The sequence below is a fragment of the Amblyomma maculatum genome, chromosome 2 (assembly GCF_055883805.1).
Source record: "Amblyomma maculatum isolate TAMU_Amacu chromosome 2, ASM5588380v1, whole genome shotgun sequence".
Lineage (NCBI taxonomy): Eukaryota > Metazoa > Arthropoda > Arachnida > Ixodida > Ixodidae > Amblyomma > Amblyomma maculatum.
Genome location: NC_139345.1, coordinates 164,987,677 through 165,119,364, shown reverse-complemented (window position 1 = coordinate 165,119,364; position 131,688 = coordinate 164,987,677). Strand labels below are relative to the sequence as shown.

Here is a 131,688-nt window from a genome sequence, read left to right as displayed (position 1 = left end):
GTACGTTTATACTTATTACTTGTTACACTGCTTCCCATTTTTTTACATTTCTACCTCACTTGCCTTGTCCTGGGAGGTCCCCCCGACAGTCTTGTACTACGGGACCTCCTTCTGTAAAACTCTTGCTGTATCCATTTTTTGTATGTATGTATGAAATAAACTTGAAACTTGAAACTTGAAATGAAACATTGTTTATCTTGCCTTGGGTCCGCCGCAGCCCAAAATGTGGCCCCAGGAATAAAATAGATTGAACGGTAGTTACTTTTTTTTTTTTTTGGACCTTGTAAAAGTACTCCTTATATGGTGAACGCCTAACAATTTTCTAAGTCTCGTTTCCGAAACTACGAGAGATACATCAGTGCTGTTTGTGTAGGTGGATTTTACAGGAAGCAGACATCACGCACCTGACAAAGCTGAATGAATGGACTATTAATTAACGGGAATTATCTAATCAACGTTCTTCCAAGCTGCAATTTAAGGCTGCCAGCTTGGAAGGTGAGCTCCGTTTTCGTTTTTTTTTTCTTTTTCATTGGCAGTGTGGTTCTGTATACCTAACCCAATAATGGCGTTTTCAAAACACTTTGAATTGGCTTTCCCGCAATGCATAATTATATAATGACGTCATTTAGCGTGGTAACATTGCCAAAACAATGCCAATTTCTCCAACGTTACAAAATACACAAAAATGTCTGTATTCGACAGGTAACAATTACTAGAGACACAATTTTAGAAATGTGCAATGTCGGAACGCCAGCTCAACGAGCATTAAATTGGGCAATTTTGATAACTGATAATTTGATTCACGCTTTAGGTAGATAAAAATTTATAAACCTGGCTAACTTCCGGTGGTATCTTCAGTTCCTTAATGTTATGTTGGCCCTTACAGTCAGGAATAAAAGGTTTATTCAATGCAGTTTATTAATCATTTATCATTAGGGTTTATCGCATGCTTGGTAACCCCTGCTTGTTGGGATTGGCAAGCACACAAAATCTTTATTTTTCCCTTAATTCAATTAAGTTTATTGACCCACTCACAAAATCGAATGCGGCTCTGGTATCACGTGACCAAACAAGATAAAAAAGCCAGAAAAGAAACAGGAAACGCCTGTGTGCTCTGGCACACATGACCCGGCAAAAGAACAGCAAGAAAAGCTAAACTAAATCGCTTACGCGCACAGGCCTCACGCGATCCAACAAAGCACAACTATTACAAAACACAAACGGACTCGGATGTCAGCGTCTACCCTCTGCACCTCATCGCTGCGTGGGCCAAGTAGGGCGAAGCACACGTAAAAACAGTACGCTCCCCTTGCCTCTGTTTCCCATGAACTGCGTTGCCCGTCCGAAACAGAAGTGGTTTAACGAGAGCGAAACGATCTCAGTGCCGTGATTTAGATCCTGTCATCTAAGGCCGATAGCGAGCGGAGGTTTATATCTTCCCTGCTCAACATATTACATATGGAACGACACCGACGCAACCGTAAGCCGGCGAAACTTAAAAGACGAGAAGGGACGGTTGCCCGTAAAGCGCGGTGTTTACACTAACAAAACTCAGGCCGTGTTTCTGGGTTCGCTCGCGCGAATCCGAGGTGGTGTTTCACAGGCGATGCCTCCGCGGAGTCCGCACCCCCGACTGGTAAGTTATGATCGTTTTTGGCGATGAGGGCGGAAAGCATACGCACGAAATTCTTCTCGCGCTGTCAGTGTTTATCCCAGCAGTACGCACTCTCGGAAGGAACCGAGTTCACGTTTCTAGCGCGATATAGTTCTCACGTCATAAACATGCCCAGCCCCTCGGCACGGGCCTGGAACGACGCTACTGCACTGACACACAGCTCGCAGGCCTGCGGGAACACGAATCTCGTCGATACGTAATTATCTGGAGCTCGGTTGCAGAGAAACCATACACCATGCACAGCGTGATCATGCACAGTGACAGGGACAGGTGACCACCATGCACAGACGGAGTGGCAATGACTTGTCAACCAATACGTTCAATATAAGTCATCTCAGTCTTCGAAAGGGCAACCGAGGTATCACTGACACAATCATTTGTTCTTTTTTTTATATCTATAAAAAGCTTCCAAAATCTGCAGCGCCTTATACTTCATTTCTTTTCCAGAACCCTTATCTCTCGATGTCTCGGTTCCCATTCTTACTCAGCAGGCAGCTCCACCTGGCAAGTGTTCCGCCGCTTTGTCACACACAAAGCATTCTGCACAGTGTTGTGCTAGATGCCCTCCTGCTTGTTTATTATGAAGCAGCTTATGAAGTGCTACACTGGTGTGGTGTTGACCTGCATACGTGGCCAAACAAGGCGATATGTAAATGATCGAGCAGCTGAGCATGCGCGGTAGCTCAAAGAAAAAGGAGGAGCGCATCTAGTGCAACACTGTGCAGAATACTTTGTGTGTGACAAAGCGGCGGAACACTTTCCAGGTAAAACCGTTGCCTGTGGTTTGTTTTGGATGGTGGTTTTTTGCTTTGGACGGCGTGCGTTTATTGAGAACGGAGTGAAGCACACTTAGCAGAAACTCTCGTACCATATCATATGTGCTTTTGCCAGCATCCTTCAAAATAAAGGAATAGAGGAGCTGCATCTCACCAATCTTCACCTGTGAGACAGAAACCTGGAGGTTAACGAAGGGTGTTCAACATAAATTGAGGTCAGCGCAGCAACGTACTCTGGAAATAATATTGTTTACACAGTTAAGAGACAGGAAGCGTGGAGATAGGGTAGGAAACAAGCGGAAGTTAACATTTGAAAATCAAGAGAACTTGGTTAAGCGTACCGCTAAGGGTACCAAAGAATTCCGAGAGAACGCATGCGTAGTTGTGGATGGCATAACGTCCAGTGGTACCACTGGCGATTTTAGCGATACGGTAGCGGCGCATGTGTGTGTGTGTGTGGGGGGGGGGGGGGGGGGTGGATATCGAAGGTATAAGAAACCGTGCTTCTCTAAAGTGAAATTAGGTCTGAGTTCAGTCTGCGTTTGTCTCTTTGTCATCCCGTTATTTACAAAACAGGTTAGGAAGTTTTAGGCAGATAGCAGAGGACCGGTTTAATTCATTTGTGCAGGGTAGCCTGTGCCCAGCAGTGGGAGTAGTCAGGCTGATGATTACGATAAGAAAAACATGTTCTTTAAGAACACAAGCAAAAAGCTGTAAATGGGCTTCACCTGCCACATATAAATGGACTAAATTTGGCTCATGTTCGGAATAGCTTAGTCAAACCATTTTGTGTCAGTCACCTCACTTTGGACGGCCTGCAAGTCCGATTCAGCGAAACAAAAGCATGAGCGTAGAAATTTGCCTACGAGAATTTGCTACTAAACTTCGCAAACAGAGCCTATTTTAAGTATTTATCTTTTTCGTAGAAACGGTGCAAAAACACAGCAGACAAGCAAGAAGACAGGGCGAGCGCTCGGTAAGCAACCTCGCCAAACAGCGCTAAACAACACTGAATGGGTCTTAAAACGCGTGACAAAATTATTCAATTCCTCCAATTCGTACGGGGGTGCGACGCATCCTGAAGAACTAAATATTGAATAACGAAGCCCCATTTCGCCGCCGCATTGACACATCGCTTACTGGTGCGTCTTGCGTCTTGTGCACATTTTTCATATTTCCCCGTGCTGGCCCTCATTATAATACTTCCACGCATTTCCCTCGACCCGTTAACCTTTTAGCAACCTTATTTAATTGAACTTCAGAATTATTCAGGCATAAAACTAGTATCTGGTGGTCGTGGACGACCAGCATATGAGCTAGTTGGTTCTTGTCAAAGGTGAAACTACAGTCGAACGGAAAAACACCACAAAGAAGGGATCAGGACCGCCTCGTGTTTTGTTCTCTTTCGTGTGGTGTTTTTCTGATGGCCCGTAGTTTAACCTTTTTTCTTTGGTGATTGGCCAAAGGTCAGATATGCTCCGCCTGGCTAGAATTTTAAATCCGTACATTGTTTAATCAGCTGCACAATAACTTCCGCATAAATGTACTAAAGTAGAGCATGCGCATGAAAAGGAATCAAAAGCCGGTCCATATGCATAAAACGTCGCAAGACAAAACCCGTACTGTGCTTAATGTACAACACGAAATCCGAATGAAAAGGTTTGGAGAGGAAACAGCAGGTGCGCACTATACACAATACGCTGAATGAACTGTGAATATTGTAAAGTTACGAGAGGAAATCCAATAAAATTTGTTTGAATGGCGCTGGAAATGGTGCAACTGTACGAAGTAGCAATAATAAATGAAAAGGTTGCAAAAATAGTAGACATGGTAGCATATAAAACATTTAATGATAGTCATACCGTCAGCCCCAGACGAGCGCATATATTTTAACGGTATTACTAAAACTTTCTCAAAAAGAATGTTGCACCAAATCTACAAAATATGAGTGAGTTTAAAAAGAAATACGTATTACGTACGATTCGTTTTGGGTTGCATAATTTTTCTCACACGAGGTGTTTTTGTAAATAAGCCCCAAGATTGCAATGGGTAGTTTTATAAGATAATTGCTGCTAAACCGTGCAACTGCCTTCATTGGAGAAAAATACAAACAAACACATTCCCTAATCTTCACATTTTAAATAAGATAAGCCCAACAAAATACACAAGTTACTGTCCTTGGTGCGGTGCAAGCCCCACACTCTTTCACATCTCTTGGGAATGCCAGAACAAACCTGACCCAACGTTACTAGTGCCATGCCCGACACACGAGCAGTGGGAGGCGGCCCTGACCAGCTACAACCTGGACCAGCAAGCCTGGATTATCCAGCTAGTCCGCAAGTCAGCTGCTTCCAGCGGAGCCCTGGGCTAGGGGCAGCGACCACCCAGCTCCTGTGAATTCTTACTGATTATTATGCTCATTAAAAGTTTTCTCTCTCTCTCTCTGCCTTCACGAGGTATTGCAAATTGCAATAAAGATATGAGTGCGACGTTTAACATGTAACAATTTCTAAATCTTCTGTAATTATTATCTTAGAGAATTTATACTAGTTTAGTCAATTCCCCGATGTCATCAGCAGAGCAATTAGAATTCTTTCTGTCGCAAAAAAAAAAAAAAACTAACCTCGTTTTTTTCGTCTCAGTTTCCAAAGCTCAAATCTGCAGATGATAGCGGAAACGCGACTAAATTACTTCAAAACCGCGTTGGCTCTTTAACGAGGTAGTGATCGCATTCAATGTCCTTGAAATTACTGAAAGTAATCTATAGATCTGAAGAGGCCTGTTCAATTTCTCGGAAATTTACTCCAAGGAATTTGAACTTAAAACGCGCTGTACGTGGCACGTGTTTCCAAGCTTCGATGCGAGTTTCCGAATTGAATTGAATAACTTTATTGCTCAGAGAGTATTCTTCGCGGTAGCTCCTTCTTTTCGTGGAGCCTTCAGTGCTGGCTGGTGTCCTTATTCCAGGGCAAGGACGTCGTTGAAATCATCTCCCATCACCGCGTGATTCCGTTCTCTAACGGTAGGGTCCTCTGAGCAGCGTCACCTGGCGACAGATAGCGGAAATATTGTAAAAATGAATAATAGCCGGTGTAAAAGCTTTCCGAACTCGTTGTCTCAGTGGCGCACCAGCACACTTTCGCGTGACACGGCGGGTTAAAACTTTTTCAGTTTTACCAAACTGTCAAGCACATGAATCCATTGTGGATTGTTCATCGTCTTTTTTTGAATGTCCAAGTCGGCAATAAAGAAAAAAAAAAGTCTCAGTGGCGCAACGGAGTTACACTCAGCACTAACCGCTTAAAACATATGTTCGAATCCTGTAAAGGTAACTTTTTTAGTTTTGTTTTTACTGCAACATTAAAAAAATCTACCAAGCTCATTCCTGGGGAGTGTTCCCCTTTAGGTTACAATAAGTATTGTTTTTATTTCTTAATAGCAGCAAAATGAGCTATGAACAGAGCCACGAGGTGATGACATGACAATGGTGACACTAATCAATTAACCTTCACCGTAATCATTTCCTGCCTCCAGTGAGTGTATGTTATCTTTAGGTTGCGTTCACAAACACCTTTTGGTAACTATCACCATTTAACCCGCTGAGCGGCATTCAGTGAGGAGAAAGAAGTTGCGGGACCCAACCGTTGAGGAGACGGAATTACACCCCATCACCACTCACGAATAATTCAGTTTGTTCACTACGTTTCTGGAACTAATATGGCAATGTTTTTTTTTCTTATTTGTATTTCAAGTTCTCCACCTTAAATAATGCCCTTCAAATAGGTTCTCTTCAGAAATCAAATGCCGTCGTTCCGGCTGTGCGGTGTAGAAAGAAAAAAAAGAAGAGATGCCATAGAATAGCTATCTAGGCAAGTAGTGAAGGATTCGATGATTACTGAGAAACAATCCACAACTTCGGCATACCAGAAACAAAAGGCGCTCAACTATCACGTATTATTCTCGTTGTGAAAGCAACCTTCTTTTAACGACGGTTTTTAGCATACACCCATGTCAAAACCTCCTCGATAGAAGCGCGGCCTTCACTCTGCATGAAATGAAATTCGCAGTCGACAATAGTTTTCGCTGACTAAGTAGGATTGCGAGTAGCGCTTCGCCTACACGCATCGCGACGATTGCTCTTCGCTACCGCTCCTTCTTTCGCCGCTGCTACGCTGCCAACAGAGAGACGCAACCGCGTTGCGCGTCTGTACGCCAAGTTGCGTAGATTTAAATCGAGGCCTGAGCCCTTTCTGAAAAGCGTTACGCCATGAAGGTCCGGCGTATAGGTTCTCGTTAAATGACTGAGCGGTTAGCACAGTTGTTACAGGGGTGTTGCGAGCGCTTACGGCAATTTCGGTAACACACGAAATAGTATTACGTGATCTGAAACTTCGGCAAGCGTGACAAAGACCTGTTCGCTAGCAACGAGCGTCGCTAGAGAACAAATGCGCGTGCAGTCGATCGGTGCATATCTTGCTACTCTTCTAAGCACGCATTTGCGCAAGGCACATGCGCAAAAAGGCATTACGGGTGAGGAGCCCCTAGAAAGACATACCGTAGCACATCAAGTTTTCCTACGATTTATTAAACGCTACCAACATACAAAGCTTTTTTTTTTTCTAATACTTGTAAGATTCAGTCAAAAAGTTTGTATCCATAACCATGGTTGCTAGCAATGCGTCCAAGATTTTAAAAATCGCAATGGTATTGGCAGGTCTCATTTGTCGCGATACAAACTGAAGACATTTGGTATATATTCATATAATTAGCATGCTGATCTGCAAAACTGCGTGGTTCTATGCAGTTAGTCACGAACTAACATTCTAAATCCAAGCACGCATACCGCATCGTTCCTCCATTTAAATAAATACTGTAGAAAATGGGAGATACACGTCTCTTAGAAAACGCTGCACATAAGGGGCACCAGACGAGCGCAGGAAGAAGAAAACGAGAACACAAAATGGCTTCCAGGAATTATGATCCGCACTTCGAACGCGCAAACGAAATCCGAGCCGAAGCTGCAGATCGCCCGCTCCTGCCCCGCGAAGGCTAGTGATTTGTGACGTCTTATGTGACCTGAGCATGCTGTAGCCACAGCAGACAGCCCTCTCCCTCTCCCCCTTTTCCTCCTTTCATGTTACTTCCCTTTCCAGGGCCATCCGGCTCTCGTGAAATAAACCTAGTCTCATAACCGTTACCCAACGTGTGCGCGCCGCCCGAACGAGTAACGCGCAGTAAAATAGAATCGTGGTGCGACCTTGCTAGCATCGCTCCGTGGTGCTCGCTGTACAGTGAAACTTTTGACTAACCTGACAAAGAAAACTAGGAACTTTACACATACAAGATGAACGTGAAGTAGTGATGCTGAAAAATGTTTTCATTTTATATCATTTAATATCTCGTCTCTTACATGGCCAATGATGTACTGCACTTGCATGTCTCTGACCGTAGCAGCTGTTGCGAGTACCAACTCAAACGTAAGCAGTTAGAGGTGTCGGGGATTATTGGTTCCTATTATAAAATTTACGACTTCAGCTACACTTGTTTATATGCAGTTGTGGCGGGTAACATGCGTAGTTGTTGAAAAAGTGGCCTACTAGGGTGAGTAGCAGTATTTATGCAGATATCACGCCTTTGAAGGCGTACAAACAGATGTATATTTGACCGATATATTCTTTCTTATTTTTCTATTTTGCAGAACTTTTTCCGCAAGTACCAAGTACATCTCGCCGAAAATACGAAAAAAAAAAATGCGCACGAATATATTTTATCATTTTGTTCATCAAACAACATTTGTGTTTACAGGGATCTAAAAAATAAAAGACATTAGTGAGGTATTCCAACTTTGCCTTAAAAGCAGTCGCGATGACGCCTTTAGCACCGCCCTTTCATTGCGCGGATGCTTTGTCTTTTCTTTAAATTCCCTTTTAGGTAATGAAAGATGCAGCGCCTGTCTCAATTCTCGGTGGACACCTACACTACCAAATGACGGCATACGATCACAGATATATAAGTTCTTGGTTCGAATTCCTGTCCCAAATTAGCCTTCAACTATTCAAGCCACTGGATGATGAATAGGAAATAAAATGGTATAAAAACGCTGGGATAATGGTATGGTCAAGAGCCGTTGTGTTGCGATCTTGATACGGAATCACGCGCATGTAGGTTAGTTCGGTTCTGTAGATCGCCAAATCGTTTTGTTTTTTTTTTTTTTTCTTTTTCCCTACCCCACCTGGGGACAAGGTCAGCGGCGGCTGACGTTTGACCTTCAATGAGTCAGAGGACAAAGTGTGGCTTTAAGCAGAGATTATGCCCCACCCACCTGGTGTGGCACGTCCTTTGACATTTGGTTGGAAATGTGACTATAAGCAAATATGACACTGATACTTAAATAAAAACTGCCTCCATTGGGGATCGAGCTAATATCCCTCTCATCACAGCCGACCGCGTAAACAACTACATCACGCTGGGCTTTTTTTTTTCTACATGGTATTTTGTCTACGTGTTTACATAGAGAAAAGAGCTATATACATTATTTTATTTCCAAAGTAATCAGCCTGTAGCGGAACAAGTTGAATTGAAATATACAATACCACAAAACTAAATTTGTGAGAAAGAGGTCGTAATTCTCCTTGTCTAACGTCAAGGTGACAGCAGCGATGAAAATGGCGAAGCAGTAAGTGATAATGATGATTATCATAGTAGCGACGATAATGACGTTGCAATTAGAGATAATGATACTATTGGTAGTAGCGATGACAATGACGGTGCATTTAGTTGACCATTATGACAGTAGCGATAGCCACGATGATGATGAGCAGCAATAACTTTACTCAGCCTAACGAAGCATTCGCTTCGTCTGAGTTTAGCAAGAATAAACCACACTAACATTTTTATTACTTTGCTTCCTGCCGATATTCGCATTAAAACTGCGACAACGCCGACGCCGCCTCTTATGCGACATGGCGCTTTGACGCTATCGCGCGAACCCGCGATCCCAGAAACATGTCAATTCAACCAATTCAATCTTGAGGCCACGCTAACCTCGCTGGTAATGAAGCGGATAGGTTTCATGCACAGATTTATTTGCTTAACAATAGTTGCCCATTTTGCAGCACTGCTATTGGACTTGGAATAATCTTCGGAAGCAACACAGAGACAGCAAAGTATAGCTAAATATGCTGGTGAACTAGTTTCTGCTAGTGCATAAACTTTTTCATCCTTTGCCTGCTTTAAATCTCGGTTTTGGTTTCTTGACGTCAATTTTTTGGATCACGTGTTCCTGAACAAGGTGGCGTAGCTATCAACTGAGAGTTTGGAGTGACCTTGGTGCCATGCGTTCTTGTTCGTTGCCTCGTTGGCTTTGATTCCCCCTGTAACATATTCGCCCGTAGCCTCTGTAATTTCTTCGGAAATGCCGACATCGCTGTATTGCAGGCATTCGGCAGAGGGGAGTGCCAAAAAGCAGGCGGGAGAGGCGGTCGGTAATGCCCTTGGCGACCGCGGACCACGAACGAAACTGAATGATGACGTCCGTAAAATGAGATGAAAGGAAGGGGTGGAAGATGAGAAAGTGTGGAGGGGGCCATACGCAATGGACACGTGCTGGATGTCCTTCTTAGTGCGAGTGAAATCTAAGCAAAAAGGCGTGATAAAAGCGTGAGACGAATGCAAACAAAACCACGAAACCAGAAAGAAGGTGGTTGGTCAAACACACTCGTAATGCGTGCGATTGCTGCTACAGAGCTTGCTGTTGCAGACGCCCCAGCTTCTGTCAGCAGAAATATATCCTATCTCTGTAGATTTTTGTTATAAGTGGTTATTATATTGGCGTTCGCATTGGGAGGAGGGGAAACTGGGCAAGCACTGCCAGCAAATATTGCAAACTTTTGCGACACTTAAGTCAGCGGGTTGGCTAGACAATTCTGGTTCTCGCCAAGGACATCAGGAGAGAGAATGAGTGCATATATATCGGGTATTGGAGCAGAGTTCTTCATTCGAGCTCGTTCTAGGAGTCCTTGTCTTTCTATCTCGTTGCTTCCCCGTGGAGTTAAAACCCTTTCAAAATGAAGGTGCTGTTCGTCTTCGCACTCGTCCTGGCCGGAGCCTTCCTGGTCAAGGGTGCCCATGAACTGTGCGGTAAGAGAATTTAAATAATTCCACAGTTTTTCGTGAAGGTATTGGGGCTGTTCTTAGATTTGAGCCGAAATATTCGTTTACCAAAACAATTCCCAATCCGATTCGGTCCTTAATACTTGCGCATGAATTTTGGCGTATATTCGGGTGCGCTGACAAGTGACGCGAGTCATACTTTTCATGCACTCATTAGCTTGTCATCCTAACTGTTCTCTTTATGTGTATATCTCTCTAAATGGCATTTATCTTCGTCTTGTAACACGTGCACTGGGAAACATCCGCTGAGCCCAGAAATAAGTCTCTTCGCGAGACACGCCTCCCACTGATGAGCGCTGCGTGCCCACAAAGTAGGTGTGAGGAAAAGCTAAGAGTAACATTTTGGTTAAGAATCACAGAATTTATCATTTTTATTCAATCCAGAATATTTCCGCATGAACTATGCACTCTCTTCTAAGTAAAATAATTAGTTTATTTTGCAGCCGAGAACAATAAACGGCTGATCTCTTCAAAAGCATGCAGAAATTCTTTAGCGATACCTGAAGAGCGAAAACTGAAATATTATCGACAGGGAATAAAGCAATTATTGTGTTTGACGTCCAAGATATTTTTCAAGTTCGAAGAGGCACTTAACGCGAAATCTGTGACCCAGAAAAGGGCACAGAACGGGGTATCTAGCTCACTGAGGCAATCATTGGTGATTACACTGAAAAAAAAAGTGCACTTTGTGCATAGCTAACGATAAAAAACACTGAAACAAAGACACAGCCTTCAGTAGCGCATACTCTGGAAAAAGACGCTGCGAGTTCATCATACCGTGAACGTAAGCATAAAACAGGTATAAATTAAGTGTAACACACATCTATATAAGGAGATTACAGCCCCTAAGTCAGCTACTCTGAGAGTAGCGCTGGCTAAGCAAATGAGCAAAGTAGAAGGGTTAAAAGAAGATTTTTACTGAAAAAGCCGATTTCCATTGTCTGGCTGAGAAGTATTTTATCACCGCGAAGGGGCTTTGCCTGCGAATACAGGTGTCACAGAATAGGCGGCATCAAATAATTTTCCCATGTTGCATTTACACACACGCTGAATTGTTCTGTACACCCCATATGTTCACGTGACCTGTATATGTGACCATCGGTCGGGCGCGCAAGAACGCGTACGTGCACGTTGCCTCGGAACAGTCTAGCTTTGCCTGTGTTAGCTACAACTCTCTCCATGCTCGAGCAGAAGAGTACGTGCTGCCTGTGTCGTACGTTCCCCACTCAAAGTCACCCCTACTACGTCCAAAGTATAGAGCTTCCTTTGTATATCCGTATATTCTTTTTTCCCTGGCAATGTGACTCCCAGAAGAACCGAGGTTGGGGCGTACGTGACTGTTGTTTTTGTTTTGCGTTATTTCTTTCAAACCTAAGATTGCGGCCATGCAGTGCTAAATTGTGGTGTGTCTACGTGAGTCTTCCTCATTGAGTGAACTACTATGTGCGCTCTAAGTGCATGTTTTGTTTCCAACTCCGACCCTGCGCATAAGGCATCGTCGACAAGGGTTTAAAAAGGAGCCGCCGAGGCCCCAAAGTCAGTCCTCCCAGTTCGCTCCCGAAGAAGGAAACGCGAGCTCCCGCGTACTCCCGGGGGTACCCGAGCGCCACCGCCGGCACCGTATCCACAGACCGTTATTTGTCACGAGCTCGGTAATCACCGGAGGTCATCAGCGAGACATGACAACAGGCAACAAAAAATAACTTCGCTATAATAATGCCAGTCGACGTACACTTGCCGGCCCTAGGTCGTTTTGCTACTCCACTAGTTGAATATCGCTCAAAACGTATGCAAACTGTAAAAGGGTTCTAAAATCGGTTTCGATTAAAACTAATCACCATCTGCACCTTTTAGCATTCAAATTGTGTTTTATGTGTAAGTGCATTAATGTGAATAATAATATTGTAAAACAAAAAAACGCAAGCAATGCATTTCTAACACTTGAAAGCGTTCTCAAGACCGTATACGGGCATGAAAAATGTGTTCATGATCTAGTAGTCACGCCTACATGTTGTTTCGTCGGTTATCGCTTCATGATCTGCGCATGCCAAAAGCGACATTTCACATAATTTTCTATCATACTGATGGCGAAAAGACTTTATTCGGAGCTAAACAGACGACAAAACGTTCAAGGAATTCCCCTCTCTTTCATTCTAGCGAGGCGAATTGGCGTGATAGCGAAGACTGCTGAGGCTTTACCGAAGTAGGGAAAGCTAGCCTTGGTTAGGCTCTTAATTCGGAAACTTTAATAAGTATATATGCAGGTGCTATATTTTAGAGGAAAGTCCTTAGAAGAGAAGAACGTTGGGCAAGTTGGTTGACATTCATGGCTGAAAAAAGCGCGAACTGGAAACAAAGACGGAAAAAGAACGACAATGACGACCAAGAAGTTCCTGCCACCATATAAAAGCAGCAAATGCCAATAAATATAGCCTTTGGACAAAAAGCCTCCAATGGGTCTTTATAAGCCCTGAAGCTTCAGACATGAAGGCAATACAACGTTCCTGTCCAGTGTTTCAAATCTTGCATCAAGTATAGTACGATATTAATTTGAGTAACATCATTAGAGCAGCAGAATGTGTGTTATGCGGTACAATTTGTAAAATAACTTTTCGAATGATTAAAAAATGTTTTAGAATTCTAGATGTATTTGACCAGACGAGGACGTCAAAAGGGTGAACACGCGTGCCAATTTAGGTCACTTTCTCGCCTTACAAGTGAGAAATACGTGAGCAGTGGGTACCAAAATTTGGATACCAGAAGGTGGAAGTACGGGACTATAAATTCTACGGTTCGGATTTTGGTCTTTGGGGTGGTCAGAATGTCGCTCGCGGCAAAACACGACATTTGTTTTCACACAGCATCATCTCTGTTCAACAGATGAGCCGTGTTTATATATTATGACCCGCCACATGTTCAGTACAATGTGAGTACAGTACAATGTGACTACAATGTGCGGAGTAATTTGGGTGGTTGGCAAAATGAACTATAAAACACCGCGTGAAAAAAAAAAAAAAAACTTTATATTTGCATTTCTATGACACAACTGAATCCTTAGAGAACCTGTCTTGCTTGTTTTATTACCCTAGTGCTCGTGATGCGTGCGCTCTCTTTGGGCGACTGCGCAGAGGTTGATGTAGTATTTCTATCGGTATAAAGATTAAGCATCGGCAGAGCTTGACACAAACTTTTCTGGGGAATTTCAAAGAAAAGAAAAGACGATTCAACATCATCACTAGCTTTTCTGTAACTCCATTGGCACTAAGGGCTTTTCTCTCGGTCTTTATACAGATGTACTCGCTGCCTTTGTAATCAAAGAGCACTTAGCGCGGGGCCACATTGTGTCAATTGCTTCCTTCAATAAACACAGACCCGCAAGATATATGTTGCAACAACTTATAAAACGCACCTTGTAGGCACCTCGATCCGAGCGCAATAAGCTTCTCATATAACGCGATGCAGTGATGTGACCACCAATGTCTCTTTTTTTTTCTGTTTTCAGCCCTGAACAACGACCAGCTCAAGGCAGTGGCGAAGTGCATGGGAGAAAAGGTTGACGCAAAGGTACGTGGTGGTTGATTAGAGTGCTTTTTCTGCATTCAAACAACTGGAAGCCCACTACGGGCGCCGAAACCTTCTACTTGGTATTCTAAAACCGCTTCCCAATATTTAGAATATAATCTTGTTTTTATAATTAGTAGAGCCCGAAGCGAAATAGTACCAGTTTGCGAATACAGGTCATCATAAAGCCATGAATCAGTTTACACTCGAAAAAACCAAGAAAACTGGCACAAAACAAAATCAACGATTAACGGGCGGTACGCGAAAATGAGGAAGGCGTCGAAGCTTCGCTGCGCAGTAGACATTTTAGTGGTCAGATAGTTAATAATCTTACATATGTTATTGTGAAGCGCGAGACAGGAGTAGAAAGTAATGCAGCTATAGAGTATATTGGCAGGCTCCTTCAGTAAGTTCCAGACCTCATAAGAAGGTGTCAGTGCATAAAAGATTCCAACAGCGCAACCAAAATATCACTTTATGAGCTGTTAGACCTAATACCTAGCATGCCGTGTTGACTTAATAATGCTGATCGCGAGGACATAGGTTCGATTTCATCTCCACTCCCCCACCCCCATATGTCGGCCGGTTTTCGATGGAGGCGAAACCCAAGGCCTGACGGACGGCTTTAACGTCTTTTTACGTCGAGACGGTCAGAACTTACTATTCACTACGGGAGAAGTCTGGGATGCAGTGTACCCAGTTAAGTTTATGTTGATGGTTTTCCTCGCAGCTCGCAGGAAGGGCCAGGGATGTCATCGGCAAACTTGGTGGCGACGTGGCCCAGATTGTGAAGAAGCAGTGCGATGCCGACGTCGACTTTGTGAGGGCACTTTTTTGACACTCTTGGGGGGTGAATACGCCTGAGTGATTTTGTTGCTATATTCTTGGTGGCAAAGTTACTTCTTTTTCTTGAAGCAACCCAAATGTTAGCGTTTATCGTGATTTAAAAGGCTGCTGTCTCTGATAGACTCTTGCAGGATGGTGGCATATGCTCCTTAGTTTATGTTACCTGTAATACAAAAACGAAAACAAATTCTAAGCATGCTGCCGGCGCAATCGTTCTAGCATTCAAATTTTGACCACCACAATAATTGATCACAAATGCTTAGTGTGCAACGGCACTTTTAAATCTCGCTTAGAATTCCCTGACCTGAAGCCTTCTACACATAAAAAAGGAATGTGCAAACAGCTTTCAGGATAATAAACGTCGTGGTTAGTTAAATTCAATCATAAAAAGTATGCGAATTTTCAAAAATATTGTAACCTCACGTGAAAAACAAAGCGTACCGAATTCGTCTGCCAGTAACCAAACGATGTAACCAGATAATGCTCGCGAAATAGTGCGAATTACGATGTGACCTTCGATAATAATCATAATGTTTTCTTCTTGACCTTGAAATTGTATGAAAGACAGTGTGCAACAAAGTCGCCCGATAAGTACCGCAAGAATAAAAATTTTCTTTTCTTTTAGGGTGCGGCGCTGAGTGCAGTTCTCTCCGTAAGTAAAATTTTGCTTCCTTCTTCCTTACATAATACTTTCTCTGGGTAGAAGTACTGAGCTTTATCGCTATCTGCATGATTATCCTTTTTCTTGGGTAGAAATAAGAGATAAATTAAAAAAGCACGATAAATTTGTGCAGGACGAATACCAGATAGGTTAACAAGCAAGAGCATAATGTGTGCACAGAAATATTGTGACATTTAGCAGAGTGGGTTCACGTTCGTCTCCACAGGGAGCCCCGCAGCGGGGCTTAGCGCAAGTAAAAAGCTTCAGCGCAGCGTATACAACGCCCAGTTGAACATAGTAGAGTGGGGTGCTGTGCTTGCCCGCCTATTGGCGAACAGGGCAGTAACGCAGAAATGAGTATTAATCATGCTTGCTTTTATGCCGGCCGCGGCGGCCGCTTTTCGATGGAGGCGAAAAGCAAGGCGCCCGTGTGCTGTACGATGTCAGTGCACGTTAAAAAACCCCAGGTGGTCGGAATTTCCGGCGTCCTCCACTACGACGTCTCTCATAGTCTGAGTTGTTTGGGACGTTAAACCCCAAAACTAAACTGAAATAACTTGCTTTTATCGTACAAAATTGGTAAATAAAGAGATTATTTGCATTTCATGTGTTTAATCTAAAATTACTGGTTTTCGTAATCTAATAATAAGTATGTCGCGGAAAAAAAAAAAGAAACGCTTGGAATTTGCTTTACACACTGGCGGCCACTCCCTCGCTGGGCACGCTGTGCTGCGATGACTAAACGAGCAGGCGATAAAGCGTCTCCACCGAAACCTTGGCAAGGCCAGCACGCTCCAGCAGCTTACGTCACGACTGCGAATTCATTCAGCAAATGAAAGTGAAAAATGCAGCCAGCAAATGAAACTGTGAGCGCAGACCTGATTCGAGTAGAGTGGTGTTCTCTCGCCACTTAACCAACTCCATGTACGCAGATTCATCTGCTGAGCCTTTATCGTTCACCCACTATCGTGACGTTCACTGCTGGGAGAGGAGGTCATGCACGGGCTTTATTAGATTCCTGGTGTTGACGCGTAAACCCGCTGGCCACCTGAGTGTTTCGCGCGAGCGCAGCGGCCTCCCCGCTCGTCCACTCCGCTCCGTCGGCCGTACAACCGCTCTGCTAAAAGTCTCTAATGATGAAATTTGAGCATTTCTTCACCTAAAACGTTTCTGATTTCTGAGCATTACATTTTAGTATTCATATGCTTCGATACTTTGAAACTTTCTTCCTCGCTATTACGAGTGCGACTGGGATGAGACCACTCGCAGGTAGCATGTGGTTTGTGTTAAACTTCATAATGGCGCCGTTTGCCTGAAATTAAGACACTTTGCTACGCTAGAGCTACTGTAGCAGTGTGAGACTGAATAATATTCTCCTCCTCTTTACCCAGAAGTGCAACACACACCACGATATAAATTCTCGAATAACGCTTGTAAAAATGGGTTCGCCCTCGACAGCTTTATGCATTTGTACATAGATGATAAAAACTATTGTATGACAAAGGGAAAGCACAGGCGCCTCAATATTTTGCGGTGCCGCCGGCAAAATAGGGTCACGGTTAGCTTCAGCGGAGGTTCAACATTGAACAGCCCCCGCCACAGAGTAGTTGTATAGGGTATATTCAACGGACTTCACGGGCGCTATTTTGTGGTGCAGAGCACAGCTTCAACAGTGAGAGCCTAAACAGATAATAACTCGATTAGATATGATTACAGCCTTTCGCAGTGCATCTTGCACCACAAAATGGCGGCCACTGTCACAAGTGAATATTCCTTGTAGAACAGCATGCGACGTAAGTAGATCGTGAAATCGATCCCATCTCCGGTATTGGTGTTTTCTTCTTTCTAATCGATTATCTACGAACAGCAAATGATATACCCTACATACTTCCCATTCATCAACAGCATCAATGATTTCGCGCTGTTTTCAATGCTTTTGTTTACTTTACGTTTCATAAACATAGTGCCATAACCAGCCCTAATCTAGGAGTACTGCTCGTACATTTCGCACTCTTACCTGTTAGTTAAACTGGCATTTCGATTTTTACTCATTGCTTAGCCAAAATATATAAATCACTACTATTCGCTGTCTGCAGCTGACAACGTTCTTAGCCAACTCTTCCAGACAGAACTCTGAAAAAACTGTAGTGAGTACTGCACCTTCGATATTCGCCCTATTTTTTTTTTTCGGCATAACCTAACTGCTCGCGAAAGTGTAACCAATCTGCAGCGCCTCACATGTTTGTCTTCTGAGAATCTGAGATCATTTACGACAAAAATAAAAGCACAGACGTTAAGGCTGTAGAGTAAGCGGCCGTATGAGCGGTTGGTTGTTGCTAACTATACAATCTGGGAAGCGTCACGCTTAATACGTATACTTCGGAATCAAGAGATGGTCAAATAATGTGCATGGTTTTTGATGTCCTGGCTTTTCCTTCCTTTCAGGCTGACCAGGCAGAAGCAGTCAAGGCAGCCTACAGGGAGTGCAGGGCTCTCCAGAGTTAAACCAATTTGCAGAAGGTGGCGGACGTGTGCAATATATGAGTAGGGAAACAACAACGTGATAAAATAAAAGTGGTTAATGCAGCGACCTATGTGCCCTTGCCAACTGCAACTTAGGGCTTGTGCCTGAAGGCCGAAACAAGTGCCTTAGCGCTTGCGCCCATAACAGACACACACACACATTGGCAGCTCCTGCAAATTCGGTCGTGGCATGTATGCTCGTGAAGGCACACAAACCACCTATAGCCATCCATAAAACGGTGCAACGTCATCAGCAAATCGCAGATTTGCTGATTAGATTGCCGTGCTAAGCAACTCGGGGGATGAACTGCAAATAATGATTGATGACTTAGACAGGAAAAGCAGAAAGGTACGTAGGCTTGAAAATCAATATGCAGAAGACTAAGGTAATGTTCAACAGCCTCGGGACGGAACAGCAGTTTACATTAGGTAGCGAAGTACTGGAAGTAGTAGGCGAATATGTCTACTTAGGACAGGTAGTAACCGCAGATCCGGACCATAAAAAGGAAATGGCAAGAAGAATAAGATTTGGATGGAGCGCATTTGGCAAGCACTCGCAGATTATCACTGGCAGCTTACCGCTATCGCTCAAGAGGAAAGTATACAACAGTTGCATCTTACCTGTACTCACCTATGGGGCTTAGACGTGGAGGCTAACCAAGAGAGTTCTACTTAAGTTGAGGACAACCCAGAGGGCTATGGAACGAAAAATGGTAGGGGTAACATTAAGAGATAGGAAGCGTGCACAGTGGGTCAGAGAAATAACTCAGGTTACCGACATTCTAGTGGAAATTAAGAAGAAGAAATGGACATGGGCAGGACATGTAGTGCGAAGATAGGATAACCTATGGTCGCTGAGGGTAACAAACTGGCTTCCAAGGGAAGGAAAGCGTAGCAAGGGGCGGCAGAAAGTTAGGTGGGCGGATGAGATTAAGACGTTCGCAGGGGTCAAGTGGATGCAACTAGCACAGAACCGGGTTAAGTGGAGAAATATGGGAGAGACCTTCGCCCTGCAGGGGGTATAGTCAGGCTGATGATGATGATGATGGTGGCGGTGGTGGTGGTGGTGGTGGTGGTGATGATGATGATGAAACGGTGCCCTCCATGCCACCTGCACATTGTAACCTGCAAACGGTATTGGGAGTTTTATGCAATGGACGCTAATCTATGAGTAGCGTTTTTGACACGGGATCGACGGTACCGTTGCGTTCGTTTCCCATCTTAAAGGACCGCTGACATGACATTTGGGGTAAAGTTCTAATGAAAGCAATTCACAGAGGTTGTCTGTGTGAGTGCATAAGACAGATTTAAAAGGTTTACGTGGAACCGATAATTAAGAAATAATTTTTATAAAGTGGTCCTGGCGACCGCTCGCAGCCGATTTGCGCGAGTCACGGTGAGCAAGCGTCCCCACTGACGTCAATGGGGCTGCTGGGCGCGCCCGCCCATTGGACGCTCTCAAGTTAAGCGAGCGGGAGGGGCGGGATGGGGAGTGATGGAGCGCCGTCGCGGCTTTTTCTCTGATTTTTTTCTCGCGCGATGGCGTGGGTTGAGTTGAGGGGAAGAGGACCATCATTTACGCTCGCCCATATGTTCGGTGCTGGTGAAGCTAGCTTAAACATATTTTGCTTTGTAGAGAGGATTGACGGGATACCAATTGCTAGTGGGCTTTTCATGATTCTACTAAATAGCTTTTCATGGGCCTTTTTAATGTGCTGCCCAAGTGGGCAACTCCACTCGCGTCAATTTCGAGGCATGAACGCCGCCGCCGGATATTGAGTTTGACTAAGATGTAATACCTTTATGACAGAAGGCAACGAGTGGGCCAAAAGTGAGGCGCGAACGGCAGCACGTAAAATATCAGTTGCGTTGAACGCACTGTAGCGGGTACAGGCGGGAAAGAAATCGCGAGGAAGCGACGCTGCTAGGCCCTTGAGCACCTCTGCACTGAAGACAAGGTACAGGGCGAGAAACAAATGTGCCGCAATGCCCCAATTTCGGAAGAGCTATTGACGGCCCCGTAGACGTTAGTCCGCCGCATCGCACATAGTACTGCACTGACCCTGTAATCAGAACAAAAAGTATTCAGCAATGAACCCACGATACGATGTGTGATTTCTGTTGAAGCCCAATAACCGCCGCCCATATCGTGTGGAAGTGCATTCAATTATGTGATATTCGAGGAAGGGCGATCGCAGGACTTCCCACTGCCATCCCTTCGGCCAACTACATCGACGGAGTCCTCCCACAGCCTTGCGACAGCGCGGCCGTCGCTATGCTCCGGGAAAAGCTCGCAGAGTTTTTCGTTGCAGGCCCAGGAGCCAAACTTTACGGCAGTCAACGGCAAATGAACCAACATCCATTTTGACCACCGTGAGTGTGCACGTGGGGCCGAATGCCCGCACAGCTGAGTATAGCGAAAGTGCGCAATCAGTGCTTTAAATAAAAGGCGTGTTTCACTCAATGCCTTTGACTCGACGACTATACCGGCACTAGGGGCACTTTATTGCACAGGTCAAACTGGTAGGTACCATTAGGCCAGAATGGTACTGCCGCCGCTCTCATCTAACTACATCCCGGCCTCGCTCAACACTTCACTTCACCGAAACTCACCCCGGTCAGGTCACCAGCCCGCCAGTCAGGCATGCCGAGTCCTCCACGAAACCCGTCATCCGTCTCCGAACACGCGTTTAAGTAGCTTTCTAAAAATTCAGAGTGGTCTATTTTAGCCAATCAGAAAACGAACTCCACGAAGGCAATCAGAACAAAAATTAAAATTGGAAACTGTCAATAGCCCGCAACACTCAGGAGATGGTTTCTTTTGCCAGCATCGTGTGCCTTTCACAGTGTCTCACGCTCTTTTCCCTCGTAGAGATGGCACACTCTCTTGAAATCAGAAGCAAAGAAAAACAACAAAATTACTAACAGCCGCTGCCTTCATCATCGATACATAGGGATGTCACCTGGGCCATTGCTGGCGGTAAGCAAAGCGGGGAACAAAAGTTGTAGCCGCCTTCGAGCGCGCGCCGGCTCTAGTGCCTCCCCAAGATTATTCCGGCGAACCCATGATGCCGTCGCTCACAAGGGTCATCGACTCGGTCAAAGGCGTAAGGCGGCTCATGGAGTCCAAGCGCTGTCCACCATACATGGCAGTAACTGAATTACAGTAATGAAATTACTGTAATTTAATTACTTTTTCCAGTAATTTGTAATGTAATTAATTACTTTTTCGGTTTGGTAATTTAGTAATGTAATGAATTACTTTGTGGCAGTAATTTCGAGCAAACGTAATTAATTCCTTTCGAAATTCCTTTTACTTAAATGCACCATTACCCCTTCAATAGTCAACAAAGAAGAGGGCTGCGATAGCAGAAACGACGTGCCATAAGCCGAAGCCAGCGTAACGGATCGGCAAAACGAGACAAAATTGAGCAAAACGGGGCGCCTGAGACCTCCTGTGTAGCAGTTCACAGTGCAGCTATTCCATGGCAACCTTTCTTTAAGTAACAGGAAACAAGGCGTCAAGAGAATGCCGAAGGGACAGATGGTGCACGAAGGCCGGAGTTGAAACACTAGTTGGAAGCGCAGCGTGTTGCGTCGACTAGGGCACAGTGGTGCCTGGTTACACTCGTCCCCACGGAACGAGGGAGGGTGGGGGCGGGATAGACAGGCAGAAGGGTGCATGCCGTGAGCCGCCGGAGCGAGAGCATTACTAAGCGCAAGGTACCGAGGACGATTCTTGGGACTACGGAGGCAATAAATAGCCTAGCTTCTTCAGGACCTTCAAATGGCGGAGACAGCTCCGGGCCAGCAAGACGCTGGGTTCGCAGCTCATTTCACGACCGTTCAACCATGCTTCTGCTTTTGTTGTTGTTTTTGGTATATATATATATATATATATATATATATATATATATATATATATATATATATATATATTATATATATTGCGGTTGTCTTATTTTTTTCAACCTCAAGTGCTGTAGGAAAGAGGGAAGGAATAGTTCTCTGGGACGGAATTTGGCGGGAAGACGAAAGAATGTGCGTGCTTCGTGTCGGAGAACAGGTTGTTGTTTTGTTTACTAGCTTTACTTAGTTTTTGCATGGATGAAACCTAGAAAGCAATTTAAAAGTAATTGAATTACTCAGTCGAAGTAATTGTAATGTAATTTCATTACTTTTTAGGAGCAGTAATGAGTAATGTAATTTAATTCCTTTTCAAAAGTAATTTTGCCATGTATGCTGTCCACGGGGCACAAGCCTTTTAGTCCGAAGTCGGCACCAATCTCGGTTCCCTTTTCTCTCCAACAATCCCGTTCGTACGTACTCCCAGTGAACGATTCGTCAGCCGCCCTTCAAAGGAAATGTATTCAAGAAAATGGCCCACAGAGATTTAGGTGACAAAACGCTAACGTTCGCTGAAGGCGCTCCATTACGGCGTCCGCGGTATCTTGAGCGTTTCTTCAAAACATAATGGGTCCGTTCCGGTTGCTCTCTCCGGCTCGACAATGCACCTCGCCCAAGTTCCTTCCCTTCGCTCATCTTTAAAGGCCTGGACGCGTCCGGTCGACACACAAAAAAGAAAGGCTCAAATTAACATAGAAAAGGGGGAGCGGGCCCATCTTCGGTGCGCTCTCCTCTCGCGCAGCAGCCTAGCATCTTAGCTCACGCCCTTTAGAATATAGTCATTATGTGCAACATCACCTGACATCATTACAGAGCCCCGGTTAAGCGAGCCATGCGAACGTGTCTGCTTGGCCCCAGTGGTAGACTCGCTAGGAATGCAGGGGTCGCGGAGTGTTCACTCCCCCTTACCTTGCCATCTCAAAGGGGAGCCCGCGTTGGCAGCTCAGGTCAACACGAACCCCTCACGTGATATCATGACATTACACACCACAAAGAACAATCGGCGACCTGGTGTGTCTGCTTCCATCTATTACCTGCCAAAAGTATGCCCGTTATTTCGAAACAACAAAGACGCCAACGCCATGTTTTATGGAGAACGCTACCTGGTTCTTATTAGTTATCCGGAACGAGTGCTTTTAATCGTAGGAAATTTCAAACGTGCAATAACAATTCCATTCACACTATCCCATTCTTAAAGTAATAGTCTACCAGGTAAGAGTAGTAGAACTCACAGTCACCGTAAACGCCACACAGTAAGCAGCTCGGCGCTGTTGTGCCGTAGGAGTATAGCCCGTAGCTCACGTCAACCGTTTCGTGTTTGAGAGCTGCGGTAGCGATGAAACAGAGTCAGCATCGATGAGATGAACAAAAGCGTCATTATACAATATGTACAGGGCATAATTACAGCAAATCGGCACGGGGGCCGAGGTTTACAAGCTGCACACAACTGTAGTCGCACAGCGACAGCCGGGGAGAATACGACGCGTCCCCTTCTTGCGAGCGCTACGCACTCGACGAACGTTCGTGAAGGTCTCGTTCTCCAGAGACAGTGCGCTCGCTTATATAGCCTGGAAAAGCCGTTGGCACTCAAACTATCCAATCCGGAGGCAGCACGTGACGCCGGTCCGAGAGGTCCAATCAGCGAACGCGCTGATCACTCGCTTCAAATCTGCCGCGGCGCGAAGGCAACCCGCCACTAGGGGACGGGAACCGTGTCGTCTGCAGTTTCAGGCATGTGTTTAAACTAGAATCTCGCGATGCTTTCTGGCACTGCGCCAATGCATTGCTGAGCAGCGCCAGGTCTTGCGAAGGAGTGTTAGCAGAAGCTTGACATTCGGTTGAGTGGAATCAAGGCAGCTTGCCCGGGCACAACGGGTACAACAGCACCCCCACCATCAAAAAATGAGCCGGGAAGATGGGCTGCTTCCACATGGCTCGGATGCAGGGTGCACTCTTTCGCCATTTCCTCCCAAATCCACGTCCAGTATCCAGGCGCCAGGTAGCTCCACGTGCCTCGGGTTCCACTCGGCAGGCCAGGATCGCTGCTCACAGCAGTGTCACCAAGCTACCTCAACCAGATTTGCTCGAGTCGTTCCAATTCCCTTTCATCTCGCCACTGGTCACGGTTGGTCGTTCTGCAGCGTTCAAAACCGACCGACAGCAGACAACACTCGACACGAGCAAGTCTGTCTCCCGTCAAACACCACACAAAGTCATTGTTCAAAAGAAATCAACTACATTACTGTCCCCTTTTTGATCCCCGCTCCAACAAGAAACAAGTCTACGATGCAGTAGACAAGGCTCAAACAACACTTTGTTCTACTAACAACAACAGGAATTCATAATCTGGCAATGATTGCGAAAATAGAGCACTTGAAATCATTTGAGCCATGAACACAAAACTAAGGAATCAAGGAGCGCATTCAATGTTTCCCCATCTGCCTACAGCATTACCGTTGGCGATGTAACGCTCGTCGAAGGTGGCTATGTCTCGAATGCACGACTCAAAGCGTCCAAATTCGTACTGAGCTCTTTTCCAACAAGATGAAGAACACCAAGCAGTACTCAGGCGGTTAGCCCCGAGGAGGAAAAAAAAAAAACTAAGGAGATGCTCGCCACCGTGCGCCCACGCCAGGGTAGCACTTGGCTTGCAAAGGTTGGCCGCGTAGTCACGCTCTCTCCTCAGTTTTTTTACATCCATGGTTAGCCCTTCCTTCTTCCATTGCAGCTACGGTCATGCGTTTCTCTGAACATTTCCTTTCAGTTTGCGAGGAAAGAAACAGACGAGCACGAGTTACGCGCCTTACTCAACGACCTGTCCCTTACGCTTTGCACACCAGTCGTGCTTTTTCTCAGAACACGCGCATTCCTGTCCTAGGGATCTTCGTCCCCTTTCCTCTCGCGATAGTTTGTTTCCTCTCTTTTCGATGGCAACATTCTTTCTTGCGCGTGCCTTTCCGGTTTTTTTCTGCAGCACTTTGGTGCTCACTTGCTTTTACGCTGCTTGGCAGGAGACCTAGATCTCTATTATCTCACAACATCGTCAGCATTATCTCTAGAAGGTGTAGGCACGTCAGTGATGCGCTATCTAGCTGGCTCAAGATTACCTTCTTCCTGAACGTCTGTAAGCTCACTTTCGGGCGGACCTTTGTTGGCTGCAACTACATCGACAATGTACGTGAGTACTTTCTCTACACTGTCAAGTTGTCAACTAGCGGCCTGGTTTCTACAGACACTGAATAAACACTGTTCTCAACTGACAAGAACGCTGTCGTGCAGCTCACTTTGTTTTCTTTTCCACTGCAGCCCGCTCTCGTTAGCTGGTGGCAGGGTGTGCTGGCGGTAACCGGAGCGAGTGGGGCGCCGCACAGGCGCCGCGTCTGCATTGCAGCTAGCAACGCACGCCTCACGTCAGGCACGTTCATACAAGGCTCGCTCACGTCAGCCCCCGAGCTAGGCATTTCCTGTACCGGCTCGCCACTCAAGTTAAGCAAGAGACACATGTGCGAAAGGACGACCGGCGTGCCGCAGCGAACGCCGCATGCGAACTGCCGCCGCAGTGCCAGCCGGGACACATGGAGCACCGTGCGTCCGGCGAGCGAGTTCCCTCAAGCTCCGCCCACAGCCGGTGTCACCGCGCAGGAGACGGAAGACTGCTTGGCTTGATAAACTTCTCATGAATTCACGCTCGTACAAGAAATGAGAAAACAGCGATGTTATCAGAAGGATTGTCTACTGCACTCATGCAACAACAGCATGCCTGCACACGTACGAAGCTTTCGGCAACGATGCCACCCGCGGACGCGCTGGGCGACGATAGGCCTAGCAGGTGTCGTACAGAAGAGGCAGCGGACCGCGCTTCGGGACTGGCCAACGCTGTAATAAAGGTTCGAATTTCATCACTAGCGTACTGAGAAGGCCATCTTATAATAGAATGAACATAAGCTCGATTTGAGCGGCGCATTCGGCAGCGGAGCGAGCAGGCGGTTGGCGATCGACCGGGCAGCAGCAGTGGTTGGGCGAATAAACTCGCTTGTGTCGCAGTTATCACTCGTAGCAGCACTTCAATATTTGCCGGCGATCTTCACAATTTACTTGTAGTTGACAATCCTGTATTTAGTGACTTTTTATGTACAGGAAGAAACAATACTGAAGGGTTTTTTAGATGCCAGCGGCCGGCGCATCCGCGTCGTCCGCACGGCAATACCAGCAATACCTCGACGGTGGAGCTGAGAGGCGCTCCACCGCACAGCCCCCCTGTGCTTTTCGGACGTGTCCCAGCCTTTACCCCAATCCGCCGGCATGCCGATCAAGTTCCTTCGACAGTTGGGGCGCTTTGGATCGCGTGAGAGCCATGTATGCCTCGTCATCGTTCGTACTATGGCTGCTGTTTTCACGAATGCAACTCGGCCTGCCAGGCCATGGAAGATCCAGACACTGACCCATATCTAGCTGTTCGCCGTCGACTTAGCAAGTATGGCCATGTGTGGCTCTCTACAGCTGACGCGCACTCATCGTGAGTCTGTCCTAGCTGGTCAAAATTCGTGGACTGCGCATTTTCCATGATCGGCATTTCATATTCTTGCGTGTCTTGACTCTAAAGGCGGTTTCGTGACTACCAGTTAAGCTGTATGCGCTCCCGTTAGATGGAACCGGGTCACTCACAGCTACGTGGGTCGGCGCTTGATGGCGTCACTGCAGATTTCTTGCCGATAGAGCCGACGCCAACCGTTTCAGCTGCTGGTAGCTCGACCAAGGTAACCGAGACTTTTCTATGCGAGGCTCGGTTTTCTCGCTGCTGTGATCGCCTTGCTCGGCCGATTCCCCAAGCTGCGTTTCCCTCTCTGGTGCAAGTTCAATTTGCTCCGAAACTTCCACTGTCTAGCCATTCGGTTACAGCGGCTTTTAACTGATATTCCAAATCCAAAAACGTTTTGGTACTGTTTTCGTCGCGTCGATATCTGTCTCGGTGACAGCCGATATCTTCTTAGTAATGATTATTTCAGTTCATCGTAGTTTTTCAAGTCGCCATCTAACACGCGCTTGATTTCTTCTGACGCTTCAGCGGAGAGAAACGATACCCATCTATGTATCCATCTATATCGCTCGAAGCGCTTATTTCTGCAGACACGCTCGAAATCTGCTAGATACTCTGTCATGTCCTCGGCAATGACGAACTACTGCAAACAGTCTCGCGATTTCTAACTGTTACCTTTAATGGCAATTAAAGCTTTATGCCTTTCCACGCTCATTTGAAGTGCTGAAAGCTCGAGCTGCATTAGCTTCTTTAGGCGGCAAACCGCTTTTCTCGTTCTAGCCTTTCACGAATATCGCTATCTAGCCTTTCAGACTTATCGTGCTCTTGGCGTTCTAGCTTTTCACGCTCCTTCATTTTTCTCTTTTGAATATCATCCCAGGCCTCAACAGCTTCATCAGCCGTTACTTTCTCTGCCCGCATGAACTCAAGAACCTCCCTTTTTCATTTCGCTGAGCCCAAATCTCTGCCCAACTCATCACGAATTTGGAGTTCTCTGACCTTGTCACTCTTCATCTTTCACACTGGCCTCTTGATGTTTGCCCTTTTAGAATATACTAGACGTTCGCTAACTCACGTTAGCACAACGTGCGCAAATATTTCACAGAGTGCCTATTTGCCCTCATAGCATCCCTTGGTTTTCAAACACTTTTCACTTGGCTTGAAACACGCAAGGTTAGCACAGTGCTACACCCAAACCTTTTTTTAAGTTATAACCTGAGTCAGAGATAGTCTGGCGTTTAAGGGAAACATCAGGCACACACCACGCCGAGCTGCCTGACGCCGTTCGATCCGCAACTTCATTTATTGTTGCCAGGTCATCGGTGCTAGCAATTTGCACGTTCACGCCTGGGTCATCCGACCGCTGAAGACCCAGGGTGTTAGCAGGAGGTGCTTGACGTTCGGTTGAGCGGAATCCAGGCGGCTTACCCGCGAACAGAAGCGACGAGGACTTGTAGCATAACATCCTGGGCCTTACTTAGCTATAAGCCAATGGACGTGCACCTTGACAATAAAATTAAGGCAAAATCTGACAATAGTGTGACACAAGAGGTCTCCAACTGCGCGGGAAGCTCAAGGAAACCATATTTAACGTACTATCCAGGTCCTAATGGTCAGAGGAAAATGATTCTATGACTGGCATAATCACATTCTGAGTTTTAATGGGTGACTGAGAGTATTTTTTTTTTCTTTTTTGCGTCGAGCAGCGAAGTGTCACTTGGTCTCCCTTTGCGCAATTTCGTTCGAAGACTCCTCCAGCGGTGTAAATTTAATTATATAGAGTACCTGATGGAAGCATGAAAAGCTGGACGTTTGGCTCGCCGCGCATACACTAGAGCAGCACTGGCGCTTTCGAACAGAGTAAGCAACACCGTACCAAACATCTCCATACTTCAATAAACAGTAGCACTTAATTGCACCTGCCCGAATGCAAGTAGCTCCATTATCCAAAAACATGCACGTGCAGCATGAAAGGGCCGGACATCTCGAGGGAATCTAAGTTTTCGCTTGGCATAACTTTGTAAACTCATCCACCTTGTTCACGGACATGGCCTTATGCTGCATTAAAGTTCAAATACAAAACATAAGTCTAATGCAAAAGGATAGCATGAGTGGTCATGGATGAATCTGGTAGAATGCAAATCACACGCTCCATCAAAGGAACGAACTTGATCAATGCGGGGAAGAAGCCCCCATGACACTCGCAATACTGACTTCACACCACAAGTACGGTACTGCAGTATAACTTGCTGCTGGGCTAGTTTGTTCATGATCGTACGGGGAAAGTAAGCGCAAAAAAAAAGGAGACAAGCACAAGAGATGAGACAGGACAACACGCTACTGGCAACTGATTCTTTTTTTGAAATCCACACACAATATATAGGGACATCGTCACACCACCTATCGGCTCCCTACGCGTCATAAGGCAATATTATCTAACATTAAATTAAAAGTTACAGTTTTTAGACCTGCAGCTATCTATAGCAGGTGATATGTTATGCTGGATGTACCACCCACGTGCGCAGAAAGGATTTTATCCTATGAATCAGCGCACTCAAAGACAGTGAAGCGAGCCATTGCAACATCAGCCCTAGAGGCAGCCATTGTAAAGTCATGTCCCCATACTATGCAAGCAAGTTTCCAGCAACAGGTAGCCAGGCTTTGGAATGCAGGCTTCCCCCAGTCAGTCATGACGAGGGTAGTGGAGTCGCTTCTTCAAAAAGTAAAAGGAAAGAAAAACAAACAGTCGAATCCTGAAACCGAAATAAATAGGCCAGTGGTTATTCCCTATAGCCATCGGGTAGCCCATAACTTGAAAAAAGTAGCCTCCAAGTTTAAGGTACCAGTAGTTTTCTCTGCCCCCTGTAAGCTGGCCGCGTTGTGTCCTCGTATAAACTCAGAGAAACAGAAAGACAGAACATGTGGAACAAAGCATGGGCATAGGTACGTAGAGTGTAATGAAGGGGTTATATATCAGGTTCCTCTCACTTGTGGTAAGACGTACGTTGGGCAAACGGGGCGCTGTTTGAATGAAAGGTCAAGGGAGCATGAACGGTCAATGAACACTGGAACGGGGTCCAATCTGCCGCTGCATTGTAAGGACTGTGATCGCCAGTGAAAACCCATTTTAGAAAGGACGGTGGTTTTGGACCAAAGCCGCGAACGTGTTCCCCGCGAACTAAAGGAAGCTTTTTGGATTAGAAAGAAAGGCCAAATTGTGTTAGCGATGCCTCGGTTTCCCTGTATAAGAGTGAAGAAAGTTTTTTGGAAAAATTTGGCTGAACAAGAGTACGAGGTGTGCTACTATATACTGTGTGTATTCAGAAGACGAAACCTTTGGGGAATGCTTACGCTGGTACATGTGTCTGTTCTGGTTTTTATGCTTTCGCGTGCTTTTTATGTCGTCTTCACTTTTCAACATTTCACTGGGTCCCATCATCATAGACGTTTGGTTTGCCTATTTTTGGTGGCACGAGGTGCCTATAGTGCTTAAAACATTGAAGAAGGTTTAGGATGTTACATGATTTCTCGGGGTTGGTTTTTTTAAGTTCCGCTCACTTCTTATTCATTCCATCATGTTACTTTGGCCCTTTACACCACGTGTCATTTTGTTTTTAAAGTCATCGGTGTTTTTATCGGTTTTAGTCCACCCTATGTTAAACATGTAATTTATTGTTTATTGTTTTATTTTTATGTTACTTTGGTCCTTTACGTACCACGTGTCAATTTGTTTTTTTTTTAAAGAGAAAGGTGTTTTTATCGGGTTTAGATCAACCTAGGTTGAACATGGAATTTAATGTTAGATAATATTGCCTTCTGACGCGTAGGGAGCCGATAGGTGGCGTGACGATGTCCCTATATATTGTGTGTGGATTTCAATAAAAGAATCAGTTGCCAGTAGCGCGTTGTCCTGTCTCCTCTCTTGTGTTTGTCTCCTTTTTTTGCTCTTACTTTCCCCGTACGGTACTGCAGCGTGGGAAGAAATAATACGCAACAGATCCGGATCAAGAGAAACCGTTATTCTCGGCTCGCTGGTAGCATGGTGACCATACACACTTTGTATCTTATCCTCACGCGCAAAGCACATGAGCACGTCAGCATGCTCCTCGGCATTCGCATTATCTTGACACAGGTTATTATTCATTTCGTGGCAATGAGCGGGCTTGCTCTTTTTCTAAATCTGACCCGCCGGACACAGGGAGAGGTTATGAGACCTAGCCAGAGCACTGGCTGCATGCAAAAAAAAAAACGATAACGAGCCAGAAAACCATCCTGAGAGGTACCTCAGGTCAGAATTACTGACCTAAATGAACATAACCGTCTATTACAAAACAGAATGTACAACATTTACACAATAAAATTCTCAAGGGCCGACGCCATCACCTTCAGTCTGTCACGAAACCTTAGCTTTTGCACAAGCACTTTTTTCATTCGCACACAACGCCCCCGTATACTGTCTGAAGTGCAACAATATTAACCTAGACCCGACACTATCATTTCTTCATACGGTGCCCGAATGCACCAGAAAAGCAAACACCCCTCAGCCACGCTTTTTCTCCCCCGTGATAGCTACCCTGTCCAGCTCGGACCCGATTAACCAGCAATCTATGATCTAGAGGACGTGTCAGATTGTGTTAGCCATTGGTTCCTGTACTGAGGACTCCACCCTACATGACCTAACCTTCCTTTTGGAGCTAAACAAATCTGGTATCACCAGCCCCGCATAATATTAAAAGAAACATAAAGGAATTTAAACGACTTATGGCAAACAACTTTAGTGGCCTAACTTACACGAATATGATTTTTATTTTGGAAAAGAGTTCAGAACAAGTCCTGCGTAATGCTAAGAAAAAGTTTTGATGGCAAAAACTTAATGGATCATGCCCAAAATATAGGGCTAAATATTGACAATATCCAGTACGAACTAAGTTTTATGTCAATTTTTATTTCAAACAATGTAATGCAGCACATTTTTAGTCTCACAATTCTGAGGTGTTGATGCTTCTTCAGGTAGATTTTAATAAAAATCGAAGATGGTGTTGTTGTTTATTTTACTGGAATAAAAGTTGTCCTTTTTTTGTTGTTTACGAAATTTGGACGAATTTGTTGCGTTGTGGAGAAAACCCCTGGTGGTCTAAAGCCTCAAAGGTTGCCTGAAATTAAAAACACAGCCTTCATAATCAGGACAAAAAGCTTCGGTGACAACTTTATTCTTCGCGCTAAAATGCAGGATTGAAAATTTACTTCTTTTTTTTCAGCGCGTTGCTCCTGGAACAAAGTGGCTTGGTGGTCGATGTGGTTGAACGTTATTTTAAATCCGTGTTCTAGCGGTGTTCTAAAATAATCCTGACGCAAATTTTGCGACCTTTTATTGAAGCAAGTACGGAAAGGAAAAACATTTTTGATAAATCTCACTAAATTAAAGGTTTCATAGATTTATCGAGTAAGAAATAATGCACAAATAGTTTAAGTGTACAAGCAGCAGCGCTCCAAACTTGTAAATTTTTAAAATGGAAAAAATGGCGTTTTCCGCCTTTAGCGATATAAGATTATTTTTCTGAGAAAACTACTATATAACTTTGTGTCGAACCAATTGCTCACCACATGTAGAAATTGCATTGAAAACAAAAGATGGTCATGTGACCTCAATTAGTGTTCTTATCTGAAACCACCTGCATATATATATATATATATATATATATATATATATATATATATATATATATATATATATATATATATATATATATATATATATATATATATATATATATATATAGGCAGATCGATCAAGGGGAAATGAGGGTGCTCATTATAATACATGAAGGAAAGAAGCCAACAGTCGGCGAGGCCAAGGAAAGCGTTGGGGATGGTACTTTATGTCTTCTTTTTAATGTTTACTTGGATAATCAGAGAAATTAGTAATGTAATCTGTTAATGGGAAAGATAATTAGACACAAAGTAGAAGAAAAAACAACGTGCCGATGGTGGGATCCGAACCCACGACCTCCGAATAACGCGTCCGGTGCTCTTCCAACTGAGCTACATCGGCCGCTGTCCCCCCTGCTACTTTCTTGGGTATTTATGTTGTCTGTATACGAACCTTGAGAGTGTTCACCAGCGCCACCCTCAGCCATAGCGGCGGACGTGGGACGTCCTTTGTTACCGCCTGCGTCACGTAGAACGTGATCAAGAGCGAGGGCGAAAGCTGTGCTAGAACCCTCTTACGCTACCTATGGCTTCAAGACTGCCAGAACCGAGACCCCCGTAAGCTACAAACAGATCAATCAAGGGGAAATGAGGGTGCTCATTATAATACGTGAAGGAAAGAAGCCAACAGTCGGCGAGGCCAAGGAAAGCGTTGGGGATGGTACTTTATGTCTTCTTTTTAATGTTTACTTGGATAATCAGAGAAATTAGTAATGTAATCTGTTAATGGGAAAGATAATTAGAAACAAAGTAGAAGAAAAAACAACGTGCCGATGGTGGGATCCGAACCCTCGACCTCCGAATAACGCGTCCGGTGCTCTTCCAACTGAGCTACATCGGCCGCTGTCCCCCCTGCTACTTTCTTGGGTATTTATGTTGTCTGTATACGAACCTTGAGAGTGTTCACCAGCGCCACCCTCAGCCATAGCGGCGGACGTGGGACGTCCTTTGTTACCGCCTGCGTCACGTAGAACGTGATCAAGAGCGAGGGCGAAAGCTGTGCTAGAACCCTCTTACGCTACCTATGGCTTCAAGACTGCCAGAACCGAGACCCCCGTAAGCTACAAGCAGATCAATCAAGGGGAAATGAGGGTGCTCATTATAATGCATGAAGGAAAGAAGCCAACAGTCGGCGAGGCCAAGGAAAGCGTTGGGGATGGTACTTTATGTCTTTTTTTTAGTGTTTACTTGGATAATCACAGAAATTAGTAATGTAATCTGTTAATGGGAAAGATAATTAGACACAAAGTAGAAGAAAAAACAACGTGCCGATGGTGGGATCCGTTAATAAAGTACCATCCCCAACGCTTTCCTTGGCCTCGCCGACTGTTGGCTTCTTTCCTTCATATATATATATATATATATATATATATATATATATATATATATATATATATATATATATATATATATATATATATATAGGGTGTTTTCAGATAACACCTAGCGATAACGACATGTCTTGCAGAAATAAGCTTCGTTCCTTTGTGTGCATATATCTTTCCCATTAACAGATTACATTACTAATTTCTGTGATTATCCAAGTAAACATTAAAAAAAAAAGAAAGACATAAAGTACCATCCCCAACGCTTTCCTTGGCCTCGCCGACTGTTGGCTTCTTTCCTTCATATATATATATATATATATATATATATATATATATATATATATATATAGGGTGTTGGGTGTTTTCAGATAACACCTAGCGATAACGACATGTCTTGCAGAAATAAGCCTTGTTCCTTTGTGTGCATATATCTTTCCCAATAACAGATTACATCACTAATTTCTGTGATTATCCAAGTAAACATTAAAAAAAAAGAAAGACATAAAGTACTATACCCAACGCTTTCCCTGGCCTCGCAGACTGATGGCTTCTTTCCTTCATATATATATATATATATATATATATATATAGGGTGTTTTCAGATAACACCTAGCCATAACGACATGTCTTGCAGAAATAAGCTTCGTTCCTTTGTGTGCATATATATTGTGCACGGTTCGCGTTCAGATTAACGGACGTACGTTCATCGTTAGTTGCGTTGTTTGTTTTAAGTGACTGCTCCCGTGACCTTAACCTCGGCATTGACTTTCTGCGGGAGTACGGAGGAGTTATCGGCCTACGAAATAGACCCGTCACATTTTCGATGGGACAATCTGCCGAAGAAGATAGTAGCGGTCCTCGCAATGCCGCACTTCGCGTTTCCGCTGAGAGCGTCTCGCTGCCGCCGCGAAGCAGTGCTCTTGTGGAAGTTACCTGTGACGATTTCCATGCCGGCGATGCTGTAGCGGAGACGAACCATTCACTCCTGCTTGCTCAAGGCATCTGCGCTGCTCGAAGTTTATTATCGCTTCCCAATGGCCGGGCTGCACTCCTTGTCACAGATGTTTCTAATGAGCACCGACACTTGTTTCCGGGGACTGCTATCGCTTTCGTTACCCTGTTGCGCATGATCCGGTTTGTTTTGCATTCACGGCAGTAGGAACTAACGAGCCATGTCTTGACAACATCAACATTAACTGCCATTTGTCAAAGGAGAAACGGCGGACCTTAGAGCAACTGCTTCTGGACTTCAAGCACTGTCTTTCTTCTTCCTCGAAGGTTTGTCAAACGCCCATCACAAAACATTGCATCATTACTTATGACGATGGTCGCCCTATACGACAGCAGCCTTATCGTGTGTCTGCCAAAGAACGGGAAATAATCCAGACGCAAGTTCAGGAGATGCTGAATGATGGTGTTGTGCAGCCTTCGCAATGTCCATGGTCTTCACCAGTAGTCTTGGTCAAGAAGAAGGACGGCACTCTCCGATTTTGCGTCGACTATCGGAAATGGAATAATGTGACAAAGAAAGATCTATACCCGTTGCCGCGCATGGATACTCACTGGACAGATTGCAACGCGCTGAGTATTTTTCATCTATTGATTTGAAAAGCGGCTATTGGCAAATCGAAATAGACGAAAGAGACCGAGAAAAAACCGCATTTGTCACTCCAGATGGCCTATATGAATTCAAAATACTCCCATTTGGATTGTGCTCTGCCCCAGCTACATTCCAAAGGTTGATGGACACCGTCTTTACCGGCCTCAAGTGGCAGATCTGTCTTGTGTACTTGGACGACGCAGTTGTTTTTTCTGAAACATTTGACCAACACCTCGAACGCCTTCGAGCTGTCCTGGAAGCCCACCGTTCTGCTAATCTCACGCTGAAGCCCCAGAAATGCCACTTCGGGTGCACAGAACTCAAGTTCCTTGGCCACGTTGTAAGCGCTGATGGGGTGCACCCGGATCCCGATAAGACTGCTGCCGTCGTACGGTTGTTTTCCAGCTAATAAAGAGGGCTGTTCAGCGCTTCCTCGGCCTGTGTGCATATTATCGGCGGTTCATTGCGGACTTTTCTCAGATCGCGAAACCTCTGACGCGCCTTACAAGGAAGGACATCTCCTTTGTGTGGAACTCTGAGCAGCAGATGGCCTTCTCTTTGCTTCGTGAGCGCCTTCAAACATCCCTTTTCTGGCGCACTTCGATGAAGCGGCTGACACAGAGGTGCACACTGACGCCAGTAGTATCGGTCTTGGCGCGGTCCTTGTTCAGCATCAATACGGGATTGAGCGAGTAATAGCCTATGCTAGCCACACTCTCTTTCGTGCCGAAACGAACTACTCCACCTCAGAAAAGGAATGCCTGGCGGTCGTGTGGGCCGCTATGAAGTTTCGCCCCTATCTTTACGGCCGACCTTTTAGAGTCGTCACGGACCGTCATTGTTTGTGCTGGCTGGCAAATCTGCGAGAGCCATCTGGACGTCTTGCACGCTAGAGTTTACGGCTTTAGGAGTTTGACATAACTGTTGTTTATAAGTCCGGCCGCAAACACGAAGACGCCGACACGCTGTCACGAGCACCCGTTGACACTGGCGATGCTGCAGCCGATGACGATAGTGATTTTCTAGGAGCCCTCTGCGCATCTGAGCTCAGGGATCGACAAAGAGCTGATCCAGACATCCTTCCACTCATCGATTATCTGCAAGGGCGTGATACGACCCTGCCTCGACATCTATCGCGGCACCTTGGCTCCTTCTGAATGCGGCAAGGCGTCTTGTATAAAAGAAACTCCCAGGGCCAAGACAGAGCTTACCTTCTGGTAGTACCATGCGAGCTCCGTGAGGATATTCTCCTTGCTTGCCACGATGAACCTACGTCTGGTCATTTGGGTTGCTCAATGACGCTTGCTGGAGTGCGCAACATGTGTTACTGGCCAAGGCTCTCCGCAACTGTGAAACGCTATGTACGAAGCTGTCGCGAATGCCAGCGCCGTAAAACACCGCCCCAGAAGCCTGCTGGATTTCTCAAGCCCGTTAAAGCACCCCGTATTCCGTTCGACTAAATCGGCATGGATCTCCTTGGCCCTTTCCCTTTGTCGCAGGCAGGAAACAAATGGATAGTAGTCGCTACTGACTACCTGACTCTATACGCTGAGACAAAGGCAATCCCTCATGCCACAGCTTCCGAAGTAGCCGAGTTTTTCATGCACAGCATAGTCTTGCGGTATGGCGCCCCTTCATACGTCATTACCGACAGAGGGACAGCTTTCACTGCGCAGCTCATCGACCGCATATTTGAGCTGAGTTGCATGACCCATCGCAAGACCATCGCGTACCATCCACAAAGCGATGGTCTTACAGAAAGATTGAATAAGAGGATTGCGGACATGTTACCAATGTACGTCGATGTGCAGCACAAGACCTGGGACGAGGTGCTGCCGTACGTCACATTTGCGTATAATACAGCCTTTCAAGAAACAACGCTCTTCCCACCACTTCGACTTGTTTACGGACGCGAAGTTCAGAGCATGCTCGACTTCATGCTCCCGTGCCCAGATGACGACCAGCTTTCCCCAGATACCCAGCAATATGCCATCCGCGCTAAGGAAGCCCGCCAGCTCGCCCGTGTGCACATCGGGCCGCAGCAGACCACTGACGCGCACCGTTACAACCTCCAGCACCGCCAAGTTGACTACAAACCTAGGGACCAAGTCTGGGTATGGACACCAGTTCGCCGTCCAGGCTTGTCAGAAAAACTCCTTTCCCACTACTTCGGGCCATACAAAGTGTTGCGTCGTGTGAGTGACCTCAGTTATGAAGTTATTCCAGACGGTGCCGCACAACCAAAACGTCGAAAGCCCAGCTCGGACATTGAGGCCGTACTACCACCGATAGCGTATGACCACTCGCTGTGACCACTCTCTTGCTTTTCACACCGTTTTTAACGGCCGTCCTCAATTTGTTTTTACATTTTTTTTTTTTCGGAACCGTGGGTAATGCCACCTAGCGTTGCCAGGTGGCGCATGACTGAGGTCTGAAGGTGGACGAAGTTAAAAGGACGATGAAGTGTCGCTTGTGCGTTTGCGTCTGTGCTGCTTGTTGCCGTTGTGTCTGGGCTACCCCCTGCTATCCTTGGTATCCTTAGTCACCGTGTACGTGACAATATATACGACACCAAAGAGCACACACTCTGATTTTAAAGCACTGTATTCGCAGCAACTTGAATTCTGACTCCAGGAAAGTGGTATACATGCTCAGGTGTGGCGAGTGTCAAATGCAGTACGTACGGCAAACCGAGAACTCCTTCCGAATTCGATTCAACAACCATCGTTGAACAATAACAACACTAAATATCTCCCCCGCCTTCCCCTGTTCAAACACCGTCAACAAAAAAGTCACGAATTCGAAAAACTCAATGGTATCCGGCTCCAGAGTGGCTTCCATAGCGCGAACGGGAACAACAAGAATCGTACTCTATTTTTAAATTTAATTTCTACAGGCCGGTAATGAAAGCCCTGGTATTCTTTATCCACTCCAAACTTCAGACTCTCCCTAAATTCCTCGCTCAAAAGACTGCATTCCAACTCTAACTCTGACAATTACAACTCACCCAAACTGCCAAGTCAAGCTTACTTGCAAGAATACTTGCGGGCGTCTACCAGTGTTAACCAGTAGCCTGAAGGAATGTCAGCCTCCGCTACCATACACACAAAGGTCTGGACCCGGCAGTGGAGGGTCGAGTTGGGGAGTGAGTTGAATGGACTCGACCCTACCAGGTTTACGTGAACCTAACCCAACGAGCGCAGAACTGAGTTGTCGCAGAACCGGCTCTGAACGAGCGACGGTGACGGCGGCACCTCGCTTCGAGGGGAAGAACTAGCAGACGGCGCCAGATTCCGGTTTTTTTTTCCGCGTATTTGTTTTCCTCTCCCACTGCGCCCTGACTCAGCCCGACAGCGTTTACATGCTTGCTGCAGCGGGGTCGAGTCCAGTCAACCCACCTCCTGCGCGGGAGTTGACTGGACACGACCCCTCGTTTTCTCGACCCGATCCGACGGGGTTTACATGAACCCGCTAACCGATTTTCGACCCAATAACTCAAATCAACCCGCTCCTGTCGGGTCCATGTAAACGCCGCTACAGCTCCGGCTTTCTCGGCTAAGGTCATACCTATTATCCTGCTTCCTTCTATGTTCCGTCTTTCTTTCATTCTCTTTTTTTTCCTCCCCATCCCACATACCATCTCCACCTGTTTTTTTATGTTTTGCTTTTTACCCCCACCACCACTACAATACCGTTGTACTTCCCTGCTGCTAACCCTCTTTCCCCTTTCCTCTCCGCCGCCTGTTTCTTTTCCGCTCTTCGCCTTAAGAACCTACCCGAATCGTTTACATACTCACTCCTGATGAAGGCCAGCTTCTGGTCGAAACATCGAGTCGAAATAAAACAAAGGAACCAGTACGAAACATTTCTTCACTTAAATATATATGCGTCTGGGGGGGGAGAAGGGGGGGGGGGTGTTGGGTGTGTTCAGAAAAAAACGACAATTGAGATCCATCCCATGCCCATTTTTTGTTTTCAATTGCATTTGTATATGTGGTGGGCAAATGTGGCAATACAAAGGAATGAACCTTTTTTTGCAAGATACGGCATAGTTTCCTCAGAATAAGATCGTATATCACTAGAGTTCGAAAACGCCGTTCATGCCATTCCAAAAGGTTGCAGGTTTGGAGACTTGCAGCTTGCCCACTCAAATATTGTGATCCGTAGTGTTTTACTCACTACGTCTACGTAACATTTAGTGTTTACAAGAACTATTATAAACATGTTTGGTTGCTGCAGTTGAATTAGTAAAAAATCACAAGGTTTGTTTCAGGAGCGACGCGCTCCTAAAATTTCACTTTCAGTCATACATGCTGGCATGACGCATAAGTTGATTGCACTAAAACCTAATTATTTATTGTCGATGTTACGTACTTAATTTCAGACAAAATTTGGAGCTATAGACCGCTAGGTGTCTTCTTCACAACGCATCAAAATCGTCCGAAATTCGAAAACCATAAAAATGTGTAAATTTGATTCCATTTCAAAAAACCATGCTGTGGTTTAGCTCTGGTTAAACCTGGAAGGAAGAGGAAGCTTCATTTGCACGGTTACGCCTGTGGACGAGCTTGCGATTAAACACACGGTCAAGCACTGTTTCAGATGGTAGTTTCGTCTTTATTTAAACCAATGAATACGCTGTAATGGTCCGTGGAGGAGTGAGACCTGGTTTGTTTATATGCATTGTCGATTTGATAGCGTTGCGTTGGAGAACCAAGTATAAAAGGGCGCTCCATTGGGTTGTTCACATTGGTGCAACTCCAAGACAAACTCTCTTCAGCCATTGGCATGAAACGTTTTGGATCTTCGTTGTAGTCACCCACGGCGACCACGAGGTCCTGCTCTTGGCGAAGGTGAAGGTTTCGCGACATTACTTCCATCGGCCGCTCCTGCTAATTTTCCGATGGTAGCGTAGGCGGGCGTCGACGTGAGGACGGGGACCGTACTCGGCGCGGGGGCGGTGGTGTGAAACTGCGGTCAGAAGCGGGAGAGTCGCTGCGAAAGACGCCTGGGCGAGGCTGTAGTGGACGAGGTTGACGCCACTCAGTGTTGTCGTGGTCACGGAAACCTGCCCAAGGGCGGGACCAAGAACGTGAGGCCTGCTGTCGCCGGCGTTGACAAAACCGCGCTATGTGCCCGCGGCGGCCGCAGTTGTAACAAACGGGTGACTCACGAAAAGCGCAGGCGCTGGATCCGGAGGAATTCGACGGTGGTTGAGAGACGATGGGAGCTGCATGACGCACGTTTGAATGTGAAGGAAGAGGAAAGTGGCTTGTCAGAGGCGAATAGGCGCGCTCATTGTCGTAGGAGTAGCGCGGAAGATCTGGTTGACAAGCCCACGAGGCTGTATGTTCAGCCTGCTGTGGCTGAACTGCGCATTCCGACTGCACAGGTGGCGCGTCGGCGCCTTGCAGGTGCTTGGCCAGCTCTTCACTCACAACTCTGCGCACCACAGAGGCGAGATCGTCGTGGACAGTACATGTAGTCAACGCTGGCAACAGTTGGGATGTTGGAGAGGCGTCCAAATTTGGGTACACTACGCCGCATTTTTAAAGCTTCAAATGTACGGCAGTACTGGATAACGCCCAAAGTACTGGCTAGGGTTTCTTTTGTGATAAGGAAATTATAAACATCTACGGCGATTCCTTCAAAAAGAGATGGCCAACCTTGTCTTCTTCGGGCATGCGTCTATTAACAATGCGGCAGAGCTTCAGGACTTCCTCTATGTATGTCGTACAAGTCTCTCCAGGTAACTGTGCTCGTTGGGAAAGGGTTTGCTCAGTCTTGCGTCTTCTTGATGCGGAGTCTCCAAAACAGTTTGTTATCTCTTCGACAAACTTGTCCCAGGTAGAAAAGTTGTCTTCATGGTTTCCAAACCACAGCAGTGTCGTGCCGGCCAGAAAGAATATCACGTTCGCGGGTTGCATGGCCGCGTCCCAGCGATTGTATTTGCTGACACATTTGTAGCGCGTCAGCCAGTCCTCGACGCCCTCATCGGCCAGACCAGAAAATGTTCTGGGCTCCCGCTGTTGCGACTACGAGCTGGACAGTACTTGGTGCTCCTGGCCTGAATTAGAAGCAGCTCCAGTTGAGCGGGAAGAGTAACCTTCTCTTTCGTGGTCGTGGCTTGCCATGGCTGTGAAGTCAGGAGGGAGCCCAGCCAAGTGTCTACTTCGTCAATGAGGTTCAAAAGGTTCCAGGACTATCTCGCACACTCCACCATCTACTGACGAGAAATAGGAAGCGGATTGCCAGACAATCTAAGGCATCGTCGATACATCGAATAGGATAAACGTCCTTTTTTGTAACTGCTGTTGTGTCCGAGCTAATTTATTGCTCAAGAGGCGTCGGTGTGTCTGCGTTCGCTCCACGGGCATCTCAGCAAGCTTCGTCTGCAGATGTCCACCCGGTTTGCACGCACGCCTCAACGGCCGCTGTCCTCACCCATGGCCATTTCGAAGCACCGATTTGGTCGCTTTGTGAAGAAACGGCCTGACTTCCCAAGAAGAGCCTGGCCTGTTAATGACCTACAGAGGGGCGGCGGCGGAGCAAGCGACCGTCGTCGGAGCCGCGCGGTGTCGGGTTACGGTACTCGACATCGGACAAAAGCGGAGGGAGAAGCCATCGTCGGCTTCGCGCGAGCTCTGGCCTGCTGGCTGAAGTGTTTGCCGCTGAGGGGGAGACCCACAAGGCGCCGGACCAAACGGACAAAAACAGAGGCAAGCCGTGAGAATAGAACGATGGGGGGTCGCTTGTGAACTGGCGACGTGTTTGTTAAAGTGTAGTGGCACACGTGCAAGAATGTGCGGGGCGGGGCTCAGTGATGCAGTGCGCAAACTGTCACCTCGCGCTTGGCGATTGGCCAGTGCCGAAGATGAACTAATCCCCTGCCTAGGGACCTAGGGAAACCCAAGTGAAGAAAACCTGGTGTCCGACATCTGGGAAGGGCTTCCTTCTGAAATCTCCAAAGTGTACACATGTAAATAAACTACTTGTACTCAACTCTAATGAAGGCTCCACGTCTCCGCGGTTCCTCGACGCCTCGCCGGTCAACGCTACCCTCGGCTCCGGTCCTGTGCGTCCGGCGTCGCGACAACTGATTGGCAGCGTGGTGGGATCGAACCTGGCTGACTGATGAAGAAGAGCACACCGAGATCACGGAGACTGGCAGTTGCGGACTGGTGAGTGTTGGCATTGCTTTTGAGTTGCCAGGCTAATGAGATAGAGGTGTAATCTTATTATGGGGAGGCCAGCCGCAGAAGCGTAAATTAAAGTACTTCTGGGTGGAGGCCAGGGCATTGTCACACTGCTGTCATGGAATTGAAAAAACTGCTCAGGTCTCAACTCGTGAGTCTGGGGGAGGAGCTAGGCATCAAGGTTGGCCCTGAAATGACAATGCATGAGGTCATGGTGGCAATAGAAAGTTCGGATGCCGAGAGTGAGCAAGTAGAAGAGACATGGTTGGAGATTCAGAGAGCCCAGGCGGAAAAGAAAAAGCAATTAGAGCTTGCAGTAGAGAAACTCCGCCTGCAAGTTGAACTCAGAAAGACGAGCGTTGTTCAAGGAGTAAAGGTAGCGGTCCGACAAGATCTTTAAGATCTATCAAAGTTATTGCAACCATTCAAGGTTGGGCAGGACAGGCCTCTATCTTGTGAACTTCGAGAGAACGTGCGAAAAGGCACAGTTTGGTCGCAGCTCTCGGCCGCGGCGTTTGTTAAGTTTGCTGCCTTGCGAGGCAGCGGATGTAATTGCTCGACTCTCTGCAGAGGACTCTGACGATTACGATAAAGTTAAGGAGAGCCTTCTCGAAAGATTTCGTCTGTCGTCAGAGGCTTTCAGACAGAGATTTCGGAGCATTACAAAGAGGCAAGGTGCTAGCTATGGGGAGTTTGCCTATGAATTAAAGGCAAACCTGACGGAATGGATGGTAGGCGCCAAAGCCAATAATAAGTACAGCAAGGTCCTAGAAATCATTTCTATTGAGCAATTTCTTTCTAGAGTTCCAGAGCCAATGAAAATTTTGATTCAGGACAAGGCGACTGTCAGCTCGGTGCAGGCAGCGGCAGAACTTGCGGACGAATACGTCTCCCGCCGAGGGGTGCGAGAGGAGCTTTCTTCCGCTATGCCGACTGATAAGGGAAATAGCGTGACAGGGTCAGGACTGAAAAAGCTCCAGTGGAGTTCAGGATCTAAGCTGGGAAATGTGACAACGGACACTACGAAAACGCTTAGTGTTGAAAAGTCAGAAAGTGAGCCTGAAAAAAAGGGGGCGCACGATCGGTTACAGAGGAAGATTTTTGAAGCGCGCAAACCGCCTGTCTGCTATAACTTCCAAGAATCTGGGCATATTGCAGCGGGATGTCGAAAACCAAAAGTTACGTTCGCATACACTTGCGATTTGGTGAAGAATGAGGAACTACTCAATCCATATTTGTTTGATTTGAATGTCAACGGAAAAAAATGCCGAGTGCTCAGGGACAGTGGGGCAACAATTGACCTTGTACATCCTGATTACGTGGAAGAAAAGCAGTTCAGCGGGAAATGTGCGTGGATAAAACCGATTCTGGAGGAATCTAGTGTTTGCCTTCCAGTAGCGGAAGTCGTAATCACTGGACCTTTCGGTGAAGTTCGTACTGAGGCTGCAGTTTCACGCAAGCTACCACCGCAGTACCCCTACTTGTTTTCTAACCGAACGGACCAGCTTCTGAGAGCTGAAGGGAAAAGCTTGACAGAGGGAGTCGTTCAGGCGCTCACAAGAGCTGAGGCGCGCTCCCTTGCTGCCAAGCTAGAGAGGAATGAGGCTGACTCAGGGCAGGAGGAGAGAGATGTCGCGGGTGCACAGTCTCCGACATCGCAGAGGAGCGATGAACAAGGGAGAAGTGAGGGGGTGTCAAAGAGGCAGTTCAATGAAATTAAAAACAAGCAAGCCCCATCACACTTCGATGAGAGAGAAACGAGAGACAATTCAGACAATACAGGACAATCGGAAAGTGTTGGAAGCGATTGTAAGGGGTTGTCTGTGCTTTTTTTGATAGTGTCGCTCGATCAAGGACTCGGGAAGGTGAACAGAGAAACGCTCATTAAGGAGCAGCAATATGCCGAAAGTCTAAAAGATGTGTGGGACGCAGCCAACATGGAGGAGGCACAGACTGGGGCGGAAAGTTACTACGAACGAAATGCAAAGTTGCAGTCGTATCAAGAAGGCGATCAAGTCCTTGTCCTGCGCCCATCGCGAGCGAATAAGCTCAAAGATCAATGGGAAGGGCCGTTCCGAGTGGTGAAAAACCTTTCAGAGACGAACTACGAAATCGAGCGGAAGCGAACGCGCCCAAATGTCACGATCTATCACCACCACCTCTTGAAACGATATGAGGGCGAGATTCAGGCAATCAGCATGGCTTTGAACGTCCGTGAGAAATTAACCACCGAGATTCCTCAGCTGGGCAGCTCTAAAGAAGAGAGGAAGCCTATAGCGCATGCGAAAAAGAATGTGGTTGCCTGGTTTGGGCATCCCAAAAATTGGCATGCTACCTCTACGGAACACCGTTCGTCTTTGTGACGGACCACTGCCCACAAACATGGTTCTCGCAGATGTCTGGGAAGAATCCTCGACTATTGAGAGGGAGCATTGCGCTCCAAGATTTGAGCTTCAGTGCGCGGTACAAAAAGGGAAAGACAAATGCTAAAGTCGATGGCTTGAGCCGTGCATAATACTCTTTTCACCGCTTCAGTGAACGAGGAAGATACAAATGTACCCTTTTCTGTTCTAAGTGTTTAATTTAGGTATTGTTGCACTGAATGTTTCTTAGCAGTTTCCATAAGTGAGTGAATTTGTAGCTCTTTTTGTGAACAGAAGAGAGGGAGTGAGGCAGAAAACGGATGGCAGTAGGGTGACAGGGTCCGCAAATATGATACTGGGCAGAGATTTTTGTTTATCATGCAATAGCCTGGGAGCTTGAGAGCTTTTGCTAGCGCTTGCTTGGTTTGTGGCGCCAGTCTTTGCGATTTAGGAGTGGCCCAACCACCGTACGAAGAGGCTGATCTCTAACGTCGAGCAGCGGAAACTCCTCGCCGTCCGAGGTCTTCCCGTCGGCGGAGGAGCTGTTGTGTCCGAGCTAATTTATTGCTCAGAATGCGTCGGTGTGTCTGCGTTCGCTCCACGGGCATCTCAGCAAGCTTCGTCTGCAGATGTCCACCCGGTTTGCACGCACGCCTCAAGGGCCGCTGTCCTCACCCATGGCCATTTCGAAGCACCGATTTGGTCGCTTTGTGAAGAAACGGCCTGACTTCCCAAGAAGAGCCTGGCCTGTTAATGACCTACAGAGGGGCGGCGGCGGAGCAAGCGACCGTCGTCGGAGCCGCGCGGTGTCGGGTTACGGTACTCGACATCGGACAAAAGCGGAGGGAGAAGCCATCGTCGGCTTCGCGCGAGCTCTGGCCTGCTGGCTGAAGTGTTTGCCGCTGAGGGGGAGACCCACAAGGCGCCGGACCAAACGGACAAAAACAGAGGCAAGCCGTGAGAATAGAACGATGGGGGGCCGCTTGTGAACTGGCGACGTGTTTGTTAAAGTGTAGTGGCACACGTGCAAGAATGTAAAGGGCGGGGCTCAGTGATGCAGTGCGCAAATTGTCACCTCGCGCTTTGCGATTGGCCCGTGCCGAAGTTGAACTAATTCCCTGCCTAGGGACCTAGGGAGACCCAAGAGAAGAAAACCTGGTGTCCGACATCTGGAAAGGGCTTCTTTCTGAAATCTCCAAAGTGTACACATGTCAATAAACTACTTGTACTCAGCTCTAATGAAGGCCCCACGTCTCCGCGGTTCCTCGACGCCTCGCCGGTCAACGCTACCCTCGGCTCCGGTCCTGTGCGTCCGGCGTCGCGACACTGCGTTTAACCGACGATAGTCCACACAAAATCTCCACAAGCTGTACTTCTCTTTCACATGCGAAACACAGCGCGGCGCAGCGTAATTGACGTAGCAATATATATATATATATATATATATATATATATATATATATATATATATATATATATATATATATATTGGAGTTGGAGTTTATTTTCTTTCTTTCTTTTACAAGAAAGGGGAAGCCAAGGCAAAAGGCGGCAAGCCTGACTGGGCCTTGGCTCCCAAAACAGATAACAGACAACAGCACACACTTCTAATGTATACAAAATTAAAAAAAAAACATCATGCAACACTTATATACGATATGTAAAATATATGCATACATGCAGTATTCATTGCATATATACAAATCAACAGATCACGCTGTCAATAACATAAATATTTACACTAAAAGCAAAAAATATTTACACAAAAAAGATTACATATGAGAAAAATACAGTTACTACCACCATTTCAATTATAGGGGATATTCATTTAAATATTGTTTTAAGCTCTTTTTAAATACCCTAGGTGCCAATGAAAATTCCACATTTGGTGTGTTGTTGATTAGGGATGGCACCTGAAAAGTTAATTTCTGTTTTCCATAGTTGGTTCGGGTAATAGGTACAAGTTTTTTTCGTGTTCGCAGGTCATAAGTTACTGTAGATCTATCAGGTAGAGTAGTATACAGCCTATTATGGTGAATGTACTGCAGAAGACGAAAGTAGTAAATCTGACTGGCGGCTAATATGGCATATTTTTTAAATAAGGGTTCTGTAGGCAAGTCGCGCGGTATACCGTAAAAACCTTCAATAGCTCGAAGAGCTTTTTTTTTGAAGAACAAGCAACTTATTAATATTTGTAGAAGTTGTGGTTCCCCATATGAGAATACAGTATGTTAGTTTGGAATAAAAAAGAGCATAATAAATTGAAATTTTTAACCAAACGGGTACCAAATTAGAAATTCTGTAAAGACATCCTACAATTCTACTCAAGTATTTTACTAAATTTAAAATGTGCGTATTCCATGAAAGGTTTTCATTGAACCAAACGCCTAGAAACTTGTGATTCGTAACTTGCTTTATAACGTTGCTGTTATATTTAATTACTATACTACATTGAAGAGTGGTGTTGATTGGCCTAAATATAATGTAGGTAGTCTTATAAAGATTCAAACTGAGTTTATTTGCCGTCAACCAAATCTCTAAATTGTTTAAATATTCATTGACCGTAGTTTCTAATCTAGACAAGGCACAGTCGGTAAAAAAAATATTGGTATCATCCGCGTACATGATCAAATCAGGTGAGTTAGGAATATTTGTGATATCATTAATATACACTATAAATAACAATGGTCCCAAAATTGATCCTTGGGGAACACCTTGCCGTATAACCATGTTAGTAGAGCAGCAGTTATTAACTCGTACAAACTGTAGCCTGTTCCACAGATAACTTCTTAATAAATCTAGTGGCACACCACGGACTCCATAATCAGCCAATTTACTTAATAAAATATCATGTTGTACACAATCAAATGCTTTTCGAAAATCCAGGAATAAGCCAAGGGTATATTTCCGACATTCAATGTTATCAATTATTTTTTCTTTTATGGTTAACAATGCTTGTTCAGCGCACCTTTGCTTCACAAACCCATACTGAGAGCTGGTTATAATGCTGTATTTGTGAAAGAACTTTTCGAGCCTAGTATTGATTACTCCCTCGAACACTTTGGATAATACGGGCAATATGGAAATTGGACGATAATTAGAAATTTCATTCTTATTTCCACCTTTATGTACCGGGCATACTCTAGCTATGTTTAACTGATTAGGGAACGTTCCAGTTTGAAGCATTAGGTTAATGATATACGTCAGGACATCACATATAAGCATTGATACGTGTTTTAGTGGCGATGCTTTGATATCATCATGCCCTGCCGATGCGTTATCTTTCAAGTTTTTAATTAAATCATTGACTTCTTTTGTAGTTGCAGAATAAAAGTTAACAGAATTTGGTAATGGATTAATTAAATTTGAGTACGTTGTACATGAGACTGGATTATTGAAAGCTGCGCTGCCAACGTTAACAAAGAACTCATTCATAGCTGTGGCTAAGTCGGTGCCAGCCATTATCCCATTACTGGTAGTTACTTCTAAGTAATCGGAGCGCGTTTTTCTATTGAGTAAATTATTTACTTGATGCCACAATTTTCTTGCATCATTACGCAGGCATTCATATGCCTGCATATATATATATATATATATATATATATATATATATATATATATATATATATATATATATATATATATATATATATATATATATATATATATATATATATATATATATATATATATATATATATATATATAAATATATATATATATATATATATATATATATATATATATATATATATATATATATATATATATATATATATATATATATATATGCAGGCATATGAAAGGGAAATGAGGGGTTCGTTATGATACAATTTAAAGGAGCGAACAGGGTGAAAATTTATTATTACTATTATTTTCCTTTTAATGTTTTTTGTTGCTGATGACAAGAATAGTGTTAAGGTGATTTTAGCGAGAAAGAGTATTAAATGAAAAACAGAAGGAAAAAGAACGCGCCGTTAGTGGAAGTCGAACACACGACCTCCGAATGTCGCGTCCAGTGCTCTTCCAACTGAGCTACAACGATGGCTTTTTTTTTTCTTTATTGTATGGAAAAACTTCCGTAAAAAGAAACAACTCCACTTACTTAAACATGTCCATGTCTAAAGTTACCGGGCTGCTTAATACGAGCCCGTCATATCCCCAGCCCGACAATGCACAATCATCAGAACATCAAAAGTCTGGGAGGCATACACATGCGTCTAGATACGGCATCCAGTTTGGAGGTTCTTCACGTGCAGCATATACACTTCTCACCAAAGCACACTGCTCCCGAAACACGGATTTGGACGATCTTGGTGGCTCTGCATGCCTGTCAATCATGCGGCTTTTCCAAAGGCTGAACAGTCCCATCAACACAAATATATCGTAAGGCACGACAGAGTTTTGTCAGGAGGCAAAAATCTAATTGTATAAGGCGTAATTTCAATGTCCTTTTTAAGAGTTCTTTGTAGTATGTCCCAAAAGAACATAGCATCACGGCACAGAATAAAGCAATGATCAATTGTCTCAGGCACGTTGCAGAGACGACAATTTACCGACCAGGGCACGAACATCTCCTTATTGTGAAGAAATTTCTTGACAGGCAACGTCGCTGTATGTAATTTGAAAAAGAACGTTTTTGCAGCTGCCTGAATGCACATTTGCCTAACACGCTTTAGAATAGTGGTGTCCAAAAACCCCAGATAAGGCTGCCGGTACAACGGTGTAGGGAACAAAGACTCGGTGAGAGCCTGGGTCATCTGCTTTCTCGAGAGGCTATGCAGGTAATCTACAGAGAAACGCACAGTGAGAAAATTGAAAGTGTCAGCAACCTCCTTAAGGAATCCCCATAAACGCCCCTCACGAGCCTGCCCAGTTGGTGCGAATAAGTAAGGCAAATGTGGACTAAGACGCCTAATGAGCACAGTTACAAGAAACGGATGGTTTGCTGATTTGAAAAAGAAAAAACGGGAAACAAGTTGATGCACAAACAAGTGAACAAGGCCCACTCCACCAGACTCTAAGGGAAGAAACAAGTTGTCACGCCGCATGGGCTCCCATTGAGAGCGCCACACAAATGTTACAACTATTCTGTGTATAACTTGTACTTTGCTCCTCGGACAATGCAGGACTTGAAGGACATACGTAAGCTTTGCAAACAAAAATATGTTACAGACCTGTGCCCTAGCAAACACTGATAGTTCCCTACCCATCCAAGCCTGCGTTTGTCGCCGCATAGGTACGATTTGTGAATCCCAGTAGGCTGCGCTGTTACGAACTTGGTGCAGCGGAACCCCTAGGTACTGAAGAGGACTACAGTCCCAGCATATGCCTCCAAACTGGCTTGGTCTAGTGCCCCAGTGTCCCAAGCAAAAGCCTTTGGATTTATCTAAATTAAGGGCCGCGCCTGATACATCGCAGAACTGTTAAGTCAAGTGTAAAGCCTCAAGTACACTCTTTTTGTCAGAACAAAAGAGGGCGATATCATCCGCGTAAGCCAAAATCTTAACTTCACATTGAGCCAGAGAAAAACCACGGATGGCTGCACTGTTAATTATACTGAGACAGAGGGGTTCCAGATATAAGCCAAACAACAGTGGAGACAGTGGACATCCTTGACGAACAGATGATTCCAATGGTATTGGTTTCGTTAGCTCCTGATTAACAATTAGTCTTGTATACGAGTTCGTATAGCACAGCCTTATGCCTTTGAGCAAAACGTAACCAATGTTTGCATTCTCCAAGATCGCGAACAAAAAATTGTGCCGAACTTTATCAAACGCCTTCGCCAGGTCAATTTGAATCAGAGCTGCTTGGCCTGTCTCATCTGATACTGTCTCGATTACTGAACGTGAATATGGATGTGTGTTTGAATACTGCGCCCTCTGATACCACACACCTGATGCGAACCTATCAAGTCCATGATAACCAGCTGCAAACGAGAAAAAAGGAACTTGGCAAAAATTTTGTAATCAACATTACAGAGGGAAATTGGACGATATCCTTCAACAGTTTTCAACCGATTGGTATCTTTGCTTTTGGGAAATAATATTGTGTGGCCTGAATAGAAAGTGGGAGGCAGGAAACCCACATCATAAGATGCTTGGAATACTTCCATCAAAACAGGCGTTAGGCAAGGCGAAAATGTTTTATAAAATTCGCTAGTAATACCATCTGGGCCAGGAGATTTCTGGTTCTGAAGGTCTGAAATGGCTGATTTAATTTCTTCCAAAGTGATGGGTCCCTCTACTACAGCACACTTCTCATCGTCTAGTCGAGGAAAGTTCTCAAGTAAGGAATTATAATCGAAACCCTGATTTGGATCTTTACAACTGCCGAACAGCTTTGGATAATAATCATAGAAAGCAGCAAGAATACTATGAGCATCACTATATGTGCAATCACCATACTGAATTTCCAATATTTCCTTCGTAAAAGCATTCTCTCTTTCATCACTAAGGGCCCGACGTGAAGGTTGCTCGTCAAGAAACCTTCGAGTCCTAGATCTTGTTAGGGCCCCCTTGTATCTTTCCGTCGCAAATTGTTGAAGCTCTGCCTTTACGTTATTAATTTCTTCAACATAGGCACCCGGGCTAACCCTCTCTAGCTCATGTAGCTCAGTTAGAGTGCGCCCAAGCTCACGAAGGTGATGTCTCTTTAGGAACGCGATTCTTGCAGAGGTTTCAATTGCTAAGTTTTTGGTTTCCTGTTTAAACAAGTCCCATTTTTTAAAAACCGACAGATCATGGCGTGACCATATGTCTTTCAAACAAGTAGGTACAGCAAGCTTAAAGAGTTCATCTGAGAGCAGACAGTTACTCATTTTCCACAGTTCCCACCGAGGGTGAAGTATCTGCCGACTGTACCTCCCTACCTGAAGAGAAACCATACAATGGTCACTGAAGAAGATGGGCCGCACCCAGTAACCAAACACATTGGCTAACGTGTCTGCAGAAACATAAATTCTGTCAAGGCGGGCATTAGAGAAGAACTGAAAATGAGTGAAATGAATACTGTCGCCTTTTTCCTGCCCCATATCCACAAGGTTATATTCACAAGCCAAATCGTTAAGTAATGCAGCACTAGGGTCATATCTCTTACATAATGCTGATCGGTCCTCATCTCTACAAACACAATTAAAATCTCCCAACAACATCATTTTGCGATCTGTGCACAAATGATCAACTAATGAAAGAAAAAAAATGTATTCTGTCTCGCTGTTTTACAGGGGCGTAAACACAAATAATTCGCCACTGCACACCTGAGATTGTGAGGTCACAGCATATAAGTCGTCCATCGCCATCTATGCAATAAGACATGGCTGTCATCTCTAGTGTTTTGGCCAGGAATAGCATACACCCTCCGGACAAGCCTCTAGCGTGGCTAACAATAATGTTATATTCCGGCAAAAACGGCTCAAGAGCAGCTTCCGTCTCTTCATCGGAGGACAACTTTGTTTCCTGAATTGCTGCTACAGACACACTCCATTTCTTTAACAGATGTCTTAACTGCTGCTGTCTCCGACGATTACGCATACCCCTGACGTTAAGGGTAGCGACTTGATATGCTGCGACGCTAGCCATTTTTGGTACTAGTCCTTTTAAACATCATCCCCTGGAATGGGGTGGCCCGCCTGCAAATTGGCGGCCTTTCGGACAGACATCGCCCTCCTCTTTAAAGTCACCCTTCCTGTGGCCTCTACACAGTGTGCCTTCTGGCCAGCACCATCGATACACACCTCATCATCTGCGGGACGCTTCAAAGGCACTGTGTTGTCCATGTCCTCCTCTGAGACACTCAAGGCTTCGGCCCACGAACCTGATTGGAGCACATCACTCGTTGCCACACTGACAGCCGACAGAGAACCGGACGCACCAGAGATCGGCGCCACAGACGGCTCACTGTTACCCTCCAACGACGAAGGAGAATCAATGACGAAGGAGGATAGGCGAGCATCCACTGGCAGTATCTTCTCCATTGACTCCACAGGAGGCATATCCAGACGTCCTTCAATGACAGGTGGTTCATGGGCAGCAAGCGCAGCACTCTGAGTGGCACTCACAGGCGGGCCCGGGTCCGGCGGTTTTTAGCACTGGAGACGCTGGTTCTTGATGGCCAGTCACTGCAGATTCTTCTGAGTTGATGTGAGGTGCAGAAGGCTTCTGGTCCCCATCAATTTGAGGTTCACGACCTAACTCACCAGTTACATCAACAACCTCTGACACATCCATGATATGTTCGGACGCCACGCCATCTTCTCGTGACCACTGGCCTTGACGCAGTCTATCGGCATAACTTAATACACAGTTCTCCACAGTATGGCCAAAGCGCCGGCACTGGGTGCATCGAGGCGTTCGGCACTGACGCCGTACATGACCTACCCGGCTGCAACGAAGACACAGTGGAGGTCTCCCTGAGATAAGCACTAATGCCTGCACCCCATAAACATTAAGAGTGTGAGGAATTGTACTTGCTGACACTCCGTCCTTAAGCGTGAGGGAGATTTCACGGTTCGCCGTTTCCATGTGCTCCATCCCTGGGCACCGCCACTTTTCACGCTCCACAGACTGAATCGTTCCATACGGCTCGAAAGCTTCCACAATCCTCCGGTACTCCATATAGCGGGGAAGCCAAAGGAGCTTAACCTTGACATTCTTTGTATCCGGGTCGAACACCATGCGCCGAAGTCCTTTCACAGGGAACTCTGCTTTGTTAATTAGCTTCTGCTTTGAAGAACTACTCTCGCAGGTAACCATCCACACGTGGCTCATTTGGTATTGACCAATGCACAAAATTTCCCAGAGGTCCAAAATCTGTGCAAGTGCGTCTCGAAAGTCAGGTGCTCGGTACGGGCGACCCTTAAGGTCGGCATGCAGGAAAACGGTATTAAGGACAACATTACAGGTGGGCAGGCGTGGAAGGACAACTTTGTGCGTTTCGGTAGTGTCCTTAGGAGTCGAAAGACATCGGCCAACGGCCGATGCGCTGTTTCCAGCAAACAACAAGCTACAACGATGGCTGCCCAACCTTTCGCTTTTCTTGGGTATTTTAGGTTGACTGTAATCGGTTAGATGGATGGATGTAATATAGGAGCGTCCCCTTGAAACAGGGTGGTAGCAGCAGCTGTCACGCTCATGTTTCTTCCTATATCTTAATTATTGTTTTAGATTGGCTAACTATGCCATCGTTCTATTTATTAATTTTTTGTTTCTACATTACTAACATTATGTCAATTTTCTGCTTTTAAGCCACCGATCTTCCAGTCGTTTTTTGCTAGCTTCCACCGCCGGTTTATTCACCCGGCCACTGGTATCTCTAAACCCCAGAGTTTCAGAAACAGTGACGGCGCCTGCATCGACTTCCGGATGGATACTATATTACATTCGAGAATAATATGGTCAATTGTTTCACTGGAGTTACCACATACAACACATGCGTCATCTTCATTGTTAAATTTTTTTTTGTACCTGCTTGTTCTAAGGCACCCTGATCTAGCTTCAAAACGTAGACCACTGCCTCTTGAGTTATCAAAGAAAGCTTCCTTCCTTATCTGTCTTTTCCACTTTCGGTATAATTCCACACTCTCTCTTTTCCATCAAATTTATCCAATTTTTACCTTCTGTGTTCTTCACCTGTTGCTCAACGCTCTTTATTTCTTCGTCCTTTTGACCAGCATACTTACTGGTTAGTTTCCTTGTTCTTTTCCTCCATTGTGAGCCAACGCTTTTTTAAGTATAGGTATTTAAATACTTTAGCTGCCCATCAGTTGCTGTCAAATTTCCTCAGGCGTTCCTCATATAATATTTTACTCTGGGCTTCCCGTACTTCGAAATATGCCCAGCCCATATCTCCCTGTACCGCCTCTTTTGTAGTTTTGCCGTGGGCACCTAGTACTAATCGCCCAACGGCTTTCTTATTTATTTCTAATGTCGACTGTACCTCTGATTTTAGGCCCAAAACCGCATTTCCGAAAGTAAGTCTGGGCACCACAATTCCTTTCCAAATACCCCTCAAAACCTCATACCTATTGTATCCCCACAATGCCTTATATGCTTCATTATCCCGGCATTCCTTCGCCCTTTCGCCTTAAGTGATTGCTCATGCTTTCCAATGTATGCCAATCCTTCGTTTACTCATACCCCAAGATATTTATATTCTGCTACTCTGGGTATTTCATTGCCTTGTATTATAAGATCCTGCTCAGTTGAGCCGTTGACAATCATCAGGCCAGACTTAACTGCGCTAAACCTGAAGCCTAAAGCGTCCACTTCGTCTCCGCAATACTTAACTAGAGCTTGCAATTCTTCCAGGCTCTCAGCTAGCAACACAATATCGTCTGCATACATCAAACCGGGGAGGCGCTATTCTACCGCCTTTCCACCTAATCTATATGACAGGTTAAGACCTAGGTTACTGTCTTGTATCCTCCGTTCCAGGTTGATCATATAAAGCATGAACAGCACCGGTGATAGAGGACAGCCTTGTCTTAATCCTTTGCATACTTTGACATCCTCCGTACTTCTTATCCCTTCCCACGTAATTTCTACTTTGTTATCCTGGTATATTTCCTGTAGGAACTATGTTATCTCATACCCGAAACCTTCTTATTTTAATATCTTCCACAAAAGTTTCCTGTTTACGTTGTCGTACGCCCCGTTTATGTCCAGGAAGGCCAAATACAAAGGTCTATTTTTCACTCTAGATATTCCGATGCATTGGGTAAGCACGAACAGGCTATCATCTAAGCGCCTACCATTTCTAAAGCCGTTCTGAAGTTCTCCGAGTATCTTGTTACTTTCTACCCATGCGTGCTCCTTTAATTTCACCGCCTGCATGGCCAACCTGTACATAACAGATGTTGTGGTAATCGCCTGTAGGCTTTTATGTGCATCCTGTCTCCTTTCCCTTTATAAATCAACTTCATTTTACTCTGCCGCCAGCTGTCCGGAATTTGCTTATTCGTTATGACTGTTTCCAAAGCTTTTAACAACGTTTCCTTACTTCTTGGACCAAGTTCAGCGCCACCCATATCCCTATCGGCGGATGTGAAACATCCTGTTATGCCGCGACTGTCACGTAGCACGTGATCATTAGGGAGGGCGGCAGCTGTGCGAGAACACCCTTACGTTACCTTTTCGACCTCACGACTGCCGGAACCGAGACCCTCGCAAGCTATTAAGCAGACAATTGAAAGGGAAATTAGGGGCTCGTTATGATACAATTTAAAGGAGCGAGCAGTCTACGCGTCGAAGGTAAAGTTCGAAGTTTGTTATTACTATTATTTTTCTTTAACGTTTTTTTTTTTTTTTTTTTTTTGCTGATAATGACAAGAATAGTTTTAAAGTGATTTTAGCGAGAAAGAATATTAAATGAAAAGCGGGAGGAAAAAGAACGCGCCGATAGCGGGAGTCGAACACACAAGCTCTGAATGTCGCATCCAGTGCTCATCCAACTGAGCTACAGGGACGGCTGCCCAACCTTCCGCTTTTCTTACGTATTTTATGTTGAGTGTAACCTACCTAAGAAAAGCGGAAGGTTGCCCAGCCGTCGTTGTAGATCAGTTGGAAGAGCACTGGACTCGACATTCGGGGGTCGTGGGTTCGGCTGCCACCAACGGCGCGTTGTTTTTGCTTCTGCTTTTCATTTATTATTCTTTCTCGCTAAAATCACCTTAACACTATCCTTGTTATTATTAACAACAAACATTAAAAGAAAAATAATAGTAATAATAAATTTCCAATGTTTACCTTCGACGCGTAGACTTGGCTCCTTTATATTATATATATATATATATATATATATATATATATATATATATATATATATATATATATATATATATATATATATATATATATATATATATATATATATACATACATATATACCGGACGCGATATTCGGAGGTCGTGGGTTCGGTCCCCACCATCGGCACGTTGTTTTTCCTTCTACTTTGTGTTTATCTTTCCCCTCAACAGATTACATTACTAATTTCTGTGATTACCGAAGTAAAAATTAAAAAACAAAGACATAAAGTACAATCCCCAATGCTTTCCTTGGCCTCGCCGACTGGTGGCTTCTTGTCTTGACGTATATATATATATATATATATAGAGAGAGAGAGAGGGAAGGAATAAACGCCAAAACTAATGTGTAGTTTCAAACATAATTCAAAGATGAAATGTGTAAGGAAAAGAAACAAGCAAAGAAGGAAACACGTCGCCTACTGTCCTCAGAGACCGCAGCAAAAGGACGACTCGACCATTTGAGGGCATTTTTTGTTTGTTTGTTTGTTTGTTTGTTTGTTTGTTTTTTTGTTTGTTTGTTTGTTTTTTAATCTTTGCTTTTCTTGATTGCAGTGCACTCTGTCGCCGTTTGTGAAAAATCTCAAACGGCGTCCAGATGCGGCTTGGCTGTTTCGTGCACACACTCTGTGCTCTGGTCGCGCGCACCGTAAAACATCTCGCAGCTCGAAGTACGAGCGTGGCTTGCACACCTTCTAGGGGCGTGCAGATCACTTCTGTCGGATAAAAATTGACTGCTGGTTTTGAATCCAAATCGGATTGAGCAAAACTGAAACCGGCGTATTCTTAAATTGCTTGCGATGTGCAATTGCTGTGGTAGAATGTGGTTGAATATGTGTTTCGCATTTAGGGAATTTCACCGATATGCGTATGTGTGTTTCTTTTCCGCCTTCCATATATCATTCTATATTCTTGCTGGCTGTTCATTCTATTTCTGTTAAATTTTCGTTACATGACGGCATCGCATTTCGTTTTAACCTATTCTACTGCTACCATTTGCTGCTTCTTCTTATTCTTCTTCTTCTTCTGGTTTAGTGTGGACTGCCAAATGTCCTACACAAACTGAATTAATGCATTAAACTAATTGCCAACTAAACAAAAACATAAGATTTAAGATCCCAAAATGGATTGAAAGGAAAAAAATACGACGTAAAAATTTGGAAGTTTGTAAATTTGGAATACAATTAGCAATGGAATCTGTCCGTAGCTGTGATGTAGTTAGGTAAGTACTGACAAATTTGAGGCAACGCAAATCATTTTGCACTCGCACCGAAGGAGAGTAGAAGCGGGACCGACAGCGTAAATCCCAAGTGTGCGATTGGAGTTTCTAAATGCACCCTCCTCTGATGTGAAAACCTTCGGCAAGCGAGAAGGAAGTCATCAATATTTTCAATCGCACCGCAAGCCTCACAAAGGTTTGTGGGGCTGATTCCGCATCTACATAAATAAACATTTAGGCGAGGAATCCTATATCTCATGAGAGTCATCGTTACCTCACACTGCCGTGATTTACATGAACAACTTTCCATGAGTATACGTGATGCTGGTATTCGGCTGTAGATATCAAGAGATCTTTGCATGAAGCGGCTAGATATTGATAACGCTGAACACGGGACATTCCGAAAATGGTGATATTAGGGATGGTACATGAAACAGATGCATCAAGAGCTGATTTAGCCAGGAAATCTGCCGCTTCGTTCTGAAAAATACCACAGTGACCGGGAACCCAGATAAAGCGTATTTCTTTCACCCACCCCGGTATGAAATACTTTAGTGAGCGGCTCAAAAGAGCATCCCGTGCTGACTCCAGTGACAACAAAACAGAAAGAGAGTCTGATAGAAAATTTATTTTTGATTGACTGCAGAGAACGTTTAGTAGTGCTAGGCAAATTGCCATAAACTCTGCTAAAAATATCGGTGTGTAATCCGGGACATGCACCGAAAAACTCCAGGAAAGAGACTCTGAAAAAAATTCCAATCGCTGTTTTCTGCGCAGTCACAGACGCATCAGTGGCAATTACAGTGTGATCAGGAAACTTTTCAAGGTGATCACATAGGAGACTGGATATTAGACTTGAAGGTAAGTGCTTCACATTAGATGGAAATATAGAATCATAATTTATATCCACAAATGACGTATTGCAACCATTACGACATATAGAACCGAGGTCCACATCAATGCTTACTAAAATGCTCTGCGTGAAAACAACCTGGGGCATGCAGACCCTTGGCCATTGGTGAGTGAGAAAGAGGGCTGGCTTTGACACAAAAATAGGTATAACTGCGCCTGGAATAGCCTCAAATGATCGAAAGAACGATCTAACAGTTAGAAGGCGGAAACGGGAGTTAAGGTTCGGAATGCAGGCCTCCAAGTACAGAACAGAGGTAGAGACTGACTGTGAAAGCCATAGGCAGAGGCGCAGCGCCCGTGTCTCTAAAAGCAGCAAAGGATGCAGCTTACATTTTGGACACCCAAAAAAAAGAATGCAGCCAAATTCTAGAATCGGTCTCACATAGGCTTTGCACAAAAGTAGAAGAGTATCTCGACGCATACCAAATTTCCTATTACTTATCCGTATCAGCCTACCAAGGGCACGCTCACTTTTCCGAACATTAGACGATGTGAGGCCTCCAATCCATACTAGCGTCATACGTAATGCCTAAATACCGCACAGATTCCACTTGAGGTATGACATCTGAGCGGTAGTTTAACGAAACATATAAAGGGGTTTTGGTTTTCAAAACTAGCACACTACTTTTGCACATATTTAAAACCAATTTAATTTTGTCCAACCACGCCTCAAGTGCATTTTGGTAAGCCTGTAGTGAACGATAGAGGTCATGAATATCTTTTGCAGAGGCGAAGAATGCTATGTCATCTGCATATACATATACAGTGACATCAGGATGAACCGGAATATCGCGCATTATTATATTAAAAAGGAGTGGTGAGAGCACAGAGTCCTGGCGCATCCCTTTTGTCTGTGCATAGGTATCTGAGATTAATGAGCCATCAGTGCAAAAGAATTCTCGTCCTTTCAAAAATTCCCTGATCCACGCATAAATGTAGAACGGAGGACGTAATAATGACAACTTGTTCAGTAGAATGGAATGTTCAATACTGTCATAGGCCTTGGCAATATAGAGCGTCACTATCGCTGATACCTCCTTGTTGCACATTGCAAGGCCAATCCTGCTTTCTAAATTTATATGTGCAGGTCATATTGAGCATCCATTGCGGAAACCAATCTGGGCAGAACTCAAAGCATTAACCTCTGAAATATGCTTTGAGAGGCGGCCATGCACAATTCTTTCTATTAATTTTACTAGATTCGAAGTTAAAGCTATAGGCCGAATGTTTTCAACATGAAATCATTTACCAGGGTCTTTCAAGGGTAATATAATCTTCGCCACTTTCCAGACGTGCGGCAGCCATGCAGGTTCTAATTGTTCGTTGACCAGATCCAGGAGATTCTGAGTTAACTCATTTGCTAAAATTTTGAGCGTACCTACCATAACCCCGTCCCAACCTGGAGCCGAGGTTTGCATGGAAGAAATCACAGATAGGAGTTCTGACCTTTCAACCTCTACATAGTCTGAGCAGGAAATTGGAGCGTGCAAGGGAACTCTGCACTGCTCCTGGAAACGTAATGCTAGCCCTTGTGCAATTTGTTCCAACTGATCACTTGCCTCCTGTGGAGACAACACTACTGAACTTAATGACTGAGAAATCTGTGAGTTTCTACTTTGTTCCATGAAACGATACAAAGCCTTCCTGTGCTTAGGGTTTGACAAATAAGTATTTATATTTTCGCTGTACTCGTCCTTTGCTTGCGCTATGGCTCTTTTAAATGACGCCGAACAAAATTTGTAGTTTATCCAGTTGACTGGGCTCAAGTTATAAGAAAGGCTTCTGCAAAATAACTTCTTATCACAGTTGGCTAACATAAGCAAAAACTGTCAACCATACCATACGCGGCACAAAGAAGAATGGGAAGTGCCTTCATCAAGGACAAACTACGGAATGCAAATGCTGTCAAACATTATTCCCAGATTGTTAAACAGCCTTGCTTCAAATGTAACAATCCATGATTATATTAGAAATATTAACGTGTTATATAGTTGATTTGAATTGTCGTGTTTTCATCCTGCTATATGTAATTTTTTTTTCTATATGCTCTGTATATAAATGCTCTGTATCTTTTTTTTTCTTTGCAACACTTCAGTACAGGATGTAGCCGCTTCTTCGCAGTGCAAAATTTGCATGTAATTGCTATTAATCTGTATTATTTCTATTTGTAGCTGTGTTTTCCACATCTGTGTTTTTATTTTTTATTTTGTTTCACGGAACGCTTTTACTGTCTGCCCTTGCCCTTATGTATTAGGGGGCGCGAGCTTTTCAAGCTGTCGACAAGGCAGCTTTTTTCTCTCGCCCCCTCATGTGCTTTCAGGACGTGAAATAAACGAAATGAAATGAAATGCTGCTTTCCTATGGCGGGAGGCTTTCTCACACGCATCATTCCACCATGGGAATGACGACTCAATGTTTACTGCAGACCGCACAGTGAACTGGGAATCTACAGTAGCATTCGCAGTTGAGGAAAATACCTTTTGTGCTTTGTTGGTCCTGCATGAACAAAGGTTAGATGGGAGGGAGGAGCGTAGCGAAGCTGCATATTTGGCGTTGTTTACTAGTTTACGGTCCAAAGTGCTATCTCATGTTGGGCTCATCATGATGGTAAATGTTATTGGAAAGTGGTCACTAGATGTACCACTGTGTACTGTTGACCATCCTCCTATACCTATCCCACCTGCTTCCAGGGACCAATCGATGACAGATCGCGAATTTCCGCGCATGAAGGTTATAGCCCGAGAATTGCAGCAGCGCACAGCAATTGCCGACATCCACGTCCATAACAGCTGTCCACGTGAGTCAGAGTAGTTACCCCAAAGAGTATGGTGTGAGTTAAAATCGCCTGCAATAACGACCCTATTAGAATTTGAAAGTAATCTGTCAAAATAGTCTGGGCTACGTACACCTATAGGGCAGTAGATGTTAGCGACTGTGACAGGGCCACACTGCGGCAATGTGGTATCTACAGTCAAAATCTCACACTCAGCATTCATTATTGTTTTGCTTATTTTCGCCCGGTGACACAATTTTGACGATATCAAAGTCTATAAGCCACCGCCCCTACCGTTTACACGATCGGCGCGGAAAACACGAAATTTCTTTAAGGTAAATAACTTTGCGGGGGAGAGCCAAGTTTCTTGCAAAAGCACTCTGTCTGGCTTATGTGTTGAAAGGAGAAGATATAAATCTGGAAGTGAAGATACAATAGAGCGACAATTCCACTGAAGAACTTGTACACCTTCCATGATTACTTTCCTAAACGTGAGGCCGCAACATCCTCTTTTAACACATCGGTTGCGGTAAAACTTTGGAAGGCCCTTTTTTAGTTTTGGTCTGGGAAACGGAGGACTTAGATGATGAGGTAGAAGCACGGCGCTTCTGAGTAGGGCATGCCATTTCAACATCATTAGAGCAAACACTTTTGCGAGAAATGCTTACAGGGGCACTGTCGATAGGCTGCACTTGAGCCAGCACTAGAGGAGAAACTGCATTTAAACTTTCAGCACAGGTTTGAGATGAAATAGATGCTGGCGTCAGCACAAGTTGAGGTGAGCAAGATGACTGGCTACCAACAATACCAGACAAGGCTTCAGTAAAGCTGGTAAGCATACGGTCAACCACGACAGAAAGGCCTTTTTCAACCGTTGACACTACTGCGGTAGACAACCTGGCCTCAAAGTCTGGAGTAGAAGGGTGCACACAGTTGGCATAAGTGTGCCTTTTCCGATCAAGAAGAGCATAAGCATCTGCTCAACAGCAACGATTCTTTTGAATTAATTCTAGTAACGCCTGCTCCTGAGAACGTTTCTCAAAACTGGCATCATCAGCCGAGTACTCGTTACTACATAGGCAACAGCTAGGTTTTGCAGCGGTACAGCTATCAGAAGAGTGTCCTTCCCCACACACCCTGCATCTAGTCGCAGACTTACACGCTCTTCCACTGTGTCCAAATCGCCAGCAGTTGGTACAATGAAGGAGGCGAGGACGTAGCGGGTCAATGCAATAGACAATTGGCCAAATTTTTAACTCGGACACATGAGACCGGCAAAAGTTGTTATAACTGACTCTGTAGCAACACGCACCCCGGCCACCATGCGAGAACAGTGATACACTGAAAGAACACCGGCTCCTACGTCCTGAAATTTCTCCAAATTTTCTTGAGCAGTAGATGCAGGATCCACTCCACGCACAATGCCCTTATTGCAAGCCAGCTGTTCAGGAATGAAGGCTTTGACAGCAGTCGAGGTAAAAGAACTGCAGCGTAGCAGATCTGACACACAATTAATGTTTGCAGATTTGCAAACTGTACCTCGTTTCCCGAAAGGTCGCACCTCAGAAATATGAAGATAGTGATCCGTCAGACTCTTGAGTTGCTGCTGAATAGTTTTTTGGATTTTTCATTTTCAGCATTCCATCGCCTATCGGTATGAGTGCGACAGGAATCACATCGACACCACTTTTAGTAACTGAATCCAGAGGCAAGCTTTCAATCTGCAGGCTGGCGAACCAATCTGCCGAGCCCCCTCCCGGGCAGGTGAAAGACATGCCTTTTCGCAAGGTAATGAAACCTTCACATTACCAAATCCTATAAAGCTAACCTGAAACCTGGCCAAACCCCCCCCCCCCCCCCCGAACGTGGAAAGGCCTCACCACGAAGAAGCACCAGGCACCGAACACCTTGAGTGAATCACAGGATAGGATATCTTTTCCACGTCAGCACTCAGCTCTCTCGTGAGCTACCTGTTGTAGCGGCGTGTGCCGCAGATGTACACGGACTGCCAAGCAACCAAGAAAATCCCCCTTTATTTCAACATGCAGTCACTTATATACACAGAGCGACACTGGTGCCTCTGGCGGCCGATGATCACAAACTCGAACCGAAACCAAATATACAACATATTCCCTTCCTTATAAAAAACGGCTACATTGGTTAGTAATTTAGTAGTGGTAGTACGTTAGTGCTCGTTTACCAAATTATATTTACAATAACGACAACGTGCTTGTCCTAGCACTTAATACAAAAGTATATAGAAAACAAAACAAACAAACAAAACAAGATACACTTCAATAATGTCCACATCTTCCAAACTCAACAACATTCGTGCGGAGAGTGATAAATTCATGTTCACTGCAGCACAACGAGTCCTTCTGCACTTAGTGTCCATAGCGGTCTGGGGGTCGCCTGTTCCTTGGTGGCTGTACCCTACGCTGTGGTCCCGATGCTTCAGAGAACCCACTGGCTGCAGGCGAAGTCTCTTCCGGTTCACAGCAGGTCACTGGTGGCATAGGTTGCTGCTTAGCAGCAGCCACAGCTGAAGACCCGGTTGGCGCTTCTGAAACGGGTCCGTCCGTGGTAGGCGGTGAGCTGCTTTCCGTAGCGGTATCATTTGTGCCATTCCTTTCACCCCACCCACAAAGGGATGCAGAAGCTTGTGGCATCCTGGACAATTTTGAAGCGTTCCACGTTTTTCCATCATCAAGGTGAAAGGACGATTGCCCCTGCTTTCTTATCACTTTCCTTGGGCTGCTAAAAGCGAAGTCACCTTTAAATGCAGTTGTAGGTCTCCGTACCCGTACAAGGTCACCAACATCCACTTTGGTTTCCCTTGCGGCCCTGCGAGCGTCTGTGTAGAGTTTACTGGATTGTTGCTTTTGCTTCACCCGCTCGCGTAGGCGGTGGAGCTCTGCACTAGGGTCAGTCGAAAATATGGCTGACGGGTACCCAACCACATCAAGTCGAGTTCTTGGCAAACGTCCATGCAGGAGAAGTGCTGGGGCAACTGCAGTTGTGGCATGTGGCGTGCAACGGTAAACGCCCAAGTATTCTGTTACCGTCTGGCGTAAGGGACGCTGCTCGAGTGTAGCTACTTGAACAAAACTTTTAAAAACTCTGTTAAACCGTTCTACCTGACCGTTTGCTTGGGGGTAGTATACGGATGAATGCCGCAAGCGGATGCCGCGATCCTGCAGAAAAGCTTGGAACTCTCGAGATGAAAACTGTGGCCCGTTATCGCAAACGATTTCTTCTGGGTAACCTTCACGTGCGAACACTGACACCAAGAATCTTGTGACGGTGCGTGTTGTGGCTTGGTTGCAAAAATATACCTCGGGCCACTTAGAAAAGTAGTCGACCAGCGTGATTGCATATCGGCAATCGTGTGGCGCTCTCTCAAATGGGCCAACAATGTCCATTCCCAGCTTTAGCCACGGTTCCTTTGGTAAGGGGACCGGGTTCAATGGTGCAGCCCTAACCTTCGAGCTTTTGTCCGCTGCCTGACATATACTACATGTTTGGATAGCTAGCTCGACTTGCCTGTCCATGGCTGGCCACCAAAATTTTTCTCGCAGACGTGCTTTCGTTCGTACAATTCCAGGGTGGGCCTCATGAGCAGCGGTAATTATCCGCGGTGTAAGTGATGCGGGGACCACAAGGCGTTCGCCACGCAAAATCAAATTGTCCACCACTGAAAGCTCATCGCGAAGTTTGAAGAAAGGTTGAAGCTCACCCGGCAAGGATTTGTGCGTAGGCCACGACGATTCAATGTAAGCCTTGATTTGTTGCAGTGTGCCGTCTTCCGACTGGGCCTGTTCAAACTCTTCCCTGGTAATGCAAGAAGATACAAAGGCAACTGATACAGTTTCATCTGGTAAAGTCTCTTCTTCCTGAGGAGATGACGCAGGGAGACGAGAAAGCGCATCTGCTACTCGATTTTGCGAACCCTTCCGGTACTTTACTGTATAGTTGTACTGCAGTAGGCGCTCCGCCCACCGTGCTATTCGCAAAGGACGCCTTCCTGGCCCTTGGGTAGAAAGCAATGCGACCAAGGCTTGGTGGTCAGTAAGCAATGTGAAATGGCGTCCCCACAAGTAGACATGCCACTTCTCGCACGCCCAAACACATGCAAGTGCTTCACGTTCTCCTACTGAATATCTCCTCTCTGCGGATGAAAGTGCTCGAGAAGCAAAGGCGACTGTGTGCAGTTCCTCTCCATCCACCTGTTGGAGAACCGCTCCAAGCCCACAGTCAGAAGCGTCAGTGGAAACTACAACGGGAAGGGATGCATCGAACATCTGCAGGACTGCGCTGGACGCAAGTGCCTCTTTGATCTTTCGAAAACTGGAGTCTACCTTGCCAGACCAAACAAATGGTTGCCCTTTTCGAAGAAGAACACGCATCGGTTCAACCATCTCGGCAAAGTTGGGAACGAACCTAGAGTAGTATTCGACCAGTCCAAGGAACGATCGAAGGCTGGCTGCATCGGTGGGTGCCGGGGTATCCGTGATGGAAGCAACCTTTTCCTCCAGTGGAACAATACCACTTGCTGTGATCCTGTGACCCAAAAATGAAAGTTCCTGCGTATCGAAGATACATTTCCTGTTCAACTTGAGTCCTGCCTCTTTAATGCGTCTAAGTACTGATGCAAGGTTCTCTATGTGCTCCTGCCGGCCCCGCCCGAAGACTATAATATCATCTATATAGAAAAGCACGCCCTTACATCCCTGCAGGACTTTGGACATCATACTCTGAAATGCAGAGGGCGCGGAAGCCAGCCCGAAGCACACTCTTTTAAAACGAAAGAGGCCTTCGTGAGTAAGAAATGCGGTCAAATCGCGACTCGCAGGGTGAAGCATGACCTGGTGGTAAGCTGATGCGAGGTCTAGCTTAGAAAAATTTGTTGCCCCCACTAGACTATGCAATAGCTCTTCTGTATGAGGAAGGGGAAAGCTGTCTGCTACGACAGCTTTGTTTGCTTGTCTAAGGTCTACACAGAGGCGAATACCTCCCTCTTTCTTTTTAACGACCACAATGGGTGACACCCATTCAGATGCCTCCACCCTCTCTATCACGTCCATATTTTCCAATCGACGGAGCTCTTCCGAGACCAATGGTCGCAGTGAGAGCGGAAGGCGCCGAAGTTTTGATTGGAATGGCTGCACTGTGGATCGCGTTTTGACGTGGTGCACAAAACCTTTTGCGAGGCCAAGGCCTGGATCGAAAAGTGATCCAAACTCTTCAACTAATTCCTTTGGGAGGTTAATTTCCTGCACGGCTTTTGTCGGCTGAGAGCGCTGTTCCCTTCGAGAATTAGACGTTAGCGTCGTTTCAAGGCATTGAAGAGATGACCCATCAATCTGTAGCCCGAGCGCCTTGATGGCATCAATACCCAAGAGTGAGGTGCCTTGTTCTACAACATAGAAAAGAAGACTTGTTGTGTCAGCTTTGTATGTAACGTCAGCGAAGAAACAGCCACGAACCGGAATTTGCTGTTTTGAATAGTCTAGTAACCGAACTGTTGGGGCAAAAAGTACGTGGTCTCCAAAATGCTGCTTGAAAAGGTCCTGTGTAACAATGGAAACAGATGACCCAGAATCTACAAGGAAAGTTATGTCCGTGCGGCCAATCGAAACTGTGACGTGAACTGCGGAGCGAGCGGCCGTCGTCCCAGCCAGAATGCTCAAAACTTCCTCGCTAGAAGAATTTTGGCTGTCTACCTCACGGACCGGAGCGGAGCCTCGTTTCTTGCAAACAGAGCGGAAGTGACCCATAACACCGCAATGGTGACACCGCTTGCTTTTGGCTGGACAGCGAAATGATGCCGCACTGTGCTGAGATGAACCGCAGCGATAACAACGCGATTGGCGGCTGTGTGACTGCTTCGAGCTCTCGTCGGAATATGGAGTGCGCGTAGGCGTATTTCCACGAGTATTTATACGTCCAACAACTTCAGAAGGAAATTCTTGCAGATCATTGTACGCCTGCTCAAACTGCCTTGCCAGGAGTACCGCTCTAGCGAACGAGAGAGACGATCCTTCAAGAAGAAAACGTTCGCGCAAGCTCCGAGACGAAATACCCGCAACGAACTGGTCACGCAGCGAATCTTCCTCAACAGGAAACGAGCATGTAGCAGAAAGCTCCCGTAATGCAGTGATGTACTCATTCACTGATTCACCAACTTGTTGGACACGCCTACTAAAACGATGCCGTTCGGCAACAACATTGCTTGTTGCCGAAAAATGAGCATGCAGAGCGGCCACTGCGATATCATACGATGATACTTCAGGCCTTGCATCGCCTGAGCCCGATGCTTTATCAGTAGCAATTTGCTCACCGAGCTTGGCGTTGTCCAAAGATGGGAGGGTGTAAAATATGCGCTGACCTTCTACCCCGAGACTGTGAAGAAGTAGTGCCTTGCGACGATCCGGTGTGCAGTCGGAGGCACCCGAAGCAAGCAGGTAGTTCTCGAAGATGCGGAACCATTGCGGCCACGCAACAGCAGGTTGGCCAGGCGCGGGCAGGAACGGGGGCGGTGGCGCGAGTCCCGAAACACTCATGGCGCCGAAGAGCAAGCGGCGAAAGTCACGCCCCCCGAAATCGGCCAATCCTCGTCGCCAATGTTGTAGCGGCGTGTGCCGCAGATGTACACGGACTGCCAAGCAACCAAGAAAATCCCCCTTTATTTCAACATGCAGTCACTTATATACACAGAGCGACACTGGTGCCTCTGGCGGCCGATGATCACAAACTCGAACCGAAACCAAATATACAACACTACCCTTTAATCTTGCTGAGGTGAGGTCTCCGGCAAAGCTGCGATAGGTAGATTGTGCTAAGCAGAACTGTTTCTGAGGAGTGTTGTGGCGCAAGTTGTATATTGTGAATACAACTCTTTTTGGGGTGTTTGTTTTAGACATGTCTGTGTATATTCTTCAATTTGCTGATAGATTATTCTGTATGGTTTCGTAATTAGGATTAGTAGTATTCTTTGCATTTATTTTAGTTTACTTTAAAGCGAAAATATTATATGCCCCACGCCCCGAGTATCACCCAGGCGGCGGTGGCGGCGTCCACAGTTCGATATTAACTCGCATAGAACAGCCCACTTGGGCAGCACGTTCCAGATGTGAAACTAACACGCCGGGAATTCTGATCCCGAGTCAGTCACGCTGTACTATAGTGCAGCGTCCATTGCACGAATCTCACGGAGATACCGCTGGCAGAGTATTGGCAGGTGGTGCCAAGGCGGGACATCGTTTGGCAGAGCTGTTGCGACTTCACGAGCTGTTGAGACCTCACGGAAGAATATACAGACACTGCCACCAACTTGTGAGCATGTGTGTGTGTGTGTGTGCGCGTGCGTGCGCGTGCGTGCGCGTGCGTGCGTGCGTGCGTGCGTGCGTGCGTGCGTGCGGGTGTATGTGTGTGTGTGTGTGTGTGTGTGTGTGTGTGTGTGTGTGCGTGCGTGCGTGCGTGTGTGTGTGTGTGCGTGCGTGCGTGTGTGTGTGTGTGTGTGTGTGTGTGTGTGTGTGTGTGTGTGTGTGTGTGTGTGTGTGTGTGTGTGTGTGTGTGTGTGTGTGTGTGTGTGTGTGTGTGTGTGTGTGTGTGTGTGTGTGTGTGTGTGTGTGTGTGTGTGTGTGTGTGTGTGTGTGTGTGTGTGTGTGTGTGTGTGTGTGTGTGTGTGTGTGTGTGTGTGTGTGTGTGTGTGTGTGTGTGTGTGTGTGTGTGTGTGTGTGTGTGTGTGTGTGTGTGTGTGTGTGTGTGTGTGTGTGTGTGTGTGTGTGTGTGTGTGTGTGTGTGTGTGTGTGTGTGTGTGTGTGTGTGTACACGCCGCAGGTTATATGCGTCAGTTGGCAAGGGCTAAAAATATATTCTTAACGCACACGTAGACTGCTGCTTTGACTACCTTTATTTCTTCACGTTGCTGTTTCTCTACTAACGCATTGCACACGTCCTTCGTCTTCTGCGACCACTTCAACTCTGGAGAGCCCTGCACTCCCTGTAGGCTGCCCTGACAGCTTCCGCCTGTTCCGCCTAAAATAAAGAAAAAAATCATGACATCAAAAAAATAAACACATTAATTGGCCATCTGATGCTTCAAAATAAAACTCTTAAAGGGGAAGCTTTCCACTTAGCAGTGCAGTTGCTATCAAGTGCACCGGTGGCGCATTCTGAAGTAATTTGATAGTTTTCGCCTTCACTATTAGTCATGAACGATGTTCTCAGATTCCCAGAAACTAAGTGTGCGACATCTTACATTTTCGCGCCACCTCCGCGAGCAATCAGAGTACACTGAAGAAAATAAGCCAGCTTAATCGAAGGTGCAGTAAACACTTCAGTTTTCGGAGTTCTGTCTAGGCAACTTGCCTAGGAACATTCCCTCCTGACGAACGAAGGTAGCAGTGTTTTATATTTTTCGGTTAAGCTATGCGTAATATGTAAAAATAAAATATATCTTTCAAACCCCTAGCGACTGTCAAAAGTGTGAAAGGTGCAGAGTCGACTGCTCCTAAATGAAGGCTCATTATGACACTCATACTAAGAAAAAATAAAGTCAACAAAATCAAGAAAGCGCAGGGCAAAATCAAATGACTCTTTTGGTGAAGCGGAAATAAGTAAAATGAATATTTTTAGTTTTCAGATAAACGATTGTAAAGGAGAGGACGCTACCAAACACCAGCAGGGGATCCAATTTCATGGTGTACACATGTCGCGTACTGTGGCTGGGGCTGGGCAAAGTGCAACTTTCATCGTAAATTATATTGCGCCCATCATATCCATGGCCCTATTCACCGGCGCCAGTGGAAGAATATTAAGGCTACCTACTGCGCTCTCCTGCGGCTAAAGATTTATTTATGAAGAAATGCGTCCATTCCATTTTTACAACTTCTCTTTATGGATGTCAATCATAATTTATATTGCAGTTATGCGTCACGGGCACGTCAGTTGGTGGTTATCTGCCTCTCAGTGCTACAGCAGCTCCATTGCAAAAAAACTGTGCCAGTTCTAGGCAGAGTGTGTCATAGTGTTTAACGCACAAACAAGTAGTCACCTTAATAGATGTTCGCAGTATGCAAGGGACTGAATGCTAACATTTGATGATGAGAAATCACACACGTTTTACGCGAAAGAAATAGTCAGACCTTAGTATTTGAGTACGCGCACAATGTTTTTGTTTTTAGCCTATTTGGAATTTGTCTTGCAACTGAAACCGACTTGCGGCCTTTCGACACAGAATGAACGTATTGCTATATTTTTGTTCGTATTTACACCTAGAGAAAGGGCGACTTCGCAAATAGCGATAGAGCTGTTCTTAACGCATCCGAGTGAAACTAAAAACCACTTCTGTTCTGACCAGCTAGGCTGTAACAAAAAAAAAATTTAAGTAGTGAAATTGTACTCACGGACAGAACTGCATCCACCGCCGCGCCCTGTGAAAGAAAAGGAAATGTTTATTCTCCTTGTGCTCATTGAGTGAATTCGTTGCCTACTGTTTATACATAGTTTCAACGTCAAGGTTCAAAAAAATATGCATGATAGAAGCTGACATTTATCGGTTATTGATAGACGGGCCATCGCCATAATGAATTTTTTATGCGCGATGATAAAACAGTTTCGAACACCCCCGCACGCTTTTCTTATGAAAGTTATTCACCTGGATGCTCATTATTTCCGAGGCTGTTCATATCTTTGGCTGTGAAACGCCTCACTCATTATAAGGCTCACAGAAATTCAGCGACATTTTAAAAAGGCTTGTGTACAATTCGGTCTCACTTGGACCCATTTACTTCACATCAAAAAGGTATGACCCCTTTTTAAAATTAGAATCCTGCTTGTCTGGCTAAGCAGCCGTAATCAATTTCATGCGGTAGTCAAAACTCCATGCCATCTGCCGGCAAGCGCCTAATAGAGACCGCAGTCTTCTAAGTCACGGTAATCGTTTTCTAACCTTTAGGAAAAGGAAGTATATTTCCCGTCAAAAATTCAACAACAAAATTACTCAGGTGCCTCCCAGGAGTGTCAAGGGAGTGCACTCACAAAATCAACGTTGGCGTCGCACTGCTTCTTCAGAACCTGGGCCACGTCGCCGCCGAGTTTGCTGATCACATCCCTGGCTCTTCCCGCGAGCTGCCACAAAAACAATCAACAAGATCATTGATGGTTTCATTTTCATTGACACTGCGTAAAACTTATGTCTTTCACATAGTTCTGGAACATTAACGCTTGGAAAGGCAATAATGTTTTTATTAGCAGGCCTATTCTCTGCTTTCCGCGCTGTAAAACGTCGTTCAAGTTTAGCGCTGTCATGCGGTCATTTATTAGGTCTGACAGCTCTGGAAGGTCTATCTAGTTTGCGGTGACAGAGGCTTTTATGTCTGGCACTTCATTAAGAGGTCTTGCGCCCCCTGAGGGAGCATACCAATACACTCTGTACCCTCCACCCCTGCCGCTCGCTCCTTGATTATTAAGATTATTAACCATCTTAACAATACAGTCATCGTTCATGATACTGCGAGGCTCTGAATCATTGCTCTTTTCCATGCACCGGTAGAGGGTTATTGAGTTTTTCTTTACTTCGGTTGCCTATGCAACTCTGAGCTGATTCGAAGCCTTGCCTTCTTACATCACACCCATGACCGGCTCCATATCCTGCACTGTGCCGCAGTGCGTGTCATTACGATTCGTATTTTACTTCTACTCTCGTCATTAGAAACCTCCTACGTCCTGCTGTCTCGTTCGCGGAGGAAGCTGTTCGCAATCAAGCACTATTTAGCTCTCGACTCTACTGGTTACGAAAACAATATAGTCTAAATCTTTGGAAGCGGTTTTAGAATACAAATAAACAAATTAATATTCTGATAGTGTGGTTCCGGTTATTTGAACTCAGGCCAATAAACCGCCAAGTACCTTGGAGTCAACTTTTTCTCCCATACACTTCGCCACTGCCATGATCTGGTCGTTGCTCAGACCTGAAAAGCGGAAAAACATTAGAGGTTTCATATCTGAAATGGTTACATTACATTATATACCGATTGGTTTGCGTTCAGAGAATGTTACCTACAAGCTATGTTTTATAATTTCTCCGAAGCAAAGCTGCTGATCTGCATGTAATGCACAAAGCAAGTGACATATGTTCTAAAGGCCGGGCGAAATAGGTGGAGTGCCCATGAAAACTGAGAAAAGGCTGAGGAGCGATGTTCAAAATTCTCCTTTGACATGCCTGAGAAAGCATTGTGTGTCAAAGTCTGCCTGTGCAACTAGCAGGAGTGATGTTTAATAATGATTTCTTTTCTGTGTTGTGTCTGTGAACAGTTCAATTGGTGTGCCATGCCCTCGCGTTGCCCTAGCTTCACACCATCAGAAATAATGTGTTTACAGCTCCGCAGCTGCGCAAATAGTATTCATGTCTTTTGCAGGTTCTGTAACGCTGCATGTGTGTCCTTGAAATATGAGAGGAAAGGAGGAGGAATGTGTAAGTTTTTTCGTACAATTTAAAAGCATTATTTTCAGCTTTGTTTTATACCAAGGTAAAGATGTTTTTCTCTTTCTTTCAAATTTGGAGGCCCTTCTGTTTCGTTATAACACTCTAAATGCAGAAGAAACGATTTTTTTTTTTTTTTCACGCAGTGCTTTCTACTATTTAAGTGACTACTTGGCGAAAATGAGATAAACCACGACGAAATTTACAAATCGTCCCTTTATTTGTTGTTCACAAATTTCGGAAGAAAAAATTGCTTCTGATTCCCTACCGCTCTGGCATCACGCTTACCTAAAATTCTAGGGGGCATTTTGAACCACTGAAGTGCGTTGAGGCGAAAGCGTTTGTTTGAAATGCCGCTGATTGCTGCTTTACTGCACCTGCTTCTCTAGGCTGAGCGGTGCGGCGTTCAAGGAAACGCGAAATGAAAGACGTGGTACAGACGCCCGGATCGGACGCCCGGCGTGGTCGGCTTCGCAGTGTAAATCACCTGGTGATGTCATCGGTCATGACCAGGCGTGACGTCATGACCAAATGTTACGTCATTATGATGTCATCATCATCATCAGCTTGACTATACCCACTGCAGGGCGAAGGCCTCTCCCATATTTCTCCAATTAACTCGGTTCTGTGCTAGCTGTATCCATTTGACCCCTGCGAACTTCTTGACCTCATCCGCCCACCTAACTTTCTGCCGCCCCCTGCTACGCTTTCCTTCCCTTGGAATCCAGTTTGTTACCCTCAGCGACCATCGATTATCCTCTCTTCGCACTACATGTCCTGCCCATGCCCATTTCTTCTTCTTGATTTCCATTAGGATGTCAGTAACTTGAGTTATTTCTCTGACCCACTCTGCACGCTTCCTATCTCTTATTGTTACCCCTGCCATTTTTCGTATGACGTCAGCTCTGGTTATTATACGTGACCGGATGTGACGTCATAATAATGTCACATTCGAGCATGGTTGATGACGTCACCAGTTGATGGTGTCATCGCGGTATCCCTCGCGGAATTTGCGAAGTAGTAGGACACTTTTCGCGGACGCACGCATGGACGGACAGGCCGGCGAGTCATGAGTCATTAAAGGTTTTCGCCACATACCAAAATGCCACATGAGTAGCATCAGGAGTAAGCATTAAGAAGCTCTAATATTTCAAAATGCCCCACTTTTCCCCACCCAGTGGAGTAAGCTGATAATGTGCAAGGGAAGAGATGCGACCGCCTTCCAAAATCGACATATGAATTCACATGAAACTTGCTTCAAAGAGATCTAGAGAATCATCGGGAGCTTCTACGCGGTTCTCTTATCGGACTCTCACCGTATACTGGCTGTAGGATGTTTCAGAGTTTCTGCTTTGATTGCAACCTTTTTCCCGCTTAGTGTCACAGTTTCTACTCTTTTACTTATCCGTTGGGTGGAAATGCGATTTAGATCTATTCCTAGCGCGTGCATGCGAAGCTTTAAATGTGACTGGTGCGCAGAGTAAATGGAGCTCTTTTTCCAATATGCGTTGTGTTCTTCATGCAAGCCAAGCTCAATGAGGCGCTCAGTTTTGTATGACTTCTCATGCACTTCCTGCTTTTATCTCTCTCAATTTCTTTTGTATTCCGTAGTGGGAGCCTTTAGGAACACCAACTATCCTAACAGCTGACGTAGATTCAACGATTTTTTAGGCCCGTAAGGACTTTCCTACTGGGCAGAAAATCAAAGGTAGAGCTTCACAAGTGACTATAAAACAATGGCATTTATATTTCTTCCTGCAGATGAAAAAAGCGCCACGCCTTTTCTGTAGCTTATATCTGCAATAATTCTCTCTTGATTACCCGAGACAAGAACGTCCTTGAACTTATAAAAGATGGGACGAACAATTGGCTGTGAAGCTGAGCAAATAATCAAAGAGGACTAGTATTTTGAGCTGCACAGCTTTAGAAAATATGGCGTGCCAAATGCCGTGCATTATCAACCGCTTTCTTGATCACAAAGGTTCACATCGAAATGTTTTCCTATGCCTAGTATCCCGTCTGCTCAACCTCAGGCGCAATTGCACTGAAGATTAGCCGAATGATACCCTAGCTGCAAATCCAAGTTTAAAATTTTAGTTTGGTTTTTGGGGTTTAACGTCCCAAAGCGACTCAGGCTATGAGAGACACTGTAGTGAAGGGCTCCGGAAATTTCGACCACCTGGGGTTCTTTACCGTGCACCACCACCGCACCGCATACCGATGTCTTGCTTTTCCCACCCATAAAAGAGCGGCCATTGGGCACAGAAGCCGAGCGTCCTAACCGCTGCGCCACCGCGGCGTGGCCCGAGTCGAAAGGACTCGTCAGTAAAACATTAAAGGGTGTTATGTAAAGCACACGTAGCGCTTTGCCTTGTGTGGTATTTTACCCTTCTCTTCTGAATCGAAAAGCGAAATCCGATTTCTAGCCGTTTTATGCGTACGCTGTTAGTATGGGGAACAAGCGGCGTCCTTTCTTCGTTTCAGCTGTATTTAGCATTCTTTGTGTGTGTGTGTGTGTGTGTGTGTGTGTGTGTGTGTGTGTGTGTGTGTGTGTGTGTGTGTGTGTGTGTGTGTGTGTGTGTGTGTGTGTGTGTGTGTGTGTGTGTGTGTGTGTGTGTGTGTGTGTGTGTGTGTGTGTGTGTGTGTGTGTGTGTGTGTGTGTGTGTGTGTGTGTGTGTGTGTGTGTGTGTGTGTGTGTGTGTGTGTGTGTGTGTGTGTGTGTGTGTGTGTGTGTGTGTGTGTGTGTGTGTGTGTGTGTGTGTGTGTGTGTGTGTGTGTGTGTGTGTGTGTGTGTGTGTGTGTGTGTGTGTGTGTGTGTGTGTGTGTGTGTGTGTGTGTGTGTGTGTGTGTGTGTGTGTGTGTGTGTGTGTGTGTGTGTGTGTGTGTGTGTGTGTGTGTGTGTGTGTGTGTGTGTGTGTGTGTGTGCGTGCGTGCGTGCGTGCGTGCGTGCGTGCGTGCGTGCGCCGCTGAATAGAAATATTTTTAAACCAGAGTTGATTCCATGTTCCCATATATCACGATCCCTAAGGCGTTAATTTCATTATTCGTGGTGTCAGTACTTTAGTTTCTAGCGTTTGAAGCTCTCCTTAAAAATTTTCGGTATGACTGTAAAAGAATTGCCCATTTACTGTTTCTATTTGGAAACGCAACTACTTGTTGTTCTTTAGGCCTAAGAGCACTGTTTGTGAGGAAAAATTATGTTGAGAAAAATAATAAATTGTATCTGAATAGCTGCGTATTTACTAGCTTTACTTCACACTGAAGCTGTGGACATGCAGTACTAACCAGAAGAAGATATGAGTCAAAAAGAGGCTTAATTCCAAGCTCGTCGGATTCAACCGATTGTTTAGTGTTACAAGACGAAGATATAAGCAATTTAGTGGGTGCTGCTCACGAAGCGAACTCTTAGAAAGCCAACGAGATGGACGCAAAGGCTGCATGATTGGCCTGATTCATCAATGCATCCGAAAACCGTGGTTCATATGTTTGGTGCATTGAAGCATGAATGGGGTTGAGAAATGTTTTGGTAAGCATGAAACTCTCAGCTAAAGTAGAACTTCAGTGCATATTTGTCGGAAAATTAAGGAAACCGCTCAGATTCGCTTACCGCAAAGCTCATGGGCACCCTTGACGAGGACAGCTCCCACCATGACGAGCGCACAGACAATCAGCACCTTCATTTTGGACGGGCTTAACTGCACGAGCAAGCAACGGGAGAGAAAGACAGGGACTCTGGGAACGAGCTGGAATGAAGAACCCTGCGCTGATACCCGTTATATATGCGCACATTATCTTTTGTCACGTCCTTGGCCAGAACGAGAAATGTCCAGGCAACCCTCTGGCTTCAATGTTGCAATATTTTGCAATATTTGCCGCCCGCGCTTCCTCAGCTTCCACGTCTCACTGGAAGCACAAATATAATACAAAAAAACTTGTACGAATAAAATAAGCGAGACGGAGAGGCTTATTGTGGCCAGAAAAGCCGGGCCATCGTGCAACAGGAAACTCTTTGGCGACAATGGTACGCATCGTGCCTTTTGATCATCAGCTGGCTTCTTTCTTCCTTCGTAGTTTTGTCTCTATTTTTCTGACGATCTTATCACGCCCTTTTGCCACCATGTCACACGCGCCAAGAGGGGCATCCAGGGCGTAACTATTACGTATTTCGCGCTGCCCCCCCCCCCACCCCCCCTACGCTGCTCGCCCCTTCCTTTCACCTTCTTTTACGGACGGCTTATTTCTCTCCCGTTCATGCTTCGCGATTTTCCACGGCAGTACCGACCGCCCCTCCCGCCTTCTCTTCGGCACTCCCTCCTCTGAGGTGTTGTTATGCAGTAGCGTCGGTTTTTCCGAAGACATTGCCGAGGCTACTGGCAAATATATGTTACAGAGAGTAAGAAGGAGAGCGATGCAATGAAAACGAACACATCGCACCACGTCCGCGCGAAGCTTTCATTTGACAGCTCAGCGAACTTGATTAGGAGCACGTGAGCTACATAATTATATTCAACGAATACGTGCCCAGAAAGGAAAAATAAAACAAAATAAGTGAGGAATGAAAACGTCAATACACTACCAGGCACTGGGTGAACAGCACATGCAGGCATATTTTGCTTATTAGGTATTGCTTTCGAAGAATATTCCAGATTTAACTGTTGTCATCACTGAGCTCCCAAATAAGAAATTGCCGTCAGCTTGGTCGCAGGGTTAAATTCTATGAATAGGCATGTTTCTGAGGGCGTTTTTTTTTTTTATTTGTTACCAGTCAGTACTAAAGGAGATTGGTGAAGAAAGAGAGGCTTTCTACAGAGGTGTCCGTACAATTATTTTCAGTTTCTTTTGGGGGGATGTGCATTTATACATGTGGAGGAATTGCATCACTATTGTTGCCAGGATATCACAGTATCTCGATAGCGGAATAGCGTAGAAGTACAGGAGAGTGCGCTTCTTGTACAAGCGTACAGCGGCTTTAATCTCGCTGCCACGCGGTTCTAAATTGGATAAACAACTGCGTGTCGATTGAAATACATAACCGTATCTCAGGTGCGGCCTGAGCTCGGTGACGAGAACCTAGAACACACTCCTTCACCACAACAAGATTAGAGCACCCTGGTGTAGCATGGCGGCCACAACCTCTTATATAATTCCGCCAATTGCCTCTCGGCTCTCATTCTCTAGTGGCTGCGGGCCAGCTGACCAATCCAGTGATCAAAGCATGGACACAGAGGAGGGGGCCAAGAATCTCTGGCTCCACAGGTGCATCTTTTGTAAGCCGAACCTCGCAACGTTCAAAGCCAGAAACTCGTCCAGCGTAACTAGCCTAGCATTGATGTTTGAGGGATTAGCAAGCATTTGATGGGCTGAGATACGACTCGGTAAAATGTACTTAAGAGAGGGCACGCACTACGGTAAGTAACGCTTCTTAGCGCTCAGACGAGAACTATAGGCATGGGATTTGTTATCATTAAAGGTGTAGCTAGCAACGTCGCATTCATAGCACTAACGAAAGGGTGGCAGATGTCGTACTTATACTTAGCATCAAAGACGTACAAGCTGAAGAAAGTAGTGGTCGACGCGCCTGCATACTGCAACGATAGCCATACAGTCGAGAGTTTTTGTGAGCATGTGCAATCGGTAACGAGTTAAATTACAGAACATTTTACTCTTAAGCTATGTCAGGGCCAAGCTAGAAAAGAAGAAAGCTGCTGACCATGTAGTCCACGACTATGTCATAGGAGTACGGGAGGGGGTATTAGTAGAGTTCACAGAAGGAAATAATTTATGAAGCACTAACACCTTCCACGGCAAATGAGCGAGCAGAAGGTGTAAATGCGGGAGCCCCATGGGAGAGATGCAAATAATATGCAAAGACTTTGGGGAAAAATTCTAATATTGCACGAGAGCAGCGTTGAATAGGTCTTAGTCTTCTTTCTTCTAGCTTTGTGTAGCTGGCTCTAATGGAACTCACATTTACCACCAATTAAATATCTTCTTTAACTGACTGGCTGCAACACTTGCAGCTGCCATTGAATTAGGTGGTAGTAGCTGGAACAGAACCGTGGTAGTTGTACGGAAAGAAGATGCATCCGCCCTGCAGTGGGTGCAGTCAGGCTAACTGTTATAATGAGAAAAACATTTTGATATAGAGTGCAAGGCAAGATCTCTTAATATGCCTCGGCTTCCAGACTGAACACATTGTTCCAGACATTTGATTTCGGGAGACAGCCTCGTCCGACAGAAACAGAAGCATGAATGCGCCGTTTTGAATTAGGCATTTGGCAGTGATTATGAAGGAATTTTCAGGCCCACCAAGAGAATACCAAAGGAAGAGGACAATGCAGGAACTTGATCTCTTTTTTTAACTATTGAAGAGAATTATTCTTTCGGGGCACAGATCTCTTTTGAAAAGCAACCTTATTTGCAAAGGATCACCAACTGCATTGAACCTTACTTTGCTCCTATATTTTTCCGATATCTTTTTACCAGTCATGGATCCCTGTTTGCATGGACGTTTTGATCATTTTAATAATACCAAATTCTGTATGGCGTTCCGTTACAGGGATGGTTTTTAACAGCGATGCCGTTTACGCCGGAGGTTGCACCGTCTATCGTGCGCTACTGATTGCGTTCGCAGTAATGACGTCCCCGTGACCGGAACTGAGGTCATCGCGACGTCCCGTCCGGTCATGTTTAATAACCGGAACTGACGTCCCATCCAATCATGACCGAGTGCTTCACCAGGCGATTCACGCATATTTAAAGCTGACCTCGCCGGGCGTTCGATCCAGGCGTCCGTACTGCGCCTTTCATTCGGCGCTTCCTCGGACGCCGCCCCACACAGCATACAGAGCAGATGCAGTAAAGCAGGAATCCGTGGCATTTCAAATTGGTTTGCAGGAAAGAAAAGGCGCGCTGTCACACTTCTGTGCCAACGACAAAAGATAGAAATGAAGTATAATCACGGATAACTTAGTCGAACTAAACTGATTGATTGATTGATTGATTGATTGATTGATTGATTGATTGATTGATTGATTGATTGATTGATTAATTGATTGATTGATTGATTGATTGATTGATTGATTGATTGATTGATTGATTGATTGGGAAAGGTGCGGTAACTGTCTCACTTGTTTTATGTGGACACCTCAACCGCGCCGTAAGGGAAGAAAGGAAGGTGGGAGCGAAAGTGGAAAGAGAGAAATAGGAGCCGTAGTGGAGGGCTACGGAGTAATTTCAACCACCTGGGAACCTTTAACGTGCGCTGACATCGCACAGAACACGGACGCCTCTTCGTTTCGCCTCCATCAAAACGTAGCCGCCGAGGTCGGGTTCGAACCCGGGAACCAAACACAAGCATCGCTGCGTCATCAGCGTTACACGAGAGTGTAATATGCCCTAATATTTTTTTATTTGTTCTGAACATGCAATGAACCCTTTCGACTCACACTACAGTAAATGCTTTAGATCATTTTAGAAAATTTGAACAAGGATAAATTTTAGTGCCGAACTGTCGGATAATGACATGCTTCAATTCCTAAATTTATGTTTAGGGCTTTTCGACGCCTTCGCCGGGCTTATTTCCCTCGTGCGCTAACGCCGCTCCTGCCGTATAATTCTGACCACTTAGATATTATGAAAAGAGGCAAACGCAACACTCTGCTTGGAGTCCTCGCTCAGGAAGCCGCGCGTATAGATGGCATGTAAGTTACCTCTCGTAATCAACTAGGCAGGCTCCCTCAAGCTGGCGTTATTGCGGAACGTCTTTTGAAGAATACGAAAGCTGGACCTAGTGGAGGGCGGGGTTGGGGGGGGGGGGGGGGGGGGGGGACCTGCAGCAGCAGCCTACATTTACCAATTCACACATGACCTCAAAAAAGTGGCAAACTGTTTGAATTTAGTGGTGGTATTTTGTGGCCCCCGTAGGCTGACTCAGCTAATCCATCGCATAACTTGAGAGAAGAGAAAAAGCTTTATTTTCGTCAGCTAAACGGGACTTCTCCAAATCATTGTGTTTCTTCTTATTTGAGTAAGTCACTTCGCTCTCGGTGACCTCTAAGCTCAAGCCACGATCTGCTGTCGTACCGCTGTGTCCGAGATGGACACCGCAGCCTCAAAACCCAGAATGTTGTTTAGCTCGAACTCTGTACTAGGCTTACAATCCGGGGCAGTCGATCAGTACGTGTGTAAAATTTGCTTTTGGAACAGTGCAAATTTTCGCGCCGAGCCTAAATATGCTAGTTAACCTTTGTAATGACTGGCTCAAGAGCTGACTTATGTGAAGGAGGAAGAGTGGGGGGGAGGTATATTTTGCCTGCCCCCGAGGTAATGCTTCGTAATTTCATGAAAAGTAACTATGCGATCTATCGCTGAGCCCAGATCGAGCGCACCTGCCACCCGGCTAAAGAAACTTCGAATTTCATTCCGGGCAGCCTCGTAACCAAGGTGCAAAGGGTGCGCTGGGATACAAATAATTTCAATATAGTAAGTTTCTGCGAACTTTAAAGAGCAGGTCAGAGAATTTTGCCACTGGCATAAAGTTTATATGAGAGGTCTTGTAATAACTTGCGGAAACCAAAGGCTTGTTTAGAAAAGAGGCATAGCCAGTATTCCGTAAACCGCGCCACTAACTATGAAATCCCCTGGAACGAAAAATTCTATACCGGCCAGACGTGGCGCTGCACGGTCGACCTACTTATGAAACAAGAAATTATATAAGTAATAATGAGAGTGGCCAACCTGTTGAACACAGCACGGCTTGTGCCAATTAAATACTACTTTTCAGCTATTTGAGCCTCCTCGTTAGAGGCACTCAACAATAGAACTCAACTCTGGAAGCATTTCACATCGAATGTGCGGGTTCGAACTTTGTTAGCGATACAGATTTTTTTTTTTCTCCCTGAGGCCGTTGCTCTTTATAAGACTGTCTGTCCCGCCGGGGTGGCGCAGTGGTTCTGACACTCGGCTACTGTTCCTAAGGACGCGGGATCGAATCACGGCCTTGGCGGCAGCTTTTCTAAGGAGGCGACAAGCAAGGCGCCCGTGTTCTGTGCGATGTCAGTGCACGTGAAAGAACCCCAGGTGGTCGACATTTCCGAAGTCCACCACTACGGCGTCTCTCATAGCCTGAGTTGCTTTGGGACGTTAAACCCCACAAACCCAACTAAACAATAAGACTGTTTATTGCCTGTGTTTTCTTGTTTCCTGGGTTTCGGGAGGCTGTGTAGGTGCACTGCTTTCATGTTATCAAGCAAAAGTCAATAAGCGGCGTGTTGCCCTTTTTTTTACGTATCATCTTGGTGGCGCTTAATACTCCTGTATTATCTCTGACAACACACTACGTCAGCAGCTAACTTTAATAAAATTCGGTCGGAAGTATGAAAGGCAATATCTCTGTGAGGTACATTAAACTTTTTAGCTCAAGTCGCAACTTTTTGCAAGATTTAAGTAGTCACCCTCGCAATATGTGCAAAAGCCAGTACACACGCCAATTCTGCTGTCCATGCCTATATTGATAATGTTCAAGCACTGTTTCAGCGAATAAGGCTTAAATTTAGGTGAAAAACTTATACGGAGCTTGCAACTTCTGTGGGAGCTTTGTATTTTTTTTTTCGCACTGGAATATACCAGTTTGTAGCCAGCCAACAAGTATTCCCTTCTTGAAGCAGGTATTTCGTTCGTAAGTGTCTATTTGGCTTTCCCAGGATTATTTTGGTTAATAATATCAGAATCATTTAGCCTCGGGAAATCTCACTTCAAAAGAAGTGTGCCAGTGAAACCTTTGTGTATACGATTGCGTATGTTCCTGAATAACATTGCATTTGATGCATATAGATACTAGTGCCGAGATTAGGTTCAAGCATTGAGTGCGTGTTAGGAGTAAACCAAAACTACCACAAAATGTACCATAAAATTGGCATTTTATGTTAATCAAAACCGGTACAGAAGCACCAGTAAACAAGCCGTTCTGCCCATAGCCTAAGCTACTATAGGACTGTAAGGTATGCATTCTTATGCGCAGAAGCAATTAAAAAGATAATACACTGTAATGATAACAAAATAAAATTAAAAAAAACAACGCCATTCCGTAATCGTTGAGCCCGCCCCGTATCATTGTCGGTTGAGAAGAAAATTCTTCAACCGGTAATAATATGCCCTGCAGACACGCAACAACGGAATTATTACCGAAGATACCTATAATGATTTTGACCTATAATAGTGCAGAATATTGCACCGCTACGTGATGAAAAACAAAGACATCCTATCTTTCTCAGGCAATTAACTTCAACGAAGAAGTTTATGTGCAATGTCATCAACTTTGCAAGCCATACAAAGTAATTCAAGCAGCGATGGACAAAAAATGCCATCAAGATCAAATGATTAATTGTCAACTACCTAAACTCTTGAAAGTATTTGCTGCTGCAGGCGATAATATTGTAGAAGTCGCTAACTCGTTTATTACAGCTGATTCCAAACAGGATTTGTTCATTCCCCCGTGACATCAAGTATTGTTCAGTTAACAGTAGACATACGCAACATGTTTACTGCCACTTTATATATGCCACATCTTTCTTAAGTCTGTTACTTTTATCCTATCTGTGTTTTCTATTGCTTGTCATGGCTCCATGTCTCAGACACCCTGTACCCTGCTTGCTGTAAAGGGGATGGGAACTTGCCCAAGTGCTCTCAACCTTTTTTATCACCTAAACTATTGCATCGTATTGACGGAAATAAAGTGTATATTGTGTCGAATTTCCTGGACGAAAACATGATGCAGAGGTCATTCAGTTCGCTTAGCTTATTTTACACCCCTATTTTTGCTTTCACCTTAGCGCGGCAAAAATGGCCGATCGATAGCGAAGCAAAAATTATAGCGATATTTCGGCATAAATTGCTTTATTTTGCGCACCAACAAGATTACGATCTGGAAACTCTACCTTTAAAATAACAGCTAAAGGTAATTATTATCCGCTCACTAGTCGTCGTACTTCTTTCATGGTCATCTCTTAGCTGTCAATTTCAAGCTGGAGCTTCATTTTTCTATTCCAGTCAACAACAACAACAACAGCAAAAAGATTTTCACTTAGCAAGATGCAAGAGAGAGAGAAAACATTTTTCAAGGTGATGAAAGAAAATTTGCAGGAGCAAACATGTAGGCTTCCTTAGTACAGAGTTCCAATGACAGGCGCTAATTTGCTGAGTAACTGAATGATCTAGGCTTCCTTGTCCACTTTGTCGCAGGTCATGAGACCCGTCTTTTATTTCCTACTATTCAGTCGCTTCTGAACAGTTTCACTTTCGTGCAAGCCGCCTTTCTATCAGCACAGCAGTAAGTGTTGAATGATCCTTTGTCTTCGCCTGCCTGTTTTTTTTTTTTTCTCAATGTTATTTTAAAGCTCAACAAAACGGGTTTTTAATCCGACACCTTATTCTACGGGCTTGCACAAACATTTTTCTTTTTCGAACATGAACCGCGCGCTCAAAGGTGCTTGCAAAGGTAACAAGGTTTCATAGAAAGGGAACCAGCGAATGCAGACGCATGACACGAGCAAAGAAGGCACACACCACAACGCTGGACTTACAACTGATTTACTCCGATGAAGAATTGCTCATTTTAAAATTACTTCCTGCCTGCGCACACACCCTACAGACAATACACTTCGCGCACAACATGATGAAATGACATTTATGAGGACAAAAACTTGCACTCCTTTTCGGTGAAAATCACGGACGGCTCACTGACGCATTTCTGCTTACTCTTTCTGATCAGGAATGCTTCCAATAGCTCACGTTTAGATTTCCCCCGACCGATAATGCTGGCAGTGTGAAAACTAGGACAGCGTTTACAGTCCTTGACATGTAAGGCTAAATTACTGCCTGTGCCAGTGCCCAAAGCTGTGCGATGTTCCCTCAGGCGCTCATTCAAGCATGCTCCGGTTTGGCCTATGTAGATTTTCCCGCATGACAATGGGATCGAAATCCCATTGTCATGTGTCCAGGTCTAAGAAGGCACTTTTGCCTATGATGCGGCCCATTCTAAGTTAGTGCAGTGCAGCATTGCAAACATGTGTTTTTTGAATGCCATAAAGAAGAGTTGCACCACATGTGATGCAGCAAAGTCTGGCAGAGCAGGTTGAACGGCTACAATGTTCTGGGTTTCCTCCCTCGGTTTTGCTGGCGGTGGGGGAATGCTTGGGGGAAAAACTGAAGTTATCTTCAAAGGCTGCCGGGCCAGTAGAAGTGGAAACAAGAAAGTTGAAAGTCATTCCTTACTTCCACATGACTTCACATGGTCTGAAAAAAGTGGCTCAGAAGTTCGGTGTTACTATGGTATTTTCTGCCTCCTGCAAACTGTCCGGTTTGTGCGCCCAAATCTCTGCAGACCTACGCAGAACTGGTGTTTGCAAGACGAAACACCAGACTATGTTCACCACATGAGCAGTGGGTGTGGTGTATTCAATTCCTTTGTCGTGCGCGAAAATCTACGTAGGCCAAACCAGAGCATACTTGAATGAGCGCCTGAGGGAACCTCGCACAATTATGGGCACTGGCACAGGCAGCAATTTACCCTTACATATATGTCAAGGACTGCAAATTTTCTCCTATTTTTCACACTGCCAGCATTATCGGTCGGGGGAAATCTAAACGTGAGCTATTTGAAGCTTTCCTGATCAAAAATAATAAGCAGAAATGCGTCAGTGAGCCGTCCGTAATTATCACCGAAAAGGAGTGCAAGTTTTTGTCTTCATAAATGTCATTTCATCATGTTGTGCGCGAAGTGTATTGTCTGTAGGGTGTGTGCGCAGGCAGGAAGTTATTTCAAAATGAGCAGTTCTTCATCAGAGTAAATAAGTTGCAAGTCCAGCGTTGTGGTGCGTGCCTTCTTTGCTACTTTCTTGCGTCTGTATTCGCTGGTTCCCTTTCTATGCAATATGAACCAACTAGCCCAGCAGTTTGCACTCCGTAACAAGGCTTGTGCCGATCGAGCACACCTGAGGAGTTGGCTGACTCTCTGCTGACGGACTGACTCTTGCGGTGTTTCGCAAAGGTTCAGCTCACCTGAAACTATTTTCTGCGTTACGAAAATACGCGATAACCCCCGAAACACCTGTGTAACAACCGTGGTAAGCGGTCGCTCACCAAGCGAGAATCTATGGGCATGACCTTCACGCTGCCGTGGTTTGCCGGAAGCCGCAAGGTGAAGATAATAGGCCTCCATTTACATCTGCGTAACCAGCGGTAAGGGCACGTCTCGGCCGCGTAGAGCTCGTAGCGGAGTAAAGCCGTGCGAAAGAGCGGGAGTGGGAGCGGACAGCGAAGGACAGTCGTCGGCGCTGGTTGTGCTACTTGCCGTCCTTAGTTAATCGACTAAAGTTATCAATACAAAGATTTTCTTTTTCACGCGGAGTGAAGGTCACGCTTTTGCTGAGTAACTTTTGCCACGTGTGTTACCACCTCGCTTGACACAAAAAAAAAACGTCGTTAAATAAAGGTGGTTTTCTGGATGAAGCAACGTTAAAGTTTAGCGTTTTTCTGTGTGTCTTTCCTTGTGGTTCGTCGTAGCGGGCGCTTCCTTTGTAATGAACGCTTAAACTATTAGCCCAATGGCCATTCTAGCTGGAAGTTCTTTTTGACTACGGGACACCATGTGAGGTGACTGAATAAATATTTGTTTTTCCTTTAAATACGCTATGTAGAAGGCATGATCAGCAGTGTGTGCGGGCTAGTTTGTGGCACGATTCCCTAACTTTTCTGCAAACGCAGGCTGAGCGCTCTGTTAAATATCTGTTGTGTTCTTTTTTTTTTCTACAACAGTGTTTTTTTATATAAAAAGTGAATCATTGCAGATCGACCATTTAACCTAAACTTAGTGTTCACCTCTTTAATTACTAAACTCATTTCCAAATAACAGTTTTAGAAGTCTATTTACCTTGTAATAAATTGAGTGTATGTTTGGAGGTGATTTCTGAACAAGCCACATGTAGGATGAAATTTTGCAACCCCTAACTTATCCTACTAGGTAGATAAATTTTAGTGCGCGAGCTTAACTACTCCAGGGGTAGAGACTTGGAACTCAGTGCTTTCTATGCTGCTTTGACCTTTAAGCCCGGTAGATGTCAAATCGCACTTGCAGCTGGCTAAGGCAAGTATGCTGTATGTATATAATGGTGTGATGAACGCTGTCTTCTCGCGGTCTCTTTCGTCGACCTCAATTTGCCAATACCCACTCTTCAAGTCCATGGACGAGAGATATGTACCTCTGCAGAGATGATCTAGAATGTCATAGATGCGAGAGAGCAGGTAGACATCCTTTTTTGGTTATGTTGTTCACTGTATAGTAGTGTTCAGTCCAAGTATATGCCATAGTTGCTAGATAATGAAAGGGTAATTAATTAACAATTAGTATAATTACGTATACGAATATATAATTAGACAATCCCGAGATATATCTTTGGATATAGCTACTGATGAGAGCAAGTTTAATATTATAGCTAATAATCAGTTATACATAATTAAGCAATTATTTATGCAATCTAAACTATTTAGTGTAGTATATCATTGAATATCTACTGGCGAGAGCAAGCGTAATCTTACACTTTAGTTAATTAATTTTAGGCACTTGACTGGCATGCAAGTATGGCGCATAATGCAGTATATCATCAGATGGCTATTGACGAGCACATTGCAGTTTTTGGTTAGTCATTTCCAAACCATGCTAAATAGAGCTTTTGCTCAATAAGCTAAATTTTACTGTATTGAACCCCCCCCCCCCCCTTAATTACTTTAATAATCACCTATATGTTGCAGATGCAGATAATTGTCTTGCCATAGTATAAAAAATACTGTTAAAGGATTGTCCACTTGGCCGACAAAATAGTTGTACGTCTAGATGTTTTGTATGTCTGTATGCCTCATTTTACTTTTTGCGTATATTACGCAGGCTGCTTCATTTGCATGCTTTTAAATTATTACTAATATTTCGTGCCGCAAGACAAAGCATTGAACGTGGAGCTGTTTCCAGTGTCATTCATGTACCGTTTATATATTTACCCGAGTGCCAACGTAATGAGTGCAATTAGTGCTGTGTATCAAGTATAGATGTATGTTCGACATACGGGTCAGGAGGATTGCTTGTAAGCCGGGGATATTCGTTTTGTAGGTATGTGATTGTTTTGTACGTGTGGTTGGCTCGCCATGTGGATTAACGTCTCTAAACATACATGTGCTAGCGCTGCAGACCTTGTTTAAAAACTGGCACCCATTGAGTTGACTGGACGCATTTACGCATGTTGGAGAATTCCGAAAACCGCAGAACCTGGCAGTACGGTATTATCAAAGTGCAAGTTCGCATTTGTCATCGTATGGCTCGCCATAACTCTCTGCGTTGAGGACAATGCAGAGTGATATGGAACGAAAAATGGTAGGTGTGACGTTAAGAGATAGCAAGTGTGCAGAGAGAGTCAAGAAATAATTTAATGACATTCTAGAAATACCAAAAAGAAGAAATGTTCATAGGCAGGGCATGTAGTGCTTAGAAAGGACAACCAATGGTCGCTTATGGTAACAAACTGGAAGTTCCAAGGGAAGGAAAGAGGGGGCGGCAGAAAGTTAGGTGGAAGGATGAGATTAAGAAGCTCGCAGGGGTCAAGGGAAGGCATCTAGCACAGGACCGGGTTCATTGGAGGAATATGGGAAAGGCATTCGCCCTGCAGTGGGTGTAGTCTGGGTGATGATGACGGTGATGATGATGAAGGTACCTAGTACTGATCTATACCTTGCTGTAAACAAAAAGTAACTAAGGATAACCAGGGAAACAAGGTGAGGGTCCTATAGCTTTGTGCATCAATTTTGTTTTATTTCTCGCTGGGAGCACGATGCGAGGCCGGCGGGAAGACGCTTACAGGTATTGAGAGCTTTTAGAGAGATAATAAATAGATGGCTGCAGAAGTTAAACCGCAAGAAAAGGCAGAAAAGTGAATTGCTTGCCCATCTTGTATCTGCCGAGGAGCGCTCCTGCCTGTGCTAGCAGTTAAGCCACTAAGGAATCGGTCAGCTGGTAGTTTCCCACGCGGGATTATAGCTTGCTTCAGCCGTTAGAGCAAAGCTTTTAAGCACCTGTTAGGTGGTATATTGATCCGCGTAATAGTGGTGGTGGTAAAAACATTTAATATGTAATCATATATATGAGATGTGTTGGGGGTCGTAACTTGAAGGGTCACGCCCTTACTACCACTAGTCGCCTTTGGTGCCGCTGCCGGTGTAACCGAGCGAAAGATAGTCATGAGTCACGAGAGAGACACGGGCCAAAGAGAATTTCTCAGAAGAGAGCCGCGACCTTTGCTCCGCTCACTCGTGGCTCTTCTTTCTCTTCATCTGGGTATAGTGCCGAGAATATATCGGCCAGTATATTCTAGGCACTATACTTTGGGAAATTCTATTTGGCTGGTGAAGAAAATACAGAGTGCTTTGTAACTACAATAAATAACAGTGAGAAGAATTCAAACAAGCACGTACTAAAGTCCAAAAAGACTTGAAGCAATCTATGCACACGACTATGAGCCACAATATGCGCACTGTGACATTGTGCGGACCTACACCACATGGTATGGGCCTATAGACTCTCGGAACGGGGCGGCCGACCACCAAGTTTTATTTCATTGAAGAATGTTTTCATCATCTGCATCATCATCCTCATTCACATGCGTGCATACAATCATCCCTCGAATTATTTGCCTCAATATATAGCAAAAGCCTTAAAAGAGCCGAGCTCAAATTTCTCATTAGGGAGTGCAGTAAACGTCATATAAGTTTTATCCTCAACATTCGGTTTGCATTTACGCAAGTATTTCCATTCTTTCGTTGGCGAAGCGTCACAGGCGAACTGATCTGCGACGGACCTTCACGTAGCCCCGGTCTCAGTAAGTAGCCTAAGCGGTAGGCAGCGTAAATCGTTTATTTGCCGCTCATGGTCGGCTGTTAGGTCTTCGCGTACTTTTGCGAAGTACGAATTTTCCAAGCAAAATTGTCCGATCGACAATGCGCACCCAAAGAGCAGCATCGGCGGTCACGGTAAGGTCGGTACTCTGCCCAACACCTGCTATCGTGCGGCGCAGAAATCCAAGCATCCACGCAAATTATCAGGTCCTTTTGTTTTGTTTTGTTTTTTTTTCAACGCGCCGAATGTACACCAGGTTTGTAAGGCGTCCGGTAGTGGAGGACTACAGATTATTTTTTTACTACCTGGAAATCTTTGACGTGAGCCGAAATTTCGACACTCGGGAGTAATTGGTATCACACCTCCATCAGAAAAACGGCCACCGCGGCCGGGATCGAGCCGCATCACTTGACTAAGCCGCACCACGCCTTTGGATGCTTTAAGTACTTTTAACAATCTGCAAGTTTCATCAAGATGTACTCGCAATCAAGTTTGCGAGCAGAAAGCGGAGGAAGATTAGGGGGCGTAAAAGAAACCGGTTTGCTACCCTGCACTGGGGGAAAAGGGTGAGTGGATATAAAAGTTGTGAGAGGGATGTGATGTGATGTCTGTGACATCACAGACATGTCACATCACATCACTTCACAGTCATATCACGTAACAAGTTAGCGAGGGTTTGAGTGCGATATATGGCGTCGTGCATGCAATGCGGACGCGGTCATCATCATCCCAAGCCGAACTATATATACTCACTGCAGGGCAAAGGCATCTCATATATTGCTCCAATTAATGCGGTCCTGGACTAGCTGTATCCCCTTGACCCCTGCGAGCTTCCTGACCTCATCCACCTGCCTACTTTCAGCCGCCTCCTGCTACGCTTTCCTTCCCTTGGAATCCAAATTCTTATCCTTAGAGACCATCGGTTAACCATCCTAAACAGCAACATTCACCAGACAAAGTACATGGAAAAAACAGGGGACGACACGAGCGCAGTGCTCGTGTTGTCCCCTGTTTCTTTCACGTACTTTGTTTGGTGAATGTCGCTGTTTTACGATGAACCCTTTCCAACTCGGCCAGCTTTCTGTTCTAGTTAATCGGTTATCCCCTCTTCGTGCTACATGCCCTGCCCATGCCCATTTCTTCCTTTTGATTTCAATTAGAATGTCATTAACCCAAGTTATTTCTCTCGTCGACTCTGCACCCTTGCTGTCTCTAACCTTAACACCTGCCATTTTCCTTTCCATAGATACCTGCGTTGTCCCCAGCTTATAAGTACAACTCTTTTCGTTAGCCTCCACGTTTTGGACTTATAGGTGAGTGCCGGTAAGACGCACTTGCTGTATACTTTCCTCTTAGCGTTACCAATAAGCTGCTAGTCATATTCTGCGAATACTTGCGAAATGAGCTCCATCCCATTCTTATTCTCATGGTTATTTCCCTTTCATAATCCGGATCTGCGGTTGATATATTCGTTTGCCACTTCCAGTGCTTCGCTATTTATTGTAAATTACTGCCGTCCCTTTCCAAGGCTGTTGAAAATTGACACTTAATCGTAACCTTAATGATATGATTTTCCAGGCGGAAAGAAAACAGGATACCCGGGTCCACAAGTTAAGAACAGTCTGAGCCTGGCCTTTCAAAACTTGAAGAAATCTTTGCCCAGCTCACTGACTGGTCTTTAACGTCGGCGGGCTGACGCACGACACCGCTGTGAATTTCTTCGCTGCCGACGCCTGTCCGACAACGTTTTCAATGCATAATAGTTACAGGTGTGGACATCAGTAAACGGAGCACGCTTCTCCGTTCAAATTATTATCACGCCTTCTGCAAGGGAGATGAGAAAACAATATTTGTCCAAGTAAAAGGGCACTGGCGTGTGGCGTCTACTACCGGTTCGCACGTACCACGGCTGCCAGTTTCAATTATGCAACACGGGAGAATGTTTATAACGAAATAGTATGCTCCGTTTTCTTTTGTCCCTACTGGTACGAGCGAAGTCACTGGGAGACGTGGGCAATACAGCAAGGTCCACTGATCATTCGAAATGGATCACCAAACCGAGAAAGACGCTAATGCGTTCTAGAGCAGGCAATCTCGTTACCGCAATCCCCCAACGTGGAGGCATTTGCTCGTTTCGGTTTTTCTCCGGTAGGTGGTAGCTCTTTTGTATAAGGTATTGCGTCCATGTTGCCTGAACCCGCCCTATTCATCATGCAATTAATTGCACAGCAAAAGAAAGAAAGAAAAACACGCACACATTTCTAGGGAATTGACAACGTATGCTTACGCATTCCTGCTGTGGCTTACCTATCGCTCGAGCAGTTTTGGCGATACTTTTGGGACGGAGACACAGGGTTTATTTTTAATCAAGTTGCTTTATTGTTGCCTTGATGTTGTTGTTCTGCAGCATGGATGATTTGTAATGTTCCGTTAATAAGCTCTCTTTTAATTAAGTATAAAAATTTACGCGGAGTAATAAACTTTACTATGTATCAAGTTACCGTTAGTCATTAAGTAACAAATTAATTATTTGTGAGCTAATTGAGTGTTAAATAGATAAATACTATAAGTATCAGTATTCCGCAAGCTATCAAACTCTTTATTGCCACCTGCACAGTACGCTACTGAGCATGATTAATTATTTGGTAGTGATTTCCGTGCTTGGAAGCCATGATGTTTGGTTTGGATTATGGTTTTAAACGTCGCAGGACGACATTGGCTGTAGAGTAAGCAGTGGCGAAGGGATGTGGAATACTGAATACCGACCACGTTTTTTCTCAATGTCGATTCAGCTCATACTGGAAAAAAATTATAGCTTATACGCCTTGTTTGTGCCTTTGTGTTTCTTACGTCCCGTCTTTTTCGCGTAGTTTTACTCGTTCAATTAGTATGAACCAACTATCCATTCAGAGTGTAAAAATTGCCACACTGACCTGGCGGCTAAAAAAGCGGGTTTCTTCTGTCACCGGATGCGCGAAAGACAAGTTTCATGTTTAAACCCATTTCCTGAAAGCGCATTATCGTGTTCATTTTGTATCTTTTTCCACCTGCTTTCCTCGAAACGATGCGCCCTTTGTGTGCACTTCTATAGCACATGTTCTCACCCAAAATGACCGCACAAAGGAGTGGTCCGCACGACCTTGGTGCCCCGTCTTCTTGGCTATTACATCACTTGGCATCCTGACTGCCTGTCTTGCTTGTAGCCTCTGCAACTCCACTAGAAACCGGCATCAACGCAAGTCCGTGCACACGCGGAGTCACGGAGAGCGTCGAAGCGCATGTAGCGAAGGGCGATCTCTAATGCCCTTGGCGGTCGTGGCACAGAAACCGGCCGACACGGAGCGGTCCGCAACCGCCGGAGAGGATGTGGAGGAGAGGGTGCAATACGTAACCGTTACGTGTTGGGTACTTCTCTCCGCGCGAATGACATCTAGACGGAAGGGCGCGATAATACCGGCGCAAAAATAGAAGTAAAACCTAGAAGCCAGGGCGAAACCGGCCGATTATCAAAGGACGAGATAGTTATCATCGTCGCGCCTAAGTTTCGCGTTGGTACGAATGCTTGTCTTTCTCTACAGGAAACAGCTTCCTTTCGCTGTTTTGCACGTGCAAGTTTCTTTTTATATTCAAGCTCGCTGTTGGAGAAAAAGGCCGCGCAAACAAGTAGGGCCGTCAAATCTTGCCGAATATTACACGATGCAAGATGGCTGGCTTGATGTTTCGCTTCCTGGCCAAGGACATCAGGAAAGAGAATGTATGCATATAAAACGGGTATCAGCGCACGGGTTATTTAGTCGAGTTAGCTCTCGCAGTCTTTCTGTCTCGTTGCATTCCCGGGGAAAATCTACCCGTCCAAAATGAAGGTGGTGCTCGTGTGCGTTCTCGTCATGGTCGGAGTCTTCGTCGTCAAGGGGGCCCATGAAGTGTGCAGTAAGCGATCATAAATGATTCCAATTATTTCTTTTCATTTCGTAACTGGTGTTAGATTTTATCTTGCAGTTTAATGTTTAAGAAAGCAATTATCAACCAGATTCTGGCATAATGCATCACATCGAATGTATGAGTCACGCTTTTCGGACACGTTGATGAATCAGGCCAATTATACTACTCTTGCGTTCGTCTGCCTATCTTTCTCGGAGTTAGCTTTATGTGCACATCCCATTAAATGGCTTATATACACGTCTTATAGCATGTTCATTTTGCAACATGGCGTCAAATCCAGCCCTTTCGGAGTTGAGGCTTATTGAAACGCACTTCTTCCTGATTAACGTTAGGTGTCCACATATTGAATGCGAATTTAAACCAGAAACAAAACAATCCTTAATCCGTCGAGGCCTCCTCAATCACTTCGATTCAAAACGAGGAGTATCCACCTAGACGCTTTACTCAGGCCTGAACAAAACCGAATGGTTAACTTTGCAAGCGAAAGCAGTGGTGATTAATTTTTAAAGCCGCACACAAATTTTTTTTGAAGCTACTAAGAGACTGGGAAACCATAGTAGCGAATCACCACGCTTTTTTTTTAATATTCATTCTAAGGAGATCGCAAAATCATTCCTAATTTGGAATACACACACAGCTAGCATAATTCTGAAAGAAAAATCATATTAATGCCGGTGGCAAAATCTGTCAGGAACAAAATGACACAGGACATGAGCCTTAATGTTTCCTAAGTACCTCTGACTGCGTTCGTTAGTGCAATGAAATGATCTGTATTTTCTAGATAAACTATCGCCAATTTTGGAAAACTTTGAAAGAGCGCAAACACAAACGACCACTAAGGACAAGAGACGAGACACAAGCGCCGTCTTTTGTCCTTAGTGGTCGTGTGTGTTTGCGCTCTTTCAAAGTTTTCCAAAAATGAACCAACTCGCCCAAAAAGAAGTGTTAATATCGCCAATTTAGCTGCAGAGAAGACACCTGCTTTAGGTAACGTACACGCCGAGAAAAGCCTGTCAGATAGACATGCACACAATGTTATCTCAAAAGAACGAGACAAACTAAGCAATCTCTGACAACTGTAGATTGCTTAGAATACAACATCTGCTACAACAACGTCTCTGTAAACGAATAGCCCAAAGAGGGTTGCAAAAAACATTTTGTCCGCAAAAATGTGATTCGCATCAACTCCTACCCAAGTGCTTTAATACCCAACATTAAACTTGCGTTTTAAGTATAGACAGCTGACAGTAAAATCGCCTCGGTTCTTAAGGCTCGAAATACTACAGCTTACAAACGTTTGTAGTTTGTGTTTATGACAGCAGTCTTAAAAGCGTATGAAAACGTCCAAGTATAAACATACACGTTCAAGGAGATGTCATCATTGCCTTCTCTTACTGCACTTAGCACTGGCATCTATTCCGGTCAAATGAGAATGACCCTAAACACCATTTCTACCACTGAAAGTGTTTGTACGAGCATAGCCTTGGACTTTATCGCTGTAATAAGCCTGTGCTAGATATGTGCGCTCCGCTAACATAATCGGATAGGCTATCGAGGCCTTGCCCTGCAGTGGAAGGTTTTTCAAGGTGTTTTTTTTTTTTTTTGTACTATAAGGGACCCTTTTCTTTGCTTGTCGCGCAACATGGCCTCCATATACTAAAAGTCAAGTAAATTCCGGTTGTTGTTTTTTGTTTTTTTTTTTGTCACCAAAAATGTTTTATCTAGAGGCAAACGTCCATCAATACTCTCAAGAGGTTTCTCTTTGTTTTTAGTGGGGTGGAGTGCATGCATTAACGGATAACGAATATTACTGCAGTATTACCGAAAATGCAAAACCAACCATCTGTTAAGCGGCGAACGCGAAAATGTCATGCTTATACGCGTTGGTGCTCTCGTCTGGAGAATAATTCAAGCGTCTTTTAGTGAAGAAGTTATGAAGAAATGAAAACGTTTACACAAGGCTTTTCCCATGTTCTAAGAGCTCTGAAGATTAAAATTGAATGAAAGATCAGGGAGAGTTCAATTGATTCTCATTATTCCAACTTATCACATCCCGCAATATCATGTTTTCTCCATTGATCTCGTAAGCGCATTACTAGGTAACTAAATTTCCTTTAAATATATTGCAATATCCTGAGGTATGGAGCTACACTACCACTGCAGTGTGCAGGTACGTATGGTGAGCTTATTTAAATGTCGGTACGTTAACTGTGGGTACCATACCTCGAGTACGGGGAGATGGCAGTCGGAGCTTCTTGTTTTAGTCACCTGCATTTGACTTTTCTTTGATTTATTTGCTCAAATTAATTCGTTGAAAGCGTCTTATAGAGAGCCTACGTTAACATTCGTCAAGTTTTAGCCCCTTACAGTTTTGACAGCGCACGAAGGCATGGGCAGGCAGATATAAAAGGTCCTCGCATATGTACACTGTGCAGAACCTGCAGAAATAAAATGCCAGCTCAGCCAAGAAAAAAAAAATTATATCGTGAGCTCACGAGGCATGGGCTGTTCTCACATGACTACGTAGATCTCGGGATAGTATTTCCTGAAGCTAGCAGACACCCCATCCACCAAACTTGGCGGAACGTTTCTCGAGCCTTCCAAAAAAAAATAATATTGAGCATCATCACATATAACATAATGTTACAAGGTAAGGAATGTACCCTCCAATGTTCTTCTCTCTCTTTCAGGTCTGAGCGACGACCAGATCACGGCAGTGGCGAAGTGCATGGGGGAGAAAGTTGGCTCCGAGGTATTTGTGAATTCATATTGGTCCGTGTTTTGCTGCATTCAAAAACCGGAAGCACGCCGTGGATGCAGAATGTTCAAGCTACTTATCTGTGCCCTAAAAGCAGCTTCAAAGATTTCGAATGCATTTGTTTTCTTCACAGCATTTGTCCAGATGCAGATCATCCTCCGACCGTGATTCGAATCTCGGTGCCCCCCCCCCCCCCCCCCCCCAGTTATCCACCTAATCAAAAAACAAATACTGAATGTCGATTTGTATTGAATAAGCTGGCCTCGAATTCGGTTTCACCAGAGCAACCAGACTCTACAACAAACCCTATCTTCAAAATAAGTTTTGGCTACTCTGATTTAGTGAAATCATCTCAAGTGAATACCCCAGCTAACACGCGGCCCTCAGTCCTGAGTGGCTACGAAGAAACTCACCTAAGTGTCGGTCAGATGTATGCCGCAGCACAAGAGGTTGGGAACCTCTCGGTAAAAACAACCCACCTGGGTGAATTTGACCTGGCAAAGTTTTACGCTAGAACGTTATTGACTTAAGCTAGCATAGAGCTGTTTTACTAAATATCTTTATTTATGGCATGTTATTCTCCTTAAAGTAAAGATAGGATAGATAAATATACGAAGAACAAAACCGCGATGACCTACTACACTGTCGTGTTTAACGGACATACTGCGGCTATGAGTGCGATTCCTTTTGAATGAGGATATACACCTGGCAACACGGTAGAATTCTATACAACATTAACGAGCGGGTAGTCAGGCTTTATATGCGGTCAACATTAAGGCTTCATAAGCCTTCACGCGGGCTCGCAGGCATCACCACGGCATGGTCGAAAGGTTTTTTGAAGAAAAAAATGCAGTACCCAAATACCCCGCGCTAATGGCTGACTTCCATGTCAAGATTTGCAGAAGCACGCAAGGGGCCAGTCAGAAGAAGACCATAGACCATAGAGTAGGAATAGGGGGTGAGATTAAAACTGGAAAAGGATTCGTATTGCGCGCGCATCTAAGCATCGGTAGAAATCACGAAAATGTCCCATGTTCTCGAACTAGTCTAGGCTTAACCGAAGCAGGAAGAAACTAGTGCATATAGTAGGACGCACATCAGTTAGAGTTGGGCGGGAAGGTAGATATAAATGCTGAATGCGGCAGCAGAGCAAATATTTCGATTTAACCAAGGAAGGTGATATCGGTGCTTAAGCACAGAAATATAATCCAAGAGCTATCATTACCGAGTGCGCATTAGAGGTAAGCGGTAAGGTACGATAAAAAGAAAGGATAAAGCTCTCGCAAGAGATGGAATACCTGAATAAGAAACACCACAGCGTGGAAGCCAACAACCCCATAAGCGTAATATAACTAGCACAACTATCGAAGTCAAAAAATAAATATACGTATAGCTAGATGAAGACGCATAATATGCAAAGAATCAAGCATGTGCTGAGTAAGAAAGGCGCAGCCGAAAAGCAGCCAAGGAGAATTTGCGCTAAGAAAAAGATCTGATGCATGCGCTAACAAACAAGGAGACTAGTGGTAACTGCCAATACAGATTAGATAGTACAGGTAGGTAAGATTATTCGCATATCTATTCAAGTAATTGTGAACTACAATCCCGGAGCCACAGCTTCAGGGAAATTAGGCATTGCCAATAAAGCAGATTGTAGTAAGTGAAGCACTAAAAGTAATGCATATTATTTTTATGCAGCTATTCAGGGATCTGGTAACTGCAGATGATCACAAACTCTGGGGAGATTGTGCTAGAAAAACACTTTTGATTTATTTACGCGAGCATCGCGACCTCGAGCGCTCGGAACCTTGAAAAAAACGGTATCTTAATCCAACGGAAAGCGGACGCCCAAGGTTTACTGTTAGTATTCTACGGGGTACTAACTACAGCATTCACAAACACAATTAGAACAACCTTATACTTCAGTAATCCATATGATCAGGCTTGCCTTCGAAGAGGTCACAAGCCGCCACTCCCACAGGCCACCGATGGATCAAGTTGTGGAGAAATACGCAACCTGTAACGAGTCCTCATATAAGTACATCCTTCGTACATTACAATAAATGTTTTGACTAAATCAAAGCTCAGGCATTGCGGAAACGGCTGTAAAAAGGGATACGTAAGCGTAGCGGAATTACCTTAGCGGCTTTACGAAAGCCCCCGCAAGATTTAACTGCAAAAAGCGATAAGATGCTAATCCGGAAGGTTACCATCCAAAATGACACAATCTATTCTGCACTAGTCACCTATTGTTAACAGGAGCTATTCAGATCATTTAAATTGGGAAGCATTCGAGATAAAATTAACTAAATATACCCTGCCAATCTCTGATAGTCTGATGACACTGCGTAGCTAAATAGTTCAGCAGCCGGACTACGAAGTGCTATCGAAAACATGGACGGGCAAATCTGGAGGGTGATATAAAAATTAATATGAAAAAATCTGAAGTAACGTTCAGTCGTCAAAAGGACACATGCGTAAAATTACTGCCAGGACAAGATTGAGATGGCGAGCATTTGGGGCAGGCTCTTCCTTGTCATGAATAAGCAATTTACATGGCTCCCGCAAAATGAAAGCGCGTGAACAGTGCATATTAATTACCTGCACTCGCACAAAGGTTTGAAATAAGGCTGACATGGCGAGTTAAAATTAAGTTTAGGATGCATTGTGACGAGTCACGGAGAGGAAATGGTAAATGTAAGCTTAAGGCACAGCAAGAGGAAGAGGACAGACGCCAGTGCAAGTTGGTGGTTATCTAGCTCAAATCAAGAATAATATCTTGCCTTGAGCACGGTATGCAAAGCGAAGGCAAAATAATTGATGACCCACAGGGTAACGAAATGGGTTACAAAGAAGGCAAGCTAGAAGGTAGGGCGCAATATCAGGAGGTCAGATTTACTTTATGTGAACAAAATGACCGGAATAGCTTCCAGATAATGGTAACTGGAGGTGGATGGGAGAGGGCTTTCTGCTACATGTATGCAGTTAGGCTGAAGTCATGATTTTCATCGCAGCTCCAGGGGAAGGCAAGAGAAGTCATCCGTAGTCAGGGTGGAAACGTGGCCGAGCTCCTGAGGAAGCAGTGCGATGCCGATATCGACTTTGTGAGTGCACATTTTTACCGTGTTCGGTAATACTGTATTGAGTAGTTTTATTGGTGGATCAAAAAGATAAGTATCCACTCCCGAAGCAGTTCAAACGGGAAAGTATTCACTGTGATGTAAGCTGCGATCTCATATGGCGGCTTGAAGGCCAATGGCACGGGTTCCCATATTAAGCAAAACGAGTGCTTTAGAAGAATATAACACTTTTTCCAAGCACGCTTCAGCGGTAGGTTTTCCTGCAACAGGAATCCTAAAGGCCGTAATCAATTGCAGTGGTTAGCATGGTAGTAGCTTTGAGGAAAGTAGCTTGCTCGTTTTGTTATCAAGACAGCAAAATTTGTACCGAGACAGCAAAATTACTCTGGAATTCTCTGAGCTTTATATTGATTGTTTACGTAGAAAAATGAGTAAATAGCGTCACGTAGAGTAAATGTCGAAAGTATTGCTTTTCACAAATAAAGCATGGCAGCTTTTTTTGTTCTTTAGCATGGCGCATAAAGTTTTAATTGTGGCCAAAACTGGCTCCAACGAATCAATAAATGTCGACATTTATCTTGAGGATGAAACAGTGCAAATGAAAACAAGATGTCTTAAAATTTCGGCGGTATTGCTTCATGGCAGTTAAACGGCAGGCAGACATACTGTAAAACAAATTCACTCGACAAACAGTCCACTAATTATATATCCCTTTCCTTTGTAGGCCGAAGCGCTCAAGGCACTCGTCTCGGTGAGTACATTAGTACTCCTTTTTTTTTTTTCTGTGTTGCTTACTTCTTACTCCTGTCTAGCGTTGCTTTGAGCACACTTTTTTGTCGGCTTCCACTTTACCGCGCAAATTACAGGTTTTGATAACATCACCCCATTAACTTCTCAGCAAGCCGACTACGTTCACAAATTATAAAAAAATCAGTGTCGCATGTTTTAAACGTAATTATACTCATTCTTTAAATAAACCATAATAAACGCATTCTTCAAAGTGTCCGCAGAGAGTTGTCACCTTCTATTGCATGGAAAACACCAGCCGGTTTAAATATCACAGTAAAATAAATGCACTAATTTAATTCTAAAATTTGGGGTATTTAATTTTTCAGCAAAGATATTTTTTCGCATTATTAAACTTTATTATTAGGAAGACACAATACTGCATTGATGAAATAAAATCGCCTCAATATATTTTTCATAATACTCATCTGGGTGGTCAACCTCAATGGAGAGTTCGAAGCCGTGAGAAACCCGATGCCATACACGATTTTAGAATGAAAACAAAACAAAAATTATTTTGTGAATGTCTGCAGCGCAAGAAAATCGGCCGTGTTTTTTTTTTCTGTTTTTGTCTTTTTCTGTACGAAACGGAAATACAACTCATGAGACGGTCGGAAAGGTCGCTGCAGACGCTACGTATGAGGATCACGTGTTGCAGTAACTACTGCGTCCTATTGAACTGCCTGATATGACTACGATGTGTCATACACTTTGTTTCGCATTTCGCCCTTCGCTCTGAAAGGCAAAGATCATGTCTTCCCTTGCAGCAAGCTGCGAGGCAAAAGAATGCACATGACTAGACGCAATACCGCTTGCAGTTCGAACTCAGCGCCGTGACCTTTACGTCATCCCCGGATACGACGTCTCCGCCGAGCTTCCTGCGAGTCTCTTACGCTCAGTTTCGGTTTCGTACGAAAAAAACAATGCGTCGGATTTCTTGGCTATGTAGAGCTTTAAAAAATAAGCTTCGTTTCAAAAACTGTTACGGCATCGTCTTGTTCACGCCTTCGAACTTACTATTCGGACTAACCACCCAACTTTGATACCTGGGAAAGTTCGTTACCTTATTTTGATTAATTACTTGTATATTTGTGTCCGGCGATCTTCAGAATTTCTTCCTGTAGGTATTTATGACTGAAGTGTTAACTAGGGCATATGCGCCTGTAATGGTGAACCTAAGCTGGAAGCCTCCTGTTTAGGACGCTCATAAAGAAACCAGAGATGAGCCAGTAATGCGCTTTATTTAGATTCCCTCCCTTCTCTTTACTTTCAGCCCGAGCAGGCCGAAGCTGTCAGGAAGGCCTACAGAGATTGCAGGGCTCTCCAAAGTTGAAGCGGTTGCAGGCGACCAGGGATGTGTGCAAGGAACTGTTGGGACCACAAAGAGAGAAATCCGGGAGAAAGTAACGAAATAAATTCGATTGTTACAAGATCCACGTGCGTTTTAATAAAAGCGATATCTGTGAGCGTTGCCAAGCGGCTAGCTAGGCATTTCCACCGTACACACACGCAAGCTCCCGTGCACATGCACAAATTTTGCTTTTAGATTTAGAGGGATAGCCTTCTTTAGAATGCGTCCTCGAGCAACGGTCTCACCCGAGGAGCGACGCACCCCCGGCCAGTATAAACAACACCGTTTTACTCCGAGCCACGGGGCTCTATTCTCGACAATTCGCCATTTTGTTCAAATTATGACTTACGCGTGACGTGTGCAGTAGGACGGTGCCAGGTTACGCAAGCACACAATTGGATTACGCATTCTGAAGAAAAAGAGATATAAGGTGACAGAAAAAAGCGCGTTGTCGTCTGCTACTATAAATTGGCGCCAAGTATGAAAACAGACGGTGCTCCTGCAGGAACCGATGGTGCATTCCGTGATTCGGAAGCCTCGGGTTGCAGTGAGGCGAGTGAAGTATGTTGTGGCGTTGCGGTATCAGTCCGTCATGACATACTCTCTGTCGAACATTCGGCATCAGCTACGCACGCAAAGGCTGCGCGAGTTTCAGCTGAACAGCAAGAATGGCACTGGAATATTCGCAGTGGGTTGGTGCAAAATGGGAGCGGAAAGTTGCATTGCTGTTCATATGCGCCGATGACTTCTCACGTTCACTTATCAGCGGATTTTAAATACAGGAACTAAAACGTTTAATAGTTTGGTCGTAAACAGAAGCAATCGACAGCTTTTCAAAGTAGCTCCAGCACTGACGAAGAGCCATCTCTGAGGACAACACTCGCGTCTCAAAGTATCAATTACTGTTAGGTACTGGCTGTGCTACCCACCTTTTATGAAAAGCCGCGCTATGACCAACTACCGTCAAGTCACCAAGTCTGGTTAACTTTCTAATATATTGCGCTGGCTTGAGTTGTGTAGAGCGCGGAAAGCAGCGCAGAGATAGAGATGGGGGAAGAGAGAGAGAGAGACTTCCACACACACACACACGAAGTGGAAGGCATACGCTGGCCCTTACACCTAGCGATTAAATTTTCATGCGCTGGCGTGCGAAAAACTCTTGCGAAACGCAAAACATGTCCGAGAAAAAGAACCAAACAGAAGAACAGAATAGCAGGAAGGTTAATTAGGCGATTCTCAGGCTACCGTACACGTGCATAGAGGGATAAACGCACAATAAGGAAAGAAAGCAAAATATTACAGAGGAAAGCATGGTATGAAGCTAGGGCGGCGCCGCGCTCGCGTATTCCTTAATGTCGAAGCTGTAAAATGCAAATCAATAAAGAGAGATTATGTTCAGGCTGTATTAAAAAAAGGAACCAACACAAAATGTCACTCAACTACATCATATGATTAGAGCGTATCGTCATAACGTGCTCCGGAGTACTTTTTTTTTCTAAAAAATAACCAAATGGTGAGTCCGCATGTATATATATTAAAAGAAAACTTTATATATGAAACATCACAGAACATACATTCCTTTATTAAAATAGAAGCTGTGAGTAGTTTTGCTTGCTTTGCCCATCGTGTATATTTCGCGGCCGCCTCAAGCGGCCTAACTTTGATCATTTACAGCAATGACAGAACCTCCTTTGCGTAATCAAACGGCAATTTGACATCATCATTAAATGCTATGCATGACGTATTTCCCGCCTCACAACGTCGGCCAATCAGATTTTAAGAGTCGGATCTTGACACTGGGCGGTTCATTCCAGCCCATTCGTAACACAAGCGTAAGTGCTTCCCTTTCTATCATATATACATGCTTGCCCTCAACAATACTTATAAATGCCATACAGACATCATGAATACCGCTGCTAAAAATCTGTTTTCACGTTCATGTCTATTGTACATCACCGCAAATAGCCATTTCGACACACCGAAATTTCGCGCCACAAATTTGAAACACGTGACTGTTCTGAGAACCAATCAGAGAAACAAAATGGCGCCGAACGGCGGCTATGTGTGTCGAGAATAGGGCCCCGGGCCAACAAAAGATCCGAAAGTGCACAACGTAATATAAAGCGGCACAACTAAAGACGTCATCAATCAAAGTTCTCGAGAACGCCATGCAAATGTTGTAGCCGAACGGTCGTTAGCATCTGAAAGTGTGTAAATACAAAATAAAATGCGACGCCAATGGCACAATGCAGCACCCAAGAGGCGTCGAAGCGGTACGCGAAACTGGCTGCCGCGTAGCATCCAGTCAGGCGAACCCTTCTTCCATCACGAGCTTGGTGCATGACAGCCTAAGTTATTTATGCACCATGACTTCTTCCATCTTCGAGCCCGCCGTGGTGGCTCAGTGTTTAAAGGCCTTACTATGGTGGGGCCAATGACACATATGTTCGTTCCCAGCAGCGGCGGCCTCCTTTCCATGGAGACAAAAAGGAATAGAATACGTCCGTGTACTATGCGATGTCAGTTCACGTTTAACGAAACCCAGGTCGCACACACGAAATGCTCTGGAAAACGCCAGCTATCCCAGAAAACGGAGCCTTTAACGCTTTAACGTACTTGCCCATTAATCGGCTGGTCGACCAGCAGGAAGGATATGGGAGGTTCTAGTTAGGATTGTTCGTTTTCGGCTAAAACCCGATTTTACCAAGTTTCTGCACCCCGAACATGTTCCTAAACCCGATTTTTCCCGATTTATGGAACAACTGTGTCCACGGAACTTGTTGAAAGCTCGTATGAAAGCACCAAAGCAGAAGCTAGTCGAGCATTTCTTTCTAATAAATAGGTTGCTTTGCGAAGGCAATCTTGATGAGAGATGCACTCGAGCCACTTTTAGATCTCCAGAAAATGCTTGAAAGCGGAAAGCTTCTAATGCCAAGCTTCGATCTCTTCGTAAACGTCAATCCACGGCAGACTGTCCACGAGTTTCCCACGATGATCGGCAAAAGAGATCGAGTAAAAGGTGTTTAGTCTATGTCACCGAAGAGCAGTGCCCCATGAGGGAAAAACTTGTTGTGAAGAGTTTTGGTTTTAAATCTCCACAAAATAGGACAGCACTCTGAAACCAAACGCCTCAGACAAAGAAGGAAACCAGTTGCCATGTGAAAACTGGGTGCCTTACTCGATCAATTCCAGAAGCGGCTGCTGAGTCAATTGCTCGATGACTACCGACCTCTCTTTATTTCCGCGACGGGCGATGTAGGCTCGCTTCGCGAGGAGTTTAACCAGTACTTGTTAGAAGCAAACCCCACAAATGAAAGTGTTGAGCTGAAGAACTATTGAAACGGTGCAACTGTGCATGCGCTATACCCCAGGCTAGAAAATGCAGCGTTGACATTGTTGTGTCTAGCTAATGCCATCTGGGACGTTGAGCGAACGTTCTCTCAGCTAAGATGCCTCCAGAGACCAGACTGGTTTCGGATGGAAACCAAGTGTGGCGCATGCATATGATTATGTAAATAAGGACGTGTAAAGCGTCGATAACCAGCTCACCTGTATAAAATGTTTGTTATCCAAAAAACTGGCCGTTGTACATCGCTTAGAGTTAAACGAAGAATTATGAAATACTTCATTGAAAGCAACCCGAAACATAACTTAATTGTTACCCACCGATTAGGAGAAATCGAATAAATTGTCAGTTTGTATTTTAACCAGATAAAACGCAAATTTTGAAGCGTTTCCACGAAAAATCCTATTCCTCCTCTGTTATCAAGCCGAATAATAACGCCTGATTTCCTTATTTTCACCCCCCAAATTTGAAAAAAATATAAAACCCGAAATTAATACCGCCAGTTAGTTAGTTAGTTAGTTAGTTAGTTAGTTAGTTAGTTAGTTAGTTAGTTAGTTAGTTAGTTAGTTAGTTAGTTAGTTAGTTAGTTAGTTAGTTAGTTAGTTAGTTAGTTAGTTAGTTAGTTAGTTAGTTAGTTAGTTAGTTAGTTAGTTAGTTAGTTAGTTAGTTAGTTAGTTAGTTAGTTAGTTAGTTAGTTAGTTAGTTAGTTAGTTAGTTAGTTAGTTAGTTAGTTAGTTAGTTAGTTAGTTAGTTAGTTAGTTAGTTAGTTAGTTAGTTAGTTAGTTAGTTAGTGTGTGTGTGTGTGTGGGGGCGAATTTTAGGTAAGAAGAGTAATCAATGTCCTATGAATATTCTTTGCAGCCAAATCTTTAGGTATGAGCAAATGTGCCGAAAGAAATAGAACCTTTTTTTTTTTGCAAGAGGTGCGGCTGTTTTCTTCGAGAAAAAAATATTGTTGGCAAAGATCTGGGAAAGTATCGCGTTTCCGATTTATCCGAATATCGCTTTTCGGGCTGACAAAGTTCCAATTTTGATTCTTCGCAAAATTACAAAAAACAAAATCACAATTTAGTTTTCTTCAATACTCATAAGTATATTTTCAATTTGGGAGCAGGGAAAACTTTGTCTTTTTTTTTTTTTCATTTCGGATTCTTCTCGCATGGCTTTTGGTTATTTCGCCTTCACCGTCCTTCCCTCAATACAGAGCGCCTCTGTCCTTAGCGACCGCCAAATACGGTAGAAAACATCAAGCCGCACAGCACAATGATAATATTGAATCTTGATCATAGGTTACATGAAGCGCGTGTATTACACAGTGGATGCAATGCTAGCTGCTCCGCTCTAGGTCTCAGTAGGCGCTTGCCGGAAGTACAGATCGCAAGAGCGCACTCCGTCTGGCATCGGCGACTCACTGCCCTAGCCCCTGCGGGCATTCAGCGTTCACTTTACCTGGAGGTCCCTAACTTCTGTTCCGTCTACTGTGCCTGTAGAAATAAATGCCGCTTGTTCCAGTATATTGTTCTAGTCTTCTGTTGTAGAGAACAAGGCCAGCCGTGAAGCCATGGAGTGCGGTGGCAGTTGAAAACGCCTTTTCACGCCTATTGATTGAGACCTCCTTCTGTACGTATTCCATAGCTGCTCTGTTGTGCAATTTGCATTAAATTAAAACAACTTTTACACTACCAACTAATAAGCAATAAAATAAGATTAGATTTGCTTTTAGAGGGCTGACCGTCGCAAAGCGGCTCAGGCTATGAGAGACGCCGTAGTGGAGGACTCTAGAAATTTCGACCGCCTGGGGTTCTTTAACGTGCACTGACATCGCGCAGCACAGGAGCGCTTCGCTTCTCGCCTGCACCGAAAAGCGGCCGCCACGGCCGGGATTGCGCATCTCGCAGCCTTGGGCACAGTTGTCGAGCTCCCTAAAATAAGATTAAAATATTTAATTAAGGAAGGGAAGATTATTATTTTTTGCTAGTTTTAAGGTAATTGAGTTCGTGAACTAGGGGCTTCGTAGCGGTGGAGGACTGTGAAATAGGGGTATAATAAGCCATATCTCCTTTATAGTTTAGTATGTTTTAAGTAATTTTGCAGTGGTAAAAGTACGTCTCTATGCGAATAAAAATACAGTCCAATGTATTGAGATAGAAGCCGAATTCATGATAATTTGCCATTTTAACGGACAATATACAGAATCGAAAAAAGCCAAAAGTTTTAAACTGAGGAGAACATAGTAAAATGCTTCTGCTCTTTTGTCGGTGACGAATGAAAAACTACTAGCCTAACGCCTTTTTATTTTTTATCGGAGATATAATTTACCAGAAGTTAGATAAGTTAGGGGCCCCTAAGCTATCCTCAGCAGTTCGCGACAACATTGCCGTGAGGACATTACGCATTGTTACATTGTTACAAAGTGATCGATGGTGCTAAGTAGTAGTCCTCACTACCAGTGGTAATAATAAGTAGTAGAGCTACTTAGCCCGTTGGTGTCACTTTTGGTAGGAAATGAAGTTGATTGATCCTTAGTAATGTGAGAGTCCTTCAATACTTTCCTGCTCATAGCACCCTATCGTAACTCTATGGAAGAGCTTTGTGCGCTACCGGCGGCGGCCGCAGCCCGGAGCTGCGTACATTCCGGGGGAATCCGAGGTAAGAGTTTTGCCAGAGTTGCGCGTTTTTATCTTTCGCCGCTAATCAGCCGTGTACCACAGCGAAGCCAACCCGACAGACACTCCGGCCGCACTGCGTCCCGCGCTACTTGCGAAACTGTGAGTGGATCACACCACCGTGGCTCACACTATGTTTTGACCCGCTAAGTCGGAGTGTGTTACAAGACGCTCCTGTAGATGGCGCCAGCTGTACCAGCGACGCACCTTCCGCTGTCTAAGCAGCAGCCAGCCGCACAGCCGGTCTCGAGGGAGAGAGCGCTTCTCTTCTCTTACGTAGTGTTCCTGTATATGCTCCCGCAGGGAGCATATACAGGAACACTACTCTTACGGCCTCACCAATGGGATCTGTTTCCACCGCCCACCGCGCCTCGGTGGGGTCGCCACCGCCCCACTGCTGCGCCTCTGCTACTGCTGTTCACGTGCAAGGGAAACGCGCGCTCGCTCTTCGCTCCGCAACCGGTTGCAACCGGCAGGTCCTGACATTTCACCCCTTATGGTTTATACAAAGACGCCGTAATCAACGTCAAAAATTTATCGTGTACGAGAAATAAAATATAGTCAACACCGCTCACGCGCGCGCGCGCCTCCGTCTGTGCGGCCAAGCACGGTCGAATGAAGCTGGTACACTTCAACATTTTTTGCCCCTAACTTTTGTACAGAAATAAATTTATCAAGCTATGTAGTTTTCCTTCGAAAGCTGTAAGCAGGTGTAACGCAACCTGACGTGAGTGTATGGCAAACTGTTGGCTGGATATTTTGTCAACCGCTTCTGTTTTCGTTTAGAGCAAGAGAGGCACCGGCGAACGTTCATGGCGCGTCTCAGATTCAGAGTAAGGAACAAATTTTAAGCATATAGTTAAAATTGCAGTTGTCTAGTGGAGTGAGCTGTTCTAGCTTAGTTCAAAACAAATCAGTCAGTTGAAAGACAGAATATGTATATCTATAGTCTCGCGACTGACGCACGTACGTGTACAGTGTACTAGAATATTGGATGCACAATAGTACGTGTATAACAGACGTAGTCGGTTTAATACATAGATAAACAACAACTTTTAATGAAGGAAATGGGCATGAACAGCTATGCCTAATTGAAAAGAGCGGCAAACAATAAAAAAAATGCCCTTCAATTTATACATTGTACTCACCAATTCACCAAAACGTGACCTGCGGCTAGAAAATTCAGTCTCAATCTTCCTGGCCGGTTGTTCATATAGGGAGCTGGCTTGTAATTCCTGTCTGTCACTTTCTTATCATAATTGACAAGAAGGATTGTGATAAATTTTTTCAGATATCAAAGAAGCGAACCTTATAAGCTGTTGTTAATTCCTTCAGGGCAACTCAGCAATGGCGAATTCTCAATTGCGCTGCTTGAATCAGGATTTGAGGTACTTCGAGAGCATTTGTGTGTGGTAGATGCACGAGTTTTTTTTTTTTTTTTCTTTTTCGGAAAACCTTGTCCAATAGGGCAATAAACTCAGGTTTCGGATAAATGCAGTCCACTAGAATTCTTGTCCTCGTAGAAGAGTGTACATGGAGCTGCTTCTTTCGCTAGTTTCAAAAAAGATAGCGCAGCGACACACCCGAGATCACTGATTAACTTATTAATGTATCCATCGACGTAAGCTAAAAAGGAATATGTGACAGTAATGGGATGACAGGAGATGCCACCACAATTCCTTCATTTCCTCAGTTATTTATTGTGGCCGAGCAGAATAGATTTCTTCGCATCGACGAAAACTGCCTTGATTTTGCTCCAAGATGAAACGTCCGTCTTGACAACGTGGTCAAGTGCCGCTGTTATTGCCCTCGCATCTAGCATGTCGTTCTCTCCGCACGTTAGCCTTACTTTCGCTAAGAGAGCCTCAATGGGGCCACTATTGTGTTTCCTGGTGAGGATGGAGCCGACACCTTTCCCCAGGAGGTAATCTACCACTTGTACACCAGACTCGTGATGAACAGCATTTCTTAAAATGTTTCTTCAGTGAAAGTTTCCTTCTTTAACGCTTTAGAAGTTTCTTGGATGTTTTCGATAAAGCATGTGAACTCGTCAGCCACTGCAATCGAGTATCACCAGCTGCACCATTTATTAGCCTCTTTTTACCGCTTCCAGCACAAGTGGTGTCATGAATATCAAACCATTTTTTTGTTGTTTTCATATTAAGCATAATATCATGTAAAATTTTATTAAAACAGCATTTGTTTGCAAAATAAAGTAATGTTTAAATACAACACACTTCCTAATATATATGAATTATAATAACATTGAAAACTCAACCTTACAGTCTTTACTTTGACTGTTATACTAAAACTTTATATCACGCAAGCATTATGCAACTTACATTACATTTTTATGAAATTGTTTTCATCTTCAGTGCTATATATATGGATGGTTTCGCATCCTGCGCTGAAAGATGGTTTTGCTGTTTCAGACGAGTTAGCCTTGAAGAAGCTTCGATGTGATCACTGCTCATTCAGGTGTTTTTTTTTTGTTTGTTATTCTTGTGCAGGCTTAGGAAAAATTCAGATTAAAAGGGACAAAAGTATCTACCATGCCGCAATGCATGTCATGTGCTTGTCGAACGTTTGCTGAGCGACAGTGTTTTTATATAAATACTCGGTTCACGTGTGTAGCACGCTGACGACGTGCCGCTGCAGTGTCTGCCTTCCGTGTTCTTTCATTTCGGGGCTGCACTCACAAGGAAACAGGCGAGCGACGGCGCGAAACCATGCAAAAGCCACCCTCCGCCGCTGAAGCAGATGCGGAGCGAACAGTAAGCAGGTCGCGCCCCCTGCGTCGGCGGAGAGCGTAACTCAAGGAGAAAAGGAACGCCGTAAGAAAGAGCGCGCGCTCTCCCTCGAGACCGGCCGTGGCAGCCGCGATCGAACCTCCCAAGCGATGCGCCGAACACACGAGTACAGTGAACTAGCACGGGCCCGACGGCCGCTGTCCTCCTCACCCTCATATAAACAAGGAGCAGACGATATTCCCCACCCCACCGTCTCCTATTGGGAAGCTGCTCTGTCTAGTGTGCAAGATCAGCAACGGCTGATCGAGCGGGCACGCGGGATAGCAGCGGCTGCCGGCATCCTGGACTGAGGAGGCCGCCTGAAGAGGACGCGACCACCTAATCACCAGTGCCTAGTTATTGGGTTCAAATAAATGTTTCCTCCTCCCACTTGAACTGCTACGCAGCAGAGCCATCCATGTACTCCAAGGAATCAGACCTATGTCGCCCAGACTGTAATAAATGTTCAATAATCCCCATCTAAAGACATCTTCAGTTAATTAAGTCATCCTAGACTAGACAGGCCCGAAACAGTTAATTTTCATTAATTTCTTGTTTTTACAGGTGCCATCGCCGCCAATGCAACGGGGTATTCCGCTCCGAGTCGCGCCAACGGCTCAAAAAGTGGCAAATAGTTTTGTTTCGTCCCGTGCGAAATATCCATCGTTCGCTGCCATCTGCAATTTTCGAGGCGCATTGGCAGCGAAGAGAGCATTTCAAGAGAGGAAATAATATGCGATGTAATGTCTTGGGTGTTTCGTTGCTTCTATTGAGGGCATGATGCACCAGACTTCTCGTATTTTTCATATATTTCAGCTGTAGCAGCGGTCAATTATTTCGATTAAGACAGCCAAAGCAATTCTCGAATGACTTGCCAGACTCACAGCTCGACTGTTGCAAAAGACTGATGGCTTCGATGCACAACTTGATTGCTTACTCGGGACCTTCGCGCAACTTTGGCAAAGACTGGTTAGCAACTGACGGCATCGGACAGGCATCAGCGAGGGCGATCGCCGTTGCCACTTGGCCGTTGCCGTTTATCGTGACAAGTCCGCACGCAGTTTTGTTTTTGTTTTTTAATGCGTGAGATTTAATTTGCTCACACTGTAAAAAGAACTCCCAAAAGGTATGCGCAGAAGATGTCCACAGAAAGTGTCCACGGTAACTGTGTACAAAAATTGCCCGACCGCATCCCTAAAATGACCCTCTAGACGCCTGAAGTTTTGTTTGACCAAGCTTAGCGTCCAGCCTAATCCGAACGTGGCCAAATCAGTGCTGACCCAGCCAGCCAATGTTTGTATACGTCTTTCTTACAATGAAATGGAAGTTATTCTATATTTCCATTGGGGCAACCAAAACAGCATACTTGTATGTGTTACTCTATATATAAGACCTATGACTAGTTTGATCAAGAAGCCTATAGACGAGATGTTTCGCTTAATTTTCTAAGGTAAAAGCCCTTCTCTCTGATCAAGGTTAGAAGCAGAAGTTTTACCGTACTGACTGAAAATAAATGTATACTGCCTTCCTTCGTATCCTTTATAGTTTATAAGTATTGATACCAGTACACGGATCAGAAATAATATTCGCATGTTGAATTATTGTAGGTATAAGAAATTTATATGCCAAAATATTTGTTCTGCAGGAGGCGTGTCGGGGGTTTCGTTTAGAAAATGTACTTTGGCCATTGCACTTTTTGCAATCCAGGAGATATCACGGTCAAGGTACAGATTATTTGTAAAATAATCCAAAATATTAGTGCTCGGGAAGACGTTCCTGCTATGCCACTAGTTGAATACTGAAAGATGAGCGGTTGCTTCTTGTTAGCAACCGGCATTATGTCGCTTTTTTTTATTATTATTAGTATTCAAACGACATCTGTCATGACCACATTTGGGTCGGCCACCACCAGAACTTGGCTTCCTGGACTCCCAAAATTTTACTTTGTCCGAATTTGGCCCTGTGGTGCCTAACCTAATTTCAGTATGACCATCTTAGTCGTAACTTCCATATGTAGGTGGGAAAGCCCCCAAATTTGCCACCTCTCCCACCCCTTCCACAGACCCCTAAATTTTACTCCTTCCGAATTTGAACAAAATTTGCGTCTAACCGAATTTGAGTATCACCATCGCAGTGATGATCTCCAAGCTTAAGTGGGCCATCCCCAATATCTTATTTATGTTTAACTGGACGGTCCACTACACATTAAAAACGTATGAAGTGTCATTCTCGCTAGGCATAGCGCCGCAGAAGCTCTAACAATACCAAGGTTACGGAGTAAGCCGACCGCAAATTGTATGTTCGAGCAAGAAGGCACAAAGAAAAAGAACAATTCGTGAATATAACACATTTTCAGGCTTTAAATTACGCTGGAAGAATATAAACTGACGCAGATGAAGAAGAAGGCTCGTGTGGCTCGACTGGTCAGCGACACCATTTTTCGGACGTGCCGAGGAGGAAGTATGGCTGCGCTCGACCCGCAATCCTTTGGGCGTCGCCAGCATCCGCAAGACATGAACACCTCGAAGAACACAGCCCGGCACTCCAAGTCTTCTCCAAACGCTAGTAAGCTATATCCAGCAGCCGCACCTTGCAACGAGCTCACGCGGCCCAAATCGGCTCCGATGACGTTAGTATCCTTTGAACAGTGCTGCACTGAAAACCCATTTGCCACTGCCACGCAACACCACACTGCTTGTCGGCCGAAGCTGGCAACCTACCCACCACGAAGCCTTGTCGCTAGCGCTGGCGCTGACGACAACGGCGATGTACTGGGGGCACAAAAAATGGCCTGGAAGCGACTTAAAGTTCATCCCAGAGTACAAGCTATAGAAGATACGAAATGCCAAGCAGTCTGCAATAACAAAGTCCATCTCAACAAATTCCCGACCGTAATGCCCGGTATTCCGACCCTCGCAACGGCAAGACCCTCAGCGCTGAAACCCGGAGGACTTTTCCGGGCACTCAATGCATACAGCCGCTGCTTACAGAAGACGTCCATGCCTCGCAACATATCCAATCCATCTGACCGGCCATGGGCCAATCTTAATAATCAATATCAACTGACGACGTCCTTTTCTCAGAGCGAAGCACTGTCCAGTGAGACGAGGAACATGACAGACAGTCCCAGTCTTCACAGTTACGCTGGTACCCCAGCCCGACCCACTACCTCTACCAAACAGTCGTCGCTCCCGCGTTCAACATCTTCTCTCGTTTCCAGCAGCGCCGCCGATATACAGAACGCGCTTAGCACAGTGAAGCATAGCGCCTACGAAAGCTCACATCGTGCGTCGAGGGACAATACAGATCACATCTGTGCCTACGTCACCTTCCTTGGCCTCGTCTTTCTGGGCGCATCAGTACTCTCCTTCTGGGCTTTCTACGCCGTAGACGAATTTGGCTTAGGACCTCGCATGATCACCGGGAAAGGCAGCGCCCGGGGTGATCCCACCTTCGTGACTGTAGACCCCGAAAGCGATGCCACCATAGCCACGAGTAAGGTTGGCCGGAATATAGCGTCTCTGTACTCAAAACTGCGACTATTCGCTTCCAAACATGTCAGCGGGCTTCACCTAGGTGCACCGGAGGATTTTAAAACGTCAACTCATGACATCGAAGAGCCTGATTGAAGTGAACGTTTGCCGAATACACTGCGTCAGTTTATTCAAACAGATCGCTTCTTTGACAACATGTAATCAATGTGCTGCTTTTTATTACCAGCGTTGAAAATTAAATTAATACTCAAATGTCTGTTATAACCCATTGTCATGGAATGGCTGCATGTAAAAGGTAGCTACAAACTGATGTAGCCGAGCTGCAGTGCTGCACTTATTTGAATGATTGCTGCTTGTGTTGAATGGCGATGTGCTTAGTCCATATCACTGACTTATGAAGGGCAGTTTTGTAGTTTGCCGTGTTGCAGTTAACGTTACCGCTTGCTAGGGACCTGCCTATGCTCCCCTGTTCCCATTAGCGAAAACACGCGGAGAACGCGCAGAGTACCTTTTTTTGCATCCCGCTGGAAAATGCCATAGGACCTCCAGGCCTGTACACAGGTGAGAAGTGGGCCAGTCGGACTTGAGTCACCTGTACGGAAAGTACCGTACCAGGAAATCAAAACGATAGTTGCCTCTCTGAGAAACCTCCTCCTCTCTTCGAAAAACCTCATAGCAGTGACGAACTATTTCCGCATGCTGTACTGTGCCGCACGTTAGCGCGTTAGAAGCAGCACACAATGTAATGCAGAGATGGTGTGGTACAACGATAGCATCATAAACTGAAGGGTTAGTTGGTCTGACATCTTCAAGTGGTGCAGCGCAACGGCACGAAGCCTAGACGAGAGAAGCGGACAAACACAGCGCTGAACTGACAACATAAGTTTATTCAGGATATGTCATATATATACTCTGGCACCGCAGAAAAACATGAAATGGACACATGTGACAGGACAGTCAAACCATATCACTCTGACATGCAGATATCTTTCCGTCAAATCTGACCGCAACAAGATAGCAAATAGTTGAGCTCTTTCTCTGATATGGCAACGGGTGGTGTGCTGACACATTTCGTAACAAGCTTCATAATTTCTGGTGCCTCAATAACCTCTCTTGTTAGCTTATCTTTGTGAGCGGTGACAACCTGGCTTTTTTTTTTTTTTTTAATGGATAACACAAGCAATCGCAGCATTGAATTCCTATGTTGCGGACGGCATTCTTAACATTAGTGCTATGCTTCCTAAGTCTGTCATTCGGGCAACGGCCTGTCTGGCCGATGTACGAAAAAACGCAAGACAGGGGTATTGAGTACACAACGTTATTCATGCAAGACGCATATTTGCTGTGATGATTATTCTTGCAATTAGAAACGTCTTATTTTGTCCTCTGTCCAGTTCCATTATTACGCGAGCATATGGCACCTAATCTGACATGGGCTGAAAACACCACATCAACACCTGCTCTTTTTCCTATTATTTTTAAATTATGGGACAATACATAGATATAGGGTATAACGGCCACATTCCTTTCGACGTTTCTATGCTTGACTTTGTCGCTAACCCTTATCTTCATTAACCTTCCTTCAGTAACTGAAGCAGGAATTTCTACAGGGTATCCTGTCTATCCACTTGTCCGGAAAAGCTGCAGGTAACTTTGTGGGTGCAGGATTTTTTCACAGTGTTGCTTAAACATGACGTCACTATGCCCCTTCTTACAAGTTTCGAGTGAGCTGAGCTGTACGGAAACAATGGCTCTTTTCTGTTGGGCTTCAATGACCAGCAACAGTCAACAGCAGCAAAATGCAATGTCAGGTCAAGAAACTTCACAGGGCCGTTAAGTGGCACTTCGTGTGTTATTTCAAGTGGCGCTATAAGATCAGAAAAAACATAACAAAGTTCATTCCCGTTGTTAGTTAAACCCGCCGTGTCACATTCCACTAAAACAAGATAACCATCAACAAACCTAAACACTCGTTTAGAATTTGTACCTACAAGACGTTCTTCGAGTACCTTGTCAATCATTGCAGGATAGAAGTCGCTGAGCAATGGCGCGATGCATGAACCAATGCATATCCCTTTTTTTTTTCATTTCATTTTAATTTCATTTATTTCACCTTAAGGGCCCGAAGGCATTACATAAGGGGGGGGGGGGGGGGCAGATGTGAACGTTATAAAAAAAAGATAAAGCAAAATACAATGCAAACAAATACAAGTACAAGAAAAACAGAACAAGCAGGGGAAAACAAGAAAATATAAAAGGCGGAAAATAAGGCAGAGTGTAGTTCGTTCAGCTAGAATGGCGTATTACCTTATATAACTTTTCAGTTTATCGCGGAACTGTGTTCTATCTGTGCACGTGACTATGTTTTCGGGTAAGGAATACCATAGGACTACTGTTGAATCCCGCCACAACGAATACCGCCACAACGAAATTTCCGCGACAACGAATAATTTTTTATTCCCTGCGAGTATCCTATAAGAATTAATGGCCTAAATTTCTCTGCACAACGAACCATTTTTGCAGAGCGTTTCCGCTTCAACGAAATTTTCGCGTTCAAAATCGAAACCGAAACTAGTTTTATTGGCGAGAAGTCCAAGTCAAATCCAAAGCCACATTAAGCATGAAATCACGTGACTGCAGTTCCGCTATTTTGGCTTTGTGTCGTGGTCGCGTTGTTCACTCGCTGCCTTTCTCTTCGACAACGACGAGTTTTCATCCGCAGGACACGATGGCAACGCAAGTGAAAAAACGCAAAACTCTTTCCCTTGAGCAAAAAGCTCAAATAATCGCCCAAGCAGAAAGCGGAAGGACGAAAGCGGCAATTGCTGAAGACTTCGGAATTCCTGCAAGTTCGCTGTCAACGATTCTAGGCAATAAGGACAGCGTGAGAATGGCACTTGCTTCAGGCACATTCTCGAAGCGCAAAAAGGCGACGCGGCCCCTCCATGAAGAGTTGGACAAAGCAGTGCATGCGTGGTTTGTGGAAGCACGAGCCAGCAACGTCCCCCTGTCCGGAAGCATCGTCCAGCAGAAAGCCTTGAACTATGCATGCCTACTTGGCATTGATGATTTTAAAGCCAGCATTGGCTGGCTAAACCGTTTCAAGGCCCGCCATAGCATCGTTGGAAAAGTGTTGTGCGGCGAGTCAATGTCAGCAGACGTGGACGGAGCAGCTGCTTGGAAGGCGAGTAACATGGCCGGAATTTTAAGCAACTTCGCGCCTGCAGACATTTACAACGCCGACGAGACCGGGCTATTCTACGAGATGTTGCCGGCTAGGACGCTCGACTTCAAGGGGCAGCGCTGTCACGGCGGCAAACACAGCAAAAAACGCATCACAGTGCTGCTTTGCACAAACATGGATGGCTCGGACAAGCGTCCGCCGTTAGTCATAGGCAAAAGTGCCAAGCCGCGCTGTTTTAAGGGAACTCGTAGCCTACCTGTGCAGTACAAGGCGAACAACAAGTCATGGATGACCCGCGCTATTTTCACCGAGTGGATGATGGCATTCGACCGCGACATGAAGCGGCAGGGCCGTAAAGTTTGCTTGCTTTTGGACAATTGTTCAGCGCATCACTCCGACGAAGTCAAGCTCACTAACACGGAGCTGAGGTTTTTCCCTCCCAATTACACGTCTGTCTTACAGCCTCTCGATCAGGGCGTGATTCTTAGCCTGAAGCGCGCTTACCGCGGGAGGTTAATTCAGCGGCTGCTTTTTAACACTGAAACCGGCCGAGACACGAAGGTGGACTTGTACGTGGCACTGCAGATTATGTCTGCTGCCTGGAGCACACTGGGGCGCTCAGTAATTGTGAACTGTTTCAGGCACGCCGGATTTGCCGAAGGTCGACCCGTACACTCTGCTGGCCTAACACCAGGCGTTACAGACGACGACGAAGAGGCGTCACCGGCTCCGGGGATCGCGGCCGCCTGGAAAACGCTGGGAGAAATAGGAACCGTGCCGCCTAATCTCGAGCTCGACGAATACATCGGCGCTGACGCTTGTGTTGTTGTTCACGAAGATGCGAGTGATGAGCAGATCATAAAAGCTGCCCGGAATGATAAGGACTCTTCCGATGAAGAAGACGACGACGTACAGGAAGCGCCGGCTGCGGCAACCGCCGTACAGGTGATGGACGCTTTTGATGTCATCAGGAATTTCGTTGCTGTCCGAGACGACGATGTTGCAATGGGTTTGCTGACCGAGTGCGAAAATCGCGTGACGGCGTTGCTCGCCGTGAAGCGTAAGCAAACCAAGCTTACAGATTTTTGGCATTAAACGCCTTTGCTGCTGCTTGGGCAATTCTTTCTGCGTTTCACGTCAAATTTTTGCGATAACGAAGTTCCGCGAGAACGAATTTTTTTTCGTGCACCGTGAATTTCGTTATAGCGGGATTCTATTGCGTGGGGGAAGAACAAGCTATTCATAGGTGCGGGTAGGAATGCGTGTTAAAGACTGGACATTGTTTAGGCGGGAAGATCTTGGAGGTGCTGTTAGAAGCTCGTGTCTAGACCATGGGTGATAATAAAACTTACTAAGAAGGCACAAACGAGATATGAAGCGGCGTGATGCGAGGGACGGTAGCTCAAGGTCTTTCGTTAATGAAGTGACGCTGCATCGTTTAGAATAGGTCGAGGTGATGAACTGTGCAGCACGATTTTGAATGGCTTCAATGCTAGCGGCATGATAAGCTTGTGACGGATTCCAGATAGCTGACGCATATTCAAGTTTTGGTCTGATGAAAGGTAAATAAGCCAGTTTTTTAGCTTCTGGTAATAAATCGCTTAAATGACGTCGCATGTAGCCCAGGGTGCGCGAAGCCTCGGAGCAGATAGTTTCTATATGTTTTGGCCAAGATAGCGATGGTGTCATCTGCAAACCAGTATTTTGTATGATGTTGCGTAGGTAACAGGGAAATAATTCAGATAGTTTTGTATAAAGACCTTTCCTTCCCGTTCGGCATAGGTAGTTGAAGATAAGCAAGTAGTAGGTCTAAAGCGTTATCTGCCGCTATGCCAGAGGCATTCTGAAATGCTATCGCTCCATAGCTGTCAATCACTTCACAAACGCACTTATTTTGCAACAAGTGCATTTGTAACAAGTGTAACAAGAGAGGTTATTGAGGCATCAGAAATTATGAAGCTTGGTGCGAAATGTGTCAGCAGACCATCCGTTGCCATATCAGAGAAAAAGCTCAACTATTTGCTATCTTGTTGCGGTCAGAGTGATATGGGTTGACTGTCCTGTCCCATGTGTCCATTTCATGTTTTTCTGCGGTGCCAGAGTTTATATAGCGATGACATCCTGAATAAACTTATGTTGTCAGTTCAGCGCTGTGTTTGTCCCCTTCTCTCGTCTAGGCTTCTTACTGTTTCGCTGCACCACTTGAAGGTTTAAGATATCATCGCCCCCCCCCCCCCCCCCCCCCCCCCCCCCACCGCACCCCGTTACTTCGGCTCCACTGAAAAATCGTGGAACAAGGTGTCATACCAGCGAAACAGTTAAGAATCACGGCTTTTTATTACCCAATCTGGGCTAACCACTTAACAATATGAAGAACGTTATGAAGAACAGGATGGCGAGGTCCCGAATTAGCCTAAATCTGAAGAAGGAACGCAGCAGATTAGTAAGAAAGAAACCCATCAACGAATTAGCGGTGAGGGGGAGGGCAGAAGAGTTCAGGATCTCGCTACAGAATAGGTATTCAGCTCTAACCGAGGATGACGACATTACCCTAGAAGCAAGGAACAATAATTTCAGAGATATCATTACTGATTGCGCGGTAGAAGTAGGCGGTAGGACAGTTAGAGAGGATACCGGTAAGCTGTCTAAGGAGACGAAAGATTTGATTAAGAAACGCCAGAGAATGAAAGCTTCCAATCCAACAGACCGGATCGAATTGGCCGAGATATCAAAGCTAGTCAATAAGCGCAAGGTGGCCGATATAAGGGAGTATAACATGGAGAAAATTGAGCATGATGTAAAGGACGGGGGAAGCCTTAAAGCGGTAAAGAAGAAATTGGTCATAGGCAAAAACCAGATGTATGCGATAAGGGACAAGGCGGGCAACGTCATCACGAATATGGATAAGATAGTCAAAGTAGCCGAGGAGTTCTATACAAATCTCTACAGTAGCCAAAGTAGTCAGGACCGTAATGAGATTGGCGGTAGGGAAAAACATTCAGACGTTCCACCAGTGACGAAGGACGAGGTCAAGAAAGCATTAGAAACTATGAAAAGGGGGAAATCAGCTGGAGAGGATCAGATAACTACGGATTTGCTGAAGGACGGGAGGCATATCGTGTTAGAAAAACTGGCCACCTTGTATACGCAGTGCCTGGTGTCATCGACGGTACCGGAACCATGGAAGAATGCAAACATTATCCTCATTCATAAGAAAGGGGACTCTAAGGACCTTAAAAATTACAGACCAATCAGCTTATTGTCTGTTACGTATAAGGTATTTACTAAGGTAATCGCTAATAGAATCAAGACAACCTTAGACTTCAATCAAGCAAAAGATCAAGCAGGGTTTCGGAAACGGTACTCTACTATCGATCATATCCATACCATCAATCAGGTGATAGAAAAATGCTCGGAATATAAGCAGCCCTTATACATAGCATTCATTGATTACGAAAAAGCATTTGACTCAGTTGAAACCTCGGCGGTGATGCAGGCATTGCGAAATCAGGGGGTAGACGAGCCGTACGTGAAAGTGCTGGAGGGGCTGCACAGCAACCATAGTTCTGCATAAAGAAAGCAACAAAATTCCCATAAAGAAAGGTGTTAGGCAAGGAAACACAATCTCCCCAGAACTATTCACAGCTTGCTTAGAAGAAGTATTCAGAGACTTGGAATGGGAGCAGTTAGGGATAAGGGTAGATGGAGAATACCTCAGTAATCTGCGATGTGCTGATGACATTGCCTTGCTAAGCAACTCGGGAGATGAACTACAAATAATGATTGATGACCTAGACAGGAAAAATAGAAAGGTAGGCTTGAAAATCAATATGCAGAAGTCTAAGGTAATGTTCAACAGCCTCGGGAAGGAACAGCAGTTTACATTAGGTAGCGAAGTACTGGAAGTAGTAGGCGAATATGTCTACTTAGGACAGGTAGTAACCGCAGATCCGGACCATGAAAAGGAAATAACAAGAAGAATAAGATTGGGTGGGATGGAGCGCATTTGGCAAGCACTCGCAGATTATGTCTAGCAGCTTTCCGGTATCGCTAAAGAGGAAAGTATATATAACAGTTGCATCTTACCTGTACTCACCTATGGCGCTGAAACGTGGAGGCTAAGCAAGAGAGTTCTACTTAAGTTGAGGACAACCCAGAGGGCTATGGAACGAAAAATGGTAGGGGTAACATTAAGAGATAGGAAGCGTGCAAAGTGGGTCAGAGAAATAACTCAAGTTACCGACATTCTAGTGGAAATTAAGAAGAAGAAATGGACATGGGCAGGACATGCAGTGCGAAGAGAGGATAACCGATGGTCGCTTAGGGTAACAAACTGGATTCCAAGGGAAGGAAAGCGTAGCAGGGGGCGGCAGAAAGTTAGGTGGGCGGATGAGATTAAGAAGTTCGCAGGGGTCAAGTGGATGCAGCTAGCACAGAACCGGGTAAAGTGGAGTAATATGGGAGAGGCCTTCGCCCTGCAGTGGGTATAGTCAGGCTCATGATGATGATTATGATGATGATGATGAACATGAGGCCCGCTCGACTAATATCGATTCGGGGCTATGAAAACAATTCTCGAACACCTAGTCCGGCACCGTGAAACCCAGTGATCACTGCATCACCGTGGCGATAATCAGACCGTCAGCACATATGCCGCTATGCTACACATATGTCGGGTTTTCTACGTACAATCTGTCGAGGCTAACTCTGCACCGCAGTGAGACTACGAATCAAGGGGCAATTGGGACTGATTATAGATAGGAAGAGTTAAGAGGTAGGGAGGCGCGCGCGCGCGCAGAGATCGAGGGTTAGAGAAATAACTCGAGTTAATGGCAAAGAAGAAATGGACAGGGCTTGTAGTGCGTAGAGAGGACAACCAATGGTCGATTACTATAATAAATTTTATTCCAAGGGAAGAAAAGAGTAGCAGTGGGCGGCAGAAAGTTAGGTGAGAGGATGAGGCAAAGAAATTCGCAGGGGTCAAGCGGATGCAGCTAGCACTGGCCCCGCTTAAGTGGAAGAATATGGGAGAGGCCTTCGCCCTGCGGTGGGTATAGACCGCCTTCATGTTTGCAAACAAACAAGACGATCAAGGTGGCGCTGCTCTCGTCAGCGATCCCACGGTAGGCAAAAAGCACGACCGCGGCCGGGGTACAGTGGCTAGCCGGGGCACTGTGGCCGAGCTTGTCAAGGCCGTGTTATTGTGATTTGCAGGCGCCTTCTAGGTAGACGAAGTGACCATATGTGCTAGTATTTCGTGAGCCTCAGCGGTGAGAACAGAAGCGATACACTGAAAAATTCTACGTACACGGCATGCAGCGTACGGACCCGCACGCCGTACCGATGGGGATTGGGTTCAAGGCGCACAAGAGAAGCGTTGCTGCCAGCCGGGGAAAATGAGCGGCATCTATTTTCTGTTTTCTCCCAGAAAATTATGCATGGAACGCATCGAGAATTACAAAGCTTCGGATGCTTACAACTACTTTGAGTCGAGTAAGCTGACGGCGATTTTTCTCGATTCGCAAACCGCGTACGAATAGTCTGCTCGAAGCATCATAGCATAATCGGATGATTCTTCACACCGAGCGGCAAATGAGCATTCTTCGTAAGCGCGAAGCACCTCGCTAGCGTCGAGCGGCTGTATGGTTAAGATGATTTAGGTCAGCGTGGCAACGGTAGCCTTGACACCGCACGGTTTGCGTATCATTGCGTTATTGGTTGAGATCACAACGCTGCGCATCTGTTATATTTGCTTTGTTCGTGGGCGGCTGTCATCGTTAAAGGTAGCAATTTTATCACGGGTAGTCGCGCTGTTAGCTTGCATTACAATTACGAGCTGCAGCGGCCACTGTGGTTCCGTGGGTTCCGGTAAAAACGTCCCAGGAAAAAATGGCCCCGGATAAAACCTCTCCAAACAGATGCAATAAAACGTACTGCAAAGTCGAGCTTTCCCCTTGCCTGGTGCTTGGCTTATCAGCGATGAATTACGCTCATTGTAATCAACTTTCACTGTTTTTATCTTACATTGTGTTTATGGTTTTAGCGAACATTATGTATATTTTGAACCCCGTCGTTTTTTTTTTTTTTTTACGTTCTGTAGTTCTGTTTATTAAAACGTAGACTGAGTTTCCTTGTGTCTAGCCGTCATAATGCATGCTACAGTGCTTCTTTCTACCCGTCCGCTTGAAATTTGCAAAATATGGCACTGATGCCGTGTGTTCACAAAGAAAAAAAAAAAAACTTTATGGCGCCTAAATTTGTGCTGTCGAGGGCAAACACGTCTCTCGAATGTGTAATATTAGCCGGGTGATTATACCTATATTAAAGAGCGATATTTCTCAGTTTGGAAACTGGGAACTATGCACTGTATAATACTCGCTGGATGTTATAGTGGTGGGGTTCTTTATTTATTTTTTTTTTTGAAATGCTTTCTCGCCAAGCCTTCTCCAGTTCCTGTAAACCTGTAAAACAGCCAGAGGGCATAGTGCCCAAACAATAGTTACATCTATTCTAAAAAAAAAAAAAAAAAGGCATCCAATAAGATGTTCAATTTTTCGCGAAGTGAGTTCCGGGCAGATTTTCAGCCAATTTCTTCGGTGACATTTTTTCCTAGGGGCCGCTTCCTGATAGGACCTTTCTGGACTATTATTCCGGGGCTATATATTTCAGGGACCTTTTTTCGGGGCTGTTTCTTCTGAGGAACTCTTTTCTGGGGCCGTTTTTACCTTCACCCGTGATTCCGTAGTTAGGGCGGCCCAGTTCGGTCTCGGCCACTGTGACCGCGTTTCAATGTAGGATAAACCCCGCAAATCGCATTCGCAATCAGTCGCTGTGAATACAAATAAAAGCGCTCGGCATAAATAAAAAATGCAGCTACAATCCAAATCAGTAGCTGTCAACGTGAAGTGGAAATCTTCATCAGGAAGTATATTAAAATAATTTGGCGTGAACGCGGCGAAGTTTAGCCATGCAATATGGTACATCACGGATCGAGGAGTGCTACACAGATCACTTGCGTGGCAGCTCACTGCGCTTATATACACAGCGAAAAAACGGGCTTGAGGAACAGTTTACAAAGGTAAAACATCTACGCATGCTCCAACAAAGAAACAGGCCTACGCATTACAACATATATATGACTGCCTCGTGTACATATGTTACCTGCGCACCCGCGCCCGCACCAGCACTAAAACAGTACCAAGATCCCATCACGCGTCGTAAAAAGGCCAAACTCGAGATATGCGCGACTCTGGCGTAAAAGTTTCAGCTTAGCCGTGACGAAGTATTTGCCGCATATTCGATGAGCAGGCGTCGGTATCCACAGCCTTGCCGCTTCACCGCGGCGGCCCACCACTGTTTACGGCGACCATTGTCGGCAAGAAACCTATGCAAGCTTACTACTAAACTTCCTCTTGTGTGTCTTTAAACACATGTCATAGCGACGCGATTAGTCGGCATGGTGCTCTACATTCCCCGGCAGCAGCAAGCCATCGCACAATCACGGTAGGCAAAGCGACTGAAGCGTGTTTTTGCCTACCACGCGAAAGTCACTAACGACGACAGCGCCACCGCATTTTCGTGACGTAGCCGGAGTGAAGGAGGTCTATAGGCCGGCTGATGATGATGATGATGATGATGATGACGACGACGATGAGTCGAACAGTGAGGCCAACGAGTACGACAGAAAGATGGACAATGGACGCACTACTACCAATTGAAAGCGGTGGATCACCGCGAAAACCGGAGGAGAGGCAGGGCAAAGACGTTAGGCAAAAAGTATCAAGGGCAAGATAGTGTTGTGTATGTCGATACAGTAAAATGCAACATCACAAGCAATGAGGCTTTCACTGTGAACGCGGTGAGCACCTCCCGCAGGGTAGCAACAATGGTAGTCACAAACACCAGAAGGGACGACGTGGTCGGTGCTTGTTACACGAATGCATTTTCCCATATATGGGGCTGTAGTTCGTGTTGGTGCCTTGCGAAGACGTAAGTTATGACGCGCGCGAGCGAATAATAATATAAAGCTGCTTAATGCAGACTCTGAACGGTTAGCTCTATGCCTAACGCCGCGCTCGGCGCCGACGCTGAATGATCAGGATATAAAGGCGTGCTGCCAGCCGGTTGAGATTGTGAGGTCACGAAAAGGAAAAGAAGACTTCGAAAACTTTACCAGTACTACCAAAGGAGACAAAGAAGGGAAGGAATGACAAGCGCTAATAACAACTGAAGTTTATTTGAAAAGTACAAAGAAGAAATGGGCAGGGCTACTACTCACAGAAGTATACTGACAAAAGTAAACCAGAAACGCATGTGTTCCCTCAACCCCCCCACCCCCACCCCCCGGCCAGAAAAAAACAAAAAAAAAAAACAATTGTGCAATACAGTTTTTTCAATACAACAAAATACAGTGAAACAAAATACAATACAATACAATACAACACAATGTTGGCCTACATCACAGAGACTGTCATATTAACAAACCAAGTGTGTCTAATGGGTCAAATAAGAAATCATGCACTCCTCTTTTTAGCACGGCATAGTTTATTTTCAGACATCAAGATCAATTGAGAAAGGAATTGTGTGAAGTGTGCACGTGTCCTGTCGTCTTTTGTGATTATATAACCTGCGTATTTTTAAAATAAAGTTCAGTTGTTTGTAGCGCTTGTCGTTTCTTCTCTCTTTGTCCCCTTTCGCAGCGCTGGTAAGTTTTCTAAGTTGTATAAATTAGCTCAAACGTCTGTTTTGCTAAAGAAGAAGCTCGTTTTGTATTAGGTGCTGGTTCAAAAAAAAAAGGTGGGGGGGGGGGGGGGGGGGGACGCAACTTCTTGAATGGCGTTGAGGCGTTCGACTAACTGAGCCGGAAGTGCAGGGGTTGGAAAACAACCGTAGCGGCCACGTTTCGATCAATGCGAAACGAAGAGGTGTCCGCGTGTTGTGCGATGTAAGTGTTAAAGATCCCTAGGTGATCGAACTTATTCCGAAGTCCTCCACTACAGCAACTGTTTCTCTCTTTTTTTTTTTTCAATCTCGTCTGAGTGATTCCTCCTTTCTCTTACGGCGCTGAGCAGGTACTTGTCCACCGAGAAGCGTGACAAATACTACGCGTTTCATTTCCTATAAACCAGTTTACATTTTTCAGTTCAGTTCAGTCGTTCAGTCGTGTCCGACTCTTCGTGACCCTATGAACCATGTCACGCCACGCTTTGCGGTCTCTCACTATCTTCCTAACATCACATAACTTCATCTGCAGTGCAGTGCAGTTTACATTTTTAGAAGGATGCAAAATAACACGTGATTTCGTATCAGAAGTGCATCTCAGCCGTTCTTTGTGCAGCGTTCAGGGTGACGTCATAGCATTTTGCTTCACATTTAGCATCCATCTGCTAGTCAAGATATTTCGCGATAGGGATTCTAACCATCCACACATATCTCATTTTGAACACAGGCGGCTTTTGAACACATTTTGAACACAGGCGAAACTTTTTGTTTCTTTATTGCCTGGTCTTGACACGAGAACAAAATATACAAAAATCCCTCAAATGCTATTTGCAGACGCTATTTACGTATGACACGCTAAAATTCACGCATACACAACAAAGGCTCTAGCCTTGAGAGCCACTCGGGAGGTTCTGCTGCAGCTTTCTGGATTGCCAAATACCTGTCCACGCTTTCCCGAAAATAAATTCTGGCAAGCCGCGCATGTTTATCGCAATGGTAACCCGCCATTCTTGAGCGCCATATGCAGTGGAGGCCCATGAGCATAATTAAATCAAATGGTACCCCATCCTCACTTTCTACGCATAAGTACCAAATTCCATGCTGGTCTAGCGGAAAATCTTTCAACAGCGTTCATTGCAATACATCCCAAAAATATACCCCATCCCAACTCTGTAAAAAAGCATGGTTTATTGTTTCTGGCTTCCTGCGTATTAAACATTGTGATCCCCAGTGTATAAATGATCCCTTTTCCTCCAAAAATGTTTTCACCGGCAAAGTTCTGGCGTGCAATTTAAAACAGAAGGTTTTTGCTCCAGGCGTCACCTGCATCTTTTTACCCTTTTTAACACATCTGCACCTGGGCCTCCATTGTACAAGGTGCTGTACAAAGACATAGAGAACATAATGTCACACAGTGCACAGTACGATTTATTTCGATTTACTGTTGATTAATAATCGCTTGAAAACCACGCTGAAAGAAACCGCACACTTGCTACGCCTTCTCTATAGAAGCCCTTAATCCCTGAGGAAAAAACTTCAGTTGAAACAACGTACTCCGGAAGCAGCCGCCTCGGTCTGACTTTGCATAAGGTGCATAATAAAGGGTCGGTCGTGTCTCCAAAAAACAAAAAACGACTGACCAGCTGTCGCAAAAACAGGTGGCCCAATCCTAGCCCACCATCTTGTACTCGTCTGAACAAGTTAGTCCGGCTGCAGCGCTCCCATTCAGATGCCCAGACAAATACAGCGAATCTTTAACGTGCGCTGACATCGCAATGCACACGGATCCCTCTTCGTTTCGCCTCCGTCTGAATGTTCACGGTTAAATATTCAGATGGAGACGAAAGGAAGAGGGGTCCGTGTGCTGTGCGATGTCAGCGCACGTTAAAGATCTCCGAAGCCCTCCACTACGGCTCCTGTTCCTCTCTTTCCACTTCCACTCCACCTTCCTCTTCTTCCTTACGGCGCGGTTCAGATGTCCACAGAAACAAGCGTGACAAGTAGTGGCCGTTGTCCTTCCTGTGAAAAAATTACTATTATTATTATTATTATTATTATTATTATTATTATTATTATTATTATTATTATTATTATTATTATTATTATTATTATTATTATTATTATTATTATTATTATTATTATTATTATTATTATTAGAGGAATGCCTAAAATCGTCCTAGTCAGTTCTGGCGTTACGTTCGCAAGCGTTCCATTAAATCAGATCTAAGTATCAGCTTAGTTGACTCTCAGGGTTCGGAAAATCGGGATGTTGCCGACAGTTTTGCACAACATTTTTCCTCCGTTTACAAACATCCACATTGTGATTCCGTTTGCCTCCCATCTGGTGCACTAATTCCATTCTCTTTGACGAGGAGTTGATAACTGAGAGTCTTAAGCGTCTGAGACCATCTTTGTCTCCTGGACCTGATGGCATTCCAGCTGCCATAATAAAAGCCTTCAGTTATATCTTCGTACCAGTACTGACTGCCATATTTAATAACTGTTTAAAAAATGCTGCCTTTCCTCGCGTGTGGAAAATTGCACGCGTGTTTCCTGTCTTCAAGTCTGGAAACAAATCTGATGTTACCAATTATCGTCCGATTTCTCTTCTATGTGCAACCTCTAAGCTTTTCGAATTAGCTTTGCACAGCGTACTTTCCTTCCATCTCAAACATATCATAGTACCGAATCAACATGGCTTCATGTCGGGTCGCTCTACTTCTACCAACCTAGTCACGTTTATGACGTATGCCTCTGCAGCAGTCCTTCAGAGGGGTCAGGTTGACACTGTGTACTGTGATATGAGCAAAGCTTTCGACGTTGTTACTCACTCACTACTTCTTGAAAAAATTCTACTCTCTGGCGTTGAAGTCTCTCTCGTAGCCCTCCTACGCAACTATCTCCTTGATCGCTTCTGCTTTGTCAGTGTCAATGGACAGACTTCTTCGTTTACTCTGCAACCAGTGGAGTTCCTCAAGGTTCAGTGCTAGGCCCGCTTCTCTTCTCCGTTTTTATTAATGATGTTTCCTCGGCGATAAAGAACTCCTCGTTTCTTCTTTATGCTGATGATATAAAAATATTCAAGGTAATACATTCTTTTCAAGATTGCGTGTTGTTGCAATCGGACATATCTGCTTTTTCTGATTGGTGTGCGATGAATCGACTTACCCTCAATTCTTCCAAAACTAGGGTTGTGTCCTTTACTCGTAAAACACATAGCTTTCTGTACCATTATTCTGTGAATTCTGTGCTGTTGGATAGGGTTGATGAAATTAATGATCTTGGTGTACTTTTTGACCGCACCCTCAGCTTCTCCTCTCACACTAAACGCATTGCTCAGCGGGCTATGCGCACACTCGGATTCGTTTGCAGACTTTCGAGAGAGTTCCATACTCCACTTCCGTTCCTAAAACTGTACCTGTCCATATGCCTGCCGGTCTTGGAGTATGCGTCGGTTGTTTGGAATGGCACTTGCAAATCGAACTTGGACAAGGTTGACAGAGTACAAAAAAAATTTTTACGGATATTTCATTTTCGCTTTCCTTGCGCAACTTCCCCCTCTCGCTCCACCAGGAGCGCCCAACTGAATCTTCCTTCCCTTCACTGCCGTCGTATCAGACTTGATATCATATTTCTGTACAAACTCCTTCATGGCCACATTATGTGCCCTCAGCTCTTAGAGTACATCCTACTGCGCGTTCCGCGAAAGAGCATAGGGAATTCAGACCATTTCAGGTTTCTCCTCTTCATTCCCACTCCTCTCTGGACAGGATGCAGTGGTTTTTTTTTTGGCTCTTTTTGTCCTCACCTTGACATCTTCCAAAACTCGCTCTGTTCATTTACATTGGATGTTCGTAGCGTTGTATTCTAAATAGTACTTTATCACATATAACTCCCACTTTCTAGCCTTAAATTGTATTTACTTCACTTTTTGCTTTTTCTCCTGTTCAATGCTGTCTGTATCGTGAACTACTTTTTATCCGTTTCTTACTTATATTTCAACTTTAAACTTTATATTCGAATCTTACTGTCCCTTGTTTAATTTTACTTCTTTATTGTATTATTCTGTATTTCTAGCCTGTGTTTTAAGTACCATGCACTTGTTGCGCCTGGAATGGTTGTTTATTTTATGTATATTTCTATATTACTATAATCAATGTCAGTTATCTGTTGTTGTTTTTTTTCTCTTCTATCTACCGTTCTTTTTTTTTTCTTTATTTCCTGGTGTGCTAAAAAATTCTCTCACTGTGTATATAAGTGATGCTACTCATTGTTTGCTTACTTTCCGTGATACTTTTCGTCTCAGTTTCATTTCATGTATTATTTATTTCTTTTTTTGTGTTCTCTCTGTGTGTGTAAACATGTTTGTGCTTTTTCATTTTTTTTTTATTTCTGCTGCAGCACAAAGACCACATGGTTGTTCCTGCGCACATTAAATAAAGATTGATTATTATTATTATTATTATTATTATTATTATTATTATTATTATTATTATTATTATTATTATTATTATTATTGTTGTTGTTGTTGTTGTTGTTGTTGTTGTTGTTGTTGTTGTTGTTGTTGTTGTTGTTGTTGTTGTTGTTGTTGTTGTTGTTGTTGTTGTTGTTGTTGTTGTTGTTGTTGTTGTTGTTCGATACCGCTGACTCCCTGTGACAAATTTCACCCTCCACTTCTAGTTACTACTGCTGTCTCTGCCTCACCTTCTACTAATTTAGATCGGGTAAGGAATTCGCCCCGTTTCGCGTATGCATGTGGTGATTATGTCGGTCTTTTCAATTTCTTCTCTTCCGTCGACTGGTCCCTTTTAAATGGCATTAATGATTCAGACGGACAAGTCAGCGGATTCACTTAAATAGTTCTTGATGGTATGCGTCGGTAAATACCTTTGCATACTCCTACGCGTAGGAAGTTCCCTTCCTGGTTTTCAAGGGAACTAATAACGGCGTTAAAACTCAAGGAACGGGCCCATCGTTAAGCGAAACGCCCTGAGTTTCACAGTTGGGCCGATGAGATTGGCCGCTTGCGTTCTCTTTGCAAACGCTTATACAAGCGGGACTACGATTCCTATCTTGAGCCTTTAGAGAGGAGTGCCTCAAATCATCCTAGTCAGTTCTGGCGTTACGTTCGCAAGAGTTCCATTAAATCAGATTTGAGTATCAGCTTAGTTGACTCTCAGGGGTCGGAAATTCGGGATGTTGCCGACAGTTTTGCCCAACATTTTTTCTCCGTTTACAAACATCCACATTGTGATTCCGTTTGCCTCCCATCTGGTGCACTATCTAATTTCATTCTCTTTGACGAGGAGTTGACAACTGAGAGCCTTAAGCGTCTGAGACCATCTTTGTCTCCTGAACCTGATGGCATTCCAGCCGCCATAATAAAATCCTTCAGTTATATCTTAATTTGTACCAGTACTGACTGCCATATTTAATAACTGTTTAAGAATGCTGCCTTTCCTCGCGTGTGGAAAATGGCACGCGTGGCTCCTGTCTTCAAGTCTGGAAACAAATCTGATGTTTCCAATTCTCGTCCGATTTCTCTTCTATGTGCAACCTCTAAGCTTTTCGAATTAGCTTTGCACA

The 131,688-nt window shown here is 44.9% G+C and overlaps 2 protein-coding genes and 1 long non-coding RNA gene across 3 annotated transcripts; 2 read left to right on the top strand and 1 right to left on the bottom strand.

Annotated features, from left to right (window-relative positions):
* The first annotated feature begins 10,459 nt into the window (after positions 1 to 10,459).
* Positions 10,460 to 18,275, top strand: LOC146200343 (uncharacterized). The gene is made up of 5 exons (XM_084592922.1): positions 10,460 to 10,590; positions 14,126 to 14,187; positions 14,915 to 15,004; positions 15,656 to 15,682; positions 18,137 to 18,275. Exons 1-5 carry the CDS (start codon positions 10,518 to 10,520, stop codon positions 18,194 to 18,196), a joined length of 312 nt encoding a protein of 103 aa, XP_084449048.1. The 5' UTR covers positions 10,460 to 10,517; the 3' UTR covers positions 18,197 to 18,275.
* Positions 18,276 to 26,614: 8,339 nt separating this feature from the next.
* LOC146200341 (uncharacterized) lies at positions 26,615 to 101,976 on the top strand. The gene is made up of 5 exons (XR_014704820.1): positions 26,615 to 26,877; positions 96,618 to 96,679; positions 99,700 to 99,789; positions 100,490 to 100,516; positions 101,825 to 101,976. It is a non-coding gene; the product is annotated as an uncharacterized LOC146200341 (long non-coding RNA).
* LOC146200342 (uncharacterized) lies at positions 69,463 to 76,778 on the bottom strand. The gene is made up of 5 exons (XM_084592920.1): positions 76,657 to 76,778; positions 72,476 to 72,537; positions 71,606 to 71,695; positions 70,972 to 70,998; positions 69,463 to 69,601 (listed from the first exon to the last, which is right to left on the bottom strand). The coding sequence occupies exons 1-5, from the start codon at positions 76,727 to 76,729 to the stop codon at positions 69,542 to 69,544; spliced, it is 312 nt and encodes a 103-aa protein (XP_084449046.1). The 5' UTR covers positions 76,730 to 76,778; the 3' UTR covers positions 69,463 to 69,541.
* Positions 101,977 to 131,688: the final 29,712 nt, after the last annotated feature.

Bases quoted from the DNA above. Each gene is read 5' to 3' on its own strand.
- LOC146200343 (XM_084592922.1), top strand. From the start codon at position 10,518: ATGAAGGTGCTGTTCGTCTTCGCACTCGTCCTGGCCGGAGCCTTCCTG. The intron at 10,591-14,125 runs GTAAGAGAATTT...TTCTGTTTTCAG, and splicing joins GGGTGCCCATGAACTGTGCG to CCCTGAACAACGACCAGCTC. The intron at 15,005-15,655 runs GTGAGGGCACTT...CTTTTCTTTTAG, and splicing joins GCGATGCCGACGTCGACTTT to GGTGCGGCGCTGAGTGCAGT.
- LOC146200342 (XM_084592920.1), bottom strand. From the start codon at position 76,729: ATGAAGGTGCTGATTGTCTGTGCGCTCGTCATGGTGGGAGCTGTCCTC. The intron at 72,538-76,656 runs GTAAGCGAATCT...TCCGCTTTTCAG, and splicing joins GGGTGCCCATGAGCTTTGCG to GTCTGAGCAACGACCAGATC. The intron at 69,602-70,971 runs GTGAGTACAATT...TCTTTATTTTAG, and splicing joins CGGTGGATGCAGTTCTGTCC to GCGGAACAGGCGGAAGCTGT.